The 144,179-nt window shown below is 37.9% G+C and overlaps 1 protein-coding gene and 1 pseudogene across 2 annotated transcripts; both read right to left on the minus strand.

The window, feature by feature from the left end:
- Positions 1 to 1,789: 1,789 nt before the first annotated feature.
- On the minus strand, positions 1,790 to 3,557 carry LOC113982281 (annotated as a pseudogene).
- A 40,089-nt stretch (positions 3,558 to 43,646) lies between these two features.
- On the minus strand, positions 43,647 to 118,014 carry KCNN2 (potassium calcium-activated channel subfamily N member 2). 2 transcript variants are annotated; one of them, XM_027710274.2, is made up of 9 exons: positions 116,949 to 118,014; positions 116,696 to 116,791; positions 95,929 to 96,347; positions 70,248 to 70,389; positions 56,805 to 56,915; positions 54,206 to 54,333; positions 51,702 to 51,710; positions 49,596 to 49,665; positions 43,647 to 47,858 (listed from the first exon to the last, which is right to left on the minus strand). In XM_027710274.2, the coding sequence occupies exons 1-9, from the start codon at positions 117,927 to 117,929 to the stop codon at positions 47,571 to 47,573; spliced, it is 2,244 nt and encodes a 747-aa protein (XP_027566075.2). In that variant the 5' UTR covers positions 117,930 to 118,014; the 3' UTR covers positions 43,647 to 47,570. The 2 variants fall into 2 exon arrangements, with proteins under 2 accessions (XP_027566075.2, XP_027566076.2); XM_027710275.2 differs by lacking the exon at positions 51,702 to 51,710 and having other exon boundaries at positions 116,949 to 118,010.
- Between the last annotated feature and the right edge of the window lie 26,165 nt (positions 118,015 to 144,179).

The raw sequence follows: 144,179 nt of genomic DNA on the forward strand, positions 1-144,179 counted from the left end.
TTGTTTGGTTTCAGACCATTGCTTATTACAGCAACTCTTTCAATTTGCATGCAGTGATCATAGAGTAACCTCACAGAATCTAGGTCCAGTTACAAAAACGTGCTACCCTTCTCACCTACCCACATAATTAATTTACTGCCACTTGTTTCCTCTAGAGTGTGTTGGGGATGGCTGGAAACTGCAGAGATGAGCTCCAGAAACATCTGTCTATTTTTACTGTCTCCATTTACTTCAAACGGGTGGGTGTCTAGTCTTCTCTCACAAAACCCTGCTCACTGGAGGCCTCTGCAAAATTAGGCGGGTGTGAAATGTGTGCAAGTGGAGAGGCAGGCTGAGATTCCCAACCCATGGGAGGCACCATAACAACTGGTTCCCATTTGGGGTGTCCCCAGCCCAACTCCAAAGCTAAGATCTTCTCCTGAGTGCTGTCCTCTGCTTGGAAAGCTGCAAATGTTACAAGCCTGATAGATGATGAAATTTGATGACTACATCACAGTAAATGAGATCAGGTGTCAGCCTTGATCATAGAATGTGATTGTTGGTGTCAGTTTGTATATTTTTTAAGTACCTTCACCGTATAAACTCGAAATTTTGCTTTTTCTGAAGTCTTCCTCACTGAAAAGAAAATCAGATGCTAAATCATCTGGAGAGGGAAAGAAGGGATTTTTTTTTTTACTACTGTAAATAAAACCAAAAAGGTTATAATTATGTGCAATTATGAAAATTAAGCTGTACATAATATGTGTAAAAGTAATTAATTAAAGGACTGTATGTTACTGTACCAAGAAAAGCCCACAAGAATCAATCAGATGACAAGCTGCCTTTCCGTGAAGTGTCTGATACACAATCTCCTATTCTTCTCTTTTCTCATACATCATCTTGGCTCAGGGTGTATTTTCTGAGGGAAGTACACATTGAGTGGGCAATTTTCTCTTGCACTGAATGATGATTTTAAGGGTAATTTGCACACTGTAGAGTTGATTAACATATTTAAAAGAAACAACAAACAGCAACCAACGGAAGTTAATCATGAAATAACAATACAAACCAAGCTTTGGAAATTAAGAAAACAACTCCATCAGGAAATTAGTCATAGCCATAATCTGAAATGGAAGGAAAAAATTAAACATTGAAAGGGTTCTAAAATGCAGGTGCTTTTTGGTATAACTTGAAACGCCTCCTACAAACTCACAGAAAGCTAAGTATCATAATGCAAATAATAATTTTGGTTTAAAAAAACCCTCTTACTGAATTATTTTAAATCACCTGAAGGGAACCAGTCTTGAAATAACCTGATACTAACTGGAAAACTCTTCTGGCCTCTCCAAACTCGCCTGCGTCTGATGAGTAGAAGCCACAAGTATTAGAGACAGAAGTCTCTAGGTTTAAAAGTTTCTTTACAGAGTGTACTTAGCTAACAATAATTTATTCAGTTTGACCCAAATTACAGTAATTTGCACAGTTTGGTAGTTCAGTATGTTGGAGCATGGTGTTAATAATGCCAAGGTGGTGGGCTCGATCCCGGCATGGGCCATTCACTTAAGAGTTGGACTTGATGATTCTTCTGAGTCCCTTCCAGCTCAGAATATTCATTGACTCTGTGATTTAATGCATAGCCAAGATCAAAATGGAGTTTCTGTCCTGTGTTCACTTGGCGAAGGCTTAACTTGCTGCTCATTGTTTGCTTTGGCTGCTCTTTGCTTTTATCTCCAGGACACTGTCTCTCTACTTCTGAGAAACATCCCCACATTTTTCTGGCTTCTTCCTGCGCCTCCTGCTTTGATTTAGCTCACTGAAGTAATTGAAGCTGTACCTGCAATTCTATGACAGACTCTTGCTCCTCGTGAATTGCTTGGTTCGGGTGATTGTTCTTTAACTCTAGTTCCTCATTCTGACTCTGAAAATCTTCCATGATGACCTGCAGTTCATTCTCATCTTCATTCCACTTTCACTCTCAGAAGAACATTCCTCAGTTTCACTTCAGCCATGCAGCTGGTTACTTTCTATTTCGCTATTTCTTCTCAAAGATGATCAATTTCTTCCTTCTCTGAGGTAACCCATCTCTGCAGAAACTGCTCCATTGCCAGCAGTTCTTCTTGTTCTATTAAAATCTTATCTTCCTGTGCAAGCAGAATACTTATAACTTCCTCATTCTCACTGATCTCTTCTTTGGAGACATCTTCCTTTGAAAGACTAGCAATTTATTGTGAAATCTTTGTTTAACACTCCTGTCTCTTAGCTTCTCTTAGTTTCCTCTTAAGAGGAAAACTGTTAAGATTCTTTGCACCTTCCAGAGTCTCTCTTCTTTGGACAAGTCTTTCATCCCTGCCTGCAAATCTCTGTGTAAACAGTTCAGTAGGAACTCCTGTCACCTCATTTCTTCTTTGATGCTTTCTTATGTTTCTGGAAGTGCTGGCATTGTTGCCATATTTGACCAGTGAAGAGGTTTGGTCACATACTTTAGAGTCACATTCCCAAAGAATTCTTGAACATGTATAAAAAATACGTACGGGACATGGTTACTTTTCTGAAGAGTAAGGCTGAGCACTATAGAAATATTCTGGATGTTAATTTCTGTTTCCAGTTCCTTTGCAACATCATATGTATGCATAATCATCCAAGACATTAGGAGATAGCTAGATGCTGGCAACTCTTTCAGCTGCCTCTGGCACTCCTAAACTTTCTCAGCTTTTGTGCTCTATCCACAGGCATCTTCAAAGTGGGGCATAAGCTCTTTGGTAAGCAAATTTTCATGCAGTTGTCATAGGTACTGTTTTAGCAAGCTGGCTACTGTAGTGGACTTGCATTCTTCCAGTTTAGGAGATTCTTCTGTCTTAAGCTGCTTTTAGCTGAACAACTTTTGATTTTTTTCATGAAACTGTAGATGCCTTCACATTTCATGCCATACTTATATGAAAACCTATACATATGAAACCTATACATTATGGAAAACTGCTGGCAGGAGGGTGCCATTATACACCATGGTCCTGTTTACAGCATCAGATGAATGCCAAACACATATCTATGACTTGGAACATCCACTTGAGATATTTCTGTCTTTTGAATTAACTTTTTCTTCTTCTCTGTCCGCTGTTTTACGATATCTGTTGCAGTTAAGTCTTTTGACTTCTTTTCTCTATCTTCCTTATGCTTGTCTTCCTTGTGGTTTTCATCTTTGGGTTTCTCTTTTGTTTCAAAATTATTTTCTTTTTTTTTTTTCAACAGCTGGGTTTCTGAAAGACATTTATTATCTCGCACTGCTTCAACTTTGAAGGACTTTCAGCATCATCACTGGAACTGTCCAGTGAAATCCTTCTATTTTTTTCTTTCTTAAATTTTCCTTTCTTCTTCCCATGCTCCTTTTCATCATTAGATACTATATCTGGAGGGTCATGCAAGGTATCATGAGGTGGTAAAGGCTCACTGGTGCAGTACCATCCAGGGAATTTTGAAGGAATGATTTCTTCAGAACTGGGAGCATAAGCAAGACACCCACTGTGTTCTACTTGACAGTGTTCACTGGGGCTGCCAGTGGGAAGCAGGAAGCACTGGGTCATTCTGGTTCCCTGATATCAAAGTGAAATCTTCTACTACCTGTCAATGACACTGTCAGGGACCTTCTCTCTGGGACAGCAGCTCCGCTTCAGCTTCACATGCAGGGCCTCGCCTCGCTCCCCCTTCTAGCTCCCTGTTCTGCCTCCGTTGTCAGGCTACAAAGATGGTGAAGGGCCCTGAGGGGAAGCTGTACAACGAGTGGCTAAGATCACCTGGTCTATTCAGCCTGGAGAGGAGGAGGCTGAGGAGAGATTTCATTGCAGTCTTCAACATTCTTAGGAAGGGATGTGAAGGGGCAGGCACTGATCTCTTCCCTCTATTGACCCGTGACAGGACCCAAAGGAATGAATGGCATGAAGCTGTGCCAGGGGAGGTTTAGACATTAGGAAAAAGTTTTTCACCCAGAGGGTGGTTGGGCACTGGAACAGGCTCCTCAGGGAAGTGGTCACAGCACCAAGCCTGACAGAGTTCAAGAGGCATTTGGATGATACTCTCAAACACATGGTGTGACTCTTGGGGTTGGTCCTATGCAGGGCCAGGAGCTGGACTTTGATGATCCTTATGGGCCCTTCCAACTCTGTTTCTGTGATTCTGTGATAATTTCTGCCAATCTTACCTCCTTGTTTTCTCTTTGTTTACAAGGCACCTATCCATACTGAGTGTAATAATCCCACTGAAAGCGTGGATCATACTTTCTAAATGTTGTGTAACAGCTTGAAGCCACCATCAGCTGAAAAGAGCTGAAAGGCAATTTACAATAATTTGGTGTAGCATTACGGAGCAAACCTTCTGTGTGTGCAGCCAGTAGAGACAGGTTCTGGACAGGTCTGACTTCATTCATTTAAAGCATCATATATCCTGCAAAGAAATTTGTGAACACATTAATCATTGTTTCTGGCAAAATTTTTTTCAGATGCATTAAATGTTAAAAATTAACATTTTCCCATCAGCTCTCTAAATTCCCTGCTTCTTCACAAAATACAGATTATGGTTTTACAAAACTATCTATAAAATCAAATTTTTGTTTACACAAATAGTTTGGTTGAATTGGACACTCAGTACTCTGCGTTGCCAAAAAGATGCAGGTTCACTTCTTATACCCAGCCCTCCAAATGAAATATGGGCCTATGCACAAAACAATCATTTAATTTTTACATTCTGAACACCATAGCATTCTTTCCCCCCTCCCTTTTTTTCCCTGCACTATCATTATTTTGCATGGTTAGATAATAATTCAATCTCAAATTTTGAATCTTAAAGTTAACCATCATCTTTTGGTGGAATATTATCATGAATGATAAATACGAAAAACCTATTTTACTTTGAAAATCGCTATAAATGTTCATTTATATTTTATATTTGAAATTAAGAGTAAGTAAAGATTGATTTTGAGGGAAAAGAATAGAAAAAGGAACTGCAGAAAGTGGTAAAAACGTTCAAAGCACCTATAATTTAAAACATAAAGTAGACCAAGACAAGCAATTTTTGTCTAAATCAGAAAGAAAATAGTATTCTGAGATATTTTATATGCCTGTCAGAGAACAGAAGATATGTATTGTGGAATCCTTTTCTCTCGTAAACTTCCTTGAAAAATTATGTGTTTCCCATATTTCATCACTGATGTTATATTGACCATAAACACTCCTGCATACCTGGAAAACAAGATGCATATTTTTCATTTTAGTCTACCAATGGGTTCTATTTCCATCTGAGGAAAGCCATCAAAGAACAAATATCTGCTTTCCATCACAATTCTTCAGCAATTCTTTATTCTTCAGCAATCTGACTGCACCTAAATCCTCTCGATATAAAGGAGCTGTTTTGGAGAAATAGGTGGACATTTGCTTTTGGTTATACAACTACTTCAATAGCAGTAAAAATGCCTGCAATTTACAGAGCCAAAGTGAAGATAAAATTTCTGAGATAAGCTTTAAAAAAAACAGGAGTTATACCATAGTCACAGATGTTAGTAGTAAATATTTAATTAGGGAAAAATATTTTCTGTTCTCTGCCTTTTATTAAATGACCTTAGTCTAATAACAATACCAAGCCAACTCTGAATAAACACCAGAAGAGAGAATTTTTAAAGAATTAAGGAAGATATTAGCAGATTGATACAATTGTTTTCCTGTTATATAGTGCTGCCATTACTTTGCAAAAGCAGCAGCCTAGATGAACAAGCTGTGCAATATGACTGTGCCCAGAGGCTGAAATTGGTCCCCAGTAAAGTTCAAAATTATATGTAGGCCTGCGGCATCTCCAGACAGCACCCTCATTACTGAGCAACTAAGCTTAGCCAGCTGTAAGATAAATATAATATTATCTAGTATATCAGACTACCTTTGATATTTTCTTGAGAACTCTATAAAACGTAATTTAAACCTAAGGTTGTGTCACAGTGCTTCACAAATGTGAGATCTGAAACAAAATTATCTCTGGGAGCTATAGGCATAATGTTGGCTGCTACCAAGTTACTTCACCATTTTGAAGCCTTAAGTGAACTATTGCAAATTTTGTGGAGGCTGGAAGGCAAGCATCTCACAACACAGAACATCCTTTCTAGTAGGAGACATGACCTCAATAACATTCATAAGAATAGATTTAGAATGGACTAAAGTGTAGATGTTATGACATAAACATTGCTGTCCTTATTTCTATCTCTTTTTCAGGTAATCTCCAAGGTGTAAAATACGGTAAGAACAACTTTCAAAGTGAATAGGTGTGTTACATAAGGTAGAAATTTTCCACCAAAATGTTTTTTTCATTGCTCTGAGGAAGTTTGATCAGAGAATCACAGAATATGTTGAGATGGAAGGGAACCACCAAGGATCATCAAAGCCCAGCTCCTAGCCCTGCACAAGGCCATCCCCAAGAGTCACACCATGTGCCTGAGAGTATTGTCCAAAGGTTTCTTGAGCTCTGGGAGGCTTGGGGCCATGATCATTTCCCTAGGGAGTCTGTTCCAGCACCCAACTACCCTCTGGGTGAAGAACCTGTTTATAATATCTGACCTAAAACTATCTTGACACAACTTCAGGCCATTCCCTTGGGTCCTGTCACTGGTCACCACAGAGAAGAGATCAGTGCCTGCCCATCCTCTTCCCCTCATGAGGAAATTGTAGACTGCAATGAGATTTTCCCTCAGTCTCCTCTTCTCCAGGCTGAACACTCCAAGTGACCTCACCTGCTCCTCATGCAGCTTCCTCTCGAGGCCATTCACCTCCTTCATTGCCCTTTGGATGCTCTCTAATAATTGTGGTGCTCTAATAATTGTGTGCTCTCTCTAATTGTGGTGCCCAAAACTGCACACAATATCCAAGGTGAGGCCACCCCAGTGCAGAGCAGAGCAGGACAATCCCCTCCCTTGACTGGCTGGTGATGCTTTGCCTGATGCCCCCCCAGGACAGGGTTGGCCCTCCTGGCTGCCAGGGCACTGCTGACTCATGTTCAACTTGCCATCAGCCAGGACTCCCCAGGTCCCTTTCCATGGCACTGCTTTCCAGCCTCTCATTCCCCAGTCTGTACATCCAGGATTGCTCCATCCTACATGCAGAGTCCAGCACTTTCCCCTCTTTTACTTTATATGGTTGGTTATTGCCCAGTCCTCTTAATCTGTTGAGGTCTCTCTGCAGGGCTTCCCTACCTTCAAGGGAGTCAACAGCTCCTCCCAGTTTTGTATCATCTTCAGACTTGCTTATTATCCCTTCCAATTCTGCATCCAAGCCATTTATGAAGGTGTTGAAGAGCACAGGGCCCAAAATAGAGCCCTGTGGAACCCCACTAGTGGCAGGTCTCCAGTCTGATGTCACCCCACTCACTATCACCCTCTGTGCTCGACCCGTGAGCCAATTTCTCACCCAGCCCATGTTGTGTTTATCCAGCTGTGTGCTGGACAGTTTGTACAGAAGGATCCTCTGAGAGACAGTATTGAAAGCTTTACTGAAATATAAAAAGATTACATCAGATGTAATGATCCCTTGATCATTTAGGTGGGTGACTTTATCATAAAAGGAAATCAGTGAGTGGTACTCAACCTACAGTATGCACAGCAGGATTATAGCAGAGGCTTTGCATGTGTTGGTGTTATTATCCTGAGTGTTCAGCTGCAGTGCACAGAAGCCTACTCAGTGATGTTTGATTGGTGAAGCACAAAAATAGGCATGGAGAATTACCAAAGCTCTAAATTCTTACTTACAAAACCTGTAACTCAAAGTTAACAGATATACTTTGACTCAGCAGTGACTCAACTGAATGATTCCTTTGAAGCAATAATGAACACATATATTTAGCATTTATGTTACACTTATATTTAAAAAAATGAAAACACAACCATGTCTTGTGGGTAAATGTTTTGCATTCTATCATTTGTGGATAAGATGAAATATTATTACTATTTGATCTCTCAGAAAAGTTATAGACCATAATTCTTTTGTAATTGTTCTCGCTATTCACACCCAGAAAAGCATGTAGTTATGCAATAGCAACTAACTATTCATATTGCAAAGTAGATTTACTGCAACATTTCTACAGTAGTTGCAGTGTAACTGTGGTTGGATAGAATCAAATGCTAAATTATAAGATAAAACATATGAATAATCCGTCTGTCTATGTATCTTCTTAGGAGCTTATACCATGCGAATTCAAATGATACCTGAGCACTTACAAAAGGTAAAATATCACAAAGGCAAAAAGGTAAAATATCACAAAACACCAGTGGAAATGCGCCAGAGGCATCCATAACCAGGAGGACTCAGACTAATTTCAGGCATGATTTCTTAATCATATAAAGAGGATCTTTTACCTGTCAATTCTGTCCTTTCCAATCATAATGTGCTTGAGACCAAAATGAGTCAGGCACGAGAAACCTCTTCCACAATACTGGCCTAAGAAAAGGTTATCTGGTGCAAGAAAGAGAATCCTCTGACAGTGCTGACCAGCATTGTTCGAGAGGTGACCAGTCTAATGTTCACTCAAGTCATCTGATGACCTAGAGTATTAGATATGTGTATAATATGATTTGCTACAATTGTAGCAGCTACAGGCAAAGGGAATTCCTTTCTTTTAAGAGAAGTAAAGTGGTATGTATCTTTGTCAAGTTTTTGCCTTTTGTTTAATGGGATTGCAGGTCTGGTTTAGGTACCCTGCACAATGCAAAGGAGATGTTATATCTCCCTTTCAGCTCAGGTCTGGCTTGCTGCAGATACTGCTGCTCTGCCCCTTCTTGGCAGCACAGTCTCCATCAGCAGGCTGGGAATGCAACTGATGCCAACAGTGGGTTTCGGTGTCCCCTAGAAAGGAAGGCTTAACTTCTGGGATTATACCGGAAGGGCCTGAGGAGAGGAACATCGACCTGTTTCGTGACAGAAAGAAGTTATTAGGGTCTCTAGGATGAGAAAGAGAGATAGAGAAATAAATGGAAAAAGATGTAAGTCAGATGTCTTGCAGTCACTACATGTAGAATAATTCACTTCCTTCAGGTGAAAAATAGTGATGTGAGACTTAGGGCATCCAAAATCCAATGAACAAGTGAATCAATGAACAAGTGAAACATTGCAAACCTTATCTCCCTCAAAGAAACTGTCTACATCTGAAAGCTCTGTCCTTTTAACTCCCCTCAACTGAGTTTTTTAAAGCAAATGACCAGTGGTTCTATGAAGAACAGTAGGATATGTCCCCATGACAGAATTATAACCTTTTAAATAAGATTCATTCATGAATACCTTGAAGCCTTTCTCCTTTGGGAACAAATAGAGCAAAATCAGAGTATGATGTCCTGCAGATATTGGCTGTCTAATGGGAACCATTCAGTAACATCATCAAGGACGGTATTGCACAGACTGCAGGCTCTTTCTCACTTCTCATTCAGACAAGGAGAATGCTACACGCTCACACTGCAGCGTATCTCTGGTGCGGCAGAGAGGAGCACCGTACCTCCCTGCTGCCAGCTATGACTTGGCAGGATACAGGCATACATTAAAGTGCTTCCTCTCATCAAGTGCATACCTCAGGTGAAATTACATTTTTTAATAATATAAAAAGAAAGTCTTTGAAAAGGAAGACTTTGAGAATATCTGGCTCATTCATTATTTCTTCTCCCCCCTCAATGATAAATGAAGGATGTCAGGGCATTTTCTGCACTAAGTAGTTTTTAATGTTCAGGTGATGTTTAAAGAAAGCTTTTATTTTTAAGATAGCACTTTTGGACAATCACGTATTTTCTTTAAAACTGAATCTGACTATCATCCACAATATTGTTTTTTAAATTTGCTGAGCATACAGTAATAGGAATAATATAAAGATTTTTTTAATTACAATGAATTAGTGGTTAGAGTGTTCTAAAAGTTATTTTAGAAATTAATTCTGAATACAAAATGTGCATTTGCATTTCAGTTTCTGCATGTAGAATACAATCTTTGAATTTATTTACAGTGTCAGATCAGTGTTTGTTTTTCAGGAAATTTAGAATATACGTTCTTATCAGCTTCTACATGGATGCTTGTACATTTTGAATACCTATAATATTACCAGAACTACATCACCTGATGTACTCTGCTCTGATAAATAGGGTGCCAAGAAATTCTTCCAATTTATCTTACTTCATCTTATCCTATCTTATCTATGTATTTATCTATCATAACCTATATATGGACTCTCTCACTGCTATCTTAATGGCAAGAATATTCTTTGGTAAGAGGGATGATGGTCAAGCACCTATGGATTCTAGTAATTGCTTGCAATCAGAAGAGGCTGAAATGGCCATTTGAGCTGCATTTGAGTGAAAACAATGCTGAATATGCTCTAACTAATCACAGAGACTAGACTTTGCTTTGTTCCTTATCCCATACCTGTGAGGCAAAATTGGGGTAAATGCAAGGATTAGTCTGCGACATCAATTTTCAGCAATGCATGAATATCTAGAATCCTATCAAAGTACAAACACATTTCTGTTCAAGTGAATGGCTAGAAATTATAATTAATGATATTTATTTTACCACTATAAATGAAAAGCACATTTTTACAGTTAGAGATATAGAATTGTTCAGTATAGCTGTATCACACTGAAGTCTTCTGTATGAGGAGCTGATCTCATACCCTTCTGTTATTTTACTTCTAGGTCTCTACTATGATGTTGGGGGAGGGGGAAAGAAAGATTTTTCCTTCCTTATGGAAATGATGTAAATCTGAGCTTCAGAAGCTTACCTGGGTTATGTCTATTTAAAATAATTCTGAACTGCAGGCAGTTGTGGTTAATGGATCTACTCAATACTACAAGCAACTCATTAAATATGATTAACTTCCCCAGCTCTCAGGTTGTCAGTGTCTAAATTGAATACTTCTGAAACATTCAGGAAATTTTTGGGTTTTTTTTCTCAGGTGCAAAAAAGAAATATATTCTCAGTCTAAAATAGCTTTATAATGTTGTTCTCTTGATGTATTGAATTATTGTTTGCATCCTAAGAAGCAAAATTCTGACAGATGAGAACTTGATTTACAGTCATACCTTTTGAAAATAAAGTACTAGAGAAAAAGATTCCTTTAATCCTCCCTTTATTTCAGGTTTAGAAGATTTTAAATACCTAATTTATCAATTTTAATTGTCTGAGTTTGAGGTTATGGTTTACTCCAGGAATAAAAGCATAAATGAAGATATTTTAAAAAATATATTTTTCTGACATGGTAGAGAATAGAATAAAGACTTTTTGCTTTTCCTAGCTACTAACCTAATAGGGCAGATAGGATAATATGTGTTGTAAGGACAGGAGAGGCTTAATGTCTGTCTGCAGAAAAAATTCTTTTAAGAGGATGTTTGACAATTGAGGCTTCTTGAGTTCCCATATCTGTCCTTCAATCTGCTATAAGAAGACTGTGTGACTTAAGTTTAGAAAATTTGGCTTTAAGATGACTTGATTTCTTTTCACTAAGAACTCTTAAAGAAATTCTCCTTTTTCTTTCATTTATTTCAGCCTAGACATTTCTGAAATTTATGTTTAAATTGCCTACTAACTTGTTTTACTCCCTTCTGATTTGTAATAAGAAAACTTAGTATAACTAAACACAGGATGTTAGAAAATGAAACTATTCCTTCACTGTTCTTCAACAGTCATGAAACAGAAATGACCATTCTGAAGAGAAAATTAGATGAATATGTACTTGATTTGGTTCTTCAACTGTTTAGTTTATTTAATATTTTTCCAGTTTATTATAGCTATTTGAGCATTAGGATCTTCAAGTATTTTTAAAGAGTATCTAGAATTCTTGTAATAATCTTGGGATAAAACCCCCAAACCAATGAATTTGCATTTTAATTCTGTGCAGAGGCTTGCAATGCAAGTTGTTTAGGAGTCAGAAAATGGCTGAGGTTGTCAGGAACCTGGTCCTGACTTCTGCTTAAGCAGGACCACCGAGACCCAGTTGCCCAGGACCAAGTCCTGATTTTTGAGCATCTGCAAAGATAGAGACTTCTCAATCTCCCTGAGCAACCTGTGCCAGTGCTCAGCCACTGCCATAGTAAAACATTTTTCCTGATATTCAAAGGGAACCTCATGGTTTCTTATTTGTACTTATTGCCTCTGGTCCTGTTACTAGACAACATTGGAAAGAGCCTGTCTCTGTCCTTTTGCACCATTCTTTCAGATATGTATATACATTGATGAGATCCCCCAAACCTTCTTTTCTCCAGGCTGAACATTCACAGCACTTTCAGCCTTTCTTCCTAGGAGATATGCTCTTGTCCCTTCATCATCTTAGTGACCCTTCACTGGAGTGTCTCCAGTATCTCCATGGTTGTCTAATGTTGATGATCCCAGCGCATACCAGAGTGCTCCAGATGTGTCCTCACCAGGGCTGATCAGAGGGGCAAGATCACCTCGCTGGACCCACTGGCAATGCTCCCCCTAGTGCTGCCAGGATACCATTTGCCTTCTTTGCAGCAAGGCCACTTTGCTCACTCCTGTTCAACTTCATGTCCACCAGGATGCCCAAGTCTTTTTCTGGGATTAGTTCTCCTCATGTGCAGGACTTCACACTTCTCCTGTCAGCTAATTTGTCCAGCTTGTTGAGATCTCTCTTAAATCTTACTTGCTCTGCTAACGGTTCAGGTCTTGCTTGTTAAGGTCTGTTTGAATTCCTGTTTAGAGTAACTATATCCTGGTAGTTGACTTACTTTTAAAGTCATTTATGTATGCTACTACATTTTAATGGATCTTCAAAGGAGAATTAAAACCACAAAAGGACTAAGAGATCACTTTAAGTACAGTGAGTTGATATCAAGAGTGTTGAACTTGCTCCAAAAGGAGGAATACAAGCAGTCAGTGAAGTGCATGACTGACCAGTGTCTTAAAAAATTTAAAAGCCTGCTCTTCCTTCTCTATTCCTTCCCCTGTTTAGCACATATTTAAACTTTTTTTTCTTATGTGGGTGTCCATTTGACATCCTGCTAAATTATATCAAACTGGTATCTTTTAACTACAGAAAGCTTGTGATGTTATTTCTAGTATTTAGAAGTCATACCACTCAATCTTTACAACAATTATCTCGTGTAATCTATATACAGGTTGGAAGTCTGTGGGCTTCTTATCTGAATGCAGAGAATTCCGGATCAGGAACAAACATTGTCCATAGACAATCATCTGAACAACTTGAGGGACTGTGGTTGCAGGCATGACCCTGCAGTCCAAGTGTCCTGTACTGCTGTGCAGTGCCAGCCTGTGCCCCACAGTCTGCTGAGATAAGCTCACCACAAGACACAGAGCACAGCTGGCAGGCTTTCCTTTAAATAATAAATAACTATGGCTATGTACTAGAAACTGCTCTTAAATGCTGTAAACACAAGATTTTTCGGTTTTCTTTCCAAAAATAGCCATAGATGTGATATAGTCTTGCAGGAAGAGAAAATGAGGAACCTATACTGTGAACGTCTATTAAGTACGAAGACAAGCATTCAGGGCAGACTGCTAAAATGCTCCTGACACAAAGGTTTTCAGCATGGAAGTAGTGTAGTTATTTTCTCAGTAGAAAATACCTCAGAAACATAACGCTGAAAGATTACTAATGGCAGCTAGTCTGCTGTGGAAAATGTATGTGAAATATATGTTTTACTACCATGCTTGCAAGACAAGTCCTATTGGCTACCCAGGAGGGTGTCACACACACATTGACTCCTAGGATAACCATCTACCCCTCAGTCTTTTCTTTAAAAATGTTCAGGGCATTGTTCCCGGCTTTAACTGGAGTTTAATTGACAATACACTATTATATATTTTCTTTCTATAATACAAAGCTAAAGCTTCAAATTCACTTATTTACTTCAGGATGTTACATTTTTTAAAAAATTGTTGGCTTCTGGCTGTTTTGTCATGTAACTTAGAATAAAAAATATAATGATGGTTGAATTTTCCTCTAATGACTTCCTCCTGTGATAAGGATTTCCTTGAATTCCCTAGTGACATGAAGCACAACAAACCAGCAACAGGACACTGGTTATGTAGCAACAGGTTTGCTAAACCTATTCAATTTTTCCAGCTTGTTGAATAGCCTGTGGAGCATACCAAGGACTAGGTCCTTGAGAAAAGACCAAAAGATCCCAGCAACTTCAGGAAAAAACTGTAGAAGTAGGTTATTTTATTACACTGGCAGTACAAAGGTTTTTTTACAAAGTGTATAGTAGTGCTCCATGCAACCTAAATGCCCAAGCACAGGATCCCACATTCCTGTTTTAGTGCCGTGTGACTCGTGACATGCACACCACTGCTTTTCACTCTTGTGGTCCAATGCTTCACTGTACAAATAAAAATAACAAACAAGGGAAACTTCCCCCATTCAATCATATGTAGGAGCATGCTAATTTTTACATAGATCACTTTGTTCTAGAAGTCAGCTACAGTTTTACCAGTTTCTCAAAATTAGTAATAGTAACAAGGTGTATCCTGAGGAAGAGGCAGGGTAGTGAATGATGCAGGCTGTGGTTTGGGCCATCCTTTCAGAGATACTGGAGCCTTGGAGCAGCACAGGACTCTGCTCCATCCTGGATCTTGGATTCTGTGCAGTTTCCAGACCTCTTCTGAGGTTTCTATACGTGCCTTTCCACAGGTTCTCTACTCCAAGGAGCTGGATGCTAATCTTGGCCCTCAGCTCCAGCCCAGTTCGTCCCAGACTTGAGCTCTGCCTTGCTGCTGCCACTGGAGAGGCCCAGTCATTTTGCTGTTCTTGCATTGCAGACAACTGGCATGAAGGTACAGGAAGAAGCAGGTTATTTTGTGGACAACTTCACCATTTCTAGTCAAAAAGGGAAGCAAGAGAAGGAGATGAAAGATGTTAGCCATATATGGATGTTTGACACACAGGACTATCTGAATGTGAGAAGTAGGATGAAAACTCAAATGCTGAGGAAGATGCTGACAGTAGCTAGATTTATGAGAAGGAGGAGTCTGCATGAATAAGAAAGGATACGGAGGAGGAGAGAGCAGAAGAATAGATGACTCAGGCCTAAACATGTGACTGAATCTGTGGAACAAGAGGGACAAGGCTTGTGTGTTTCCTCCTTTTTGCCTCTCTCTCTGAGCACCCACTCCTAAAGTCCCCACTGCAGCAGCTGCTACAGAAATGACAGTGTAGACCTGAAACCTGGATGCTTCTTAGTATTCCTAACAAAGGAATTGAAGGAAGGGGGTAGAGAAATGTGCTTTTTTAGCAGTGTGGCTCCTGCACCCTGCCTCAATATCTATATTATCAGACATACATATTTCTGGGTCAGCAGTTCTTATTTTCTGTTAGGTCAACTTCCCCCAAAGTTCTTTTAAACCTGTGATTTTAGTTTTCTTTCTTAATTACTCAACTTTGCCTCTATTTCCCTACAAGGGAATATCCTAGAAATAAATGTTTCATTTTGCATATGACCATAGTAAAGCTGCTTAGAAACTGAAACCATACTACTCATTAGTCTTGCATATGCATGCATTGGCAATTTACCTTTGCTGCCATAATAAATCTTTTAGCTGCTTTAGTACCCAGGTTCTCTGACTTTTCAACTTCTTCTTCCTGAATCTTAACAACAAAAGTGTTCTTGTTGTGAATAGCAAGCAAAATAATTTCATGCCTGTACTCCTTTTAAATTTTAACATTTCTTCTTCTTCCCTTCTTTCTTTGGTGTAAGCTTGTTAAGTCTTTCAGAAATAGCTAGAAATAGCATTACTATTTTGAAATTCAGCTTTTCCAGATTTGTGATTCAGCTAAATACATTAAAAAAATTATACAAACATATGAACATTTACTTCATTGAGCACGTCTCTAGAACTTCCAGTAGTCTTTGTATGGGAATGACTGCCCTACTGATTTTTAAAAGTAAATAAAATGCCTTTACGTCTCATTCTCCTTTGTATTTCTTGTTTCTATGTGGTAAAGACCTCTTAACCCAGTAATTTTTGTGCATTCCTCTTTTCTTAGATGTTCGTATGCTCTCAGAGTTTAATATTCTTTTGATGTAGCAAAAGGTAAGTATCCTGAAGATCTTCAAGGGTATTCATGAGCATTTTCTATTGCTTATGGATTTAAGCAAACCCTTAAAAAAATCTCCTCCTACAGGAATATCAACAATTTGATTTTTTTTTTTTTGTTGCATCAGGGATCTGTTTTACTACAATGTCATGAGGAAAAGGGCTGTAATTGCTGGGAAAGAATCATGCTATGTTCTATGCGAGCACTTTGAAGTGCAAGACAACTTTTTCCTGAGATTTGTGAAATCCATGACACAAAGTGGTGGCATGAATAGGGTGGAAAGAATCATATATGAATAAAAGTATGGCCTTAAAGTAATCAGTTCAACCAGGTAACATACCAGGGCAGAGAAAACCATTTTACACCACATATCAAATATCACACTTCTGAAACAGCATATTTAAAATTAAGTAAAATTTATGTTAGCCTGTTATTCAACTAGATAATGTCAGGGATATGAGTTTGTTGGTGTATGGGACAGAAGAGAAGCCAGGAAAAGAAGAAAGTGACTGGGCATCAGCAGCAGTTTGAGGAACTCTCATTTCCAGCTGGCTGCAGCTTATGGCCAATACGAGTCCTCTCAGGCAAGTGTTCAATGCGAAGGGAAGGACAAGGCCCTGCAAGAACACATAGGAGCAGTTTGCACAAGTGAAGACCTGAATGAGAGTTGAAGACCCTAAGGGCTACAAGAGTAGGTGCCAGTATACCTATAAAACAAGCAGTATGGTCTGTGGGAACATCTGGCTCCTTCTGTATGTCCCTTGCACCTTTGAAGATGTGAATGGAAAAAGGAATATATTTTCATTTGGGGTTGGCATGTTTCTGATATGTTCATTTTATTTTTATGGCAAACGTCAAGATGGCATTTCTCAAATCTTCCTACAATCCCTGTATGACTGTCGTGCTATGAGGATGAACTGTGCACTTTCAGCACTTAAGTGCTGGGTCCTAAATTTCAGTGTTGTTTCTTACTCTGGGAATTTATGGTGAGCTTAAAAGAACTTCAACTCTCATGTGGACAAAACCACTATTTTGGTACAAGACCAAAATAATGAAAAAGGAAGAATGTCTTTTGCTCTACAGAGTTCTGCATCGTGCATCTAGCTCCTGCCTTCCCGAAGGGAGAGGTTAGAAAGGTAATTTGCTTTACTTCATGTTCATTGCAGTATCAAATGCTATTGTATCATAGCCATTTCTCCCAAAATAATGCCCAATAATTTTAATAAATTACTGAATAAACAAAAATAAAATCTGGCTCATAGAACTGTTCAAGAGAAGAATTTACCTAATAGAGTTATTATTGTGATAAAAAGCTGAATAGAAGTCATAGAGCTGTAATCAATTCTGTACTGAATTCTTTTTAAAAAGCTGCTTAGTACCCCTTTCTGCAGCCTTTTGCTCTTTCTTCAAACACTGACTAGTCTTGAGGCTACTGGGTACTCTAGAAGATAAGATCAATGGTAGTGGAGACTTGCTTACCATGGAATGAAGAATATCCCTGTAAAGGATGCTAATAAAACATTAGAGAACAGCAAAAAAAAATGTTTAAGCATTGTGAGTAAATTGCTAGAATAACTAAATGAACACTTACAACTGAAGAGACCTACTTAATGCTGAATTATGCTGTGGTATTGTATGGTGCTCATTGTGAGGCTATAGCATTGTAAAAACAAAAGACACTTCAGATACGTGAGACTAATATTTGCTTTCATGGTATCAAGAGTTACAATATGCTAAGGCAAAGGTAAATTCTCATCAGAGAACTGTCACAAATCACTCTGTGTGATGCAGGAGAAATCCAGAAGTCTAGTGTCCACTATGAACAAAATTAACTGGGGAGCATGTGTTTTTCTTGTCTCTAGATGACTGTCAGTGTTCAACTAGAGGGTAAAAAGTTTTAATGCAAAAATATTTGGTTACCTCACCTCCCTAAATAGGAAGAATTAACTTCACAAACTCTACTACTACTGTTGTAAGTAGTGTAAGATCCTAATTTAGTGAGAACTTGTAATAAAAAGAAACAACCTCCCCTAAGACTCCTGAAACATAGATTAAAAAGGGCAACAGAAGAACACAGTCTAAAAGCTGAAAATAGCTAAAATAAAACCAGAAACACTGGCTAACTCTGGGGTAGATGATGAGATTGACAAGGCTAGGATATTGTCAAAGCTGAGGATGGTAAGGAAGTTGGCAGGATTATGCCCACATCAGCCCATATACACACCCACCACATCCCAACAAACAGAGCAGCGTAGGGCTGGAACAGTAATCAGGGTGGCCAAGAGGTATGTGGCCACTACAGCAGCTTCACTGACGAGAAAAGTCCAGGGGCAGCCAGGAAGTCAAGACAACATGTCAGGGATGACAAAGGGTTGCTTGAGCTGACATGCAGCTCCCAAGCCAGGGAGGGAGAGGTGATCAGCAAGTCATCACACAGCTCACTCTTCTTTCTTTCTGGGAAAACACAACTGTGTTCCCAGCAGTTCCACTCAAGGTTGTACCTTTGCAGAGCTGGCCTTCAATACAGGCAGCTAAACACTTGTGGCAGAAGGGGACAGCATGTGAGACGCTGACTTTTAAAACGCCAGGACATGGAGCTGTTGTCAGTTTTCCTTAAGTACAAATAACACAGTCTCATGTTAACTAATGTTAATGCAGAAGACCCGAGAGAAAAGAACTGCTATAGTTACAAAACCAAAAGTTGTGGAAAGATATTTAATGAAGATGATGGAATTGTTTATGTCCCAATAGCTTAACATGTGCTATACATGGAACAGAATTTACTCAGGAATGTAAGGCTGGCTGTCTTATAAACATTTTTTCTGTTTTCAGCTCCGGCTTCCACAATCATAAAACAGGATCAGCACAGTACCAAGTCACTCTTTGATGAAAATCTGACCTGAAACACACATGGCATGTGATCAGACTTCTGTAGAACTTGCCAAATGATGTGGCAAAGAAAACAGAAAAGTCAAAATCTTGTCTTTCTTTTATTAGCCAGCACAAAACTAGGCTGAAGCTTGCTTAAGCAAAACTGATCTTTTTGTGAAAATGTGTTCTCCCCAGAATGGTTTATACCACGACAGGACTACACTACATGTCTGCAATGTCTTTGGACCCAACACTGTGAGTTCAAGAGCTAAAGGCACTGTGTTTCTTGCACTGCTATCCATGCATTCAATGCCACCAGAATCACATCTAGGTCTTCTCACTCAAACCTCATGTTTACACATTAACTTTACCCTGCCTTGAAAGAGGTAGTTATTCTTGTGCAAATGCCAAATGTATTTGAAAAGAGGTAGAATTTTTTTCTTTCATGGGATTAGATAGTGGTCTGCCTCTAGTTCACTAGTGTGAATTTGTTGTTAAAGACTGCATTGCTCTCATTCTTCATTTTTATTTTAAAATATTATCTGAATTGTGTAAGATTTCAACACTCTTTGAAACCCTTAATCCAAAAGGATGATGCAGGATGACTTCCTGCTCTAATCCATTAACCTAACACAACCTGTGGTCTCTGCAATGATGACTGCATCTCAGTGTAAAAAATACCTTGTATTTGAGCTATTCTTACATTTTATGTAGGCTGAAAGCAGTGTAGCATGCAATACTAAAGATATCTTTCAGAGGAAAGCTGTGCTCATAAGCTAAGTAGCCTTCAAGAACAGCAGAAGCCCAGGTCCAGAGAAAACTTGGTGATGTTCATACCTCAGAAGGTATGGAACAGGAAATATCCTGAAATGCTGAGTTCTTCTATGTAGGCATTTATATTTCAAAGCCTAATTCTGGATATATGCAGTCTAGTATGAGAAAAGATAAAGGTTTCGATATCAAGTCACCTCAGTTTTAACACCTGGGAGGGCTATGAGCAATTCTAAACAATTTTTCTGCACAGACTAGAAACTGAACTGGGAAAAGATCAGTGCTAATCTCTGCAAAGGGTGAATCTGTACCAGACAGCGTATACCAAGAAGCTGTGTATGTAGAGGTGTATGATAAGGACCCAAGACTTGAGGTTGTTTCCTGCTAAGTTCATGAAAATCAGAATGGGGTTCGCTTTTACCAAGTGTTAAGGACAAATGGCCTTTTTGAGGCATAAGCCTGTGCATTTCTGCAAAGAAACCCAAAAAACTGAAATTAATTCTATGAGCATACACAGACTCAGGTCTTTGTGCTCCTACAGTGGCTTGCTACTACTGATTTGCTGTTGTATTGAATTCAGTGCCCATATGCTATTTCTTCTACTGGTGTCAGGTGTTGAAGTACAGAGGTAGATTTATTCTTGCAGAGCCAGGTAATTGGAGGTAAACACAAGTAGAAATAAAGCCACCCTTATGTGCTGGTGAGTAGGAAGAAAGTAAGAAGGTCCTTACTGTCAAAGTTATGACGAAAATTGCCTTGGTTGAAATATAGGTAAAGTTCCTCAAACAGTATCAGAATTTTGAATGCTTCCTTGTATAATGTGATAATAGGTGTTAACTGTACCTTCCCATTCAGCTGTATGCCTTGCTTGTAACTGCGTGGAGGACTGGAGACAGACAGATCACAAAATATTAAGTGAAAATCATCAGCTAACCATTATTTTGCCTCCTTTATTGACTGAATCTCTTCAAGCCTTCCTTCTTCTGAGTCTTTCTTATCTTTTTGGTAATGTCAAGAAGAGATGAAACACTCTAGTAGCACAAACAGAAAAGAAAATTAAAGTGAAATCATACTGATGCACCTCAGACTTCTGGCACTTTCAGAACTGCATTATCTTTATTCATTCTATCCCATGGCTTTAATAATCAAATGTTCAGTTCTCAAAAAATATATGTTAAGGGCATGAAAAATGTATTTGGTAACTTTTTGAATTAAATAGTGGAGACAAATGGTGCCTGAGTAATTTCCTGTTGCAGGTTTTTTCATGTCCTGGAAAATAAAAAGTCCTCTGTTCTTAGTAGTAAAGTTTGCCACTGTATCAGACAATTGCTCTTCTTCCCTTTTTCCCATTCCCTGTCTCCTCAGGAATTTTGTTCCCAAAAGGCAATAGTAGCTTCTGATAGAAATTACTAGTAGTATATTATAATTATAAAGGAAAAGAATAGTGAGTATCTCAAACAACAAGCAGAAACTATATATATAGCTGTGGAGAAAGGTGCTTCTATGTTGTTTTTTTTGGTTTTCTTTTTTGTTGATTATTTTTTTTGTAGCTTGTATCATTTGCTCTGGTTTGATTTTTCTTTCTGCTGGGGAAGAAGTTTGATCCTGGCAGATTTCAAAGTTAAAGGATATATCTTCAAGGAACAAGACATACCTTATTTGCAGGTAGGAATCCATTCCTGACAAACTTACAGCTGCCTGGCTTCTTTCGGCATGTATGCCACAGAGAGTCTGACCAGAGACATAGACTCTCAGTGGTTCTGAGGTTCTGCATAATCAGGGGAAAATGTAGAAATTTCTGAAAAAAATGCCCCACTGTTTGGGGGGGCAGTAGTTTGTGCTCTGCATTTTAAAGCACAGGTTGAGGAAAGGAAGAGAAGAGCCTTCCTTAAATGCTTGTTCCCTTTACATCTTTTGTGCTATATTCAACTCTATTTGCGTGTTGAATAAACTTGGTCAGTATTTTTAATTCTATATGCTATTTATCCTGCCTTACTCTGCAAGTTCTGTGGCTAATTAAAATGAGAAAAGGCAATGCTTTAATGTAATAGAGGGGTAACATTTGGTTTAGTTCTGTAGCCACTCAATTAACTTTAGATGGCAACAGAGATTTTCAGAATGGGTTTGGGAAGACTATGTAATAACTGTGCTCAGCAATATTAACAAACATGAAAATTTTCTGGCTTTGCTGTCTTGGACATTTGGGGTTTTTTTTTTGGTGGATCTGATCTTGTGTTTCTTAATTTTCATGAGGCTGAAATGTGCAGTCTTGAAATATCCTCATGAGGACTTGGAGACTTTGTCAAGAAGCTAATTTTTCAGCTGCCAGGTTTTGGGACAGGAGCAATGCCGAAGTCACTTGCTCTGTAATGACAACTTAAAAACACCTGGAGAGTAACCCTTGCTTGTCCTGCTAGGTAATCCAATGAAGAAAAATTAATCACTAGTAGGCAGTCTGTAGTCAATGCAGCACGTGTAAGACTTGGTGGCAGTGGTGAGGAAAGGCACTTTTTGTTAATTTTTGCAGTAGTGTGGTGGGTGCTTTCCAGAGTAATTTACTGAGAATGCACATAAGCTGGGACAGAGTAGGGTATGAGAGCAGACAAGATGATTTTGTTAAATGAAAATCAATATGATGGGGTGGAAAAGAATAGAGAGATTATCAAACTAAGAACTGCTTTCAATACCACTGAGTGACTTCTGGATAAGGAGCAGTAGTGGCAGGCCTTACAGTCCAATGCTGCTGCCAGATGGACTACTGTCTGCATACATCAGTTTTTGAAAATGGAATCTTGCCCAAAACACTGATAAATACTGAAAAAGCTGATATATGTGACAGAAGAGCATTGTAATCTGTGTACTATTAAACTAGTGTAATTTTACCAATTACATTGCTAAACATCTCAAACAGTTTTCTTTTGGAATGCTAGTATGAGTGGTATGTGGACAAATCAATGCTTAAATATAATACAATACATAATACAATAATACAATACATAAAGAACTGCACTGTCTGAAAATTTAGTATTGTATGATAAAAATTTCTATTCCTGAAGGAAATTAGAGTAAAAAAGAAGGTTTCATTTGAAAAATGAAATAGCTCAAAGTAGCTGTATATATATGCGAGCAGCTTGCAGAAATTTGTGTGGTTATGGAATAAGATGTTACATTTTTAAAAAGCAAAAAACTACATGCTTGCTATAAAAACCTTTTTGCTGCATAGTTTTCATGCTAAAAAGATACGTAGCTCAAGAAAATCATATGCAATTGGCAATGTGATATTATGTATTTGCAAAGATTATGTGGGGATTGTTTAAAGAAACAATTCCCCATATCTAAATACAGCTGTTGGGTGAGAGAAGAGGATTGAGAGTGTTTTCTACTCCTCCTGTTCAGTGAGAAATTATTTCTTAGTAACACAAAAACAAGCAAAGATTCTGTGACCCAGACAACATTTGATTTTTTTCTTGTGCTGTATGAAAGTGAACAGCAAAGTAACAAGTGCCTGATAAAAATCAACAGCACTTTGAAAGTGCTCTGTGTTAGCCTGACTCTCCTGCATAGACAATCCTCACAAGCTGAAGAAATGAAAGTCCCTGAATGGGCACTTAATTCACTAGAATGATTTCTCAGTGAGCATTTTCAGAGATTTCTGACATGTTCTGGAAACAGAACTGAAATGACAATAGTTTGATGCCTAGGGGTTGCAGTGCAGCAGAGCAGAACAAATATGTGAGGAAGGAATATCCCTCCCCAGAAGCAGATATAATTTGAGAATTATACATCCTCCAATACATCCTGATTTCTGCTTTTGAGTACCCTGGGATCCCATGCATACTGCACAGGCTGATTGGCATGCAATTTTACAGGATGGGTGAGAAGAAAGACCTGCTTTCATGGATTTCCCCACCTTTACCCCCACTTAAACATGAACAAATCCTGGAGGAACCCACCAGGCTGCCCTGATTTCTGACCCTGGCACGCTGCCTTCTTGTTAGCGTTGCGAAAGAAAGTAGGCAAGGGAGGACACAAGAGCAGCTGTTCAGAACATTTCAGGGAGGCCATCCCTGAAAGAAAGTGCAAAATCAACTGCAGAAGGGGTAGCCTAGTGCATCCTCCAGATAAGCTTGTGTTGCTGATACTTGATATGTCTCTGGTTGAAAAGTTGGTGGTTTTTTTTAAGACAATCTTTGTCAGGGACCAGCTGCTCCACAAGCCCTGAGGGCCAAGGGTGACAGAGAGGCGGGCAGAGAGAAGCACGTGTCTGCAAGAGGTTCAAGCAATGACCAAGGAGTGAGAGCCTAAGCTTTAATGTATCTCCTGAGCCAAGGGGGGAGAGGTGCTACATGAGTCATCACACAGCTCTTTCTCACAGCATAGCTGTTTACAGGGAAGTTTCATCCAAGGCTGTGTGGCTGCACTATGGCAGACCCAACCTTGAACACAGGCAGCTAAACCCTGAGAAGCAGGGTGGAAGATTGCATTCACACAGGGCCCTGACATCCTAAAGCATTTTGAAAAAACTTCCTCTCACTTAATTTTTAAATTTAAATAGCTTCAGGCTCACGGTAATATGATAATTTATGGGTTCTCTTTCAGACTCATCTTTCAACAAATTGTGCTATATATAGGTTATGGACCTGGAAAACATACTGCAAATAGCAACTTATCAAGCAGGCTATTAAAGTTGATTTCTTTCAAATGCTCAGTTAGAAGTAAGCAGAATAAGAATGTGTTATGAAATTATATTCTCAAAGGAGGATTGTAATGCAGAAAGTATTAGAAATGGAAAACCCTTAACCTTGTCTTGGCTGACTGCCTTGATTCCAGTACAACATGCCACCAAATGGAGATCTGTGATTCCCTGTTCCCACTCCTACTGAGTCTGCTCTCCAGTTCCAAAAATGAAAGTGGCAGTCACATAGTCTTCCTCTGAACCCTTCCCTTTCATTCCTCCTTCTGGCACTGCTTCTTCTAGCAAAACAAATATCAGAAAGGAATGGAACAGAGCAGCTGCAGCAATGGGGGTGGAGGTTTTATGTGGGTATTTGAAAAGAGGCAATGCTTTGCCTTGATCATTATGCTGTGCTATCATGTTAACTCTGTTTGGTATCATGTGAGTTTGAGACATCCACATTGGCAGATATGTGCAATGTTGTGAGAACGGAGTGCGAAAGGCTGTGAATTGTTCAGATGGGACATCTTATACATGGGGAAAACACCTCCTATATTATACTCAAATAATCTTGACAGTTCCCAAGAGTGAATTCCCATCTTTCAGTTTCCTCTCTCCTTTTTGACCTGATATAGTACCAAAATGACCAAGAAAGTAGAAAGGTTTAGAAGCATATTACATTGACAGCTCTCTGTGTGTAAGGGTGAGATCAGATTTGGTTTAAATTGGTTAAGAAAAAATATCTATCTTCTTTTCCTTTGTCAGTGTGCTACCTCTTATTATTCAATAGTGAATTTTTTAGCTTTGAGTACTGTGATGACCCAAGGCTGGGTACTGACAGACCTGTCTAAATGACATCTTCCTATAAATCCAACCTGGAGCAGATGCAGCCCTCATGTTAGTGAGCCAACTCTTGTCCTGTTATATGGCAAATGACAGGTGTGAGACTGGCAACAGGGCTGCAGACAGCATGCCAGCCTCTTCTCTGAGGAGTGCTGAGGAACTTAGGTTCAACTGAGTGCCCTCTTTCTGGCTGGTGGGATGAGAGGGTTGGGGAGCTTACCACAGATATAGGGAGAGAGCTAAGCACCCTCACTCTGTTTCTTTGCTGCCTCTATCCAAACAAGAGCTGCTGTTTGAGTTGAGAGCTGGAAAAGGGCAGAGGGAGGACTAATACTAGAGTCTGGAGGCTGTGCAGACCTGCAAGGTTTGTTCATATCCCTTTTAAGTGCCATGCTTCTTGAACACACTGAATCAAGGTTGGGCCCAAAAGTGTCGGTTTATAGTTAACCCCACTTGTTCAAATATGGCAAAATTTGTGCAACCCTTGTATACACACGTGGTATTATTTGGCTGCACAAAAATTTGTTGTTTGGGCACTAAATGGTTTTATATTCTCTGTGGGCTTTTTTAAAATTGGTTATGCATCTCCACTTGCTCTATATGTGCCAGCAGTTACAGAAGAGAGAAGCTATGTCAGATGAGCTAGTTACTGTTCAGAGTGCAACAGCTGCTCTTGGGTGGCTCTTCCTTGGATCTGGGTGCATTTTGTCCCTGCAGATGTACCATTAAGAAGTTCTGAGGGCCTTTCCCCAGTTGCCCACTTTAGATATTGCACATTTTTTTACAGAAGTTAATTTCTTGCCAGTACTTAAAAGCTAATATTATGGTCTATGAGTCAAAAAGCTTCCTATTTGTATTAGTTGCATATCTGGAAACTTCTGTAAAGTAATGTGTGCTGTAATTCTGTGTGAATATGTAGTGGCAGCACACATAAAAAAATGGCTCAGAATTTGGCAATCCTTTGCAATATAGTCGTCTATTTTTCACCTCATTAGGGAAAAGCAACATTTAGACGACTTCTTGGTTCTGTTCTCTGTAGCAGAGGGAAGGGAACATAAGGTGCTTTAACTTGCGTTGTAAGCAATCCTAGACTTTTAAAAATAGATTAAGTGTTGTCTCCCTGATAGTGAGTTGGCTGCTTCAATCACTTACCAGTGAGAGGGTGGCTATCAGTGCTTGAAAGTCTGGTGCCTTAGCAAGAAATCAAAACAGATAAATAAGCTCTCTGGCCCAGGGAATCTTTAAAAATTCCTCTGACCCTGGTATTGAAAGAATTCTTTCCTGAGGCCGGAAAAAGCTCTCTGTGAGGAGCTTGCAGTTTAAAAGCACTGAAGCTGAACTCCTCAGACACAGCTGCTCATTACAGGCTATTTTGTTTCACAGTCTTCCCTCCAATACAGTTCAAATTTCATGGTAATTTCAATAAGCCCTTACAAACAGCTGCTGCATTTTACCAGAAAAGACTCCTGTATTCTGACACTGCTGAGCTTCCCCTCAGAGTTACTGACAGGATGGCAAATTTAGAAAAAAAAATAATGTGTTTCATCATTATCTCATTTTCAAATTATGATTTTGTGACCAGTCTGAGCTAATGGAGCTTCCTATTATGACACTGGTATTGACAGTATTTATAGCAATCTAATTTAAGTTTTCCCTTCCCCAAATGGATATGCTGTTAATACTTAGTTTAAAGAAGTAGTTGCATCTCCAACCAGGCTATTTTCTGATCTAGAAGGCTGTTGTAAGCGGTAGTCATGCAGCTGCTGGAAGACAGCCTTGTGCTTTCAACAGTAAGTTTGCCCATGATAAACTGCTCTGGAATTTCAGTCTATTGGCAGAAATGAATGTGTGCTACAGGGATATGGATTTGTAAATTTAAAAAGATTTTTAGGTACTATAATATTTAAATTGCAGTATTCTTTTCATGGGTGTGGTCACTCAGGGAAAGTTTTTACACCTCATGATTATGAACATCCTCCTCACTGCCCATATCCACACATCTCCTCCCCAGTCTTTTTAAAAATGAGTTAAGTTTCCTTGGGATAGGTGCTGATTTCAGATACCATGTTTGTGTTCTCATATCTTTCATTGTATCCAACACAACTACTTGCCTGTAGGTAAAGGAAAAGATAAAGCAATACTTGGTCAAAAGGATACCCTGTCATAGACTGAAGACAGTTTAGAAACTGGTCACAGTATTAACATCTGCATATTGTTAATGAGCTTTTAAACTTCTTTATGTGACAGCTTGTCTTTTCAAAAACCCTTTACCTTCTAGTTGTGACCTTAGTTTCAGAAAAGTAAGTCCTGTTGACATTTGATGACCTCAATCATAAACCAGATTCTTCACAAACCTGTAAAAGATCTTTCAGGTGGTAAAACAAAATAATTCAGATTGTTCAGTATTTTGGTGCAGAAAGACAGACTTTTATTTAAAAAACTCCAACTTTTCAACTCTTCAGTGTTATCTATCCTAAAGCAGCAGTCATGCTATTTCATTCAATCTTCTTGAGTGCTTCCCCATTCTTAAAGGAGAGTGAAATGGCCATTATCAACGGTTTAATGGTTGCCACAAAAATCACAACACTCTTTAGAAATTTTCCACTAACGTTCAGCCTTAGTCCTTAGTTCTAGATCTGCGGCTTTTGAGAGAAATGATGCTGAGGGCTGTAGCCAAAACAAAACTTATGGGTTTTGCCTAAGATTCATAGCATGGCCAGAGGTAAAGGATCAAGACATATTACTCACTCAAGAGGTCTGTTATTTAGCTGACTTCCTCGTTGTTGATGTGCAGTCTACAGTTTACATAAGTACAAGGCAGTTAACCCATGTGGAAGCCATGTTGATTAGGTAACCCCAGCACCAGAAGCTGTATTGCTCAGCAGGGGTATCCACTGAAGTCACACATCTGTGGAGAACTGCTGTGTCTTCCTGTGAGGATGCAGACCATGACAGAAACACTGCTATTGTCCAAGACAACCAAACCCAGTTATATATTTTGTTCATCCCTACCACTCATCCAGTTATTGTTGGGCACATGACTGTGGAAGGCTTAACTCTTCACAGGGATCCTCTACTGTTTAGTGGTACTGGCAAAAAAAAAAAGTCTAGTTTCTGCTAGAAGGCAGTCTCCAAAGGAATTCACTGCCAATGTAGCCAGAATTGAATTATTATTCCAGTGTAATCATGGCCAGAAATATCATTACATAAACAAGTTTAGACTAAGGTAGTTATGCATTTAGGAAGGCAGAACTGTGTTCAGTAATAAGTATATCTTTTAAAATTGTGATTTCTGCACCTTTGTAAGAAGTACATATTTCTGACCTACACTTCTTGACATGCAATTTTGGAAGTGCAGTGTTTTGGTTTTCCCCTCTTTATTTTTTGTCCCTCCCCATTCACAAAGGTCTCATGCCTGAAAGCACTCTGTTACATTTTTCTTCATTATCTCCTATAGGGAGCATAAAGGAAAAGGAAGACCTGGATAAAGATTTTGGTTCATATTTATTTCTTCTGAAGCAGACTGTTTAGAAACTAAAAATAAGCTGCTTTTCATCATAAATGGGATTTCCCTAAATTTAAAGGAAATTATTGCTTGAATTCGTAACATTTTGAAAGAAACCTGTCTGGGATACCATATTCTGTACTGGTGTCAGACACTAAAGAGCACAAGTGTCTTTGGATATATGTGATACTGAGTGAGGTTGTCTTTGGATATATGTGATACTGAGTGAGGTTGTCTTTGACAGTAATGTATTAGGGGGACGAGAGGCCACATGAGAAACAAGCACAGTTGTTCCCTATTTTGTTTGCCATCACGAGACCTTCACATTAATTCCTGGTTGTAGCCAGCCTTGTATCCTGCTCTCCATCTGCCAAGGTAATGCTTCACTTGAGAAGAAGAAGTGCTCCCTTGCTCTTTAAAAGGGAGACTGTAGTTAAGATTTATTTTGCAGTATATTACTTAAATTTGCTTTACAATAGTATACTCAACATTCTTACTTAATATATTCCTAATATGAACTACATATTTTCCTTTTAGCATTAGCTTACTCAAGAAAACTAGTTCTGCATCAATTCAAGAAGATCTGATTATTTTTTCTTTTTGTTTTCTCTTACTGTCCACTCAGCCATTTACCTCCAGGATTCATTGAAGTGTCTGGAGGGACAGTTGGTCTTTCCTCTTTCTGCAACTAATTTTGTTAGCAGACAACAGAAACCTCCCATTTCAAGAGATCATGCAGAAGATGTCTGTCTTCTTTATGTGCTGTAGTGCTAAACAACCCTGCCTCTTGCCTTCTGGTTGTCCTGGATTTGCTTTGGAGAAAAAAATAACAAACTACCATTTCCCCTAGCCCTTCCTATTTTCTTTTGTAAATCTCTACAGAATGAGATGGATACAGGGTCTCAAATAACATACAACCAATTTAAGAGAATGGGCACTCAGTATCTGCAACAACAGCAGCAGATGATTCAAACACAGTTCAACTTTAGTTTTTTGGAGAATGCAGTCAAATATGTTGAAGTTGGCTGATCAAACTAGACAATAGTGTTTTCATTTACAGCACAGGCAGCAGTTTCACTTGTTCACAGAACACATAAAATATCTAGTTTAAACAGATAGAATGCTCAAAATTCAGGAGGGTAACTGTTGTTTAAGGATGCAAAGTACTATCCAAATATTACAATATGTGAAGTATCAGGAAATTTCATAGAAGCCAATGCATTCTCCAAGCTCTAAAAGTAAGCTGCCTATTTATGTACTGGCATATGAATTTATGTAGAGTCTTTTAAGGCCAACATGAAGAAGTCAATATTTCTCCACAAACGTACATGTAGAAATGTATGACTACTTCACTGTGTACAAAGTCCTGCTAACAGCATGAAAACTTTGAATTTTATTTATTGTGTTTAGGAAAAGCAGGGTGTACCTTATATTCACCAAGAACTTGGTTTCTTTATTGGCATCTCTTTTCTCTACAATTATTTTTCACATAGCATCATCCCGTCAATTTCTTTTTCTTTCAATCCATGGCACATAAAAGGTAGACAGGTGTTCAGATTTAATGAACTGGGCTCTTTAGTAAAAGCTTTTAAGCAAAAATAGTCCTAAAAAGGAAACTTGATAACTGATATGCCAAAGTAATATTTGCAAGATTTTTATTTCCAGTGAAGAGCTAATGCTAACTGATTTTGGGGAGAAGAATTTCGGTCTGTTTTAGATCTTGCATGTACAAATGCAATGTACAACCTCTGCATTGGAGTAACACCTGATTAGTCTCTTCAGAGCTGTAGACTTACTCTGCAAAGTAGTCACGGACAGGGCTGCCCAGATGTGCACAAAAGGTTGAGAATTAGCAGTAACACCTGTAAATTTTTTCCAGTTATGTGTGTGGAGTGACTCACATCACAAAGATGAAGACAAAGTTATTGAAGACTTTTATTGAATACAATTGTCTAGGAGAGCACTACGTGGTGGGCTTTCTTCTCCTATGAAAGCACATGTTTGGGGTATCTGGTAGAGTGTAGATGAGGGAGAAAGGAATGAAAATGTTTGATTTTGTTGTCAGGCTAAAGACAACTGCATAACTACCTCTCCTTCATGTTTTCTGTGATTCTGCGATCTTTAGCAGGCATGGGGTGAGGTGTCCTACCATAACAGTGAACATACCAACCTTATAAAACAGAATTTATAGCTAATCTTACATTATACTGAGATGAAATCAAAACATCAGTGGTAAACGTGGGTTGACAGTAGAAAGTAGACTTCTTTATCTGTACATGAGAAAATACTGGTGTGCTTCAGCATTTATTTGGCTTAGAAAACTCTGGCCTGAAAAGCTGTATTATAAGCTACTGAGGGTCTGATGTATTCCAGATCCCATGGACTCCAGCTCCCAAGGAACTGACAGTACTAAGTAGTCCTGTAGTTTATGCATGAAGCATATGTTAGAAGTCAATAGGCAAAAATTCCTTTTTTTTAATTTCTATACAGGCACCCCCTAGCTGTGTCTGAAAGGTGAAAAGTGCATCGTTGCCACAGGTCAGCCATCAGATTTAAGTAACAAATGTCTGCATAAGAAAGGAACTTTGCAGAGACATCCATTTTAGAATTCTTTGCTGTTGTAAGGAAATCAGATTCTGTTACTCAGGCAGTGATTCACAGTCCTGTCCTACCAACTGTGCAGTAGCTAACTGGTTAGCTAGTTTTAGTAAAGATTAGTATCTTTGTGGATAGTATATAAAGTGCTTTGACCTGGCTTCCTAAAGCAGTGAGGCATGCAGGATTATACAATTAATCAGTCCCTCCTTTCCTCTTAAAAATGTTGGCTAATTTCAGAGAAAAATTAATCTTATAGTACAAAAGTAAAACTAAACATTTTAACAAAACTTCTAGGACCTTAGCAGCAGGACAAAGAGACAATCTATTAGTATACCTCTTATGGGAACGCTGTGGCATGGAGAAACCCTTGCAAGAGCTGGATCTTCAGATTTCTTTGGGTAACCAATTTTTGTGGTCCCTCCACTCATGGAGATGCTTATTGGTCAGCCCTCGTGAATTGTGTTGAGGGTTTTCCAACATTACTCTTGTCTAACTGGCAACATTCTTTTAATTAATGTGGACTCCCCTCTTTCCTTTTCCAGCTTCATCTGTTGCTACAAGCACTTTTGTTTTAGACTCTGCTAAATTCTCCAGAAAAGTCTGAAGCTTGTTTGGTCTCTGGTTGCCTTCCCTCAGAGGGAAGTAACTGTACAAGACTGTAAGGACTGAAGTTCTTGGGTAAGAGTTCCAAAGCAAAGAGAGAAATTCCAGAAAGGGACAGAAATTAAAGAACAGAAGAAAAACAGTAAAGATGAAATATTCAGGTAAATTAGTTTTAGAAATACATTTTCTTTCAGCTTAAGTCTTGCAAACAAGTTGTCTACATTCTTAGCTTTTTATTTACCTTTCTTAATTTTAGAAAGACAGCAGGCTTCAAATTCTTACGTATTTGGTATCCTTCCAGTTCAGTTGCCATGGCCAAGGATATTACAGTGGCTTTGTAGAGAGACCTCAAACTGTGAAACCAACATAATATGAAAAGTAAAAGGAGAATTCCATAAGCAGGGGTATAAAAATCCAAAGCCTTAGTAGAAGTGTTTAGATTTTTTGCACAATAACTTACTAGGGTCAAAGAGGTTACTTTGGACAAAAAAATATCTTGGGCTGAAGATGCTATCTCAATATAGTGCAAAAATGGTACTAATAAAATTGATGCACTGACATATCGGCTCTTTAAAAAAAAAATAAAGAAAAAGGCAGAATCTCTCATGGCAAAAGCTTTGGTTATGTGAGAGTTCTGCATTTCCTTGTTTATCCTGTGTGAACCGGACTGCCAAAGCTAGGTGTCAAGGATTTGCAGGCAATCTGTTTGAAAGGTTATGTCTCTGAAATATGATATGCAGATTCCATGTGCTTAGCAAAGAACTGCCAAGAGATTGCTGGCAGAAATACTGGTAACGCAGCAGGTGGCCTACGAGCTTAAGGGTCCAGTCTTGGCTGAGACCTCGAAATTCTGTCATAGGTTCATGTGGCAAATTTGATGGATGAGTTTCTCCCATGCTTTTAAACTTGTATAGACTGAAACGCATTTGTGAGAGAGTAGGGATTGTGTTGCTGCGTTCAGTTACACCACAAACACAAGACAACCCCGATCCTTATTTTATCCTATTGCAAATAAATATCATCCACAGTACTAGTAATAAGGAAAACAGACAAAAGTGAAGATGAATTGCATCTGATGGTCACACCTATTAATTTCAGGAGCATGTTGCTTTATTATGCTGCTTTCTGTGTAGTGCTCTGGTAGATGCCAAGTAGTTTGAAGCAGAGCGAATAAGTTAACTGCAAAGATGAACAGATTTGTGCAAACAAATGCGTATTTGTACACCTCAAACAACAGCAACAGAAGTACTCTGCTGTTACTGAAGTGAAGGAAAAAACCTGAACAATGTATAAATACCTCCATTAGGTGAAAAAAAGTACCTTAAGGGAAAAAAGTACTATAAGCTGTACCAAACCATAAATTAAAAAGCTCTGGGCTTTTGAACAATGACATAACTGACAGAGTAAGGTGGTAACTGTTCTAGGGGGTGAGGAAAATAATGCTAAGCATAGTTGCATCCTGTGAGCTGTGGTTTCATTTCCTCACAAACAAAATTTGCTGATTTGAGTAGTACCGCCACTTTCTTCACTTCTCAAAAAAATGTAGTATGTGTCACAACTTATCTATAGCTAAGAGCAAATGAATTATAATTGTAAGTTTGTATTATGGGTCTGACTATGTCTACAGATGCTAGGAGTCTATAGTGCCCTGCCTTTCTAACTCAGTCTATCTATAAATAAATACTGCTCCACAATGGTTTGATTAAATTTGGTGCAGGAAGGGATACATGCTCTCTGGGGGGAAGTTGGCCAAATATGTTTTCAGGGAAATTATTTTTTTCATTGAGGACAAAGTATTTAATTAAAAACTCTTGTTCTCCTTCATGACTTATAAAAAGTGAGATAGACTTCTGCTGAATTGTGAGTATGTGGCTGAAATATGTCCAATACAAGTATAAACTACCATTGTTTGATTTGTAGGAGAATGCTAGTCTTCTTTGCATTGCAAAGCAGGGACTGAGCCACATGGTAAATTGTCAGACTTGAAATGGAGTTGCTTTAAGTTGGTGAAGAGCTGATGAGTCTGGTTGAGAAAAAGATGAGCTGGCTTCTCACTTGTCCTGCATTGGGCTTTGGGAAGACTGAACAACTGAATGATGTTTGGGTGGAATGGAGGCTCACAGCCCGATGTTGTTTCAGTGAGACACAGAAGAGCACCACGCCTCTGTAGCAGCCAATAGCCACACTCTTCCTTAATCACGCAAAAGAAATCTTGTTGTAAATCTCGTCCCCTGACGCTGATAAGATCAGGATAAGCACAAAAACCCTCTGATGAAGGTCGGAGAGCCGCCACTGCTGCCTCAGTGGGTGGAGGAGTGCCAGAGTGTTTATTTTACCTTTTGCCACTCTGTGATTGTGCAGATTCTTATTGAACTCAACCAGGCTGATAATGCTGAGTTGGGTATAATCAGAAATGAAGCCCAGCAGCACCCCTCTGATCTCTGAGGACCAGCTAAAACCCGAGGGATTTTGTTTTCTGCCAAATTTCTATGCCCTTAATGCAACAAGCCAGCATCTCCAGCAACAATCCAATCCTGTGCCCTTACCAGCATACTCTTGAACCACTGTATTTTCCATGAATACATTGGAAAGGCTCCACTTATTTTTGTTTTGTCTTTCTGCCCATACAGAATGAAATCTAGTGTTAGAAGCTGATGTGACGTTGAACTATTTCTCCCATCCTCCAGACCTCTGCAGTTAGATGACTGCGCAGCTTCTGGGAACTCTGTGCCACAAAACAGACAAAGATTTGATTTGCTTTTCTTTAATGGCTGTTATTCACCAGAAGCTGCAATAGCAGGGTACTTCCATTTGGTCCTCCTGGGGAACAAACATGGAGCAAAACAGCTTCATTCCTTTTGAAGACATAAAGTGTCATGAACATCTAGTGTGAAAATATGCAAAATTTTTATGGGACTTAAGAAGCTGTTAATGCAAACCAAGAAGATGAATTTATATAGTAACAGTGGTGTGTTATCTGTCAACAATGACAGGTGTTTTAGAAAGATCAATATTCAATTTAAATTATTTATTCCTTTAAGTAATAATTCTTTACCGATTTAGATTGAAAGTGTGCATATATGTATATGTATGTGTGTATATATATATATAAAATATAAATAGAAGACTGGGTGCACTGTTTTCTTTTAATTTTTACTCATTTTCTCTCCATTACTGTCAGGGAATGGCTGCATGGTCTTTGTTTATAATACAGTAAGGCCCACAGTTGAACCTACTTACATAGGGTGTTATTTGAGGTTCTAGTATTCTCCTCCGGGCATTACCTGACTTTCTCAGAGGTCAATAACAACCAGTTGAAAATCCACTGGGAGTATTTCTAGTTAGCAAGTGGGTAGCTGCTACTAAATTTAACCCTTTCCAACATGTGGAAACAAGAGAGACCCTCGAGAGAAGAGTAAAGGAGGAGTTCAGTTGCAGAGTGCTGACAGTACTTGTGTTAACTAGGCTCTCAGCAGAGCTGAGAGTGGATGCTGTTGTTCAATAAAAACTGGAAGGATTATTTCACAGAAACCAATAAATATACTCAGAGTTGGAAAGCTGTAGCTGCTACAGGTAAAAAGCACTGGGTCTCGCAGCTGACCAAGAGGTGAGATGCAGTATTTTCTCTTTCTGATCCTGTTAAATCATTAAGAGTTTTGCCTATAGATTGTTGAAATCTGTTTAAAAGACTATAATTAACCTAGACTGATTTTGATTCCAAAATATTTCTGTTGGATTTTTTGTGGTTTTGCTTTTAATGAATAACTTGTAAAATCTTTCCGTAATTCTACCCCTACCACTCTGTGTTACAGGAATACTAGACTTTTTTTTTTTGGTTATCTTTGTTATAGAACTGATAAGGAACATCTAAATTTACATGAATGTAAATTTTCTGTAGTCCAATGAATTTTTAGTTTTCTTGTCTGGGAGGAAAAGTGAGGTGGTGAGTAACAAAATCATGACTCCAGATCAGCTGATGTGCCACTGGTACTGGTGCTAGATTTCTATGTGTTTGTCACTGCTTAAAGAAAATACAACTGACAAGTGTGTGGAAGTCCAAAAGAAAGCAGGTCATCAACAGTGCAGAAGGATGTTTAAAAGGACAATCCATATTTTAAGCATGGACTATTTTTTTCTTCAAACCACCATACTCATTTCTCACCAGTAATTAAAGGAATATTGAAATAATGCAAATCCGAAAAAAGGGAGAAGCATAACATATCAACTTCTCCCAGGTATTTTTTTTAGAGTTTAGTACAGTTGAAAACAATAATGTTGCATAAATATTTCACCAGCAAATCCCCATGTGATACTTTTTAAGTGACTGGGTAATGCCCCAAAAGATCTTACAGATTACCTCTAAAATTGTTGAACCTCTTGTAAAAGAAATCACTCGCAGCATTTTACATATCATTAAATTCTTGCAATGTTTTAAGAGAGATGTAAACAGCAATAACAGTGTTGGTTTATTGTTTCCCCCTTGTTTTAGTGTATAATCAAGTATTCTTCTAGCATTTTTGTTTGTGTGTCTACTGCAAAAATTCCTATATTATACCCCTATGTTATGCCTTGGAAGTTGAGAGAGACCCCATTTAACTGAGGAAAAATGAGGTTTAAAAAATAATTTTAAAAATATTTTGGAACCAGGTCTCTCAAAGACATTTGGGTGCCACTCAACTTGTAGTTTTTATACCTTCTCCCAAGTTAGTCAAGACATCTAGTGGAACACTCAGACCTTGATTTGGCATTCAAAGCATCTTGGAAAATAACAACAAGAACTAAACCATTGTACAAAGATGGTGCTTTGGGGGACCCAGCTGGAAAGATGGTTGGAAGAAACTGTCCAGATACACAAAGATGAGGAGGTAAACTGGGGAGGTGGGAAAGGATTTAGGCATTTAGCAAGCAGAACTACTCTGGGTGCACTGGGTACATCACTCCACTCCTCACAGCTGAATAGGAGGCTCTTTATATGCCAGTTCATCACTCGTAGGAATACAGGCACTCAAATCCTTCTGTGAGAAACCAGAACTAAAATGGGAGTTAATGTCTTTAGTGTCTTGAGTTTAGCGACTCAGTTGTTCTAACTGTTCTGTCTAAGCAATTTTAATCTTAATCAGACTAACCTTTCCTATAACCATTACCTAAATAGCATATGATCTAACTTTAACCAGCTTGCTGGGTTTTGCCCATGTGGCATCAAGAGTGTAGTAAAAAACAACTTTGACATTTCCATATGTGGAACATTACATTAAAAAAAAACAACAACCAAAACCACATCCTTTATTGTTAAAGTCAGTGCTCCATAGTGGAATTTTTAGCAGCCATCTCTGTGACCTTTTAAGCCAATCTGCTTTCCTAGAGCAACAAAAATGTAGAGTATGGCACATTCTCTTTGTTGATTCATGTAAATGCCTCTATTTCTTTACTGCAGGAAGGTTTCACAAAATTTCTAATTACCGTATTGATATCTGGAATTTAGGCACTGGTTTATGTTAATAACATCTTAACTCAGTATCTAATACTGTAGTGGAAAAGGGGCTAAAAACCCTGATGGGCCTGATTCTAAGATGAACCATCTTAGTGTCTCCAAGGGCTGCAGCGCTGTTATGAGAAGCATGAGTGGGCAGGCCAGCAGGATGGCCAGGTTCTGCCAGCTATAGTCAAGAAGCAGCATCATGTGTCCAGGCACCATACAAACACTAGGCAGAAGTTTCTGCTCCGATGATCTGCATGCTGATGGGATACATTTTGGTAGTGTTGATTTGTGGGATATTACTGTGCTCAGGTATAGTGCTTGGACAGGTAAACAGCAATTTAACTGTATGTTGGCCCAGGTCAGTGTTTATTTTCCTCATAAAGACACAAGTATTGGCAACCTCTTGTGTTGGAAACATTGTGTTTCTGAATGCCAACAGGGCACTGCAGATATCATAAGTAAAAGCACCAAAGTTCATAGGGTAACTGGTGAAACTGCCCATCTTCAGTGGTGGATCCCAATTGGATTAGTCCCTAAAGTACAGAATCATTGCACTGTTTGTGGGGGGAAAAAGAAATATTCATTCTTTCTGTTATGGAAGAACTCTTAAAGCAATTATCTTTCTGCTTCCTCTTTTAAAAATGCTATAGGTTCTTTTCTTTTTTTCAACCCCCCTTTCTCTCCCACAAAACTAAGTTAGGGATAGAAAAAGCCTAGGACTACCTTCTTGTGAAGAATTTAACAATGGCATTAGTACTCAAACTGTATCTGGCACTTGCATCCTTGAGCTGTTCTCTATCTTTTTTGCTTTCAAATCCCACCAGAGACAGCTTTGTTTTTTAATAAGGTTACACTTGCATGGCATTGCCTGATGCAAATTTCAGACTACCTCTAACTCATAGAGGAAGGAGCAAAGCATCAAGTTGCCAGGGCTTCTTCCCAGCCAGTATGACAAAAAAAGGCTGTAGGGAAATATGTACTTACTACTTTCTACAGGGATATAAACCCAGCTTTCCTGCTCTCTAGGGGAGAAAGAATGGAAGAATGAAGCTGATGAATGGGTGGCCATTACAGCACGGTCCAGAAAGGAGCAGGAGAAGAAATCTGCTTGTCAGTGTTTGCTCTAAGTACCTTTATATTTGAATCATTTGAGCATATAGCAAAAATTAGGCAGCTAAACCTTGCAGAAATGAAAAATCTTTTTTTCCCATGATTGTCATTGCTACCCTGCTTTGGGGTTAATTTAAATGTTCGCCTCCCCCCCGCCCCAGAAAAAAAAGGAAACGTCTATTTACAGATGCAGGTGATGTACATCCATCCCTGAGGGTTTAGAAAGAAAATCTCAGTGAAGAGTGGTATTTCCAATAGATTACTTCAGATAAATAACTTCATTGTTACCAGAGACTTCTCTTCTGTGGGAGTTACGTTGCAGAAATGACAGGGCTTGAAACATAAATGAATTTATTGCCATCAAGATGTTCTGACAGTCACCTTGCAAAATACTTGGAGGAATAATACATATGCAGCTTCAGGAAAGCTTCTGGCTCTGTTTAAGTGAATTAAACAGAGTAGTGTGAAAATGCTTCTTCATTCATAAGATCAAATCACCACATTCTTTGCTCCTTTGTGCAGCTGCCTTGTACCTAGCCTTACTGCTCAGCCTATTTATCTTGCACTCAGCCTATTTATCATGCACTCAGCTGAACTCAGCCAGAACTGTTCAAACGACTGTGAAACAACTTGTGAAGTGTGAGGTGTGCTATTCTGTAGCTCCTTGGAGGGCAAATAGAATGAGTCATGGCAGGGAGAACTTCATATCCTGAATCATGCATTCAAATGTCACCAGCTAGTATCTTGCTCTTTCATTCACACAAGAGGTGTTTTCTGCACCAACTTAGAAGGTCACAAGAGGCCTCTGCATCTGACAAGGTCTTCTTTACATCCACTAAACAAAGATCAAAGGCGGGGGGAGGGTGTAAACAGCTTGAAAAAGAAAGACTTTGCCAATCTGCTTGTCAGTTAGAAAAAGCTTAATATATAAATGTCATGGAAATAAGCTCTTTCTACTGAAAAAAACCAATACTGTTCTTCATATTTCTTCTTTCTCAATCTTTTTAATGCAGAGGAAAAAGAAGGTAAATGTTAAACAGCTAAAACAAATATTTTCTATGGTAACAGTCTAGCTACCCATTTTTTTTGTCTAGTCCTCTTTGAATATTGTATGTTACAGCTGCAGGTCTGCAGGAGAAAGATGACAGGGGAAGTAGATGTTCACAAGGGTGAAGTGTGACAACAAACAGATGCCCTTGTGCTGCTACCAGACACCAGACACTGTTGCATCATCTGCAGGTATGGCCCACTTCTTCTCCATGGCAGATGTGAACATGGCCTCCAAAGGAAAACTCAGTTGTACCCATAGACCACTAATAATAGAGTGTTTGTAGGCTCTGCCTGCTGAGTATCAAACCCTCTCAGTCCTATTTTTATGTCTCTGAAATTCATTGCAAAAATTATTTGGAAAGCCTACCTGCTTCTTGCCCATCTCTCTTCTGATTCCCTTCAACTGTAGAGAGTATCTGAAATTCTGAAAATCCACATATTTCATGCTGCTGTATTACAGCAATTGCTTCAAATTGAAAATAACTGAATTACTAAATACATTTTATGTGCTGGAGAAAACAGGGCAGGAAATACAACCCCGAATATAGAAGTTCTGTAAAAGCAGTCTATTTCTTATGTACCTAAATGCTTACCACTGTGCTTTCATTAACTGAACAGCTTCCTCTGTGTGTAGATGTAACTCAAAATCTGAAAGAGCAGAAACTCTTCCAGCTGTTCTTCCATCATCTTCCAAAGCAGCTTGGGAAATCATGGGAAAGCTTCTTCTCTCCAGACCTGACTGGGGTTGATGTACTGAGCTGCCAGCAAAAGGTGTTACAGCACCTGCTGACCAGGTGAAATCAATGGACATAGATGTTTTCTGGCATGACTGTTGGTGCCAGCTGAGCAGCCTAAAGTCAATGCATTCCTCCAAGGCTACTGAGCCCTGCAGCAGGAAGTGCTTTCAAACAAGTTGAAACCACTGAACTTGTAATGTGTTTGATCCACCATTACTAGACACACTGACTGAAAGCTCTGTTGCAAAGGAAGCCAGTGGTTTCCATAGGTGGTTTGCTAGCACATTTTAGCCTCAGGACTGTCTTCTGATCTCGTGCGGTAAGAAGAGAATCTGCATATTTTGACCCACCATCATGCAACACAAGTGAGACTCTGAACTCCAACCAACACAAATTGACCCAATTGACATCCCTCCTTGCACCATTTCCTGCCCCTCCTGCCCCCTTCCCCTCACTTTTGATTTTTTGGAAGTACATTTAATGTTTAGCCACTTAGAAGACAAGTTCCTAAATCTCATTGCCAAGCCAGAACACCCTTTTTAGTTTATTCTCCTTGAATCCTGATAGCTGCTGCTAGTGGAGTGCTGTTGGTTTTGATCTTGAAAGCACATCATTGTCTGAGAGAGGCCTGCTAAGTGGCACAGCATTGTTCTGTGCTCACAATGGAGCAGGAGATCTCATGCTTTCTTCACAGTGGTAGCACAGCCTGTCACAAGTGAGGTCTTACCATGCTCAAGATGTGATAGGAAAAGCTTTTTTCAGTCTGTAATACCATTTAAGACATAGAAGAATGTCGTGATACAGTGATGTGGGAGGAAGAACAGGGGTTACAAGTTGATGTCCTGCTGAGGGGCCACGACCACCTTCAGGTTGGGTCTTGCTACTTGCTCTCTCCAGCTCAGGGCCACCACTCCTTTCAGATCAGCACTGGCAGCTGTGTACCAGGGGTGCAGAGGCAGTAATGGGCAGCAGCCTTCAGCAGCTGCTGGAGGAAAATACATAAAGTGAAGGGTTGAAGGTGGGCTGGAGCAATGGAGGGAGTAGCATGAACAATCGAAAGGCCTCTTAATCAAAGCACGTGCATGTGTGCTAAGTCATGTTTGCAACAATAAAATCTTGGAGCTCTGATTGCTACTACAATGTTATCTAGCATGCCACGCTATTTAAAACTGCAGGATAAGTTTAGGAGTGATTATAAGATAGACTTCTTGTTCTCCTACACATGTCAGGTTCAAGTGCGTATCACTGGACAGTTCTGACTTCTCCATCAGGAGTATGGACTCAGTAACAGAGCACTGCCACACTTCGTTTTGTGCAGATTTGTGCTTCCCAGCACATTGTATATTGAAGTTCTGTAAGTTCCAAACTGCTCCCGAGGTACACTTTTTGTTTGATCGTTGCTTGAGACCACTTGAAACCTCATCTCTTGCAACTTATCTGGAGGGTACGTGCCTGTCTTTTGAGACAATAATCCAGCACAGTCTCTTTCAGGTTTTCTTCCTATTTCTGTAAGAGTTTGGAGTTCTTTGTTAAAAAAAAGACTTGCTTTATACCTGTGTGATGAGCAGCCCTCATATTTCTCTAATAGTTTGACAGCTTCTCCATATAAGGTGATAGATAGTATTAAACACATACAGTGTGTCCCTATTATTCATTGTCAGGAAATATAATTGCACAGTCTCTTCGTTGATTCGCATGAATTTCAGACCTAGAGTGAGGCTTCACTTAAACCTCTTCTAAGTGCTGACACCTCTAGCTGGACAATTCACCTACTCAAACTTTTTACCTTCATTATTGTTGCCGGTGCTACATGGTGTTTAGTCATTTATCTGGACTGGAGATGCTCTTTTGTTCACAGACTTGCTTTGTTGTAATCCACGTAAGAGAACATACATCTCCTCTTTAGATTCAAGCTACTTGGAAATTCAGGTTAGAAAGGCAACAATAGGTCAGAATAGGCACAGTTTTAGAGTAGAACCTTTTAATCTAACTAAATGCTTGTAGCTTGTTTCATGTATAATTGAAAACAGTATAGATTCTCCACAATATTGAAGATACTAATGGGTTTAAGTGAATTTAAAAGAAAGGGAAGTCAGCCTAAAGCTTTTTATGCTTCACTTCTCCATCTGATTTGGTTACTTGCCATGTTAGATTGCAACAGGTTTGAGACTGTGATTTATATTGTTTCTTTCACTGGAGCTGTGTTGCATATCCTCCAGTAAGCAGAAAGGATTTGCAGTCCTCTGTAGGAGAATCTTCTTCATGTAAAGGGCTGAATATTATTGATCCAATAGAGCCTCAACTATATCACTGTAATAAAGGGATATAGTACCCAGAAGTATGATGATGCTAATTCTGGGAACTGCCTCCATTTTAGCATGTCTACATACCCTAGTCCAGACTATGCTGCACCTAATCCATCCATGTGCTGTACTGTCCAGCTGCAAGCAATTCTTGGCAGGGAGTCAAGTGTCTGCATTGGGCTTGGTGCTATGCTTAAGCCATGGGTCTTGAGCAGAGTGACATAAATTAACACAACTCTCCTATTTATTGTGATCATCTTGCACACCAGGCTGCTCTTGAGAGATGGGACTTATTTACTCAGTGCTGTGCTTACTCACACTATAGTGAGAGAAAACTGTTCTTTCTGGAATGAGTAAAACCCTGTGGTTTTACTCAGCTCTAGAAACCCAGCTCTAGACCAGAGCTGATGTGCAGTGAGGCATTCAGGCAGGTCAGAACCACACCTATGTACACCTGACTACAAAGCATCTCCTAAGCGTCTCTTTTTCTTTATTCTCTCAGTCATGGAGAGAGAAAAGATCCTTACAGATACTCCTTAAAAGGTTTAGGGTAAAAAGGCTAATACACATTACAGCTCAGTCTTCTCTGCATTTATGCTAGTAGATATAAGACCAGATTCATGAGCCCTAATTGATAGATGCAGGTTAATTTTATCATGCATATATAAAGTTCTTTATACATAAATTTCCACATTAAAAAATGGTTGGCTCTGAATGTGTGTAAGCCTCATCTCAGAACTGTACTGATATGGCACTGCTCTTCCCAGGCTACAGCTGGCTCATATTTAGGTAGCCAGGAGTGGCTAAAATTTGTGTATGTTTCTATCGAAGCCATTAGATATGCTGATGCAGAGGTGGGTTTCTAAAAATGAGGAACAGCAGTGTTAGCTCTTTCCTACCTTCCCCATTTTAGTTTGTTGCTTCTCACCTCTTAATAAGTACTTTCAATGTGGATTAAATAGGCAGAAAAACTTCAAGGACTTTAATAATTAACGAAGGGGTATGAACAACAAAAAGTTTGGCAGACGGAGAGAACACACTAATCAGAAAAATCTTCCTTACGTTCATAAAATTTATTAAAATTTTTCATAACTTTTAGTTAGGGGAAAAGAGCTTTCAGACAATTTTCATTTTTAGTATTGATATGGTTAATAAGTTTTATTCTGAATTTTAGACACATTTAAACCGTTTATTCTTTTATGCTTCGATATGCTTTTAGTGTGTGGCATATCAGTTCGAATGTTCACATATGATCTGACATGGAAAGAGTTTTACAATCTGTAAAACAGTATGCCCGTCACTTATTTTTGACCTCTAATGATGACAGTGATTCAGACTCAGTCTGGGGAGCCCTGGCTTTTAAATAGCTCACAAGGAAAGGTACGGACTTCCAGAAGGCATTTAGAGCCCCTAACCTGGATGCTTAACTTTTAGATAGTGAACCTCTCTCCATATCAGATCCTTCCTTACCGAGCAGCAGGAAGAAAAGAAAGGCTGAGTTGCACAAGTCTATCTGGAAAGGTCTGCAGGCTTACAATAGCTAATGATTCGCATTATTAAGAACTGCAGAGCATTTGCAAGCATAATACATATGAATGTGTTATTCTGATCCTGCAAAAAACCTAAATGTAACTAAAAAGCACTGTTTAAATCAATGCACTGAGTTTTAAGCATAGTGAATAGGCCTATTTGTGATCTTGCATTTCAGTCCTTACAAGCAAGGTATCTTTGCTCAGTCTCTGTCAGACTCCAAACAAACTGATAAATGGAATCAGTGTCTGGAATGCAGTGAAAAGGAGGAGTATAATAGCAACTGAAAGCTGAATTTTCCTATTGGTGAAACTAAGGCAAGAGGTGCATGAAGTTTTACAACTGTAACATGGTAAATATGCCATATGCTTTGAAAAAGAGTCCTTGTCATTTATAAACAATCTTTCAGAGAAAAATCAACATTTAACTATACAGCAGTTTCCAAGATCTGTCATAATGCTATGCTTTCCTTTTAGTGAGCTCATACTCTAACAACAGTAAAGGAGTAGGTTTTGGAAATAAAAAATCAGCAATGGAATTTGTGGTACTACAAAAGTCAAACAAGGAAAGATGAAAAGGAATTTTGTGACAGGAGTAAGAAAATCAAACCAAATTGCTTTGTGCTTTTCATAATAGAAGTTTATATCTGTCTTTTCAGGTACTGGATTCACATGTACCACTTAAGCATTTTCTAAAACCAGGTAGTACAAGAAAAGAATCACCTGTACTGCAAACACAGATAAAATACTTGTAGTGAGTTTTAAGGTAAATTAAGACGTGGAACTGGAGTATTCCATGGTGTCATCACTTCTTGTTTGCTTTAAAAACAAAGACAGAAATCCAAAATAATCTGGTAGGTTGTTACAGAACACCACTGATGCGGATAGTCCTGATGCATCTCACGGGTGCATAAAGCTGTTGCAAGAATTTAGTAAGTTCAGGCTCCTGAGTCCTAGTGTGTAAAAGAAATTGAGAGGTCAAAGATGACAATTGGTCTTTCACAACAGAAATAGCCAGCTCAATACTTATAGCTGGAACTTAATTCAAATTGAAAGACTGACATGAATTTTCAAAGTGGACCTTTGAAAATTCTTAAAAAAGTTCTTAAAAAATCCTGTTGCGCAATTCAGAGGAGAAAAAAAATGGGTCCTACAAAAGATGTTGTAAACAATGATAGAGCTAATTCAAGCTGACAGGACAAATGGGAATGTATTCAAGCTACAGCAAGTGTATTTCACATTCAATGCCAGGAAAAGTATTCTAAATTAAACACACACAAAAAAAGAGAGAAAAAAGAAGACTAAAACTTTAGTATTAAAATTTCAATATTATTAATCACTACTTCTAAACCTGCCAGCAGTGTAAAGCAAGTGGCCACATGACCATTCACAATCTCATCTAGTTAAGGACTGGACGAGAAAAGTATTAGCACTATATAATATCCAACTTTTCTTCTGGAAATGAACTTCGTAAAAACAAAAGCAGAACAGCAAATACTATGCATACTGCATGTTATTTCCAGTCACAAAATACCACAGTCTGTAAATAAGGCACACCAAAGACATGCAACTGTCCTGCTCTAGGTGGGAAAATACTGCAAAGTCATAATCTTTCTGAAGGACATAACAAGTGCTGGAGAAATTCTTGTCCTTTTCATAAACATGCAATGCCTCTGGATGTCACTTACATTCATCAGTTATACATTTATAGCACCAGAAAAAGGAGATCCTTTAATTTAAATGGACATAAAGTGTTTGCTGTTTTTCAGATTATGTATTTGGTTTGGGAAATTACAGTTGCTGGAGAGAACAGCTCTTCTGTCTTGTCCGGCAAGGCTCTGGCATGACTTCCTGCATTACTCTCTCCTGCCTGTTCTTACTGACCAGAACTCACAGTGTCTCATAGAGCAATCTGCAATTCCTTCAACGTGCAAGTTAGTTACTTCTAGGTAGACATAGTATTCCTTGGAAACAGTCAGACAAGTCTACTTGTTTAGGTACAGTGTCACCCTTGTCTGTAAATTGGGGGAGGGGCAGACTGGACTAGCATATTTCATAAATAGCAAGTACTAAAAAATATTTCATAAAGTCAAATAATTTCCTAACTAGGAATTGTGAATGCAAGTTGCATACGCTGGGCATTTAAGCTTACCTAGTTTTGCTACTCTGGATATAAACCAGAAGATAAGTCAGTCAGAGCCTTTTCACAAGTGCCTACACTATGCTTTGTGGTTAGTTTGTGTTTTGATTTGTTTGTGGTTTTTTTCCTAATAAAAGTAGGAGACCTTATTTTTTGTTCATGAAAGTAAAGTACTACAGATACCAGAGTGCCATAACTCCCGTCTACTGCTGGCTTTTTACAAGAATTTTTGGAAATATTGCTAAAAGTGTTTTGCTAAGCTTGACTGCATAGCAAGAACCATGGGGATTACCCAAATATAATGTATACAGAACACTGTGCTGCTATCACACAATTGTGTATACTGCAAGTCTGTGTGTCAATCATTCACTCCAGAAACATTAAACACAAAGAAGGGAGTGAAGAAAGTAGCAACCTAACACTTTCAAAACCCAAAGAGCATTATTAGGAGACTTCAGGCTTGAAAGTGATGCTTTTGATCTGGACATACTTACCTGGCATAATTGTGAGACTCTGAACAGATAAGCAGGAATTTTGCCTGTGCTTCTTGCATGCCAGTAGCTTTACAAATAGTCAGTTTAAAAGATCATTGCCACAGGCATTGCTTAAATAATTTTATATACATAAGTATATATGTATAATCTATGTCTGTGTGTGCGTAACAATGCATGGTAAACAAAAGCCCTAAGATTAAAAATCCCCATAGATCACTTCATGATTTAGTTTCTAGGATAAATTATATTTTTAATTAATCACTTCAGAAATCGAAGCTGTCAGTGACCTTTTAAAATTACTATACAGATACAGCACACTTTTAGATTAATATTGATTTTTTTCCCCCTCCACTGCAAGCAAAGTTTAGACAAATAGCTTTCATACTAAGAAATAATTATTAAGCTTCACTTTTTTTTTTCCTTAAAAGTTCATAATTAAGCCTTTTGATTGTGAGCTTTTTTTTTGGTTGTTAAGTCCAAGTAACCAAGCAACTATGTGCAGAAATTAACCTTTTTATTATATTATGTACTTTAGTAGTAAAGCTTGTTTGAAGTGCATAAATAAAAAGTTAGTGAAATTACAGGAAGAACAATCTAATATAGCGATAATAGGTGCATTCACTGTGCATCTGAGAGGAGGAGGGGGAAAAAAGAAGAGTTTTCACTCATTTTGGCCTAAAATGTATTCAGGTTTCCAGGATTCTGACATCAGAACCCAGATAACACTGGCTAGAACCATAGGGCTTTACAATAAAAGCTAAAATATTGACCATATGATGGCAAAAAGTCTTTATTTGCAGTTAACTTATTCTCTTCTAGCTACTCTCTGATGAAGTTGGTGGTGCTGTGGAGGATGATCTCCTTCTTCTTGACAAAGATCGTGATCGTTCAGCACTGTAGGCAACATGCTTATCATAATTTTGTATTTGAGCCTCGAGGAATTCCCTCTGTTGCTGGCTGATTGTCTGGCTAATCAGTCCAGGGAGAGCTTGAATGCTACCAATTAAAGTTTCCAGTTTAGTTTCCAGAGTAACAATTCTCTTCTCAAAATCTTCGCTTCTTTCATTTAAGTCAGAAATCATGTCATACATGATGTTTTGAGTCTGAAAGTAGAAGGATGTAAATAAAAGTAGATTAAACTACAGTAGAATAAACTTTCCACTAAATCTGTTGAGCATAAATGCAATAAATTTTGAGTAGCATTCTAGATGTCAAAGTCTAAATGCAATAAAGGAAAGACCAAACACTTTTTTGAAAGTCAGGTGCTTGGCAGTGTACCAGGCTAAGCTTTCTGAGCAGTCAGTTATGTAAGCCACCAGCAGACTGATAGCTCCAAAGCTGTGCTTCATCTTTGACTGTTCTTGACTCGGGTTTTAAACACATGCTTCTAAGTAGAACACAAATGTTATTTATTTACTCTCTCCTCAAACTGTGCAGGTTTTCTTGAATTGGCAGCAGGAGTAGCTGAGTGGATTGTTTTTGAAAGGTAGCACAAGGAGTAAAAACTCAATTATATGCTTCTTTTTTCTGCATTCCTCAATCTATCTTCCCTCCAAAAAACACTGTTTGGTTACAGCAAGTATATAGAGTGCATTTTAAAAAGCCATAGTGGTCAGTAAAAACATAATCTGAAATGTATTATTTCACAGAGAGTTGTAGTTGCTTAAAAATAATGACTGAATTTCTGCCTCATAGACTGAGACTTCAGCTTAATTAAACTAGAATTAAAACTGGTTCAGTAGTCAAACTGGTTGAAGTTTATAAACCATCCAAAGGGAAGGAAAATTAATTGAATGACTGACTGCCTGAAGTGTAAAGCACTTCAGTATCACAGGAGTGTTGATAACCCATTTCTCTGCCTTCTGTTTCAGGATGCTAGCATAATCCTTGAAAGAGAAACAGTCTACAATAAATAGTATCTTAAAAGTCCTTATTAGTTGCCAGAAGCATTAGACTGAATTATATTTTCACAAACTGAATTGTCAGGTGGTTCTGCATAGCAAGAGAGTAATGAAAACTGAGAGTTTAATCTCTGCCTTGATGCACTTTGAGTCAAGGAGGATTTTGATGTAAATGAAAAGGTGTACGAGAAACCCTTAGGAAGAGCTTGTTAATGACTCATATTAAGATCACAGTAACCATTAAATATTGAGCTCTAATGAGAAATCTGAAAAGCTATCAGCTCAGACCTCTAGCTGTCTAGTTATTATTTTATATTAATGACAAATCCCGGCAAGAATAAACAAGCAGCCTGCAACTGAATAGCCTCTTTTACCTCAGATCAAATGGTTTAAAAAAAATTAATAAAGTCTTATGATGGATTGGCAAAGTAGGCCAATTATAAAAAACTCATTATAAAAACTTAAATAAATGCAGGCTTAAACTTATCGAAAGTCACTGCTACCTAAGACAACAGGAATAGAAAAGCTCTAATTCCAGGCTAGGTGGGGGCTATATACCACAGTCGCTCACAGCACAGTCACTATCACCAGATGGCAAATCTCTTTACTACACAGCACTACACCACTACAGCCCACTCACAGTTCAGCATTTACCATGACCACTGCAGTCACTTCAGGAGCTCTTACGATCAGCCTCTCAATTGTGAAGTCTTTTTCAAATGTACAAAAAAATAAATAAATACAGTGTATTCACCATAAATTAACCACAAATAAGATATTTCATTCAGTAGGTGCTACCACAAAACACACACATATTTTCATTTGCTACAAATAACAACCTTGTTAACAATATTTGTATGTATAATGCATAACATTTTCACTTACAAACTCTTAATTTTGAAAGGATGAGTGTTAAAACAACAGTAACTGCCTACTAACCTTTGCCAGGTCCACCAAAGTGTTGGCTTGATCGTTCAGTTTCCTTTGTTCCATTTTTACACTTCTTAATCTAAAAAGTAGAATTTTAAGTCAGATATTTTTTGTATGTTGCCATACTAGGATTTCTAAAGAGCATGCACAAACTTACGGGAGCAAATAACTGCACGGACAATGCCTTGACTACTTTGTGTAGAGTCAGAATTGGTCATGTGCCTGCTACAATGAGAAGCATGCTTCTTCAACACCGCAAAAAAGGAAAGAGCAAGGAAATGTGATGTCCTTGAGAATACCACTTGCCATGGTCAAAGTTGAATTCAAAAAAGGAGATAACAGTTTATCCAGACTACATGAAAGAAAGCCAAAACATTCCCCAAAGCCTCAGTATCGTGACAAGTAGATATAGGAAGAAACATAGAACAACTGTTTTTTTGTCATTATTGTTGTAGCAATCAAGAATCTTCCCATGCCTACATGACTAGATACAGGTATTAGCCCTGTTCTGTCGGAAATGGATTGGGTTAGCAGGTGTTTGAACCTGATGGAAATACAGTGATAAGTGAGTTTCTCCTTACTTTAAATAGAACTTCCATCTTACCAGCAGCTAAATAACCAACATACTTGCCAGTACATTTGATTTTCTTAGATAATTTGTGAATCTAAACATGATTACATTTTCAATTTACATCAGACATTCCTTTGCAATGCACAATTTAAACTACAACACTGAAAACTATGAAAGAAGCAGCAAGGGTATTTTTTTTTTTTTTTTGATGAGTACCCATCTGCATTATTATTAGTTATGCACATTCTTTGAAAGACATCAACACATGACCTTTCTCATGTGTTCCCTGATACAAAGCCCATATTCTCCAAATTAACTACCACAGGAGTGGTTTGTAGATGTGATTTCCACAAATAAGCAATTTCTGCCTTAAGTACGAGTCATTTGTTCAGCATTTCAGAACAGACAAATACTTGGACTTTCAATGACTTTTCTGGTGGCTGTTCTAAGCAGAAAATACCATCTTTCAAAAACAACATATAATTTTATAAACAATGTGTGATAAGATACCATTTCAGTCAACTAGGATGTCAAAGGCCAACCAAGATAACAATTTGGTTAGCTGTCAAATGGAAGTAAGTTTGGCAGCAGGTGGGTTGCCAATTCATTCTCTGCCCATTTCTCAGTGATAGTATTACTTTGAAAGCTAGTTTAAAGAAAGCTTTATTGAAGATATTCCAAAATTAGAAAGTTTCTGTTCATATCCTTAGTTTACGAGCATTTCCTTTCATATATAGACTAACCGCCATGAGAAAATAAGTTGTGGAGAGAGAAATATAATCTAAAAATATATTTTTAAAATAAATGGAAATAACTCTGTTAAGGTAGAAATGAACTGTTCATATAAAACTGGCATTTCAATGGCTTGTTACTTGAATGTCATATGCTCTTCCTCCCCTGGAAGCTTCTTTCAGAGCACAACATAAATGCAAACTGTAGGAATGGTGCTTTCAGAGGCTATAAGATGGAGTTTTTCTAAAGCAAAATTATGGAGGAGTCTCCAAGGCATGGAATTATATCATTACAGTCTCAGAACAGAATAATTACTCAAAGGTGAGCACAAAAGGATTTGACTGGAGAATGACAACCCCAGTGTTTTGGTGAGCATCTCTCAAATAATTTGCAGAACGTGTTTTCCGCTTTTCTTAAGATTCATTGACTCATTTGTTTGACATTTTAATTTTCAAATTCCAGGAAATTCACTGTTATTGTGGTAATACACGTACCAGTTGACAACAACATGATAATTCTCCATGGTAACAAACCCAACACCTACCACAGGCTGTAAGAACTTATAGGTAATGGCAAGTCTTTAGCTGCAGCAGCCGGATTTAAAGAAAACCATCAGACTTTCACTCTTAAATTCATTAAGAGAAAATTTAGATTCGATGAACATCACTTATCACAGAAAAAGATCATGATTCTGGATCGCATTTCCATGGTAGCAATCAGACCACTGAAGTTCACAAATAAAAACTCTATTTTTTGCATGCAGACAGTGGTAAATTCTGCAAATTTAGAAAGGAACAGCTTATACAACTTACTTCCGAGCTCTATTTTCATTTTGTTGAAAAAAAAAAGACAAAACAAAAGAAAACAAAGTGTAAAATATACTAAAGCAACCAGATGAGCACAGTGGGCTCGATTCAGCAGGAGGAAAGTCCTAGAGGGTCCTACTTCTTTCAGTCAGCTGTCTGAAGAGTCTAACTCACTTGCATTCATGATGAAGGAACTTGCAATATTTTCAAACCTTCCCATTAATTATCATCTGCAGATTTTCTTATTCATACATTACATAACATGCCTTTTAATGTTACCATTTAGATGATTACACCTTCATGTTATCTAGTGTGCATGAGAAGCAAAAAAGACTCAGACCAGCTGAAGGCATTTTAGAGCTGTGACCATGACTTTGAGACTGTTACCATGATCTGTTCTGGTTTCTTTTACAAAACTGGCCCTGCAGTGTCACTCTTTTTATTTCTGTCTCCAGTGAAATGGTTGGAAAGATGATGGGGAGGGACCAAACAAAACTTAAGAATCCAGATAGAAAACCAGAAAATCATAAGTCAAAATGTTCAGAGATGCAAAGGGATAAAATATTAATTTGCATCCATCTACTCAGCTACATCAGGAAGAAAACAAACTGCTAGAGCAATGTTTTCATCCATGGTGCATCCTTCAGCATATTGAGAAAATTCTCTTTTGTTAATTTGTCCTCTTAAATACAAAAGTTTTGGGGCTAGCATCCAAAGTGCTAAAGGAAAGAGGGAAGTGATTAACATAGCCATTCAAAGTCTAGCTGTCACAGACAGGAAAAATTACTGCTGCCACCTTCTTCACCCCACCTAATCCATTAATTTTTAAGGGAGGTGCAGAACAACACTTTACATCCTGCAGAGCTCTTGAATGATATATAAAGCTGGAGATCAAGCCTGCTGTGCTTTTTAGATTCTTCTCTGAACATACGTATGCATACACACACAGATACACAGGCAGACACACGTACAGACAAAATAAATAGCCAAGTTAGAATGTTAAGAAATAACCTTTGCAATCAAGGATTCAAGTCCAGCAAAGGATGCACAGGACATGCCATCCTCTCTCCCAGAACCCCTGCCACTCCACTCCGCTTCCCAGTCCTTATAAGCTAAGCAGGATGACCAAACTGGGAAAATATACCTTTTACATCCACATAAAAATGCCTCAACTTTTGTTGCATTTTTATTTCTTGAAGTATCTCCACTATAGCACAGTGGCATCTAATCCTGCAAGTTTGCTAAATATAACAGTAATCAAGGTTTATAGAATACTTCACACTTTAAGCTGAGCTACCCTTTGCTTTAAAAGATTGCTATGAAACAGAGAAAGAAAGAGTTACCCTAAATATACTAATATGAAATGTGTTAACGTGGCCTTTCCTTCCTGTTTTCCCTGCAAGATGACACATAGATGTTCATTTCATGATGGATGCTTGCTTCCACCTCTTCACTAGTTGGCTTAGACACAGACTGATACTTAAAAGTTATCAAACCATGAGTTTGAAATTAAATTTACTTAATTTATCTACATCTCCCTGTATTTCATGGGAACTAATTTCATAGGCTGGACAAATGGCTGTAACAGATGGGGACAACAGAACAGACAAATAGGTCCTGACCATTCCTCAAGAATCCTGGTTCCTGGAGATGGAAGTCTCTTTTTTTTGTTTGTCTTTTCTTCCTACGTAGTTCAAGGAAGAGTAATTGAACCATTGTGCAATTCTGATGATTTTGATGTGCTTTATGACAAATATGTACAACAAATGTTAGATAAATACTTATAGTCTGGCAATACCATGGTACAGCTTAATCCTACTGGTTTTAGGTCTCAGGCTCGTTTTCACTCCCACAAGTAGAGGGAAGAACTCATTTCAATAATGCCAAAGGTGCTGAAAGGTCACATGACTGTTGGCATATACTCCCATTTTCTAGAACAGATGACAGGAGTCATAGCTGACATACCAACATCTGATCTTATGCATTGAGAATACATAGTGGAGAGATAGAGAGACAGAACTAAATTCTATTAGGTTGTGCAATGATGCTGGGCTCATGGACTCTCCTCTATCACATAATTCTGGTTTTAAAATACGAAAACACCTACTACAAAGAAAATGGTTTTTATTTTCTTCTATCTATTGTAGCTTTCATCTTACTACCTGTAACCAAATGAATAACAAAAAAGGATAGTTTTAGTGGCAAAGAATAAAAAAAGTCTTAGATAATTCAAGAAGCATGGGAAACTTCTTAAAAAACACTAAAAAGTTTATATGGAGATAAACAGCCAGCATACCTTTTATTCACTGTAGGCAGGTAATATAGTAAAACCTTATCTTTGCCTTATTCTTAACAGAAAAATCAACAATCTTCTACAAAGGGAAGGGAATGGCGGGGGGGAGAGAAAAGAGGGGCAGGATGGGACATGGGGACTAAGAGTGACTATGAGGGAAAAGGAAACTAACAGAGAAAACACCTTGACAGGAAAATGAAAGCAAAATAGTACTTACTGATGAATAGCTTGCAAGAATTTGCGCTGATGTTTCCTTACTTTTGCATGGTCTATCTTTTTAACCAGCTTTGTGTTTTTATAAATTAACCATGTTTCCCTGAGTACATTGGCCGCTGCATTTTTCACCTGTTTAATAAAAGAAAAACACCAAGCTGACAAAAGTAGTATTGTGTTATGTTTCCACTCTTCTGGTATAACCTCTTTCTAAAGCTGTTAACATGCTGCCTTAACTGTGGGAAGTAGGTACATCAAGAAGCTGCAGCAATGAGGGGAGCAAGCAATAACTGGATTAAGGGGACTGCTGAGTGATTGCCTTATTACTTATAGATGTGATATTGGGATCAAATTTTTTTGCATCCCAGAATAATTTTTCCCTCTTCAGAGACTTAGCATTGTTTGGTGTTTATGGCAATATAATTCACAGTGAAGAAATACTAATGCATTATCTGTATGGTAAATAACTGTATTTAATAGGACCATAACATTTCTCTCTTTCTTATTCTGTGGTTAGTACCTCTTATTCTTTTAGGAATACAATAGTCTTTTAAGCTTCCAGAGTTGTTTAAACAGGTTAGGGGGTTTTTTTGTTTGTTTGTTTGGTTGGTTGGTTTTTTATGTTTATCTCATTTCTTTTTTATTATTCTCTGAGAAGATGAAAAAATATCTTGTCAATTAATGTGGACAGAGTTATATTTCATAAGTGATTTCATTTTTTTTTTAAATGTGGCTTTCCATAAAATGTTAAAGGTAGGAGTACCTACATTTCCTTTTTAGGCCCTCCAAAAATTTCAGTAATGCTTGAAAACAACAGACAAATAATTTCAATGAAATGTTGATTAATGGCAGAATGACTAGGTAACTTGCAAAGCAAAAATGTTTTTATTATTCATCTTTATTTTCTCTGTCTCTAGCTTTACATCATTCCAGTCACTGCAGTGTCAGAGCTAAGTCAGCATCTAAGTAAAGGCACTGCAGGAATGTCATGTAATAGCTCTTCCCAGCAAGAGGTCCCCACCTGTAAGTGGGTTCCTGTAAGTGTTGGAGAACCTTGGTCCTCTCTTTAGTGGGAGCACACCCATGTTTTAGAGAGCTCCTCACAATCTCTAACAAGCCCTTGCACTTCCATAAGGTATGGCTGTCTCCAGGCCGTGAAGAAAGCTCTCCAGCACCTGCACAACTACTCGTGACCCAATGCGCCTCTCAGATTTGTTTACTTGGTTTGTTTTCTATGTGCTTCAAGTTTCATGAGTTTGAAGCTACCAAAGCACCACTTGGATAACACATTAGACTGATATTTAGATTTTTATGAAGAACAGTCGAATAAAATAAACTTCAAAAGTCACAAATGAACACCAGACTCAAGATATGGCCAATCTCTACAAAACCTTCTTTTCTTCTGAAAGACATTTTGAGCTCAGCTGCCAGATTACACTAGAAAAATGACTGTTATGAAGGGAAAATTGTGTTCTGCAGTCTAATATCTGCAGTCTTAACAAACAGTAGTAGGAGTGTAACTCAACAAGATCAGAAAAACACCTCATGTCAGACACCCTTTGTACCTATACAACTGCCTTCCCACTCATCCTTAGTCTTTCCCCACTGTCACTGCTAAGAGATCCAGGCTGCTAGCGGTAACCAGCACAGAAATGAGAGAGCCAGCACAACCAGAGCAGTGTGCTGAGAAACAGAGCATGTTAGAGACATGACACAGCTCTCCACAGCACTGAGGGAGCAGTGCCGAGGAGGCAGCCACCCTCCTCACCTGGAGCAGAACTGTCGTCTCCATCTCAGGCACTGACATCCCTCTGCACCCATCAGTAAGAAGAAACTCTGCTGAGTTACCGTTGTGGGTATACTGACCTTTGCCTCCACATTGGCTCTTCTCAATAATGAAGATCAAACACGTTGAGTGGACTGTGCAGTCACTACTCATTTTCTTGTTCTCTCAACACTGACCTGTCTTATTTAAGTAAATAAGGATTCCTACTACCTTGTTTGCTGCATTTTTCTTAATTTAAAATATTTTTATAAATACTAATGATTTCTATTTTTTTAAAAATAATCTCTTCTAAAAATATTATATACAAACATCTTTCAGGGCCCTCTAGTACTATATGCTGCTAAATAAACCTGTGTTGAATGCAAAAAAACAATAGGAAAGATTATCTTCCTCACAGACCCTGAATATATTGTTTCCTTAGAACATCTCTCATAGCTTGAAATTCTTGGATGTATTGGACATTTCATCTATTTTAGCTAAAAAAAAAAAGTTATATTCTTCTCATATGCCACACAAAAGGTTTTAGTTTAATATAATAGCCTAGTTTCACTGCACTTTACTGATGGTTACACCAATTATCTTCTAGCTACAAGGAACCTCTAAAGAATATTCAAATCCTCTAAAGTTTCTGAGAACTCAGTTTTCTCTGAGTTGTCCTCAATTCAGAGAAAAACTCAAGGCATTCAATTTCTACTCTTTCAAAATCCCACTCATGAAAAGTTCATCAGGAGAATTGAGCAGGAGACTACTTAAAACAAATGCAGAAATAAAGTAATACACATTTCCTTTTCAGTTGTGAATATAAAGTGCGACTTACTCTTTTAGTTAGCTGGGTGTCCATCATGAAATTATGCACATGTTTTTCAGCTTTGGTAAGTTCTAACTTCCTTGCCACCACAGCTACCACCAGTGCAGTGCACCCAGCACCCTGGAAACAATAAAACAAACCCCCAAGGTGTTACTACTGTATTTTGCAGAGTTTTGAGAGCAAGTTTCTCCTTTGCTGTAGAAGTATGGCAGGCATCAGGTGATTCATCTCTGGTAAATACAGTGAACATGCTACAGCAGTAATATGAAAAGTCAGTAATTACAGGCTGGTAAACTGTCAGAGCACCAAAATAATTAGTGAGCAACACCACTTGAAAGTTCTACTTTTTTTCTTTTTCTGCAGGGGTTGAAAATTTGAACACGTCCCATTTCTAATGCATAAACAAAAGGGGTGATCAAAACAACTTTTAAACCCCAGAATATTAGTAAATAAATGCTGTTCTTAAAAATTTCCTCAAGGTTACAGCAAATGCTAATGAAGAAATAAGATTAGATTAGTATTTAGCACACATACACAAAAAGAAAAGTTTTCATAGGATTTTAGGTCCTAAAAATAATAATAAAATTAGTATTTAATCACCTTAGTGTGTTTTCCTGCTGTTCTATGAGTCCTTCAGCAATCTTTTCCTATACTATTTCTGCTTATCTTATTACCATTTAAAATAGCACACATACATGAGACCATTTCTTCAAAACTTGGATGGAGAAAATACCAGTTTTTTAATTTATGCTGTCTATATGTATGCACATTCATGTATATACATGGACATGCATGTTCCCAACAGGACAATGCCAGTAGGTTCCTGTCCCTTTGAAATGACAGTTGTCTTTATCAGCATCAAAAATTTACATTTTTTTTTTTTGGAGTGGTGAAAAGGAAAGGAGGCTGAAATGAGCTAGGTGGTAAAAGAAGTGTATATTATACACATCTAGAGGCATAATTTTCTTTCAATTATTTATAAATTCTGCTCCCTGAGTATTTATTTTTTTATAAACAAATTTTTACAAGTTGATTTTTAAAAAGGCATAAAAATCTCATTGAATATATAAGGTTGTGTTTAACCTGCAGATTCAGTCCAATCTAGTTGTCATTGCACTTGTGTTAGCTACACTTCAATATAAAGCAATCTCTCACTGCACATTGAGGTCTACCACATTTTCATTCACAGAGCTTTCTTCTACTCATTCTGTATTTCTCCCAAAAATCTATTTTCTCTCTGTCTCCCATCTCTATAACTGCCTTACTATCTCCAGAAAATACAGAAGAAATCTCTTAATCTAGCTTCCAAAATACAAAATCCATTAACAAACACATAACGACTGCAAAATAATTAACTCATTGGAAACCCTTATTCACATAGTGTCCTCAAAAAAATGAATCTTGTCTCTCTGTGCACTTACTGAGGCACACAATGAATTTTGTGAAAGCCTCCAATTAATTATTTCTCCATTCCCCTGGTAGATTGTTCCAAGAAATCCATCTGCTCCCTCACAAGCACCTAATCCTCTGCAATTAGTTGTCACCTACCAAGGCTTCTTGCTGCAACAGCTCTCAGCATTCCCTCAAATGAGTCCCTTGTAATTTTGCTGCATTTCCTGCTTCTCTCCTGTCCTCAATACTAAGCCTTCTAGCTTAGCAGTTCTCTCTCCCTCTCTTCTCCAATCCTGTGTAAATAGAATTTCATGGCAAGTTACTTGAAGTCTTGCTCGCTCCATGAGACAAGTCATAATGGGGCTAAAAGTTCCTTTGCTTCTCCAGTTCCCATTAACGGTTAAAAAGGAAGAAGACAGCCCAAGTGGTTCAAGGCTAAGCACTGCAGGAATCCACTGAGCCTTCTGGGAACAGGACTGGGCAGGGCATGCTCTAACATATGCGCTACCTCCCCAGGAAACAGACAGCACTCTTCAGGTCTTCTTCCTGTCACGGGAAATGCTAATGTGCAGAAGACTTCTTTGTGTGCAAATAAATGAATAAATTATCCCATAAAACACCAAGAAAATGAAGATAAAAGCAGATACCTTTTGGTCCAGTATGCCAGGAGAATCAGGGCCAGATGCTGATTTAATGACATAACTGGAGTTCTGCATGCTTACAGCAAGAGCACTAAAATGGCACGGCTTATTAATACAGACCCCACTGGCACAAAACAGCTGTTTATGCAAATTAACTGGGGGAGAGAAATACTAGAGCATCCTTTCCTAGTCCCCCTCAAAAAGGCTAGAGGAATGGTGACCGGCAAAAGGAGTTTGGTTTGAGGTGAAAGTGTTCCAGATTTTGTGATCAACCCTCCTCCTTTTTCAGAGTGACACAGTTGTAAGGGCCCAACGCTGTTAAAAAGAGTAGCTTTATGTCTCATGAAATATACTGCCTGCAGCAGCACAATACTGTCATGGATAAGCTATGACAACCACCTTTATGGTGTACATGCACTCCTATCTTCCTCATCTCCAGAACAGCTTATTGCGATGGCAAGGTATTCTAGATTCAGGTTAAACCTCTTGGTTTTGTGGTACATGACGGGATCTCAGGATATGCAAATGAGCTCTCTTTGTATTTCTGTAAAATTAGGAAGTATTATACTATCTGCATGTTTACATTTTGCAGTACCTTGAAGGAAAAAAAATTAATCTCATAACAGGATACAAAATTATGGAAATTCCACTTGAACTACATAATGGTAGTTAATACTTTATGTTACAGTGCTCTTTCATATTATATGCCTCTTCCTCAGGAGCTCAGCATTGTTAAAAATACTAAGACAGTAAGAATTACTCAAAATTGCAGAAACTAAATAAAAGTGATACAGTTACTTTAAAATGGTAGCACTGTAAGAAAAATACTTTCCAAGTTTTTTGAATATCCTGATTCACGTGAAAATCAGTAGCTCAGGTTTTTTCTTGTATCCATACTATGTAGTGCACCAGCTAATTATTTATAAAAATTATTTAGTGTAAGTAAAAGCACCATAATAATTATTTCAACTACAAGAAGGATTTTTTAGAGAATAAAATTCCACAAAGTCTTATATCTGATTACTGCATTTTATAATTTCCAGCATCATTTCTTTTATCCTGTTTTGAAGTAAATAATACAGTAAATTACTGCATTAAGATCTTGCTTAACTTTCAGGGGAATTAGATATAATATGAAGAAAATAAAAAAGGCAGGAATGCGTATATTTTTGAACATCAAAGCAGCAACTAAGTCTATTTGAAATTTGCGGTCCTTAGTCAGTCCCCTGTCCACCTCTTGCATGACAGAGTTATTGTAGTGCATTTTGACTTGGTAAGCTGCCTGATTTTAAGGGCACTTAGGACAGAAATTATTCCAATACATGCAATGTAAGCAAATTGGTCAAACCAAAGTTAAGGTTTGACTATATTGCTCATTTGCTCCATTTAATGGAAACAGGCAATAACAGAATTGACCGTCCATTAATCTGACGACCATCAAGTACTCTATGGTCAAGTGTTTGCCAGCAATCATCAGTTTTAAAAGTTGATGTACCTGAATTTTTCTATTTTTCAGAAATCATGCACAAGCTGAACCAACTTATCTACTAATGCAAGAGAAGCCCTTAAAGATTATTAAAAATAGGCTTCCTAAAAACAACAAGATCAGGACTCCACTGATGAGTTGAGCAATGCTTATTTCCTATTTGCAAGGATTGGAACATGAAGTACATGAATCTCACCCTGAATGCATAGTATTTCTTGCTTGATGGGAAATGTTGCGTATTAGTATACAGGAAAAGCAAGAAGTCTGAAAATAAACATATTATACATCCTCAGTCTTCCAGCTGAGCAAAGCAACAAACTCTGGACTGCACAGTGGCACCACATCTCTGATGGTGACATAAAACTTGCATCTGTGAGCAGTACAATCTTGTAGCATAAAGTTTACAATCATTTAAACAGGACAAAACTCCCCTCGACTGTCAGTCTGTTCAGCTGTTTTCCTTTATAAAAACACTTTGAGGTGTCTGCAAACAATCTGAGGACATTATTTGCATCTTTAAGTCTAAATATGTTGTTCCTGTTCAGGACAAACGATGCCTAAAGTTCAAATGCTCATGCAGGTAAGCAATATTCTGTGAAAGCCATCCTTCAGTACCCTCTTTAATGCCTATAATCCAAAGCAAGTTTACCTGATAGAAGTGTAAGTAGAAGTGTATGTGGACATCTGACTCACATACATACTGAGGTACTTGTTAAACAGTAGTAGGCTAATCATTTTCCTTAAAAAAAATGAATGGAAGGATGGACTAAATTGAGGGGAAAGAAAATGACATCATCAGACATCAGCTTCTTGGTATCAAGTCCATGCTATTTGTAAAGGGAAAGAGAAGAAAGGTGAAATTAATTGTATTTAAGTTATACTTTAAATTTAGCAAAATTTGAACAAAATGCTTAAACATGCTCCTATTAAAAAAAAGCACAACTATTACTTGGTGTTATCTTTCACTTTACTCTCCAGCATCATGAACTACAACTTTCCCTATCTATCCGCACAGTGTCTCCTCTTGGCACTTAGTTCTGAATTATGCAACTCTCGGTTGTTTTAAAAAAGCAAATTATCTCCTAGATACATCAGAAATTGCTACAATGGTTATTTCCTTTGCCATTTTTATTATGTTACTCTGCACTGTGTTCATCTATTCCCTTCTCTATGGCATCACATACAGAACATTTGCCCTCAGTTGCAATATCTTATGGTTCCTCACGGATTTGAGCTTTAATAAGCTCTTTCAAACAAAGTCCTATTTACTCAGGAAAAGCTGCCTAGAAACATAAACAAATATAATATATGGTTTTCTTTCAAATTCCTGCCCTTCTTTTCTAGGATATTACTTACTACAAGGTCTTGCACAGCCACTGAAGGTACATCAGATTCTGTTATGCCAAGATCACTTATTCTGATTCTACACGAACCCTCCTTGTTCCCCACTCTACTCGCTCTATGGGGATAGTAAACTGTTCAGGAATTTGGACTATGTATTTCTGCTGTCTTTATACAGTACTGGTGAAAAGACAATGTAGAAAGAATCGTGCCTTGCAGAATACACCATCTAAGGAGTCTTTCTGCTGTGCCTTTTGCAATCGGACATGCCTGTCTCGTATTGGCCTCATAAGCCACCAGCGTGCCTGTAACAAACGTGGATAGAGCCTTCCTAAATCTTTGTTCACGAAGCCTAGCCATGATGATACAGTACTGGTATCAGTTGGATCAAGTCTTAAGAGTCTTGAAGTGCTACAAGAACATAAATAACAATAAATAAAGATGGTAGATCTATATTATCAAATTGCAGTGTATACATCATACTAGACCTGACATTGTGTTTTTTTCTCCTTCAAATCTTCCTGTTGATCGCCAAAATTATGTATCAGTATCAGCTGAGATGCCTTTTGCAGTCCAATTACAGTCCTCTATTCTCTTCACTCATGCAGCCCACCCTGAGGTTTCTGCTGCTATCAGCAGAATCATCACACCAAAGCTTACTAATGTAGAGCTGCTAAAGAGAATTTTACACTATGGTAAACCACAGTAGACACAGCCACGGCAGACAGAAGGAAAAAGCTGGTATTTCCCAAAGTACAGGATGAGAGTGAGGCTACAAAATCTGGATCAAGATCACGCCTTTACTACCACTCACAACTGCCAAGACTGAGGGTACACACTGGTGCAATACAGTGATTGTAAAACTGCAGGGTTCAGACTTAAGCGAAGTCTAGTGTTTACATCTAGCATTTTGGTAAAAGCCCAGTTTTAGTGATAACCAGAGAGGTGCTTCCAACTGTCCAAAGGTTTATGTAAGACAAATAAAGCTTAGCACTGGCTGCATTTTTCACTTAGTACCGAAAGCAGCACGTGGTCAGTAGAGAAACCCTGTACTCCTCTAAGTAAATGCCTCTGGCATTTTCACTTGGTTCTTTCTTTGATAAGGTTCCAAAATACCTTTACAAGACAACACTGAATTGAGCCATTTGTGCAAACACCTGAAGGTTATATACATGCCTGAAGGGTGCTATTGGTGAGAAGGGAAGCAACACTGTTGTATCAGTGACTCAGTTGAAAGTCTCCTGACAGCTTTGTTTTACTGGACTGGAAGCGAAGTGCAGTCTTTAGTGGTGTAGGTGTCAGAAAAATGTCCTGCTATACTTGCCTGTAGCTGAAAGAAGGCAGTTGCCACATTTCTTGCTCACTTTCCTTGGGATCCACTGAGGGACAGAGAAGGTCCGCTTTGCAGACATATGGTTCTGGTGGGAAATTTATCTCTGCACCAGAAAAGGCACAACATTCCTCCTGCTGCTCTGCATAAAATGAAAATCCTGTAAGAATTTAAACGGGTATTTTGTTCGTTTGGATCTCTAAAAGGTGGACATACAGTACCACCAGGAGAGGGGAAAAATAATAATAAAAAAAAAAATGTTCTTTGAAGTAAAAAAAAGCTCTCCAAAACAAGCAAAGCAAAATTTGAGGGAGGAATCCATCCACAGGACAGAGTCTAGGGAAACGGTGCTGAATAAATGTGGTTTTGCATGTGTCATTGTTTACTGGGAGAGATGTGTAACCTTGCAAGACTGAAACAAAGTAACATGAGTAATAGGACAACAACTATGCCATCTCAGCCCAAAGGGTGACCTAAAATAGTTTTCCATTATTTATACTTTCAATAGTTCAATAGTTGCCTGGCTACTATTGTCTTCAGCGGTGTTTGTCTGCAACACATCTAGAATTTTATTTCAACGTTTAAACTTCTGATCTGTACAACAGCAGATGACCAGATTCCTTTACTTCTAATTATTACGTAAGGTTTTCAGCAATGTTTCAAAAATAAAAATTATGAAGAGCATTAAATGTTATGTATAAATGTGAAATTGATTAAATACTCTCACACACAGTAATGGGTAGTCGCAAGTGGGGGTGAATTACACTTCTGGAGTAATGCACGCTGAGTACTAGGAAAGACATGTGGTTCAGCACAGGACATGATGATTTATAAGATGATGACAATATCTATTCTACAGGGGAACCTATAAATGATAGTAGTGTTAACTCAGAGCAGCCTGACAATTGAATGTTCCCTGGTGTCTGGGCTTCTGGAAACCCTTCAGTGGTCATAACAGCTAAAAAATTCCTGGAGATCAAAACAGTTTATGCCAGTGTGCAAAAAACCTTTTTGCTGAGCAAGGAGGTGAAGTTCGACTTCCCTAAATGAGCAGGCTCGAGAGCCTACAAGGGATGATGGCTACCAGCAATGTTCTTGTCCAACACCTATGTTGCACACACAAAAGTTTCATAAGACTACGTGTAAAAATATATGAAAATTAGTGTATTAAATCTGAAGCTACTGTAGATGAAATTATATTTTTCCAAAACAAAGCAGAAGTCTTGCTGTAAGAGTAATCAGTTCCAGTCACATCAACATAAACAACATGGGACAACTGCTGCTCATTCCAGCCAGGAACTAGCTGCCTTTGAATTTGCTGAAATGCATCCATAGCTAGATCTAAGTGAAACAGTTCCCTTGTCCTCTGACAGCTCAAAAACTTCCCTGCTCTACTGGTATAAATTAAAGACCTTCCGAGGAAGTTTTTTTCCTTTAATTTTTCTAATTCTAAATGAGGGTTAAAACTTTCAGGAGATTTTGTTTACTCAAATGGAGGTAGAGTCTCTGCCATTCTCTCACATTTCAGAATACCGCCCTAATGACCACTACTTTAGGGATCACTTTTTGGAGCTTCTCAACTCAATTTTAATACTTTATTTTTCTTTACTTCAGTTAAAAATTTCATTCCAACAAGCCATGGACATAAAATAATCCCAAACAACACTTTTCGTCACAAAAGTTTCTATTTTTACAATTTGTTGTGCTGGAACAACAATAGTAGAGGAGCTGAAGAATGTCTGAGCAGCCCAACTTTTAAGAGCTTCATCCCTAAGAATTAAAGCATCATTAATTTTCTTTTCCATAATAAATTTCTGCTCAACACACTGTCTATGTAGGTTGTAATATGTTAGAAGGAATAAACACAATCTGTTCTAAAGCCTGATGTCACTTATATTTATTACTGAATTATCAAAACTAACTGAAATTAATTCTAACATATATCTGAGACGTGGAACTGAGATGCTATCAATTTGTAGGAAAAGCTTTTCATATTTTCTGTATTTTCAGGGAAGTAAAAATTGAGCAGTGTTCTAGATTTTTGAAATTCCCCTCATCCACAAAACTATTCACCACATTGCTCTGACTGGAATTGATCATACCTTTTCAGCTTTTAGAGTATAATTCAAAATACATTTCTGTGTTTCACAAACAACTGTGTTTTGCCAATTAAACAATGTAAATAACAGTTTTCATAAAACTGCACACTGTTTTAGGCATTATTATGCAAAATAATTTATGAACTTTTTGTACATTGTCCATAGAAAGTTCTACAAAATAATTAAAGATATTTGATTGCTAAAATCTGATGTTTACCTTCTTTTTCTCTTTTTCAGGACTTATCCCAGAAGACATGCAGACCATGTTAACTATTCAGTTAGAATCTCCTTTTTTCTTTCCCTCTTTTTCTTACAATCTAGTAACTAGTAAATTTCAAAGATGATACAGTTCAGATTTTGCTACTTACAAAAGTCATACAGTTAAAAACTATGCCACTCTAGGTGCCATGTTCCTCTTCTGGATAGTTCTTTGTATTTGTTGGTAAGATCAGGCTGACTGCAATAAAACTGTATACACAAACACCATCATTTAACCTTAAATGAAGAGCACCCTATTCTCACAGAAGAAACACCTCATCCTCACCACTTTTTCATGATTCATAGGAAAGAAACTGTTATTGTTTAGAACTAAATAAATACTTCGAATGGACATTAAAACTCACAGCATGAGAACATTTGAAATGAGATCTGATTAATTTTTGATTCAAAATTTAGAACTAATAAAAAGTAGTATCCCTAAATCCAGACTGTGCATATTGACTGCATTACAGCTACTCTAATAAGAATTCTTCATCTACATTAGTGGTATTCAAATCCTGTAGTTAAAAGATGAGAGTTAAAATATTTGCAAGAAAAAAACTCTAATCTTGTCCACCTTTACTGCATAAATTTAAGGACCTTTCCTTATTTATTTGCTTCTTTCATAGGCCTAACAATCTCTTTGAAGTTCATTTCAATAACAGAAGCAATTAAACTGTAATTTCAGCATTAGCAAGGCAGATACTTTGAAATAACAGCTATTTTATTTAAAGCAATCTTCATCAAAACAACTTGTGCACCCTGTGACAGGACAATTGCAGCTCATTCATTTTATTTGTAGCAACACAGGCTTGACCTACAGGTCTGCTTCTAACTGTTTACAGGTGGCTCTGCAGGAAGATTGTGCATCCTAAGCTTTGCATCATAAATTAAGTGCACCATCTCACCACATAATGCTGTATGTATAAAAGGAGAATTGTCCTCTCAAACCTTGCAACAGATCCTCTTATCTGGAATTGGAAGAATGGATTGCCATTATTTTATCTTGCATAACTATAAAAGCTTACAAAGGTCTATAAAAATTGTCCATCTCACAGGCCATAATTATGTATTGTCCCATATCCTCTCACACTTGCCCCTCCTCCCCAATTTCTACTGACCATCTTTAAATTTTTGCTGATTTCATTATACTTCTCTTAAAGCAAGGAAAATTTTGCAAAGCACTCCACAGTCCTAACTCCAAAAAGCCATTAAGAAGGTGGAAGTGCTGCCTATACAAGCAGTTGTGCTTAGCAACTGGACAAGCAAAGTGCTCCACCTGTAGCTGAGATCCCCCTGCTGATGAGGATCTGAGAGATCTACCCGGGTGTGCACTGACCACCAGGCACAGTGTCCTCAGTGGGCAGACATAACCCCAGTGAGTGGCACAACGTGCAGCCATGGGTCTCACCACTTCCTCTCTATCCTGTTCTAACAACAGTGAGAGCAATTGTATTTCTATCCATCCATCACAGCCTTGCAGACCTACCTAATGTATACAGAGGGCAGAGGACACATGTGCTATTTGATTTATAGTCCAACTGGGCCACTGTCTACTACTGCTGCCTAGTGAAGTCTCATTGGAAAAATACTTATTGGTAATCGAGGTGAGGTATCCAGTTCACTCTCACTTGCTTGTCTGTAAAGCATCTCTGCATTAACCCATCTTTGTATTGTGCTGTGCCAGTATTTTCATGAAAATTTCACATATTTAACCGCTTTGCAAGATCAGAAAGTAAACTGTTCAATATGACAATATTTTCTCGCTATTTGCCTTCTTTGTTCACAGGACTTTTTTCCCCCCGTTTTTCTAGTACATTAATCAGACTTCTTCGCTCTCTTACTCTCAACAGTTCTCAAAGCATTTTTCCTTTTGGTATAATCTGAGTATGTGTAAAGATTTTTTACCAGCAGTGCACATTTGTAGAATTCCAAAGATGCCACTTGAACCAGTGCCTCAAGAGAGCAGCAGTTACAGTTCCAAAAGCCAGCTCAACTTGGTGCCACCAGCAAACTGCACAAAGTCCACTTCCCAGGCTGGAGTACAAGGCAGAGTTCAGCCTGAGTCCTCCATTTACATTGCACAGAAAGCAACTCCTGAGGCCAAAGTGGGAGGACAGCCAAGGCACCTGGGCTCTTCTTTTCCCAAACAAGGCCTCCATGGGTCATCAGTTCTGAGAAACCAGTATTAACTCTTCAGTGGTCTGTGTAACTACTCCTGTATTCACAAGTATTTCTATTTATTCTGCCTTCTATCCTTTTTAACAGGGACCTTACCCAAAAGAAAACACTCAATGGTATTTTTTATTGGTTACACTAATCCAACAATGTATTTGCTACTTCAGATCCTAGGGAACTACACTTTTCTTCTTAAAATCACATATACAGTTGCATTTTGCTACATACATCCAACAGTTACCCTCATGTATCTTTTCATTAGACCATCAATAACTCCTATTGAAATAAAAATCACTAGGTTTGTTCTTTTAGGATCTTATAGTTTTCCACAACAAACATTAATTAGTTACTGTACAAGTTTCAGAAGAGTAGCTGGTTTTAAAGAATGATATTGAAGACCTATAAGTTTTTTGGTATTGCAGGTTAGGCTGGAAGAGAGTTCATTATTATGTTCACTGTTTCATACTTTGTATCTCTCAGATCCTTTATAAAAACAAAACAAAACAAACACCCCCCCCGAGTAATTTTATCATCTGACTTTTTCCTATTGCTCCATAATTTTTTTGTCAAAGATGACATTAATGCAATTAGAGGTGAGGCTTTCAGAATTGTTTTACCTATCATCACATACTAGCTACTTGGCTCATTTTTTTGTTAAGAATGCTATCTGTCTCTGGAGGTATTTATCCCAAACTCATTACCATGAGAGACTGGAGACTTTGTGCATCCAAAGCAGCTGCAGAATTTACGACCACTAAGAAAAAACAATCACAGACACAAAGGTGAGTATCATCCATACATTTTACAGGTCTATCAGTTGTGAAAAAGCAATGCCATGTGTGAAAATAGTATAAAAAGTAGTATATATAAATTTGTACTTTAGTTGTTCACGGAAGCAACTGCCAGAAATAATCTGAATCCAAGTAGTGCTATCATAACTGAAATGACAAATCCATTTTATTATTTCAACTTCTGTGCCCTTCATTCACATGTGTATAGAATAAAATTTGCAAAAATATGTACTATGTTTTTCTAATTTTATTTTTACTTTGTTTTCATCATAATAAAATCATAAGCTGATCCACAGATATTTAAAATAACAGTCCAGCTGCTACTATCCATTTGCACTAGCAGAAATGCATTTGTGTAAAACCCATAGATGATTATTACCAATACTACTATTCTCATTGCACTTCTGCAGGGCTTTGAAAGATCCTAGATTTCTGTGTAATACTTGTTCATAATGAAATTCTGCAAAGTCTTGAATAATTTGAGTGGAAAAAAAATGATCTTATACCTGCACTTTCAAGTATTTGCTTCTTAATTAACAGTGCCTGGGAAGAAGGAAAGCTTTATAACAGGGTTCTGTCCCCATTCTGCATGTCCCTGTGGCAATATACACTGCTTCTCCATATTTTTCCTAATGAATTTATGAGCACATTTTATTCTCTCTGGCATCAAAATCTAAGAAAGACAAGCAAAGCCAAATACCCCAGAAGGTGGCAGATTTGAGCTCAGCCAACGGCCTTTACAAAAGCCTTCTGAGTCATTCTGCTTTCAGCCTGTACTTTCCAACTGCAGTGCAAACTGTGTTTAAGGAGATACGCATCTGCCGCCATTGGCAAAATTTACTGCAAGTCTTTCTCAATAAAGTCAAAGACCTGAAACCAATCAGTTTGTTTTTTTTTTTTTAAAAAGCATTTAAATAAAAATCTTTACAAACATTAAAAAAATGCATTTGTCTATTTTAGTCTCTGGACGTAAAATACACACTTACAGAAAAAATTTTACCAAAACGTCTGTTCAAAAGGGGCAATGATTTGATACCATCTGTGGTCAGCCATAATCCCAATACAAGTGTTTTAACAGAGGTAGATATTGGAACTGCATTAATTACAACAGACAAAATTCAGATGTAAGTATGTATCTTATTGTTATATGCAGTGTTACATGACAATCATTCTGCCTCTCTCATTGACAGGGACATTTACACAGAAGTTGATATAAATAAAGGTGGCAGAGTCCTGAACTTGTTTACTTCTAATTTACTGCAGATATGTGTAAATTTCCCAGACATTGTAATACCTTGGCTTACTCCCTGCCTAACTTTGACCAAATGGTGCAATACCGAAAAATTAAACCTTGACAAGAAATATTGAGTCTGCATGGCCTAACAACTGCTGAATGATATCAATGGTAGCAAAAACTCTTACAGTGCAAACTGCACAACTTAAATCCACTTAAAGCAATGGAATGCTATGGATAGTATAAGACTTGTAAGAAATAGATTAGAAAACTATGCTCAAGCAAAAGGCTTTAGGAGTCTCACCACCATCATGTTTCTTTGTTTACAAATAACTTAATTTTAAGAAAGGAAAGTCAGAACTGAAGATTCATTATTAGTATTTGTTCAATTACACATGTCCAAAGATGATCAAGATGATATGATACCTTAACATTTAATGAAAGAATCTACTGCGATTTCTGAAGCTATGAATTATGTCAGGGTGGAATTTGTTTCTCTGTATTTCATTATGCAGCTGCTAAATTTTACCTAAAGAAGAAGAAAACTCCATTCCATGACCAGGAATGAAAGACTATGGGAATGGTTTGAGTAAGTATATATACTCTGCAAGACAGTAAATAAATGTTTCTTTTTGACTACAAAAAGTTTTGGGATTAATTGCAGCAAATGTAATCTCATATGCAATGAATAAATCCACTCACCATGATTCCAGTAAGTAAACAGACTCCTTTCCCACAGTATGTATTAGGTACCATATCCCCATATCCAATGGATAGAAAAGTTATTGAAATCAACCACATTGCCCCAAGGAAGTTGCTAGTAACATCCTGTTGATCGTGGTATCTGAAAAGAAGAAGAAAACAATTTCTTCATCATGAAAACAATTATTAAACTTTCATGCTGCCAGAAAGAAATTGCATTAACTTGTCATATGATCATTCTTGTATTCTATCTCCTTCTTAAAAGCAGCTCTAAGGAATTAAATAAAACTCAAATGCAATTACATCAGCAGTAAAGAATCAGAAGGTATAAAAATAGAACCAGCAGTAGAGATACTTGTGATGGTTTATAATTCAGGATTTGGTTACTATCATTAAAAAAGCTGAAATCTTCTTTTTTAATAGAATGCCTTCATTGGGAGTACAGGTCCTGCTACTACTCTTCAGTAGCATAAGACACCAGTCTACTACAGTAGCGGTCTGAGGCAAATATAAAAGTGAGAGAAGGCTATGAGCATAAGCAGACAGCAGTGCACATCTTCATCTCCTTGGCCTAAATGCAAGTCTATGATCAAAAATCTAATCATGAGGTATTACATAAATGCTGTCTTAGACAACCTATGGCCTACCCTGGCCATCTACATCTTCAAGATAAATAGAAAAATATGCTATCATATTTCTCATCATCAAAAGATCTTTACCTTAAATATAGCAAAGCCACCCTTTTGTGTTAGGTCAGCTATTAAGTGAAATTTCATTATGTGCCATTTGTTGTCTTGTTTTCTTTGAAGCGACAAATGAACATATTCCACTACAATATTGAAACTAAGTTCAGATTAAAAACCTTGTCTTCACATAACATACATACCTAATAGATTGTGAAGACATAAGGACACATTTTACGTCTAAAAACCTGTTGTCACCACTAACTCTATGGAGGAAAAATGCCTAACGGCCTAAGATAGGTGGAATTTTGCTCCCTGGACAGAGCAGCTTTCCCACAGAGAACCTCTGTGGCAGCCACTGCAGACTCAAGGTTGCAATCACCCCTGCAGCTGCTGAGAAGCCTCAGGTTAATTACATGCTGTTAGATTCCCCAAGGGTATTACTTTACCCAGTTCCTAAATCCATGTCTTACAGTGGGTCACAGAGGGTCATTAACAAATTAGTTCACAAATCCGTAAACAACCCGCTTTCCCCAACTTAAATAATTGCTTGTTTTCCTCCTTTCTGGACCGCAGTCTCTGTGACGGAGCAAGAATGCAGAACGAGCACACAGGGTCTCTCAAGAAATTCCTTATTCTATCACTTGTAAGATATTCACTATAAACGTCTGCAAAACTCTGCCTTCAAAGTCCCACCTATACCCTGATAATTACAAATCGTAAGAACTCTTCGACTACCACAGACCACAGCAATCACTCCAAACAAGTCTGTTCCGTATTTCACATGTACTTTTATCTCTCCTGGTATCAGTGTTGTCTCTCACATACTTTATACAAGCTTTTGAAGATTTTTTGTTCTGCTTCAAACAAAACCTAGAACAATGTTGAAGAAGCCCACATTTGGAGTCCTAAAGATGACAGTGACACAAATAATGACAACCACAACAGCAACAAGACTAGTAAAAAAATTGTAAACTTGATATAGCTTATGATCACAGTACTCTGCACAACAAAAAACAATCGGACATTGTTTTTTTTTCCAGTGTGCATTCAATGTTATGGATTTTAGTCTCCACTTAACAAACTTAGCGAATAATGGCTGTGAAATATATGGATACCGGGAGAAAAACACAGCCATCTCATCCAGGAGGCAAGAAGAAAGCATATGTATCTAATCATGCTACTCCCTACAGAGCATTATGCAAGTGACATGACCCGTAGGGTCTGGATGAGCTTCACAGAAGGGCACTAAAGCCACAAAACATTCTTCTAAGGCTAGCAACTCAGTTAAATAGTAGTAAATGCTCACATAAATATTTATAATACATTTATTTAATGCCTCTCTTTGGATTTTGAGCCCAGTCATTTTCATACTTCTGATAAAAAACAGGTTTTTCTGTGATGATGAAAATGCAATGCAATGCTTTTGACTTTTTCTACATTTTGTCCAAATAGTTAACATCCTTACAAAATTTCAGCACTACACAGTGATAATTATAGACATCTTAATAAGACTGAAAACATTCAAAGACAGCTCACTGAGTTCCAGAAAAAAATACCAGTTTCACACAAAGAATGCCAAAACACCTCTCTTAAGCCTTGAACAATAAAGGGAAAAGATAACGGAGTCTTTATTCACTTATGATCCTTTACTCATTTCAGAAAACATACAAGCCAACATACACAAAGATTCTTTTTAAAAAGGTGACACAGGGTTAAATTTTAAAAGGTACATGAGAAGTTTTTCAAGTTTCATTGGAGACACAGAGACAATTAAGGTTTCCTAGATAAACTGCTTGTTAAAGCCATCTGCATCCATATTAGGTACCACACTTCAAAGACCTGTTCAAATGTTTTCATCTTGTTAGCTCAGGACTGCTGTATTTCCTACTCTGAATATTTCACTTGGTTGTGACTTTAAGGGTCTAGTTCAGCAATTAAATGTTGCATGCTTACAGCAATACTTATGGATGACTTTGACTAAGAAAGGAAGGATACTTTGTGCCCTCCCTATTGTCTCAACTGCTCAAGCATGACAAAGCATGTAAATTACCTAATTTGCCTAATTTAATCTTTCAACAAAATCTAAAAACTTTCTCTTGCACTGTACAGGGAAAGTTGGAGGGGTGTCTTCTCAAGTTAAAAATCCATAAGCAAAATAGAGACAATCTAAAAGGGTGTCACTCTCCTGAGAATCCCATAATTTCTTTGCCAGATTTACAGGAAGGTAGTTTACTTTTGTCTTGTATATTTTTCCAACTTCAGTCATGATTTTTGCATCTCTGTGATTAGAAATTCTGGTGCATGTTTACACCGTTCTGATTTTCATAAGATTACAACTGTGCCAGCATACATTTCCAAGTGCTCTTCTATGTCACTAGGCACTACTACCACTTGGGATTTAAGCCTGAATAAGTAAAGACAAGGGAGTCTTCTGCTGCCCTGTGTCCACAGTGAGGTAGAAAATGATTACATCTATATCAAAGCAGGAAAAGCAATTTCTTCAAAAAGTATTAATTACAGCATCTTATTTGTACAGTCATGGAAATGGCTAAAAATTAAAACTGGAGGCATGTAAGTTTGTTTTGAGGAGGGGGAAAGAAATCAATCCACTGCCTTTTATTACTTGCTTTCAAAGTTATCCCATCACTAAAGACTGAACTTCTCAATTTATACAGGGAATAGTAAAATGGAGAGAGTAGAAGTTAAACTTTCCCATGTGTTTCTATAATTGCAGCTCTAATGTGTGGCACTGAAGTCACCAGAAGACCCGAGAAAAGTAATTCCTACCACTGTATCTTTCACTTCACTATTGAGACTATCCCCAGTAGAGTCAATTGCAGTGGATGCTATCGTGAGGAGAAAAGGCATCCACACAAACAGCTGGAGCAGAGCTGTCTCACTCACTGCCAGTCATCACATGCCACTACATCTCCAAATCCCATCTGGACTGTGGAAGGCAGCTTGGATGTAATACATTTCAGAATTCACCTGTAGTTTTCCTAAACTATCCATTCACTCTGTATCTGAGAGTTCTGAGATCTGACAGGAAAGCACTGTACTATGAACAGATTGGAAACCCAAAAGCTCAGGAAGCAAGGAAAAAGAAACAAAGATTTTCTTTCAGTGACAGAAAGCAAATCTGTCACTGCAATGGAAACAAATTCCAAAACAGAAGATTTGATAAAGATTTTTATTTTTACTAAGATTTGGATTTTTAAAACTAGAATCACTACAATTATATTGATTTAAATATTTAAAGTCCACTATTCTTAGTCAATAAAAACTTGCACCAGAAATACAGTGAGTCACTTGAAGATAAGAGCTAGTTAAAACTGCAGCTATAGACACACAGCCTTACATGGCAGCAGAAATAAGGGTCATTTAGAAAACCGATGTATTGCCCCAAAGCAGAAAAACCACTGGCTGAAGTGGTCACACAGGCATAAGAATTATTTATCACACTCCTTTTCTAATAAGAAATATGCTAGCTCAGGTGGTGCTGCAGCTGGACCACACTACTCACCAGGTAATCATCATCCTGTGAAACACCACTATCCAGTTCTCACCAACTAGCATATGTAAGTCCTGACACTACTGTAATTTAAACCAAAAATAGCTGAATGATTATATTTGTGCAAAAATAGCATTGCTTGATTCCTTCTTATGCCAAACTGAGTGGGAGTTTTACAACTCATCTCAGAGAAACATAAATATATTCCTCATCTGACAATACTGCAGTGGCTTTGGTTGTCAAAGAAGTATTTCAGTTTCTGCATCAGACAGTACTCCTTTACTTCTGGTATCACTATTGGTATCATGATTTTCAGTACTGCTTCCCTTCCAGAACCATGTTTGTATGTGATGATGTTTCATTTAATTTGGTAAACATCATCTTTTTAGCTGCACACAATCATCCCACATTCACATCTTGACATCTAAAACACACTCATCTTAAAAAGTGATGAATAAGAATAAATCAAGTACAACATTAAGCTTGACCACTGATGCATCAATTCACACTTAGCAGCTTCATTTCAGTTTGTCTTGCCTCCATGGACAGCCTCTGATTGCTTTCCATCTTTGTTTTTGCTTTCTTGAACAAGTCAAGGAAAGAACTAAAAAATATTTGAAAAGATGACCCTTTTTGTAGGAAAGAAAATGGCCTGCTTTTACCATAATAATTAAGAAATTCCTGGCCTGTACTGGAATGGCAATCCAGGTTGAGTTTTGTTTTGTCAAACCTTAAAAACTTTTAGACTAGTAACAGCTAGAAACAGGTTCAGTCCATTACACCAGAAACTTGTGAAGATGCTGTTGAGACACTGATTGATCTAACCAGCTATTAGAGCTCCCCCACAGTATCAGGCCATTCTGTTACTAAGTGCCTCTTTAGTCTTAGTTATATGGCAGGTACTGGCAGCTTTTTAGCTGTTAATACAGTCATGATAACAGACAGGACTTTTTATTTCGTTTTACTTTCTCTTTACTTTCTCCTGTTTAAAACAAAAAAAAAACCAAACAAAAAAAAAAACACCAACAAAACAAACAAACAAAAAAAAAAAAAAAGAAAAAAAAAAAAACCAAAAAAAAACACCTCAGCAGCACTAGGAAAGAACAGTGGCGCTGACTCCTAGTATGATGGGCGCTGACTCCTAGTATGATCAGAAGGGCACCTTGAAGAAATGCACGCTTGTCCCAGTCTTTTTATAAAATATCTGTTGACGTCCCCCAAATATTTATGAACATGAGCAAAAATGTTCTTTTCACAAAAACTGCTTCATGAAAGTACAGAACGCCACAAAAAATTACTGGATTTCAAACAGATCAACTCACATCAGTAGCAGTTGTGAACCCAACCAAAAGTAATGGATGAGAGTAAGCTCTCTGGATTGCTTCTACCATGGTTAAAAATCTTCATGATTTTTCTGCTACAAGTATTTGCTCGCTGTTTATAGAAAGCTAAAAAAACCCCAAGGAATATGAAGCATCATTACATTATTAGCATAAGTTACTATGTTAGCTAAGATGGATGAAAAAATAATCTAAAAGAAAAGAGGACAGAGAAGGGAGAAATCACACAAAATCAGAAGGGTGAGATGGCATGTTTTAAGAAATTTTATCATTATTCTTGAATATAAATTGTAATTTAAACATAAGGGGGAAGACAAAATTACTAAAACTCCTAGCTGCTGCCATACCCACCTGTCAGTGCTTTGGGCAATGGGTAACCTACTAGTAGTGAAACAAGGAATTAACTGCCATTTTTTCAAAGGGTGTCAAGCTATTCTTTGTCCTCAACTGGTGGGGGTCTTTGTCTTCCTGGTGTGTAGAGAGATGATGTTCTGCTAAATCCTTATATCTGTCTGCAGCCATAGTAGATGGAAAGATACCCCATCTTCCCAAAAGAAGCCATTCAGCTACAAGCACAAAGTTGCTGAAGCTTCTTAGAAGTACCTTACGTTCTTGGAGTTTTTTTAACTTGCATTCAGCAATAGTTTGAGTGCTAGGGAGAATCTTTGGAATCAATTCTATGAGTATTGGGAAATTTGGAAAGCTTTACATTTGTTACAGACAGTAATCCACTAAAAAGAATAAAGGCAAAGAAAGGAGAATTCAGTATCAATGTACAAAAAAGTAATTCTGTGAATAAAGTGATAACTACTGCTTCAGAAGGTCTTAGACTACATGAAAACATTAATATGTCTTATTGAAATTTTCACACAGTTTGTTTAAGGAGAATTTTTTCTTGCCTCAATTAAGAAATACAACCAGCACCCTCAACCCATCCCACCCTCTTTTGTATATATCCCCCAATACAGGCATATTCTTACTTCCTACTGTGTTCTTTTCATTGGTTTCAAGTTATTTTGTTTCTGCAGTGGCATAACTGAAGTAAAATTGACAACAGTGGGACTAGGAGTTCCAGTGTAGTGTTTTGGGGTTTTTTTGAGTTTGGTTTGGTTTTTTGTTTGTTTGTTGTTTTGTTTTGGGGTTTTTTTGTCTTTTTTTTTTTTTTTCCACAGATCATCTTTCAAAATGTTCCCATTCAGTATTTGCATGATTATCCATTTCAAAATTCTTACTTTGACTTTGTCTTTATCTCACATTTCAGATTTCAATAAAGCTTTTCTGGAATGAATATTGTTAATTATCTCAAGAAGCATCCTAATAAAATTGATAAGCTTATGAAACACAAAAAAACATAAAACGTTATTCTTCTACTCTTCAACATGTAGAAAAATAATGAAATGTTTGTGTGGGAATTTAAACTTAACTATAACATATATTTACTTCCAACGTGCTTGTTGTGACTCAGTAGAATAATGAATAATGCTAAAGATCTCAGAAAGCTGTACAAAAAGTCCTAAACAATCCTTAACTCCTAGAGACCTGAATGAGCTTTGCCTGCAGCAAGTTTTTTTAAACATATAATTTGACTGTTTTGAAAACCAGCCAGGTTCACTGTGCCTAAATGTGGCTTATTTTAATAAAATGTACACAAGAGAAATGGAACAGAAAGTAAGGCCAGTATGAATATCTTTGTGTCTCTCAGAGGTGAAAGCTATGACTAACAGTAGCAGCTGTCATGAAGGTTACATGACTGATTCTTCCCATTTCAAAAATCATATATTAATCACTCTTTGTGCAAAATTTTGCTTAATTTTTAAGTATTTGGACTAAACCATTTTATTATATTCAGACCATCTTTCAGATAGATCTATCTTCTTCAGGCTATACAGAAGGCTCAGGAATTCAGCTTTTCTCAGGTATTTGTTTACATTTGATAACATGCTGTCAACAATAAAAAGAGTTGTCATGTTTCAAGAGGTTGCCTTTGGATTTTAAAAACTCACCTCTCTAGCCTTTTCCAACTCCTATATACATGTCCAGACTCCATGGTCACACAGCTCAATTCTTCATATAGCTCAAATGTTAAGAGGCAAACTCAGGCTCTAGTGGTTGTTGTTAGCTGCTGGATCAGGAGTACCAATCAGCACCAAAACAGTATGGTCTGGAACAACTTTTATTCACAAACTTTGGCACACATATTACAATGTGCTCCACAAATTCCATCATATGTGACTTTCTAGTCTTCACAAAAAAAACACACTAGTACCTTTTTCAATGCGAAGTGGAACTCTGCTCCAGGTTCATAGTGCTCACAGCACAAAATACATTATTGTCATACCATTTGGGGTCTCATTTTTTGGAAATGAAATATCACATTTTAATTTTTTATAGGTCTCTGACAGACTCCCTGCATGAAGTTAAGATCTTTGTTACAGTCTATCATTATTTTGGTGGTCTTCACCTTCCACTCCATACTTCATGGTCTGATTAGCCTGCACGCTCAAAGCTCCAACTAAAAACAAATGAACTCAAAGTCCTCTATAATGACACGCAGGTTTAAAAATAAATCTCTTAAATTAGACATCCAAAATTGCATAACACCAAAATTCTTCATTTTGCCAAATATAGCCGCATGTCCTGAGGCAGCAAAATAGCCTCTTAAATGTCTCAGCAGCCATATGTGAAGCAACAAGGAAAAATTTTTAGTGAACAAGCAATCGATCAGGCTTTCCACACAGCCCAGGATAAAGAGCTGTTGACACCCTTTTGTCTCTTTAGCAGCTTAATGAGAGAGCATTGACCATGGGGAGTAAACTTGCTTTAAGGCTCTTCTCAAGCCAACAACATTTTCATCTCACCGTTCCACCTGTTAGGATACAGGCTGTCAAAGTACCTCAAAATACATTTCTGAAGCTACTTGAACTCTAAATTAAATTCAAAATGGAGAGAGCATGACTAATTCAGTGGAGAGAGATACTGTCTGAAGGGTTTAGGATAGGAGCTGGTAAAGGGAACTTGTCCTTGACAAACACTCTTTTGAGTAAACATTAACTCTGCTTTCAAAGCAAAATTCAACAAGTAATCCAGAAAGGGCAGAGACTGCAAACACATTGACTATTAGAAATAAAATGAAATATCCAAGACCTGCTCTTTCTGTAGTTCTGTATATCATCTTTATCAAAAATGGTTCTGCAAAACAAGTTACTATAAATACACATTTAATATACTATTAAAATAGATGAATATGAAAGAAGGAAACTGAAGTGACATAAGCAAGCTTGAGGGAAAACTATTTTTCAGCACCTTTTAGTCTTATTTAAGATATATAGGTGTGTGTATTTCCTTTCTGCAGCCACTATTTTTTACACAGGCTAATCTTTGAGATTTGTCAATACGATAAGAAGGAATTTTATTTTTAAGGTTTGCTTTAATTTTTCAAAGTATACAACAGCACTGGTTAAAGCTGTGTTATGACAGAAATATGAATTCAAAATCAAAGTGTTTCTTAATGAGCTCTACTGTGAATCATTCATTACATTTGCTAGCAAGTAATTCTATCCCCTCTAAAATTTTCACTTATCTTGCATTTTGCATTTTGCATATCTGGAGATACCCTGTTACTATTTTATACATAAACTTCCTATGGAAGGAGGAAAGATTTAGGGTTTGTTTTGGTTTGGGTTTTTTTTTTTTTTTTAAATTGAAATTATCAGAATCAAATGATATTTAAATAATTTGCGGAAGAAAAACTTCAGAAATAGAAGTTTTAGAAATTAGAAATAGAATTAATCATTACACACTTCAAATGAAGCCCACCTTTTTTTTTTTTTTTCTGGCATAAACCATCAGAATTAGGTAAAAGTTAGCCTTTTAGTGGGTGGACAAAAAAGGAGGAGGGGAAATTATACAGCAATGATTATGCTGAATTCTTCAGGAAGACTTTCTGACAAATTGAGCACTCAAGTTATTTTTCTCTTATAGAACTAATTTCATTTATCATCACGCAAATTACTATTTTTAAATATCTTGGTTTTCTACAGCAGAAGCTGATGTATTGCCTTGTACAAAAAGGAACAAAGTACAAGTTCATGGCCATAAAGCCTCCTCTCTTTTTCTATTGGTCCAATTTTCATGAGGATATCAACAATTTTACCAACATAAGCATGTTCTCTAATGTAATGGACACTAGAAACAGATGACAAAAATAAAATAAAATAAAAAAAAAAATAAAAGCCCACGCCAATTTCCTTTCCCTTGGAAATAAAATAACAAAATACCAGATTAATCAAACCGTAAATCCTGCATAAATTGGGGAATAAAGCTGGTTTATATAGGACAGCAGCTTATAAGTAAAGATTTTTAAAAATCTAGACAGAATTTACTAAGTTTGAATCAGAGCAGAAGCCTGTGGTCAGGTCAATCAAAAGATTTCATGGATTGCCTCAGATTTGGAGTAGCCTCACACCCCGTATCATGAACACTGCTGGAGTCATATGCTTAACTTAAATCAGCTAAAGTGAAGTTGTTCCTTGAATATATTTTAATTTCCTTTATTAAAAGGAAATACTGTTTTTAGAGTTTAACTCCTTTAAATCACACTGCTTGAAACTAGCTAGATTTTACCAAATATTTATAAAGATAATTCCAAACCCAAAGTCTGTGTACTTTTGAGAATCAGTTGCAAGTTGTACCAAATCTCATTAACTGTTCATTTAGACAGGCAAGCACATAATCAAGGGTCATGCTTAACTAGGATGTGTAGAATGGGAACATTTGAATTTGGGCCTGCTGTCTGTAACTTGCTATGAAAACTAGATTTATTTTAACTAATTGCTCTTTTTTCAGACTGTGGAATGGTTCATAAAGGCTGTCAACATAATTAGTACTGAATTGCAACAAGGAGTACAAACAGGAAGAAGAAATGTAAAACAAACTTGAAATCTAATTTACAGTGCTCTCTTGGCCCTAGAACTGAGATGAGTTCACAGATGTGATAAACACAGGGATGTATAATACGCGTGAGCAGATCTAGTTCTAATAAGAAGAATGCTGCCCTTATGGAGTATCAATCCTCCTCCTTTCACTTATTTGGCACAATAGGCTTTCTGCAGGACTTCACATTTACAACAGAAACTCAAACCAATTGAGGCATTTTTAAGAACTCCAAATGTGACTGGAGAGCTAAAACCAGATACTTTTGAACTTTTCTGGTATCTGAACTGTTTCACCTGTTCTGCTTCATAAACAGTATCTGAAATTACAGTTTGAAAGCATCACAAAAGACACCAAAAAGGGTATATTTGTTTTGGGTATTTTCCCCCTCATTTTAAATGAGTAATGGAAACCAGCTTACAGGTCAAAGACATCTTATTCTATTAGCAAAAATCCATGACATTAAAGAATAAACAAGTCGGAGATCTCAGCAGAAAATGCTTGGTTTGGAAAACAAAGAATAAAACGATTCTGAACTGAAGATGTTTGTCTCATTTTAGAGGAGTACAGGCCACTTTATACGTAAATTATATCTTTGCAGCTACAAAAGTTTCATTATAAAAATTTATAAACAAGTATATGATATATATATATGTGTACATATGTATACACTGAAAAGTTTTCCTCTATTTGTTTGACTACATTTGAGTGTTACCTCTTAGAGAACTCAAGAAATTATGTGACTAAAAGTAAAATTATCTTTCATCTTTAAAAGAAAAAAATCCTGGTTTTCTTTAGATTGTACCCTTTGAGTTTCAGAAACTCAGTCAGGAGTCCCCCAAAAGGAAAGAGGAGAAAGAATTCTAAGTATATGGGTTAAAAATCCCTGGATAATGAGACATACAGTCTTGGTTTTCCATGCCATCCAGCTTCAGTCAATTTCTCCTTTAGGTTCTGGAGTTATGACTGAAGAAGTAGGTGTGGAGTTGAGGTACAGCCACACAGACCTCTGCAGGGAATGGCTTATGTTTTTTGAATATCTTTCCCAAAAGCATATGAAAGAAAAATGTAAGCAAGCAGAAATAACAACATTTCCTCTATTTTCACACCTCTCACCTTGTTCCTCAAAGTGAGTGTAGCTAGATTGTATCTCTACCTGTAAAATAATTTGAAACAATATAAAAGCATCAGCACTGTGAACAGAGTTTAATAACACTTTCTGCTCCCTAAGGTCAAGCCATTTTGTTATTCAGAACAGGGACATCACACCAAGAAACAGCAGTAAACATAATTCTCTGCATGAAATAGACATAAAGAACTTAAATGACTTTGGTTAAGGTCACAAGAGATCTGTAGGATGGATTCTCTATTTCATGCTCTCTATTTCCAACAAACAGAACATCTTCTATATCACTAAATAATGCAATTTGCCTCTAAAATTTGCATTGTTTAATGCTTTTATGACTTTATAAATTATTTGCATATATTTAGCATACTTTTGTTGGTACACTAAAACATTTGCTTCAGTGTTCTATACTATCAAGAATGCTACTGCCACTTACCTCAATAACAGCAAAGTGTTAGGGTTGCTCCTACTAAAACTGTGCTAACATTATTCTAGTCTAAATTTTTACTTTCCTTCGAAAAAAATGAAAATGAACTGATAGAAGGTGTAGTAGAGATTACTGTGTCTCCAGCACACACTAGAACACCAGAAAACAGCATCTGCTTCTTGGCCTATTATCTGTGCTAGAACTCATTTTCTAAAAATCAAGTGATATCACACTCCTTGACATCAGAAATACAATCACCAAAGGACAACAGTGTCCTGCTGTGGTACACTGATTGCGTCAGCAGGTCTTCTGCCTCCCAGCACACAAAGAATGAGGAAGGCAACACCGATGTGATCTGCTTGCAAGGAGCAAATACCACTCTTAAAGCAGTATTATCAAGAATTACCATGCATAACCTTTGTTAGATGCTTGTAGGCTTGGGAATTAACTAAATGTAACATATAATTTCCCTTTGAAAACCTTGGAAAAAAAGCAACTGTGAAAGACTGCAATTTAACATCAAAATTTAAACAGTCGGGCTTACATTTTAGAAGCTCATTAGTCTGAAGGTGTATGATGATTTTCTGAAAAGATGAATGACTAAAAACAGAGTTAAAAGGAAAAGATATTTGGGCATGAATACTTGATCTGAAATCTCTGTTCACTTTCAGGCAATGTCGCATCTCTAATTTCAGATTGTGAGAAGCTTTGCCAGTCACATCCATTGCATTCTTTATGAAATAATAAGAGGTCACCTTTAACCTAAGGAATTAGAACATTCACTATCTTCTTTCTGAAATGTAGTGGAAAGATAAACTGTTTTTATCAGAAGGCTATTACTTAATATAAATAATTTGCAAAGTTGTTTCCCACATGTACTATTGCATGCCCAAAAACATGTAGTCCAGCCCCTGGACTGGTACTAAAGTCAGAAAGAAAAATATTCCAGACAATTCTCAGGTCAGGCCAATTAAACTATAGTGTCTACAAACTGGTAAATTTAGGTTATTCAATAACAACAAAGTACATAGTGACTGAAGGACACAGCAAAAAAAATTAATGTCATTCCTCTACCCACCAAAAGTAAGACTTAAGCTTGATGGTGCACTTTCCAAACAGCACCTCCACCAGAGTAAACTCAACAGTCTCCTATCCCACTGCAAGCCCAGCAGTTGGTGTACCAATGTGTTACAAACCCATGTTTAAGTTTCTCCCTCAGATGTACTAGAGCCAACTACTGAATTCAAAACAAAGCTGATGATCCTTCTGACACGACTGATTACTAACCAAAATACCTTCCATGCTCTGCCATACTTTTTGCCAGAGCTAACCAAGGGAGTAGCATCTTCCCTTTAGAATTCATGTCCTTTCATGGCCAGTCTTCGCGAACGAAGATTTGGGAAAGGTCATTACCCTTCGAGCCTGCGCAGTGGATTTTTTAGGTGAGACACAGTGTGCGCTGAACTGAGCCCACCCTTTAATCCTGAGGTTCATCTGCCGGGGCCGAGCGAGCTTGGACAGTGGCAGCGAGGTCCTCAGGACGTAGGTTTGTTTAGGGTGACCTTCTCTTAGATGGATGGCCTTACAGGGCTGACGAGCTCCATCTGCCCGGGGAAGTCCCCTGACTGGGAATCAAACCCAGGCCGCAGCGGTGAGAGCGCCGCATCCTAACCACTAGACCACCAGGGGTCCCTAGAATTCATGTCCTATATCTATCCTATACCTACGAGAGAGGCAACAGCAGTAGAAAACAAGCCAGAAAAGGAAAACATGCTCAGCCAAAATCCTCTTCTCTCCTCAATCAGCATTAAGTTGCAATGAGACTAAGATATTGTTTCTTCCTTCTTCAAAAAAATTCTTCTGTTAAACATTTTTACAGCAGCTAAGGCAACAATGTATTTTGACTATTTGAGGTTTCATTTCATTTAAAAAACATCCAGATCACATGGGACAGCTAAAAGAAAGGAAACTATGGGCAGAAAAGCATTACTGGCTCATAGCTCTTTCTGCAAGCAAAGACAAAGCACTCCTGTTAGGTCTCTCTCCCGTATTTATTAAAAGGATCATAGACTTTAAAGATAATAATTAGGCACTGGTTGAAGTCTTATGAAAAATAATACTTCCATATCACAGAACTGTTAGCTCCTTGACAATTTACCCAGTTATTCAATCAGTACCATTCCAGAACATGGATTTTCATGGCACAAACTAACTAGTTTATAGAGTATGAGATCACCAAGTTACAGTTCAATCATACAGGTTTTGACAGCTGAGTCCCAAACTTTTCAAGATTTTTAGTCACATCTCTGCTTAACTGTTTGCTCTACTGTGCAATGACAGAAGCACATTACTTTGAAACTGTGTCCCTTATGTCTTAGTCTGCCTCTGATCCTATAATGGAACACACAGTCAAAGATACAAGGGTGAAATAAAATCAGAGTTCAGCTACTGTGCTCAAGTAGCAAGATGCAAATGTTTAACCATGTTCCAAAATGGCTATGCATAACCAAGCAGTGCCTTGGGTAATACTCACTAAATTTTGATTAAACTAAAAGGAACTACTACCCCTCTCCTTGAGAGGTATGGTCTGTAGCTCAAGGATTGGAGGTCATTCCCAATGATGTAAGGTATAAAGCCCTAAAAAAACTCCCAAACCAACCAACCAACCAAAACCAAAAAACAAAAAACCAGAACCACAAAACAAACAAACAAACAAAAACAAAACAAACCCCGCCCAACAACAAAAGAGAAGACCAGTCAGGCTGGTTGGTCTGACTGGGGCCGGGGAGGACCTTAGAACCTTCAATACCTCAGCAGCATGGCAAGAGGTGGCAATGCAGCAGTACAAAGGGAGCTGCAGAGGCGAGACCTTCACTGCCAGCTCACTCCTGCATGGTCAGCAAAGTCTCTTTGGTTTCTTAATGGGATGGTGAATGTCCTAATATTTGTTCTAGTAATTCACTAAATTCCAGCTTAGCTTTTGGGTGGTTTACTTACTAGTAAGTAATATCTGTTTTGCACTTTCAAGCTGCACACACCCTGCTTGTAGAGTTCCTTTTGAAGATGCCTGAATTATCTGCCCCAAAAGAGGGATTACAGCATTACAGATAAGGAAATTGAAGCATAAATGTAGGAAGTGAAGAGATGGGTCTGGAAAAGAGAGACTTTAGTATCCCAATCTTATATACAATCTTAATCTTTGAAATATTAAATTCATTTATTCAGTCTTACACACAACTCTCAATTCCTAGGTTTTTAAAACCTTTCTGCTTTGACTCCAAGGTTGCCTAAAACTCAAAATATTTTTAATGCAGCCAGTCTAATGAGACAAAACAAATACTATGGAACTACATTTGTATCTACTCAGGTTTATAATTATTAAGAATATTCTTTAGCATTATTATGGCCTGCTTTATTACACTATTGTAACAAAATAAGCACTGGTGAACAATACATCATTGCATTCCTAAGACAGGGACAGACAGTCTTGCAGTTCTGGCATACACACTATATTAATTCCATTCACTTTATATTAAGTGAATAATTTGTTTACACTTCCAGGTAATCACATTTATCATAGAACACCACATTAACATTAATATTAATAAAAATCTTCTGTTCTACAGCTACAGATTTTATAATTCTGCCATTTCTTGTTTATGTATCACAATATGTTTTATTGCTTCAAAGACAGCATACACTGTTTTTTACTGCTATTTTTCACCTTTTAAGTAGTCTTTTGCAAGTCAAAGTTATCAGTATTTAGTGAATTAATGGATTGAATAAAACTTTTGAAAACAAACAACCCTTCCCCTCAAAAAACCAGCTATGTTATTCACAGTTATTGGCAGATATTCTTCTCTCTCTTCTTCTTTTCTCTTACACAGAAGTGCACTCAGATAGACATTCTGAGGTGATGATAACATTGATTTTCATGCACATTCATGACAGTAAGAGTGCTGCAGATTTTTTTCTATCATGCACTCCTATTTCCCACTATTGCAAAACCTATTTTCAGAGCTGTATACAATTACTGACAATTACTGATACTTAAGTTTGTACCCAAAGCTCATCCCAACAACTTGGCATGATTTGCATGATTACACAGGCAGGAGGAAATCATTTTAGCCCCATCATTGAAGGCCTTTAAGCTAATGCAAGCCCAGGGCTTCCACAGATTCTGCATCAGGTTTCAAACCAGGCTATAGCCCCATGCCACTGCCACCCTCTATTACTGTGTGTGTTCTTATTTAGGTAGCTGCTACTCTGGAACATTTGCAGTACTTTTTACCTTCACTGCACCTTCCCAGTGATTAGGGATTGGTCTCTTTTGCTGTCAAGCCTGGCAATAGAAGATGCACTTAAGCCTCGTGTCACAAACACCCTATAGGAAAGCACAGTACAGAGACCTCTGTTTAGTGCCAGGCCTTTCCAGCTTAGCCTGATGTACGGCTGCAGAGCAGTGCTGTGCACAGTGCCTGCACACACCTCACAGCAGCACAAGGCCACTGATCCTACTAGGTAATGGTCTTTAAGGCCCCACCACCAAAATGACACGAACATATCTTCCTCTCTGCAAGTGAGACCTGACAGGCTCTCACCTCAGGCTGCTCCACACGGGCAGTGAGCAGGCAGGGGAAACAAGCCAGCTAGCAGGGCGTGATTCCTGCCTGGGCAGTGTTCTCAGCACGAGCTGTCAGCACGGTCAGCATTGATCAAAACTGAACAGTTCCTCTTGAACTGCTCTAGGCATTCATCTTCATTTGAATGCCACCAACTTTCAGAAGTGTTTAGCTCCTTTTTTTCCTCAATAGCAAGTATTACATTTATTAGTACTGCAATATCATACATGTAAGTGCTATTCTTTGATACCACTGTGCTAAGCAGTGTGCAAACACAGTTCAAAGACAACCCCCAACACAGAAGCTTGCAACTTAAATAATCCAAGATGCTTGTCCAATTCACGTTGCACTGATAGCTTGAATTTTCCATTAATATACTTCAATTCAGTGAACCACTCTTGCGGAAACCCATAGGAATTCTGCCCATGGATTTCATTTACCACAGAACAAGGCTTAAAAAGAAATATTGGATATCAATCAGTTTTAGAGAAAAACAACTGCAAGTAGATTCACGTTCTATTTTCTAATTGAGGAATGTTCTTGATTGATCAGCCTATAAGTTCTGAACTAGTATAACAATACCATTTTCAGAAACACAAATGTAGGTGATAATACACACCAACACTTGCACAGTTAAAATATGAAGAAAGTGATGTATCATGGCCCTAACTCCAAAATCATTCTTAGTGAGCACTGCACAACTGAGAACAGTGAGATCCCAGGAACACAGACGCACCCCACTGATAGTGAGGAGGAAAAAGGAGAACAAACATCTTTTAAAAACCTAATGCATTTTTTCTGATTCAGCTGCCCAAATACAAAGGTCTAAAACACACGACAAATGTTTGAATGAAGGGTATCCCACTGGGGGAAAATTGAGCAAATGGCTCTGGGAGGCTGAGTTGCCAGCTGGGGTTTAATCAGGACCATCAGTATAAATAAAATGAAAAGGAGTCTGGATTTCAGTCCAGAAATACCATTGAAGTTTTTCCAAAATACTAATATCCGGATATGAGAATTCCTGGGGTTTTGTGCCAAAACAGGGAAGAGCCTTGTCACTTGCAATGAATTTAGAGGGCAAAACGTACTTCCTTCTACCGCTCTGACACTCTTCCTTTGACTAACAATCTTTTTTTAATATATAAAAGCACTTAAAAAAGAAATACAAATACTAAGGGTGAGTTTCTTGGAACAGAAAAAAAAAGTGATAGACACAACCTTTGGCCTGACTCTTCAGAGACAGCTGCATGTGACAAGCATGCCCCTCTCACAGACTGCTGCAGGGGGTATCATGTCAAGGTAAGACTCCCTAATTCTTGCCATACACATCACTCCAGTTTGGTAGTGCCTATTTCCTGCAGCACTAATTTCTTACATTCAGCAAGACAGATCAAGTCATGCAGGCAGAACTGTGCCCTTTTCTACTACCACTAAGAGAAAGAAGATGCCATTTCTCACCTCAAGATATCCTCAATAATGCCAAAGAAGGGATATATCCTCAATAATGCCCTAGTGATGGGACATTCTCCCTCGCTGGTCACTGGTCTGCAGCATGATAAAAAGTTAGGACTCTCTGTAACTGCTGTTAAACTTTGTCACAGATTTAAATATCAAATGGTTTCGTAAGGATTATGGTTTTTTGTAAATAGTTGAATTGTACTGAAGGTGACACTGTTTGGGATTGTATGAATAAGTAGTTCCAATATAAGGCTTTTTCAGCTCTGCATAAAAAACAGTAACAAATTACCAGATAAAAACTAAAATAACCTATAAATATGTAAAGTTCTATAGGTAGTAAAGATCTGCTGTACTTCCCATATACGTGTTAACTATATGCAAAAGTTGTAAGCATGGGTTGGCCACTAGTGTGATGTCTCTGCAATATTTATTACCAATTTGCTGCAAATCACCTACTTTCTCAAGAACAGCTGTAGTAAAAACTAAAGCTGATTTTGAACCCTTCAAGAAAGAGTTTCGAACTCTTCAAGAAAAAAAACTACCCAAACAAAAAAAACCAAACTCTGAATGTTTGAGACAACAAGTTAAGCAGGTAAGGATCACAGAAAAGGAAAATAAAGAACATATAAAATATTGAAAAAAGCACCTATTTATATTTCCCTCCATAAAACCTCTAATTCCCCTAAACTGTGCCATTCCTCAACACTATCTATATACTGTTATTGACCTTATAGATTTGAATTTCTAGCATAGAATTGTAAATTCCCAATAAAAGCAATTCTTCAATAATTAAGGTCAGAGTTCAGTCAGCATATTGGCTGTTTATTAGCACTGAAGTGACAACCATAGACTGAACTTCTCACTGTGCCCTGCTCATCAGATCAAGAAGCAAAAGAAAATCAATAGTAAAGCTTAAATCCACATTTCAGGGTGCATTTTTCAAACACATTAAACTATTGGAGCAACAAATTATATTTTGAGTGACAAGAAATTGTTTTTTGCTTCAATATGACCTTTTTTCTAAGAACTGCTTTTGAAGTATTATGGGAAATAGTTCTGACTCATTTTGAAGTAAAATATTCTGAATAGTTTAAAGCACTGATTAAAATTAGGGAATAAAACTATCTACCACATTTAAAAATACAAGGATCAGAGGACGTAACTTTGGATCCAGAAAAGAAATAATGTTAAAAAAAATTCCATAAATTGTTTTCCTATCTGAAAGAATTTGGAATGTGTACAATCATTCTTACTGACCAGAACAAAGATTCTTCCCTGAATTATGTTTTATAGATTGAAGATTAATGAAAAAAAGAAATAATTTTGTCTTTAATAACAGGTAAGTACTCCTCTGTAACTATTTTCATTCTCTTCTGACTTTTCTATTCACGGAAATAGTTCTTAATTTGTTCACCATTCTTGGAACTGTACATGAGCTTTTCCACTTCATTCTGCTCTACAACCGTTGTACATATAAATCCTTTGTAAAAAAAAGATGAAATTTAACCTAAAAAAGTTTTCCTAGTCTAGTTAGATGACCCTGAAAAACAGATATAAAATCTTTTTTTCAGTAAGCAAGGAGATTTTTTTCACTTGTTTTTTAACTTTTTTTCTTTTGCACTATTTTCCTCAAAGTTAGGTCTGCTATTTTTGGACTAGAGACCCACCAATCTACCTTGGATTGATACATTTTTGTGAAAGAATGACTATATCCACTGACATTGCACAAGCTATTGCTACTTTCCATATCTATAAGGCTAATTTTAATAACCCAAACAAACCTGAAGAGTACATGCTTACTTATACTCCCAAAATTATTTTGCTGAGAATACACAAACAGCATTACTCCAAAGGGAAGTAAAACATGAATTTAAAAGAACAGCAATCAAACTCTACATGCATTAGAATAGGTGCTTGTGCTTCCTCCCTTAAATGTACATAAACTGTTCTGTCTTCAAGCAGCAGTAGAACTTCTGTGACAGACTCCCTTGTTGCCTTCATTGTTGGAAAAAACAATAGATTTGATGTATATTGATAACAATTGCAACAAAAATGCAACCTGTTACATCTGGTTTTAGTTATTAATTGCTTTGAGACTTAAATATAAAACAGTAACCTAACATTTACAGTTAATCTACACTCAGTTTGCAAAACCAGGAATGAAAACTAGTAGGCAGAGAACCATTCATTCATGGCACAGGTGCAAGTCAGGATGATGATGGATCATCATTGCTCACTGTTGTTTTGAATATTTAACAGTTAACTTTTGCCACCACTGGAGAAACCCGACTGCAAGTAGCACATTTAGTTTTAGTGAGCCTAGAGCCAAGTGAAGGTAAAGAACCATGATAAACAGCCAGCACTGTCCACACACAAACACTATTTGATCTGTTGACAGTCATGAGACTGAAAAAAAATAAAAATAATATGTCATTGTTTCTGACCTTCTGAGGCTAAAAATAGGTTTAAAATTAAATATCCAGGCTTGGGTTGTTTTTATTTGGTGGTGGTGGGGTTTTTTGGGGGTTTTTTTTTGTTTGTTTTTTTTTGGTTTGGTTTGGTTTGGTTTTTGTTTTTTTGTTTTTGCTTTGTTTTGTTTTGTTTATTTTGGTTAGGAAAAGAATCTTCACAATAGCACTGCAGAGAATGCTAAAAGCAATTTCCACAGGAGTGTGGCCTTGGGAGTATGTGTGCATTGTACAATGTCAGATAAGGTCCTCAAGACAAGTAAAGAACTAAAATAAATACTGAGAGAAAATTAGATAGCTAAGAAACAATTTTTCCTGAATGAATTACAACTGAAAGTGTCAGTGTATCCACTTGCTTGTATCAAATGAATTCTTACCATTTGCCTCCCAGTTGTCATGTGTGACCTGCTTACTGGAAACTTTGTGATGGCATCATATTTCCAACAAATGAGATAGATATTTATTTGTAGAAAACAAGGATGAGCAAAAAGCAGAAAAGGATTTCACCTTCACACACTGATGGGGTTTTTTTCTGTGTGTTTTTTTTTTGTTTGTTTGAGTTTGTTTTTGTTAAAACCAGGAAAGAATACACAGCATAACCTAACAGAAGAAGGAAATGCTGACTAAACAAACCACTCAATCTGAATCGACTTCACTGCCAGAAGTTAGAGAGGTGCAAACAGAACCAAAGATGGTGCCAAAAACGTGCTCTCTGCAGAAGAAGAAAATCCAGTTCTGTTTTCAGTTCGGCTGCTGCAAATCCACAGTAACTCTGGGCATGTGATATGAGCTGCCTGGATGTACAACAGTGTAACGTGGGCACATGTAGTTCATACTGCCTTGATACATGGGCACATTATTGCCATGTATACAAAAAACAAGGTTCTTTCTTCCTTCACACAGGAAAAATAACAGATCAACATGAGCAACTACCTTCCACCTAGAAAAGCAGTACACTTCTCACAGCAGAGACAATTCTACAGAAGAGTGAAGCAAATTTGTCAGCTTTTTCAATGACATAATGCTATACATATTAACTTTCTTTTTCTTAAGAAATCAAACTTTTCTGTTTTTACTGCTATAAACAACCGATGACCACGCACAGAGCTATTTTCAGCAACAAGATCTGTGTGGGAGACTGCTAAAAGTAAGTTGCTTGCTGGGCTTATAATTCATATATGAAAGTAACATAGTCAAAAATCTATTGAGTTAGATCTAACAAAAAATTTAGATTTTCATTATGAAGCCCATATATGACAGACAACAATATATGGATGCTGGCAATGAGAAGGTAGATATTAAAACTTATGAAATGTAATCTTCCCCTCAAAACAGACATACAAATTTGAGCAATAAACCAGTAAGAGCTTCTGGCACTGTGTATCCAGCACTTCATGCTTTCCCTACCTTTTCTTAAGAGATTTCCTCAGCTAGATCACTCTGCAGCCCTAGCAACCCATTTATACTCAGTTGGCTGTCCACCACCATTATCTGTACCACATTCTGCCCTCATGGATGACCTTATACTGAAGTTCTGGAAAATACCTTGCTCACCAACCCAAACTGTCACTTGCTATAATTAGCATTCTGGGAGCTAACAATACAGACATTAAGGCACTGAGAAAGACACATGCCCTGTCTTAGTTCAGTGTATATCAAGTGATCAGTCAGATGACCATTAAAGCAGTGAAGTCTTTTTTCAGGCAGTCGACTTGCCTGGCTCAACCCATGACCTGTCTCTATAGGGTTATCTTCAGAGAGATGGATAATGATGCTCTTTCATGTTACCTTCCTCACTATGAAAATCAGTGCTTCCAAATTTCCCTTTCTATTCCCAGGACAGCCTGCAATAAGAAAAGCCTGACTTTCAATAGAAGAACAATCTCAAAATCAGGCTGTCATTTAGCAGCAACAGCTTTTGCTGAGCACACACAACTTCACAGTAAAGGGCACTGCCTACTTCAATTTCCTTCCTCACTGAGAACATGGAATAGAATGAGAATCATTCCTATTCAATTGTCACATTTCAATTTTCCATTGAAATTTAAAAATTCCAATATTTTAACCTATTAAATATTATCACCATCATCCTGTTCCAATTTGGATAGTCAGCTAAATGATTTAATACATCAAAGAAATGCTAAAACCACCAGGGTAAACTTTTATGTAAAGCTTCTATACAATAGAAAGTTGCTAAACTTGGTGATAGAGTGATGCAGAGAAACATTTAACACCATCAGATTTCATTAATGTAAATCATTCCTCATCAAACCAAATTCCTAATTTCTGTTAAATGTATCAAAATTCATTATGTTTTCCTATATATTCTCAAGTGGAACAGCAAATACTCCTTCCAATGATAACATTTATTTTCAGGATAATTTTGTGTACATAAAATAGTCTATTGCCAAAAAAACCCAAAAAACCTCTACTTAAAGTTACGAAAAAGATCAACTTAAGAGCAGTTGAAAAAAAATGTACTTTATTTTTGTAAACTAAACTTTTAACTACTGAGCAAATCAAAGCCACTAAGATCTTGGGAGACATCTTCTAAGGACTATGATCTCTACACAGCACAGAAAGGATTGATTGGCCATATTTGTCCTTTCTCATGATAAATGGCTATTGTATCTGTCCCCAGCTATGCAAAAAAGGGATGTTTAGTTTCAATTGGCAGAGTGTTAAGAGCATTCCAATGTGTCAGGGTTTCCAGTTTTCCTCTGAAAGCTTTTTTTTTTAAAAGGTACTTCTCTATGGGCCATGGATTTAGCTGTTTTTGATGGACTAACGATTAACTGGTATCCACAGCCAGTATCATTCATTTGGAAAAACGCAAACATTTTTCCCTCAAAGGAAAAATCTGAGTCAAAACATGCAAAATTGGCTGTGCAGCTAGCATGAATGACATAAGTATCTAATTCCCAAGGTGAAAATACATCGCATTTTGTGTTTTTGAAACATAAAATTAATCATTTTTTTTTAAATGTGAAGGAAAATAACCTTGGACTGGACTCCACTCACAGAAGGTAATTATGCTAGGGACATACTAATCTGATGCTCACATCTATATTTAACTTGCTTTTAGTTCTTTTTTTGTTTCAATTTTAGAGGAGTCTGTAGCTATCCAGTCTACCATCCAAACCATTACAGTCACTCCAAGAACAGCAACTGCAAAGTAAAATGTGGAAAATCCATTACTAGTTTAGCAGAGAGTTGAAGAAAATTCAGCTTTTTGCAACCCTGAGTTCAGTTTATCTGACCAAATAAATAACCTTCTTCCCAGGATCACAGTGATGCAGAATTGTGTCACTTTCCAAATACAAATAAACACAAAAAATCAAAACTTTATGAGAGTGTTGCCTTCACTCTCCCTGACTGGAAAATGGGTGAGGTGGTTTTTGTTTCTTTTATTTTTAGTATTACTTATATACTACACCTTCTTGACCAGCCATCCTTATATAAGAGAAATAAATATGTTTTACAAATGTGTATCAAACAGAAGTTGTTATTTTTCAGTAATTTTCCCTGTGAGAGGCACAAGTTTTATAAGCTTATTTTGAATGCACATGTATTAAAAAGTTAATAACACAATAATTATTTAATGCTGAATAATAAAAACTATCACCACAAGTTACATGTAAAAGTGTGATAGCAATGGATGCTTAAGTTATTCAAAATTACTTAAGAAGTGACAGTCTGGGAAATGCCTGAGTAGACACTCAGGAATTCCTGAGCAGTAATTCTATTGAAAAAACCTGGCAGGAACAGAAGCAAAGAATATGAGACAAAGAGGAGATACTTTGCAGAAGTCAATTACATCTGAAATAAGAACGTGCTTATTAAAACACAGCTACTATAGATTGAGTCAAAATCTAGGGTGCTCCTCTGCTGCACCATGGGGAATGTTTTGAAATTATGTTATTCTTAACATGGGGTTTTCAGAATACTCTTAAATTATTAGACTTGCTGTAATATGATGTAAAGACATTGACATAAAGCATCTACTGTAACAAACTACACTCTACAATTCTGGCAATTTTAACAATAAAACTACAACATGATTTCTACACTCGTTTTATAAGATCAGATATTTTTCTTTTTAACAAGTTGAGAAGTAATGCAAGAAGTAATTTACAAAAGTAACAAAAGCAGAACAGTTGGTGTGCAATTTAACTGCTGATTTAAATCAGCTTGCTGTCACAAGTAACTCGCCTAAACTGCTTCTAAAATGGGCAGACACGGAAAGGAAAAGGAAAAATAAAACGGACAACAACCAGCAGCAGAAATGCTTTAAATATGTTGATGATCTTCCAGCTTCAGTAAGGAAAATCCATTCCAGGATCCAGGACCTGTCCCAGGCATTAAATCTTCCATAGAGAATCATCCTAATTGTTTTAGAGTTAACTGATCTCACATTCCTAAGCAATTCTATACAATCAGAAGCTCATTTCTTTTTTTGTTAAAGCTATGTTTGAGAAATTCAATTTCAAGGTGTCAACACTGATAGCCATTTATTCTGCACCTCCACTGAAGTCTGTGGAAAGCGGAGGTTGGAAAACTAGATGAAATGAACAGAAGTCTGACTCTCAAGTGCACTTTTTCTGATTTTCAGAGGAGGAAAGAAAGAGTTATATTACTGCAAGTGTTCTGCCTGTTCTCCTTTACCGATCTTGCCAACCTCTCAAAAGTATTTTGCAAGTTTTTTTTAACAGCACAATAAAACTCAAATTACACCCCCCGTGTTTTATCCTCACTAGATTTATATTACAAACAAAATAAATGAAAATTGGTATCAATGCAAAATATCAACAACTACTCTTAAATACATTTTATGATAGCTCTCCACTGTTTTAAGTTATATCAAAACACTGAAATCAAATTGTAATTCTACAGTAAACAGTGGGTCACAAACCTCTCTGCAGAAGTCCTTCAGACTAAAAGGCAAACCACTCCTGACAATCTCTGTCACAGAATACAAACCACCCACCACTCAAAATAAGAAGGACTAGAGAGCCCCATTCTAATAAATAGAATTCAAAACTTAAGAGACAAAACAATAGGGAAAAACAGAAATACAGACAGAAAGAACTAAACAAACAAAACAACCTTACCTTTCACAAGCTCGGACAGTCCATGCAGCAATTATCCATAATGAGATACTAAAAACCAACAGTACAGTTCCTGGACATATTGTCATTAGAGTCTTCATAACAAAACGGGTATTGAAGTTTATCTTATTTAATGCTCCAATGCTTCTAGATGAGGCATCAGTGAAAAGTTTGCTATGCAAAAGCATAACTCTGGCAATAAGATATAGTCTTAAGAACATTGGTATAGATAAAATAATATCCACATCAGCTGTTGTTGTGGATGGAGCGTAAGAAAAGGCGAGCCGGGCTGTCCATGTGAACGTATAATTCCCAGGTATGGGATGTATAGCACACACCAGTATTTCCAAGCAGATAAAGAAAATACGCTCATAAGTCATGGCTATTCTCCAGTCATCTGCTCCATTGTCCACCATGAACAACTGAAATAATAAAATATAAGGTTAACTTTAGTACATCATTAACAAAACTTGTTATAATTCCATTTTAAAACACCATAGTTTTCAGAGCTGCCAATGACCACTAAAAAAGAAAAAAGTACGCCATTTCAGAAAATGACATTACTACATCACTATGAAGAGAAAGATAACTCTGGTTAAGACAAAAAGAATTTTTTCAAGACCTATTTTTAAGACTGCATGTGATGCTAAATTTTCATATATTATTTTCTTCATATTTTGTTTAATTGTAATTTTTGATAAAATAAAATTCTGGACTAACTAAGCCTTGTTCATTCAAAATCAATTGTTTACTCTAAGTTCATAAAACTGAGACTTATTTAAGTGTTTTCAGAATGGATATCTAAAATACAAATTAAAAATACTTTCAAAGATGCAATGTTAAGCCTGCACAACAGCATATCCACATTTCAGCCAAGGTGATATTACAGCTTTTATAGAACCATCCAAGCTGTCTTCAAGGCACCAATACTGAATCATGTAAACTGTAAAACTATGTAAGAAAGTGCACAAATACTCAAAATGATATCTCATGGTGAAAATACGAAAATTAATGTCCAGCAAATATCAGAGTAGCCCAGGCAGCTGGGTGATGTCCACTAGTAGCTGAAAATTAAATGCACATGTTGGTTGTTGCACAGTCAAGGCCTTCACCTTGCCATCCACAAATAAAGGTTCTAAAACATTTCACACTGTTTAGTAAATTATGTTCCTGATGATTTACTAAATAAATAGTTAATCAAACAACACCTGTCACTAATAGAGTGTTGAGATATGCAAGAACTTGCAAATAGGCAACTTTTTAGAGAGGAATATAACCCATATGTAAAAAGAAGATACAATCTCAATGACAGAAAAAGACTTTCTCATCAACTACAGTCTGAACATAAACAAGGCTGTTCAGCAAATAGTTAATAGGAAATAAAAATACTTTTGCATGATTTTTAAAATTAGATTATTTAAAAACGATGGGTGAGAAGAACACAGTGTGCTCCCTAATGGAAGAAAAAATGGAAGAAAAGTACTTTCAGGATGCTAAACACAATATACACAGCAGAAAAGACACTCATCTGCACTGCTCTCTGCCCCTTTCCATCTTTCAGCAATTTAAAAATACAAGTCTGATTTCTCTGTATTTGTTTCTTAGCAATCAAAAACACACTCTACATCCTCCTCACTATATGTTTAGTTTGTTTTTCATAAAATTGCTCTACTGAAATTGTTTAGAGTAGTGATAACCTTAATTTAACTTTATCATAGTGGAACTGATACCAAAAGAAATAAAGAAGTTAACCATAGTAAGGAGCACAACAAACCAAAATAAATGTATGTCTTTGTGGACTTGTTTTTTTATGTTCTTTCCCTCCGTCTTACTACAGTCGGTGTCAGTGACAAGATTTTGGCACTGGGGGTGGCTGCAGGTTTGGTGTCAGCAAAAAGAGGTCAGGGGCTGCTCTGCAACATACCCATTGCAGGACACAGCTGAGTTCACCATTGAAGCTTGTGGTGCTTCTGTGAAAGCATATTTAAGAAAGGGTAAAATGCTGCCCAGGCAGTGAGGAGTAAGAGCAAAAAGTGTGAGAAACAATGCTGTAAATGCGAAGGTCAGAGAAGAAAGGGAGGAGGTGCTCCAGGCACTAGAACAGAGACTTCCCTGCAGGATTTGGAGAGGATCACGATGAAGGAGGTATTTCCCTGAAGCCCATGGAGAGGACCACTCCACAGCAAGGGGGATATTTCCCAAAGGAACTGTCACCTCACCTGCAAAGAGCCCACACTGCAGAAGATTCCCCTTACAAGAACTAATGCCCATGGAGGATTCATGCTGGGGCAGATTTACCCTGAAGGGCTGCAGACCATGGAGAGGACCCACACTGGACCACACAAAAAGCATGAGGAGAAAGGAGTGGCAAGGAGAAACAGACTCCCATTCCCCATAACCCCTGTACTCATGTAGGGGAAGACAAAGGAGTTGGGAATGAAGATGTTCATCTTGGAGAGAGTGGGGCAGGGCAGTGTGGTTTAGTTTTTGCCATTATTTCTCACCATCTTACTCTACTTTTAAATGTCAATAAATTAATTTCCCCCAAGTTGCGACTGTTTTTCCAGTGCCAGTAATTGGTAAGGGATTTCCCCATTTTTATTTCAATTCACAAACTCTTTCATCTTATTTTCTCTCCTTGTCCTGTTGAGAATGGAGAGCAAAAGAGTGGCTGGGTGGGGGTTTAGCCAAGGTCAAGCCACCACACTTAAGACACAGTTCCTACCTTCACTGCAATATTATTGAAGACAAAGACACTCAGTGTTGAATTAAGCTAAAGAAACACATTCAATGTATACAACATAAGCACATATACTTTTTCACCTCTGGTCTCTCCGCAAATTTCACATACTAGATACATGAACTGAGACACTGGAAGGCCGATTTATGTATGTATGTTTGTCTGTCTTACCAAAACACTGCTGGTTTACACTTAGCAAATGCACTATTTGGTATTAAGGGCCAAACTTTCAAAGTACTGTAAGGCTCCAGTGCATTTGATTCTTGTAATTAGCCCATAAATTCTGTCAGTCAGATCACAGAAGTGCTACATCAGTTACAAAGAGATCAAAGTATTTAGAACACCCAGAATACAGATTGACTGAAACCAGCTTGACTGAAAAAGAGAGATAATATCAAATGTCTCAAATGCTGGGTGGGTTTCCAGAGAAAAGAATAAATTAACAACAGATTTAAATATTTCAATTCTAAGATACATATCAAATACATGTCAAACTGACAGAGTTAAAAAGTTTTAAAATCTGCTGAAAAAGGCGATGGTCTTTTCTCCTCCCTTTTTACTTATCATCTTCACAGATTTAAAAAAGAATTCTATATGCAGAAAGTCAATTCAAGAAAAATGATACCTTCAGTACTGGTTCAGTTTAAAAGATGAGAATAGAAGAACACTGAGTTAAACACAGGCATTAAAATTTGATCTTACAATTTTCACAGAAGAAAATGTTATTTTATGACTCAGTTTTTTAAAAACTTTGAGATGTCATTATGGAATATATACTTGATAACACATTCACCTGTCAGCAGAAGGAAACCCAACATGCTACACAGAAAGAAGTTTCTCTGTAGTGCTCAGTGGAAGAGGTTATGCTTACAGACACAGAAGATCTTTATCAACCTCCCTTGACCTTAGCTGAGCCAATTTCTTCTAAGGAAAATAGTATTTTAAAGTGATAATATCTTCAGCCGTCATATAATAAGATTTAGGAGGTGAAAACATGAAAGGCAGAAAATACCAGAAATTACAAAGGACCACAGATCCAGTACAAAAATTTCTATTCCATGAAAATATTAATATTTCAAAATCACATTTATGAGGTAGATTTCCTTACAATTCTTTGCACCTAAGTTCAAACTATGATGGATATCAAACATTCTAGAACATGTATGGGCCTCTAACACACACTCTGAATAAAAATTAAGTTCAGACATAATAAAATGACACAGAAATTAGTACAGGATTTCATGTCCATTTTATATACTTTCAATTATGCAATCTTCTAAACGCAAGTTTCCCTTTTAATTTGGAAGATACAGAGGTATTTGTGTGTGCCTGTGTCCTTGGCTAGGTACTTCTAGTTTGGAAAGTGAGGAACATAAATGAATGGAAATGAGAAAGGAGAGCTGAACAGCACAATTTAAAGGTTATTTACACACAGTCTTAGATGCTTTCAGTTAATCCTGTTATAATAACCATGCATTAATTTCAAGATACTACTCCCCATTTGAATTGAGTACGATGCTAGCAATAAAAAGAGAACATAATAAAAGAGTGAGACAACTTCTCCTATACATTTGAGTCCTGCACAGAGAAGGACAAACTCCAGTCAAGGTTAAAGATGTTATGCCAATTCATAGCTTTCAAATTTCGTGTAATTATTCAGTGTTAAAATCTAATTCAAGTACTTCATCAGTGTACTGCAAGGTTCTTCAAATACAGAACTCTCATATCCCTTTACTTAGTCTGCACTCTGTATGAAAAATTCTAAAGTAATTTTCACTTGGAATTATATAATGTATGCATGTAACGTATGCATGTAATCTATGTATGCATATATGCATGTAATGTATGCATATTGTATGTAAATATAAGATATAGAATCAATCTTTAACTTCAAATAAACTTGATATTTGTAATCCCACACATTAAAAGCATAAAATAAATATAATATATAGATATTTATATGATATGTGTACCTTTCATGTAATACCATAGAATAAAAAGAGAAACATATTCAAAGTATACAGATTGAACTCAATGACAAATTAGATCAGACTCCATGAAGGACAGAAACAAAAGGAGAGAAGTTAATTTTCTAAATCATTAGTAAATAAAAACTTTCATAGCATGCTACCACAGGTTGTTAATGAATGCAAAGAACAAGGAAGCTTATCTGTTTTAAAAAAGCCTTTATGGGTAAAACAATAAGTTTGAAAACTGTAGCGCTACCCTGGTCTAATACTGTGGGGATACATTAGTACAGAAGTAAAAAGGAAGCAACGAAGTGATAAAGCAGCATCAGCTGTAGTCCTGGAAGCATTCGTTGGAGAAATGGAACCAACGTTACTTACAAGCAAATTGTTGCAATTGTTTAATTTAAGAATCAAAATTTAAAATTGTCAAATACTGGAGTCACTTAAACCTTATAAAAGAACTGATGGGACTACAATTTAGAGTAGCAAAATATAGCCTCTGGGGCTGCTGACTTACCCAAACTTTTGAGACGTCATTTTTCTATAGTTTGGAGTGCCCAAAATATCATTCACACAACTAAAAGAAAGCCATTATGGTACTCAGGGAGGAAGAAGATACTGCTTTTGTCTCCCTACTCCAAATAGCCAAGTCATTGTCCCAAAATACCCCATTAAGTAAAAATTATTTAAAACCATATGGTGATGGGAGATTGATATCTCAGGCCTTTAGCACAGTTGCCTCTAACTAGAGGATGAAAATTACCTTCTTACATTATCAGAAGGCACATAATCCAATGGTCTGCAAATTACCTAAAGGCCTGTGCTTGACCTTGGAGAGCCTGCAGGAATTCCTGGCAGCTCCTGTACTCCTCATCCTGAATACAATGCCACAGAGCACATACATTAGTGGGTTTAATACATATGTAAAGTCATGAGGCATCAAATGTCCTCTACATACAAAACCCAGAAGGCAAACAATATGTTTTTTCACAAAATTACATGAGGGATTAGCTACCTTGTATTTGCCAGAATGTTTCTCACACCTAGAGTTGAAGTCAAACTTTCTAGTAGGTCACTAGAAATTGATCAACAAGAACTTGTGGATATACCTATCTATTGAATGAAATATGCTTAATTCATTCAAATGAGGAAGCTAGACTGCTCTACTACTTATACAGGTACACTAGCATAAAAACACATATACCCCTTCCGACTATAAACATGCCAATTTAAACAGCAGATTGCAAAAGTCTTGTAGTTTCAATACAAAAATTATTATTTGCCTAGTATATTTATTTAAATTTGCATCTCTTTGTAAAATCAGTTTTTCAGAATTATTAATATTTTGCTATAAACACTGTGTACATCAATGTATGTAAAGCAAACTTCATGTTAATGTGTTATGGTGGCTAAAAAGGCTCAAAATACTTGTCTCAAATACTGCATTTAAACAATGCCATCTCAGGAAGGGATATGTAAAAGAGGCTCAGAGCATTTATAGTCTTTGTGAACTGTATTTTCAGAAGTGCATTACCAAAACCTTCACATTAAAATACATCTGAACTACACATCTTGGTTACTCTGACAAGTCACACATAACCTTAACCATTTCGAAAAACAGATATGTGTTAAACAATGCTCTTAATAGATTTGTCTGTCTCTGTCCCTCAGAAAATTATAAAAAAAATGGAGACCTTTTAGAAAGAAAAGAATTTATGATCAAATAAACTAACACAGGGTTAAAATCTGCATGAGCCCACACAGTTAAATTCTGCCTACCCATATTTCCCTTCTGGTTTAAACCACATACTGACAGTACTTTTTTCTATAGCTTTTCCTCTCTAAAGGCATTCAGAAGCATCCCTCAATATTCTTAAATGGCACTGGTCAGATTTTCAGCTCTACTCTTCATCTCAAACAACTACACACTTTGAGCTTACACCCCTGACAAATGTCAAAAGACCATTATAGCACTCAGCAATTGCTGGGACGTAATTTCATTCCATATAGGTCTGTCCATGTATATATATGTGCTCCAGGGACATAAAGAAGGTGAGATGCTCCTGAAAATGCCATTAACTTTCTATGCCAGTAATAGTACTAAGAACTGAAATCCAAGGACTAGAAAGGGGGAAAAAGAAAAAGAAAAGACATTCCAACATATCAGGATTTGTTTGCAAATGCTATGGAGAAGAAGAACCTCCTGAGATAATCATGGATTGAACTAGGAAATCATCACCAGCTTATAAGTATATTAAAAAAAAATCAAAGTAATTAGATAATGAGCTCACTATTACTAATAGAGTTGATTGTAAACAAAATTAATATAAAACCATTTTTTTCACTTTCATTATTAAAAAAGTATTTCACAAGACGATCTCCTAGTACAATTCAGTTTGGACTCCTGCTTGAATAACCACAGCTGAGCTTCCTCAGATCAGTAATCAACAGAGAGATATTTAGTTACAGGAATTTATATGAACCTTTAAACAAATCAGAGCTCCATAAATAAAAGTCCACCACTCGGGGTTACTATATTCATTTGAGATATTCAGCAGAATAACCAGTAAGCAACTCAGTTAAACTGACTGGATCAGGAGTTTCTACTCAGTCAATTTCTATGAAAGATATTTCTTAATTTTTAAAATACTCTTAATTTAACAGCTATTTCATTATACCAGATCCTACCCACTCCAGTTGCTTAAAATACAATGGGAATAAGCTCCTTAAGTTACCACACGTAGAAGGCTTCCATCCAGCATCAGCAGTTCCCAAACGTTTTGTGCCTGGGGTTGACAGTCAAAAATGTTCTCCAGTCAGATACAGAAGCAACATGACTTAATAAAGCTCTGAATGTAACTTAAGTGCAAGAAGAATAACAGAGAAGGAACAAAAAACTGGTGGGAGTGGCGATACACCTGAAGGCTGTGCTGCCATTCTGCAGGACCTTGATAGGCTGGAGAGCTGGGTGGAGAGAAACCTAATGAAGTTCAATAAAGGAAAGTGTAGGGTCCTGTACCCACGGAGAAATAACCCCAAGTACCAGTACAGGTTTGGGGCTGACCAACTGGAGAGCAGAGGACATGGGAATCTTGGTGGATGACAAGGTGACCAAGAGGCGGCAGTGTGGCCTTGCAGCCAGAAGGGCCAATGGGATCCTGGGGTGCATCGGGAACAGTGTGGCCAGCAGGTTGAGGGAGGTGACCCTCCTTTTCTGCTCAGCCCTAGTGAGGTCACATCTGAATACTGTGTTCCATTCTGGTCTTCACAGTTCAAGAAATACAAGGAGCTATTGAAGAGGGTCCAGCAGAGACCACAGATATGATGAGGGGTCTGGTGCATCTCCCTTATGAGGAGAGACTGTGGGAGCTGGGCCTGTTTAGTCTGGAGAAGAGAGGGGATCTCATCAATACATACCTCAGAGGCGGATGTCGAGAGGATGGTGCCAGAGTCTTTTCAGTGGTGCCTAGTGACGGGATAAGGAGTAATAGCCATAAACTAAAACACAGCAAGCTCCACCTCAACATGAGGAAGAATTACTTTACATTGGGGGCGGCAGAGCACTGGAACAAGCTGCCTAGGAGTCTCCCTCTCTGGAGACATTCAAAACCCACCTGAACATGTTCCTGTGTCACATGCTCTAGGTGACCCTGCCTTGGTAGGGGAATCTCCAGAGGTGTCTTCCAAACCTAACTATTCTGTGATTCTTTGATTCTGTGATTTAAGATAATTCTCCTGCATAAACATACAAACTGGGAAAATGGGACCAGTTCACTAAAATAGCATTCATCTTTTTCATACTATTTATTATTCTGTCATTTAAAAAGCAGAGTAGAAATAACAAAGAAAATAAAAAGAATATATATGTTACTACATAACAGATATAGTTACTAAAGAATACACTGAGTGATCCAGAGCAACTCACAAGACCACTTCTTACAATTGACCATGGGATAGAAAAGATACCTAGTTTTCAATATCAGGTTTCCCTATTTCCCCCTGCCCCCCTTTCTCTCCCCACACACCCCTGCAAGAACCTAAGGACTGAGCAAGGTTATTGGGATGTAGCCAGCCCTCAGGAAACATTTCAGCATGTAACCTAACCATACCACAACTTGTCAGAGAGTTCAGCTTCCACCAGCTGCCAACCCACACTACCCTCTGCTTCTGCTGGCCTGCTCTGGCTCACTTTCCCTGCTAAAAGAGTGCACCAGAACATTAACTATTTATTACACCTAAAAGGGAAGGTTGCAAAGAAACAGTAAATGCATTCCTTAGGTCCACTTTCACAGACACAACTGACCACACTGAAAAAACAACCATGCTAATACAATAATCTCTAACAACAACAGCAAAAAACTCTTCAAAAATTTCTTCTAGTCTTTTAAGTCTGCTTCAACTACTACACTGAACGTGGTAGCATGAGGACGAAAACACTGATTTCAAAATAAGGGATGATTTTAGTTTTGCACTGAAGTAGCAGTTCCAAAACTTCATATATAAAGAATATAGCACATCTGCCTATAAAAAAAAATAACTGCTATTTTGCAGAACTAATGTTTAGAATGTATTTACTAAGAAACATATCGGTCTGTGTTATGTTTATCTCCATTACAAGTACCTCAGAAATAAAGTAATTCTGATACTATATTCTTCTTGCAGAAACAAAATTCGCTGGGGAGAACCAGCTACATTCCAATATATTTATACTATTAATTTTAAATAATTATTTTACAATTTTTCCTTTAGGATTTGTTTTTCTTCATTCAGTACTAAAAATAATTTGTTCTACAGATCACTGCACAAAGAAACACCATCTCCCAAAACAGCTGCCATCTGCCACTGCGAGAAACCTCTCACTCTCTTCAGGGATGCTCAGTTTCATTACTCCTAAGAACACTGGAACCAGTTAAAAAGAAGGATGTATTTTCTGAAGAATTGGCAATATTTTTGCAAGGGAAACAGAAGTTAAAGGAAGAAACATTGAATGTGAGGCTAGACAAGATGAGTTAGCTCATTCATTCTGCCAAAGGAGTACAACAATGACTCTAAACTAAGGAACCTGTTTTTAAGGAATGACTGGTACCAAAACATCACATACACAAGAATCTCAGTTTCTCCTTTAGTGTATACTTGTGACATAAATACTTCAAGTATACTTCAGGAATACTTCAGTAAGTTTGCTTTTTTTTTTTTTAAACCGATTACATTTTTATTTGAATGACAACCGGTGAGTACACACCAGCACCACAGGAATTATAAAATCCTTGTAAAGTGTTCTTACTGTGTCAGAAACAGTTTAACCAGGAACTTCATTTAAGTGTATGTTCATAACAATACATAAATACAAAAAATCTAAGTATTTGTTGTCCTAGAGCATGATCACTTAAATAAGGGAAAGTATATTGTGCAGAAGGAAAAGTGGAATGGAGTTAGAAGTACTTGTGTATTTAAAAATCCTGATAAACATAGTCATGCAGTAATGCCAAGTGTTTTGAGGCATTCAATCTTATTCAACGGAAATGATTCTACGATTCCTGCAAGAAATGCCTCTGTAATTCATCCTCGCAAGTAAAATTGTGAGGGGGCAGCAACAAAGCAACCATGGATGTAATACCTTTTATTAATGAAGGCCTAAAGTGGGTTTCTGGTTAAACCATATAGCAGATAAAAACTGCTTCAAAGATTAAGTTAAAGTATCTTTAAAAAGGGCAGCTTTCAATATCAGGTTAATAAACATAGGCATGAGTATATTTACAGGTGTTTACCTGTATTTCTTTATAGGTTAAATATGGTTTTACTTGATCACTACTAATTATGACTGCAGCTGCTTCCTCAGGAAAATAAAAAATCTTAGCATACGTCTTAGCACACAAAGTTCTTTTTGCTGCCCATTAATTATTTGAATATTACAGCTTCATCAAATCTGTTGAGTTTACAGCAGCTATCAGGTAAAAGATGCTCCATCCTCAAAGCTATTGGGTTTTTTAAGATGTCTGAAAACTAGATACATGAAACAAGTTTGCACTGATTGCTGCCAACCCCCTTATAATCCACAATTTAAACATAAAATTGCTATTCAAAATGTTTTAGAAAGCTTTATTTTTACAACCCTCATGCTTAGTAGGACAGACCACAGCAGCAAAAATTCTGATGTCCAGCAGTTAACACAGGATGCTATCGGCCACAACATACATAGACAAGTCACTGGTGAAACACAAGAATTATTAATTTTGGATGAGATGACATCTCTGATCACAGGCTTGATATAAAACAATCTGTCTTTTTTATTTTCCTTCCAAGTGCCAAATGATAAGGGAAAAGAATGGTCTGCTATCTGACAATTTAGCAACTGCTAAATTGCTCCATTGCATCCCATTCTGTTGTGGGAGGTAAACAAATGTCTACTCATATATGGTTGCACATAAAGATTGAGAACCAAATATTTTCCTATCTGACAACCAAATCTGAAAGTCAGACTAGCCATGGGTAGTCTTCTATCAATATCTTTTTTACATATTTTGCCATTAAACTGTCTTGAAACTATATTGACACTGAACTGGCAATACATCAGATCCAGCACTTGTCCTATCTTACTGCATAAAGATCTAGTTATTCTAAACTATCATAATGTGAAAATCACAACAGAATGCAAATTATTGGCTTTTACCATGAAGTCTAAACCTGAATGAGGACAAAATAAGCAGGTGAGCTTAGTGTGAAGCCACTTACCCTTGATACCATTCAGATAAGGATTATGCTCTGCAGCAGCTGCCACAGGGTACTTTTACAGCTACACTCTAATTTGGACGAGAACTGCTGTTGTATCAGCCCATTCATTATGCAGAACCCAAGCACAGCTCATGGGTAGTATACTACAAAGGAATCTACAATAAAAGGAACTCACTACAATCTGGGTGTAGTAGCTGCATGGCCAAGACTGAATTTTATGGCTACCAGAGAGAGTAGTTCAATGGGCAAAGGGAAAATGGGTTAAGAGCATCCTTAGCTTATTCATAAATAAATGGCTGTTCAAGAGCTTTCAAGTCTTCCTGACAAAATATTTTATTAATAAAGGTGTTGAGGATCAAATTCTTAACATATAATAAGGATGCTCTAAATTGAAATGGTCTAAAAATCCCACTAATTTAGATACTCACAAATACAGATCCTTTTCTGAAGCCAAAATACAGCTCAATTGTGTATGACTGACATAAAAATGGTATTACTATTGTATCAGAAAAGTAAGAACAATTTTGATGAATCCTTTATTAAACTTAGATGTTATCAGTGAATGCTTGGGAATCATTATTTCTAGTAATTTTTATTATTTGTTTAGGTAGGAGATAATTTATTTTATGCTAGCCACATAATTTATGTCTAGCCACACTTGGACATTCAGTATTTCTCCAGGTTCCCAGACTGAAATCAGAGTTCTGTGTATGTGGATTTTCTTGATGCAATGGTGCAGACTGAATCAAAGTTACTATGCTATTTTCATTTTTAAAGACATGCCACATTCTCTGGCTGCAACAGATCATATTCTTAAAAGCATAACAACCTTCACAAAACAAGAAATATTAGTCATTACCTAGAATGAATCCCAGTTTTGTTAAATGACTAAATATGAAAAAGTGCTTCATAACGTATTATTCTAGTGAAAGTCACTACCATGAGAGGTCACGGGTAAGGTAGGTGTGAATGTCTCTATACACTTGCCCCTACAGAAGCTGCAGAGCTATGAAAGCTGGAATAAGCAACTTTAATAGGGATAAAAGGCTTCATAAAGATTTCCAATAGTATCTCATTAGAACACTTTCTGGAGCACTGCATTCATTTTACATTGCAATTTTTGGAACATCCGCTAAAGCAGGCATATAATTCTTGAAAGTTATAGGCATAGCTGGATGGCAATTACAGTGTCTTATTTACATGACAAATGACTGATCTGAACATAAGACTAGAAGATAGGCAAGCCTAAGCTTCAAATCTAGTTACAAAGCCATCCCCAAATTACTTCCACAGCATTTGAACTCTTGGTCTCAGTGTTCCCTTTTGTAAAAATATCATTTAAGTGACAGAAAAAATGTCCAGGTAATTCCCTTTGACAATGAAAACTAGAATATAAATATTTGTTGTAGAATCATTTCCTTTTTTCAGGCTATCTTACATCTACCCATCAAACCACAGAACTGATATATAACTGCTTATGGAAGATACACAGCTACATTCTGAAATACTACCAGGAACAATATTTATTGCAGAATACAGATAAGAAAGCTCAGGAAGCTCTTTATCCACAGCTGGCAATAAAATCTATGGATATGAGTTCATATATATTTACTTTTCAATTATTTTTTATTTCAAATATGCTGTTTTACAAGCAGTGGTTTTGCAAGACAAATTATACTTAAGAGTCACATATGTACAGTCTTTTAACTCTCTACTTCTGACCTTGATGGCTCCTGGAGCCTTCAGTAACTTCGTGACTGTGTTCAATTAGAATTCAATAAACAGTGTATCCAATATATAGCTGTTGGTCAGCTACATAACACAGAACCCAGCTCTACCCTATTCATCTGGAAAGCTGCACAATATTAGCATGCACAGAAGTTTAGAAGCTGCCATTTGGACACAAAATGTTTTTGTTTTAATATGTTTCTTTACAGAAAAACAAAAACAAAAAACCAAATGCCAGAGCACATTACCCTTAAAAAGACTAAGAGCAGTGACTTTAAAATATAAAGTTATTTGAGGCTTACCCTTTGGCTTTACTTTACATAGAATTAACAGAGATGTTTCCATTTGTCATGAAAAGGTTTAGTATTTCTTCTAAAAGAATCTACTTCCAAAAGATCTGTCAGCCTCCACCAAAATTAGAGATAAAGAAACACCTTAGAAGATGCACACATTGCTTTTCTGAACTCACTTCTCTTCACTCCTTCATGAAGTATCTAATATTCACACCCTTTAGCATTTAAAATGCCAACGCAAAACAATGTTTATTAAGGACTGTTTTCACACAGATGGAAAAGCACATTTGCACAAACTGTTCAAGAGGAAAAGGTGAATGAATCAAGTTACAAATATGTGACACCCTGCAACTATGAAAATATGTATGATATTAACTGAACAATTCAGTTTGCAAAAGCCTGGGTTCACATAAATCCTTTTAAAGTATAAAATGTTCCTGTTTCACCACTCCATTTACAAAGGAATTATTTCTAAGCTGTAAAGCATGTTCTCATGACAGTCTCTCCTGACCTTTCAACAGATATGAGAAGAAATTTCTTAATGTGGCTTTCATTAAAATAATGGGACAAAGTAATTTTACACAACCTAATCAAAAATACACTGAGACATAGGTATTTCTCGTATCATATTTTTTGAATGGAACTTTTTCCATTCATGTTTTTCAATGTAACATAGTTTATGTTATTAAACAAACAAACAAAAAACCCCATGCATGAAAAAAGGTATATTAAATTCTATTTGTGTGTGTTCTCATGATGTGTAACTTTTCTCTTTTCCATACAACAGAGCTGTGGAAACTTTTTATAGTGACCAATACATCCAGCTTACCTGAAAGCTAATTACAAGATCAATTACAGACTCTTCTTTTACGGACAATTCATATTTTAAAAGGAGCTTCATAGGCTCAGAGCAGTACTTCATCCTCTAGTAAGGGAGTGTAACAACAACACTTTCATCATCAAGGGGGAAAACGATTGATTGAAGTTGCATAGAAGCTTCCACAGAGCTTTTTAATTCTCCCAAGTCTTAAGCAGCAGCCATTCCTGTTCTGATCTTTGCTCAAAACATATGAGAAGTATGTCTCAAATCAAACTCAAAGTCCAAGATACTTCATTTAGTAGATCATATACAAACCAGAACCAGAATCAAAAAGCATTAATTTACACTTGTCAGTTTTGGCACACTTTCACTTAAAACTCAGGCAAAACAAAACTGCAGTCAAATACCTCATAGAATTTTCTAATCTGAAGGCCTCACAGTTGAAAGATCTGGCATGGACAACACTTTCACAGTAAGATGGGCATGCAGAATGCCTCCAAGATTGTATACAGCAGTATCTTTTGCTTTCACCTAAGCTACACAATTTATACAAACCCAGAATCTTACCTCTGGTTAGAAATGTTCTCTCTCCTCAAATATGGGCAATAACACACCTTCTCACACTTCATAATGCACTACTGTGTCTTGATAGACTCCCAACAGTCTCATTTTAAAATGCTCAGAACCATGCCAGATATGAACAGATAATGCTAGGTACGGCCAGGCCAATCACTTAGTGTAACACCTCCTCCTATGTTCTAATGAAGCCTGTTGGAAATGGAGGCATAATACACATGTAACTTTAATGTCCCTTCTGAGGTTGATCACTATTAAAGGATTTTCCAGCCTGTCTTCCATGCCATGTGCATTAAAGCGCTACATCTCAGAAACACTGGGCAGCTGTAACTTTACCTACATCAACAGGATCCACACATCAAAAATGTACTGGACAGAATTAAAACTAAGCATTTCCACAAAAACACTCTAAAGTGTTAATTTGACAGATATGGTGTTAATTTGAAAAACATGGTGTCCTTGGATTCCTATATGATTTTCTGCTGCTCACGACATATATGAAATGTAAGCCTGATCGGTAGAAGAGAATTGAGTCTGTACATAAAGTTATTGTGTCCTGGATCAACTGCTACGCAATGAGTTTTTCTGTTGCCTGATCCAAGACCAATTAAAATAAATAGAAAAAAAATAATCACTAATTCTCAAAAGACTTCAGATCAGGATAAACACCACTTAAGGTTTATTTCTTGATTTTCACCAGTTTTTCACCAGACTTGCTCTCTGTGCTCTAACTCATTCATTTCTGCAGCAGAAGATTTATAGCCTGTGTGAGCAATCTCTGGTGCTTCACTATACCTAAGCAAATGTAAGTTGGACTTAGCACAAAGTCAACAGATTGCCAGCAAGATAGCTAATAAGATGCAGAATATCCATAACTTCTTATGAAAAGAAACTGTAAGGGAGCTTAACTTTGGTTCATGAGTGCAAAATTTTTACTGCAAAACTTTCCACTGATGCTACTAAGATAATGAAGCTCCTGTAAACAGTGTTTAATACCATCACGCATTATGGGATTATCTGCACAATAAACAGGTCAAGATACGTATTTATTACCATTCTTAGCTGTTACCTGATACTGCCTGTTCCATTTTTCCAAGTTTTCAGGCACAGGGAGAAGAAGACTCTGATTCTTCAGAAAGACATTTGGGCTCTCAGCTGAGATAACTTTTTATAAAGGTAATGAAGACTGGGAGTGTCCAAACCTATCAGTAGCACATTTTCCCACCACTTCAGAATCATCTAGGGATTGAAGGTGCTCTCTCCCTGGAGCCCTGGGAGGTTCTGCTGTGAAAGCAATAGCTTAACCTTAACCTTGGAGTTTGCAAGACTTTCCACAGGAATTCTACCTAAGTATGAACTAGCAACACATTTTAGAAGTGGTTAAAAATTTCAACTGACATTAAAAAAAAAATTCTATTGATTTCTATTCACTTCTAACAAATAGCAACAACTATCATGGTTCTGCATGAGTGACAAAATCTGCATTAGGGAGAAGGAAAAGAGGCTCAGATGCTGTCCAAGAAAGTACAGGTTAGCATTACTCAGGTTACTATTATTCAGGACAGGCGGTATGTTTATTTACATAAGGGATACACTAAGCAATCCAGCATTAAAAGAGAAGTGTTCCAGAGATATTCTTCCACTGACCACCATCTCTCAATAACTATCAGGTGGAATGCTCAGCAAAAGACATTAAAGACCTCCTACTGGCAATCTCGCAGAATTTTGATTTTAATCTTTTGCTCTGAGTAATACAAGAAAGTGCCAGTGGAACTTCAGGGGTGCATAGTTAAAAAGCTTTTCTACCTCCAGCAGTACTAGAGACAGGCAAAGAGGTCCATTTTTTAATAAAAATAGAAAAACTGTAGCTTTACCATGTGAACTGCCACCCAAAACTTTCTTAAATTCAATTTTATTTATGGATCTAACAGCATATTGCACTAGAGAACTGTGGAATGGAACAGTAAGTTCTACAGATTTTACAATTTTAATTATGTTATATTCTGCCTCTGCTTTAATTATGCAAAATACTATTAAGTAACAAACTGTTTATGCATGAATTGGATAATTTATACATCAAAAATTATTATGATAATTGGATCATGTTGTCTTTTTAGCTCTTCTGTCCTTCACCTCTTCAAACTCTCAACTGGAGTAACAGTCAGAGAAATACCTGTTCTAGGCTAGGATAATGATGATTTTTCATTAGGATAATTACATTTTTCCCATTGATCTTTCAAACACAAAGCACTTCCTCTGAAGAACTGAATCAACAACCACACAAGCTTGGAGTGAGAGCAATGCATATTTCATTACCTTTCAGGGGTGATGTTTTTAACAGTATTATAGGCATGACAACAATGTAACAAGAAGAGAACACACATTTTGGGGTTGTCACTATCTTGAATTTCAGCTCTGTTGCTGTTGCTCATTAGGATTTTTTTTCCAGAAGGGGGAAGGATGTGAAGCAAACTTGCTTGTAATTTTTATGCTCTCTTCCGGAAACAGTAAGGTAAGCTATGAATTAGCCCTTGAACCCAACTGGTTTCATCTGACTTCTATTGTATTCTTAACACTAACTTACATTTATTAAATTGTTAGACCTACACAGAATAATTTAGTAGACTGCCATCACTGAAAACCTATTTGATAAAAATATTTTAACATTTATGGTATTTTACAAGACTATGCAACATTCCTACAGTTGTCTAAATACTGCAGCTACCACCCTCCTGGAGACTATGGTCTGCCAGATGCAGAGCCCTGTAAGTTGCAGAGAGCCCACAAACAGAACTGTGTAGCGAACAGGTTTTGAAGGAGAGGCAGGAAGGGACGGATGCGCCGCCCGGGCCGGGCGCTCCGCGCGGAGCTGTCCGCGGTGCTGAACAGGCGGCGCGGAAACCGCCGGGATACTGGGAGGGCTCCAGCTCCTACACCGCACGTCAACCGCGGGAAAAGGTGAAGAAGAAAACTCACTTGTCTCACGTCGCTATATCACTGTCGGCTTGAGAAGAATATTAGCAAGCCTTTATAAACTTCCCTTCCAATGTCTTTAAAAAGCGCAGCAGGTCTGGGACAGGTAAACTCTGGAGTCTGGTTTAACTGACCGGCTCACTGTTTCCAAAGCAAAAAGTACAAGCCATGTTGTATCAATGGGAAGACTAAAGCCACCTGCTATGCCGCTATGGGCACTGGCCCATGGATATCTTTGCAGCATGGTTGTTCGATCTCCCTACCAATAAATCATGGTCACAGACTATTGAAAAGAACAAAAAAGCTGATTTCCACTCACCAGCATTTTAGGTCACCAGAGGTTTCTCTGTATTCATCCAGCAATCAGTAATAATTACTAAAGTGTCAGCTCTTTGTTTCCTAGCATTTTTTTTTTTTTTTTGCCTTATGCTTTGTAGAAAACTTTACTTATGCTTAGGTTGGTTTGCTTCTACCAGAGTATGAAAGTCACCACACCCACAAGCAAAATACAGCAATCTTCTTCTCTTCTATGGAACAAATGCTCCTCTCTCGATGAATTCCTGCCTATTTACGCCACAAAAAATGTTTAAATATGTTTCAGACAATAATCAGAAGACACTAATCAGAAAGGAATATTTGAACTGGAATGGGACTGACAAATAGCTGGTGCAAATAGTCCTCCTGGACACAACCAACCATCTGTGTGTGGGCTCTATTCTACAAACCTCATTCATTCTACTGCACATAGCAAGGTGTTTACTTGAACTAAAGGCATGTCTGCCTTCAGAAAACAGTCAGCTTTAAAGGTTATTTAACAAACATTACATTATCAGATTTACCCAGTATTTTCTTTCGCCTGGTGAAGATTATACAAGTCACTAAGCCAAAGTATTTTTAAGGTACTTCTTTTTTTCCAGGTCTCAAATGTAACATAAATTTTACAACTGTCAGATGGAGGTAGTTTTTGCTCTACATACTCTTCACCTTATTTTTTAAAAGTCAAGTGTATGCAGAAAAACAGAGTATGCGTAAATTCAAAACGGAGCAGACATCTAATAGCTAAGGGAAGTACTATGTGCTTTCCTTCTAACAAGCTCCTCGAAACAGAGAACTTCCTTTCATTTTCAACATGAATGACAGAACCCCTTGAAGCTGCAGCTCACTTCAGGCCCTGTCATGACTACTCATTCTAAAACATGGGGTATTGCTCTTTTACAGGCAAGTATACTTGTGTTCTATACAGTCAGGCAGCACTGAAAACTACATTAATCATGATTAAGTCACATGATTGTGTAGCTCCTTTCATGTAGTTGCATACATGAGGAAGTTCTTTAAAACAGTCAGTTAAAAAAACAAAGTGGAATGACAACTTTAGTTCTTTATTATTATTTCTTTCTGATCCCTAAGAGATCTAATTCATAAGATAATGAAAATGTGTAACTCTCTATCTGAAAAAAAACAGCAATGAATTGAATCTTGAAGTAACTACTTAGTATACGCTGATGCTTAAAGGGACCTACAACTATTTGGTTATCTTCCATAAAATTTTCAATTTAAGGTTTCTGGAAAATGCATAGATTAATTCAAACATTTACGGAGGAATTGTTTTCAGCTTTGCTCTTCATGCCTGAAGCACCACTTGCGGGATGATACACCAGAGAAGGCTCCCACACTTCAGCAGTGCTACTTATTTATTTTTATACAGATGAAGAGACCTCTTCATGAGTACTCCTGTAGTTTATAAATATGCTCTCTCTTCAAAACGCTTACTGAGTACAATATCATTAAACAGCTTTCAATATCTTTGATATTAATGCAGAGAAACTGGGTTCTGAGCCAGTAAAAGAAGTTTTGCATGTGCAAGGTCTGCACAACAGGATCCAATCTGGCAACATAATACTTCTTTAACATTACCCTAAGTAGGGGACTATGGTACCATTTCACATTGAAATTACAGCATTCATTTGCACAGAAGCAGGGTACTATACAATTCTTAATTTATCCTTTTTTTTTTTTTTTTAACTGATTAGTATTAATCAGGGCAAAAGTCTTCTTTGCCCTTGAAATCTGACATTTCAGTTTTCAGCTCAAGGGATCTCTAATCTGAAAAAGCAAAAGCACTGTAAAAAGCACTGTAAAAAGTACTGTAAAAAGCACTGAAAAAGCAAAAGCAAAAGAGAACAAGGTATTTTTCTCTTTAAAACTTTGAAATCTGTCTGTTGCATGTTTCAGTTGAGCTGAAATACCAAATTTTAATGTCTTGGTCAAAAAAAATAAAACTGAAATTAGAATTAAGTCACTTGGACAGAACATGTGACAGTATTTGTAAGATTTATTTTACAGCTTTAATCATTATGTTCCTCTTACCTTTAGCCCTACCCTTCCTGACACTTTTCTTTGGTCACATTCCTAGAGGCTCTGCATCATCAAATAAAACAAGTCAAACATCAGTCTTCCCCCTCCTCTTAAACACTCTCCTAGACCCTCATATCGGCGACAGCGCAGTGAAGATTACATACCTTGCACAGTGAAAACCATTCACCATGCTGTCGAGAGAAAACGCACAGCATGAAATTGAGTCATTGGGAAATAAAAGATTGTTGCTGTACATCTGCTACAGGAGACAGCAGGCATGTCACCTAGAAAGCATGTTATAACCTCAGGGCAAAGTGATCCTATAGTATAACTGCAGGCAACAGTCCCTAGCAGGGAGAACTTCGGAGCAAGCAGAGTTTCCCTGGCTTGTATCCCACTTTATCTTGCCCTGTCTCCAGGGCTGAGGTCCATTCACCAACTTCGGCAGGCATGCAGAGACTACTTATGCTTTCTGAACCAGTGGGACATGCCCAGTACTTACCACTACTGCACTCCTGGACAAACCGTCTCACACCCCCATCTAAACCAGGAACTTTTCCTGATCCACACAGGGAAACCTTACCTGGATTTCCCTTGCATGGTACACGATGATGAGCCCAAGCAGGATAATCGTAGACAGGCTAATAAGGCATTTCAGAGCGAGGGAATACAGCGACTCCTGCAAGAGAAAGACACCGCCGTCCCTCAGAGACCCACGCGCTGGGGCCGGTCCGCCCCACGGTCACCCCGGCCCCGGGGAGGGGACCGGCGGCACCCACCGTCCCACGGTGTCCGCACCGTCGGGCGGTGGGACCCGCTGCCGCCAGGGCTGGTACCTTGGTGTAGGCGCCCCAGGAGAGCTCAGTCTCGATGACCATGACGACGATGCCGAACATGCCGAAGATGAGCGCGTAGTCGCTGAGGCGCTTGCGCTTCTCGAAGAGCGCTCGGCGGTGCCCCAGCTTGTAGCCGATGTTCTGGTTCTTCTTCTTGCTGGACTTGCCTCCGCCGTTGTTGGTGCTGCCCGGGCCGGGGCCGGGGCCGGCGGAGCTGTAGAGCGCCAGGTTGTTGGAGTTGTTGTGCTCGGGCTTGGAGACCACGATCTCCGGGGCGGCGGGGCTGCCGGCGGTGGCGGCGGCAGCGGGGCTGGCGAGCGGCGGCTGCAGCGGCTGCGACTCGGAGTCCAGGTCGTGCAGGTTCCTGCGGGACGAACTGAGGTTGCTGAGGGGCCGCATGACGCCGCCGTTGTACCTGCAGCTGCTCATGGCTATTTCGGTGAAGGGGTTGCTCTCCCGGCGCTGCTGCTGCTGCTGGTGATGGTGGTGGTGGTGATGATGGTGGTGGTGGTGGTGGGTGCTGCCGCTGCTGACACTGCTGCTGGGGCTGACTGCCTGCTGCTGCTGCAGGCTATGGCACTGGTGGTACTGGGAATAGTGGTGAGGCTGCCTGAGAGCGCCGGCATGGCTGGAGGGGGTGAGCTCGTTGACGTTCAGCTGGCTGCCCTGCCGGGAGGACGCGGCGGAGGAGAGCGGCGAGGAGTGCGTCCGGAAGGCGCCGGAGAGGGGCGAGGAGGCGCGGAGCAGCAGGGGCAGGTTATCCCCCGCGGCTGCCGCAGCAGCCCCGTAGTAGGCGCAGTTGTTGCACTGGAGGCATGGGCTCTGCTGCTGCTGTTGCTGCTGCTGCTGCTGCTGCTGGAGGAGGCTCTGCTTGTCTTGGCCGTGCTGCTGGCAGTGCGGCGGCGCCGGCGCCGGCGGGCGCTGCTGCTGCTGCTGCTGGTCGGGGCCGAAGCCCGCCGGGAAGTGGCGCGGCGCGTCCATTCCCGGGCCGTTAAAGCCGCAGGAGGACCGGGCGGTGGTGCACCGTGCGCAATGCGTGATGGTCGGCAGGGGAGCGTCCTGCTGCCGCCACGACGGGCCCATCCCGGCTCCCGTAGAATCCAGCCGGCGTGTCCGATTGGTCGGGCGCACCAAAACAACGGGCATCACGTCACCTGCAGGGGCGGGACCGGCCGCGCGTGAGCGGCGCGGGGACCCCCCGCCCGCGGGGATCCCGCTTCCCGCGGGAAAGGGCTGCCCGCGCCCCCCGCCCGCGGGGATCCCGCTTCCCGCAGGTAGGGGCTGCCCGCGTCCCCTGCCCGCTGGGATCCCGTTTCTCGTGGGTAAGGGCTGCCCGCTCCCCCCTCCTACGGGGATCCCGCTTCCCGCGGGTAAGGGATGCCCGCGCCCCCCTCCTGCGGGGATCCCCCTTCCCGCGGGAAAGGGCTGCCTCAGCCCGCGCCGGGGCAACACTAGGCTTCCCGGGTTGGGGAGCGCGCTCGCTGCTGGGATCGCCCCCGCCCGTCGGGAAAGGGGCTCCGCGGCGGCTCTCCCCGGCTCCCCGCTTACATCTGCGCCGCCTCCGGAACATGGGCGCCGCGTCGCGCTCCGGAGCTGTCCAGCAGCGCCGCCGCCGCCCTGCAAAACACAGCGTCAGGCTCGCTCCGCTCCCGCCGCCCGAGACCCGCCGCCGCCGGAGCTGGAAGGAGCCGTGGCCCCGGCGGGGAGCGGGAAACCCTTCCCGGCACATCTTGAGCCTGTCCCAAAGGACACATGGTTTCGGCCGGCTGCTTCTTCTCCCCTCCGCGGGAGAAGGGAAAGCCGCCGCCGGAGTGTCAGCGCCCGGGAGAGGCCGGGAGTGGTTTGGGGCTGTAGAGCCGCTCCGGCGGCTCGGTAGGAGCTCTCCCGTGAAACGGGACCGGGGTCACGGATTGTCTGCGTTGCCCTCCGGCTCCGGTTCCCGGGCATGCAGTGTCGGTGCAGTCCATTTTGCCTCTTCCCCTTCCTTTTCCTCCTAGACTCTCACTGAATAATCCGTTTTTGCAACTCCCTTTGGCAGAGCAATGTCTGCACCAGGTAAAGTCTCTTTCCTGCGTTTATTTAAGGGAAGATTTTTTTTAAGGGAAGAATGAGTAGAACGGTAAGCGTGTTACAGCTGTGCCTGTCACCTATGCGAGATGATAACAGCGTGGTGTTTGGGGGGGGGGGGGGGAGAGAGTTGTGTGGGTTTTTTTGATTCGGTTTGGTTTTTTGTTTGTTTTGGTTTTGTTGTTGTTGGTTTTGTTTGTTTCCCCCCACGCACAGTTGGGCAGCACTATCTTTACAGCTTGAAAATTAGCTGCAAAATTTGATAGCATGGAAGGTTTTTCTTACATCTTTAACTTCTCAGTAATGTTCAAGATTAAATCCACTAAGCTTTTCTAAGATCCTTCTAATTTCTGTATCTCCCATGATATTCAATTTCTTTTGAAACCCTTGAGTGACTTGTAGTTTAGAAGTATGAGTGAGGCACTGCCATTAACAAAGTTTTTAACTATGCTGTATTATGAAACTTAAATGACTTAATTCCTAATCAAAGTGTACCTTTCAAAGCAAGCGCACATAGCACGTACACAATCACACCACTCTCACTAATGTAGTAAATATCATGGTTTTACAATATAGATAGATTATTTAGAGACTGACCAAAATTTAAACTTGACTATGTTTACATAGTGTAGGTTATTTTGAAAAAGCACCCATAAAAAGGAGTATTTGTGATACACAACATCATAATGCCTTGTGATAATTCAAAATTTGTCTAATAACAAAGTTTTGAATAAAAATCTACACACACTTTATTGCATGAATGATAAAACACTTTAATTTTGAAATTGCACTAAAGTGTATTTGGGTGCTCTGATTGCACTCAGTTCCCCACAGCACCGATGACCAAGCAAAAAGGTGCTTTTATTTTTAAGAATGACCATGCTGTTTAATACAGCTTCAGATACTGCACTGTTTGTTTGAAAAAACTCACTATTGTTATTCCATCTCATTGGTTATATTTTGCCTGTGTTTTCAAACACACATGAAGTGCATGGATCTTAGAAAATTAAAATCTCAGGGAACTTGGGCTTTTATCACTCGGTACATAAAAACGATGCTGAAGCATGCTTTCAAAATATCAGTTCTGTGAATTAGTTAAAGATTAGGTAGGCCTAAGTTTCATTTTTCCTTTTCTGTTCATACTGTGTCCTTAATGTTTGCTTAATGATACTTTCCTTTAAGCTTTCTCTTTACCAGAAGGTAAAGTCCTCATGAGCTAGTTTACTGTGGAAAGCTTTTTAAGAAATTTGTAAATCTCCGTGTTTTATTTAGAAGTCACCAAGGCTCTGTCCTGTAACTTCATCTATTCTGATCATGCAATCTTATATTAGAATTGTGAAGAAGGAAAAAAATATCTTTTTAAAGTATTGGAACACTAAAATATAAGATAACTTAGTTCTATATGAGGAAATCATTGCATTTATTTTTCTCGTTCATATGTAAAAGTCATAAGTGCCAATTTTAATACCTCTACTGCTGCTGTCCTGTTTATTTGTAGAAATGCAAGGGCAGTGCCGTTACTAGCTTTTAGATATTCGATCTACTTACTTGTTTGTTTCATTCTGTGAATAAACAAATGAATATTCCCATGTTTAACACAAGAGGTCATACTCATCACACAGCTTGTTATAAAACTTGGATTTTACTTGAGTTCCATTGTGCAACCTGGGATATCTCATCACAATTTCAAGGTGTAAATTAAGAATTGTTGAGAATTTGCATTTTCAGAGCTAAAGAGGTAAACCTTCCTCTCTGTGATGCTGATTAATGGGACAGAATAGAAAAGTGCTATTTATTCTGACATCTTCCCTTGTAACATAATTTTGAAGTTTCCTTTAAAAAATGAGTGTATTTGTTTTCAGAAATAAAATCTATTTTTCATGTGAGCTGAATTGTTACATTCTTTTGCACCACAAATTAATTAGTGTGGCAGCTCAGAACTGCTAAATCATGCTAAACTGGTAACAGTGAACCCCCGTGGAAGAAACATTATCTGGTTGGGGTTGGGAGCTTTGCTTTTATTTCCTATCTTTTCATTGTATGCTGGATGGAACTGCTCTTACTGATTATTATAGGTCCTGCTTCTGCTTTTCCAGAAAGGTTGGTTTTACACATAAAGCGTTTGTGTGTCTACACGCATGTGCACGCACACCTTAATAGAAAGTAAGAGAGAGATAGTTACTGCAGATCTCACTTGATTCTTTATGCTCATTGGAGATATTTGAAAAACAGATTTTTTTTTTTTTTATCTAAACTCTAATTGCAAGAACAAGATAAATACTGTTGAGCAGTATTGAGCAAAACTACCAATAACAGGACAGGAAACACAACAGGCACAAGAAAAATTGTATTTTTGAGAGTAAAAAAAACACTATAAAATATTTAAACTGACAGCTATTGGTTAGTCCTTTGAAAAGCTCACATAGCAACACATAATGGAGATACAACACCTATGGGCTACAATAAAAGATATTAGAAAGCTACTTTTGCTGTTACCCTATTGTCCTTACTAATGCCAGACTCCTGTTAAGGTAACTGAGAATTCTGCACTCATAAAAAGGTAAAAAAATGTAGAAAGATAGTAACAAAAAGGAAAAAAAGGAATAGGGAAAAAATGTCAAGGAAATTCCATTCTCAAAGCATATTCTGCACTAGACCTAGGAGTTTTTAGATAACATTAAAGGAAAAAGCCTTGACCGGTTCAAAAAAAAGCTATTAGGTATACAGCTCAATATATACACAGAAAGATACCATTCAGTTAAAGCAGAGTCAAATTAATAAAAGCAGAGGTAACACCAGCAGCAATAGGGTAACATAAGATCATTCAAGGGTATCCATGCAGCAATAAAAATGCATAGTGAGACTACACCAAATGACTGCCGTACAGCTGCCAAGATGCTGGGCATGGAAACTAACCATATGAGCCTCATGTGTAAACTACCTTCTCCATGCCATCTGACAAGGCTTTTACACACCAGATGCCTCTAACATTCAGCCCAGCAACTTCTGGTGTCGTGTAATTATATACCCTAACTGGAATCCCGCCCCTGCTGGACCTGTGCTCATTTCAAAGATCTTTTGATAATGTTCCACAGTAGTGGGGAAAGGAGAATAAATACCATGACTCCATGCAGATGGTACAGGTACGTGTCAGGAGGATGCATGCCTTACTGTTTCTACTTTTGATTTTATACAGTTTGACTAATCTGCACTTTCTTCTCCTTCCCCAGAAATATCACCTATGAAAACGCAGGTTCACTCCAATTCAAAACCTTCATCTATTATCTGGGATGTATAGGATACAAAACCTAAGGACACTGGTTTGATGACAGCTGTAAAACAGTAACCAAAGTTTTCAAAAGTGAGGCTGTCTTCATTCATAGGGGTGCAGCTTCAGAAATATCAAGAATTGCCTCGTGCCTTTCCTCCAGTCAAGGGGCATTAAGAAATGAAAGGTTTTTTTTTTTTTTTTTTTTTTGCTAAAAGGGTTTTTATTGTTATTATACATGTTGAAAATACTGAATGCAGTCCACAAAATACCTGGTAAAACTATTTCTTCACTTAATTCACTTTCCCATCTTTTCTGGATATTTTTATAGTACTTGAAGGTCACAGACCTAACGACTTCCTTTCTTGCCTTTGCTTTTTTGTCGTATCAAGGGATACTGCCACCTACAAAGAATTTCTTACTAACTAATTGCATCAATATTAATACTACTCTGACCAGGTGATACAGGTGCTCCACAGGTGACTCTTACATTATGTTTAATCAGACTGCTTTTTATTATTCTCACAAATTGGTGCAGTTTTGTAACAGAACTTTAACTCAGTACAGTTACTGAAATGCTAACATCATGCAGCTTTTTCTGTTTCAGCCTATGCAAAAGCACAGAGTGACTTTGAGTGTGTGGGGGATTATCAAGAGTGAGAATTTACTTTTAACTTTGCAGAATGCAGTATTTGAAGAACTTTGACTTATTGCATCCAGTGAGACAGTGCTTACATTGAAAAAAGAGATTACTTTGCACACCTTGCAAAGTTGGTAGTGCACAGATTGAAGATATTAGCAGTGCTTTTTCTCTCAGTAAAATATGTCATTTGTGATTTATGTAGCAATCGATTCTAAATAATTAAATTTCATTTACCCATGCTTTAAAAAATAAGGGATTTTTTTATTGGTACTTTATCATCAGTGCTTCCATTTTATCATGAGAACAGAATTACTATAGATTTGCACTAGTATTGTTGTATTTGGAAAATTCATTCGTGATTACTTAATAACAAGGTCCCTTACTAGGCAAAATGTGAAAGATAGACTTTGCTTTTATGAGTTGCTTTTATTTGGTGCGTATCATGCTTTCAAATCTTAAATGCTTTGCAGATTTTTCCAGTCAGCAGCCCTCCCAATTGGAAACGTATAAAATGTAAGGTTGGTTGTTTGGTTTGTTTACTGGGAGCTTTTTTATTTGTTTCTGCAGTCCTGAAAGACTCTACAATTTCCACAGCACATTCAAATCTCTTGTCACAGAAGTCTGTTCATTTATTGCTGTCATCATCACACCTAAGGCTTTTTGAATGCATTCATAATGCACACAAATGTCAATGTATGTTGTGGTCCTGCTTGCAGAAATCACCTCTCTAATAAGTCTGGAAAGTTTATGCACTTCTAGAACAAATGGAAGCAGGGAAAATATAAAAACCAATATTCAGTTTTATGTTACCTGCTGTCCCACTTCCTACTCAGTATACACTGAATTGTATTTGTGTGGTTATTTTTCTAGTTTATGAGATGGCTGATTGAAGAAACAAGTTTGGGAAGAGGAATGGGGAAGGCACTGAGACTATCTCACTCCTTCCTCTCTAGGTAGGCCTGTCTGCAGTACCTTCTTTTCTCCTCTTCCCTTCACATTACCCCTCCTTCTCACTCTTCCCTGCTGCAGAGGAAACAGTATGCTTTTGTTATATGACACCACCTCTGGGTCAGTTGGTAGAAGACAGGGAAGAATTTGTCAAAGTAGGGAGTTACTCAAGCAACCTGTGCTCCAGGTTGCAACTCAGAAACCAAACAACTATTTTAAGTGATTTTCCAGGAAGTGCTGGGAAGTTTTATAAAATTTTCATTCTCTGAAGTATAATTCTTCTCTACTTCATCCTTTATATTTCCATACTACTTGACCAAAAGTTAACTGTGTGTTTGAGGAAAAGACTAGGCAGTTTTAATTATCAAAACTCTTTAAGGAGAAACGGCTTAAGACTTTCCACATAGCCCATAAAGTCTTACCCTATTCAGAAACTTTTCTATATAATTGAAATTCATTCCTTCTGGATGGGTAAAAGACATCTGTACAACCCACTATATGAGATTAGTAGCTCTTGCTTTAGCAAAGTGACATCTAAAATATGTATAACACTGTAGACTGCTTTAAACAGTTAGGATAACCAGACTGTTTCTCAACAGAAAAACTACTATAAAAAAAATTATTATTCTCCACGTCTTCACACATTCAGAATATATTCTACATTAGAGTAGTCTGATGCAAAAATGGGAAATATATGGACTTTATTTTTTTTACCCTGACCAGCATTTTAGATTCTTCATATTTTCAGAAGATCAAAACTAAGTTTGAAATTGAAAAGGTCTTCTCACTTTAAATATGAAACCTCTGCTGTAACTGTTATAAAATATGTCCTGAAAGTTCTTTCTCAGATTTAATTCAATAATATTGAAAATTTATGAGTGTTCAAGCTGGTCTGCATAAAACTAGTTTTTCTGTCCCACAAAAGCCTATCCCCTGGAGAAGAGAACCTCCCACAGGGCATAGTAGGAATATATTTTCCCATTTGTGATCATTACTGCAGAATGATCAAGGCACATAGGTAAGAGATCTTTCTCAGGAAACAGCAATACGGGTGACAGTGTTGAGAGCAACAAGTCATCAAATTGTCATATACTACTTGGCAATGAAAGTTCTTTTCAAGGACAGAATTCCAGTATTCAGCAAGCCATGTTTTCTGAAGGCTGGAGGAGCAACACCTACCTGCACCTCCACCTGCCTGGTTTCTAGGCACTTGATCCCCACTGCAGAGTTCAAGCATGCGGATTACAGGGGTTAGCAACCCAGTTTGCAGAGCATGAGCTAGTCAGGAGTATGAACCGAGGAAGCCCAACACTTAACCAATGACTCTAGTATTTAGAGTGCTCTCCTGATGGGGTAGGAGCATAATCATTTTCTTTTGAATACCATCAGTCCTTGTGTTCTCCTCTTAAATGTAAGCTAAATGTGTCTGGGTGGGTGTTTATTCTTCATATAAACATAGGAAGGAAGAAAAAGTGATTTTCTTTTCTACCATCCTGGATGAACTCACACACGTATTCCATCTCAGAGAGCAGGTCCTAAAAATAAAGTTGTAATGTAGCTGAGGGAAGGAACAACCAATCCCTCCCCCTGCAACTGCCTACCCGTGAAATTTGAGATGATTCATTGGGTCATTCAGAATGAGTACACAAGATACATGAATCTAGCCAAAAATCAGTCATTGTCATCAGAGTAGAAACAGAATACCCTCCTAGGAGGTGCAGTGAGGCCCTTTAAGAGACACCTCTCCAAGAGCAGTGTGCAAATATTCACTAAACCCCTGCAAAATCTAGTGCTGTCCCCTTTGGAGGAGACACAGGAGCCAGTTAGCCATCTACAGACTCTCATGATCAGACTTTACATCTGCTTCGGTGCAGTAACAACATTTGAATGCTCAGGGGAGCACACACTTTGAACCACAGATCCTAAAGCTACTTTCAGAAATGCCCTGAAGTCTTGAGGCTCATATAGTATTTGCTAGAAATATCTGACAATCTCTAAGTTTATTCTGACACTCAAGAATTGCTTATACTTTACAATACCCTAACCTAGTCATGCAGATTAGTCTTGCATATTAAATTCAGCATTTCATCTCTCTTGTTATATGTGTAAGAAAAGGAAGTGTCACTACAAGCCAATGTCATCATACTCACCTGTCATTCAACTTACATACATCTGTCAGTTTGTATAAGTTTTTGTCCTGCTGCCCTTCACATGCACATGCTACATAACTGATAGGACTGTCATTCCAGGACGTGAAGCTGCTACATGGCTTCTAGTTTAAAATGATCTGAAGTATCTGTGTGTGATCTTTACTAACTCTGGAAAGCAACTTCAGCTTTGGCAATTTCTTTTTCAACTTCACAAATATTTTTATTATTTATGCTTTATGAGCATGTTTTGCATAACAGAAAAAGGGAAAAGACTTTATTTTTGATGCAAATATGCACAGCTTTATTTATAATGAAAAAAATTAATGAAATGGCATTAATGAAAAAAAAAAGCCACATTATAAAAGGTTTGGCTTTGTTTATTCACGAAAATAAATCAACAAAGCCCATTTCTGCTTTCTCAAACAATCAACTATTAATCAGTGCTCCCATTTCACACCCTTTTCATGTTCCCTTCTGTGCATGATGGGATTAGAACAGAAGGTTTTGCTTATCTCCTTCTGAGATTATTAAATTTAATGTTAAACAAAAAAAAAATCACAAAATGCATTCATGCCCTTGAAGTCTGGCAGTCAAGCCTTGAAGGTGAACACTATCCTTTCTGCTCCTGCACTGATGAATAGCTATCTATCCAATGCAGAAAAATACCAAAAGGGTGGCAAAAGAATGTCTGTTCAAAACACTTTGTTCTGTCCTGTGGGACTGGATCTCCCAGACAGATCCAGGAGATTAGAAGTTTTCAATGTGCTCGGTGACTTAGTCTAGCAATAGCATTACTGAATAAGGGAGACAATAATGGCACCTACTATGAAATTTTGTATTATGTATTTTCCCTTTATTGCAAAAACTAAACCACTTTTTTTGTTTGTTTGTTTAATGTAATGACATGATATTGACAGTTTCTGGTTTCATCAGACATAAAAAAGAATTTCTAAATCTGTTTTGATATGAACCTAAATTACCTAATCACTCTGTTGAAAAATAAATTATTCACAGTTTTACCCCTGGTAACCTTATTCAACTGTTTCGAGTGTAACACTGTCATTTCTACAGGCAAGTATTTGCACAGACCAAATGTGTATGCCAGTGAATGTTTGCTCATGTCTTTCTACAAAAGTATCTCTTTGCAGGCGTAAACATATATTTTGTAGACATAGTTCAAATGTTTACTCTTAGAAACTGTCCTAGTGGACAGTGAAAGGTGTAATTGCAGATTCTAGGTCAGGATGATAAATCTACATCATGTACTGGAAGCATTAATAAAAAGATGTATAATTATAGGTGTCATTTTCTAGTGAAATGTGGTGATATACATTTGCAAAACAGTGGCTGCTGGATGGTAGGTACAAACTCGACCGGTGTGTTTGCACCTACATGTGTACTTAGGTGATGTCAGGGCTGCAAGCAGATGGGGAAGTTAGGTGCTAAAACAACAGAAGTGGTTGCACACTGGAGGGAAGAGTGTCACTTCTGTTTATTAAGAGGCGAAGTGTGACCTTGCATGAAAATGCCCACTAGTATGCTCATAAACGATTTGTTTGTAAGCAGCTAAAAGCCACTCAAGTGGATCAGTATTGCTTATTGGTCTCTGATCTGTAATATAAAAGTAACTCATAGCAGCAGAGCTAGAAATGGAAACAAGACAGCAGTCACTGTGAAGGAGTACTGGAACTATGGCAGAAAGGTGGAAAGAATAGTAATGAGGGACAAAAAAAAGCTGCGATTCCAAAATAGATGTGACAGCAGATGTTTAAAAAAAATATCTGAGACACAGGAATTGAAAAGTGTAATTACAAGAAGAAGACGAGATGTTTTGGCCAGAAATACAATACACATACAAAAGAAATTGTCTATATTTCATGTGTTACCATCACTGAATTTCTTAAAATGCAAGAATACCAGTAATTAAATGCCAGTGATAAATTCTGGGAACAGATTTCCTCCATGTAGAATACAAATACCATTTTGGCCTAAGTCCCGAACAACAAAAAATGTCTTGCTGATGTAAGGTACTTGCTCTTTAGAGAACAGCCCTGCTAGTGAGAAGATCTTGTAATTTTTACAGAGTTGGTCTAGGTCCTCAGCACATGGAGGAGATGGCTGACGTGTCATTCCTCTCATGCTCAGATACAGAAGGCAAATAAGGCCTGTAAGCACCAGGACTTCCCCTCCTTGTAATCTGTGGGGAGAAGACAGTGCCCTGGCTCCAGTTTTAGGCAACTATCCTATCCCTGATGGGAGCTAATAAAAGATTTGGTATATGGAGAGTGCTCAGGACTTGGCAATAGATACAGAGATAATCCCTCCCCCTTGCGAGTGTTTACAAGGGTAGGAAACTAGAGAATGCGTCCACTCTGACTTTAAATGATGTGGGTAACAGAAGGCTGATAATTGTGGCTGTATCAGTCCAGCCAGGGACCAACATAGCTCTGCTGCTGGTAGGAGCCCCTTTTCAGTGCATTTCCACTATGCAGCAGGCTGACAGGGTAGGCAGAGCTTTGGTCGTCTCAGCTGTGCCCTGTAGTAGTTTTGACAGTGATGGCTATGATATGATTGGTTGGATCTCTCTTCCAAGGTTTGTTATATGAAACACTAGTTATAAATCTAAATTGATACACCATCTGCCTTCTAATCTCTCTTATTTAAAACTCAGACTTACTAAGACATTAATTTGCAAAGGTTCACATTTTAGGAAAAAAGAATCCCATTATAAATTTTGAATAATCCCATTTATAGTGTTTCATTTACTTGCTGCTAACTTTTCTGGTAAAAGAAAGAAGTCACAGGTCCTGTTTCTTTTGTTCCTGTTGTATTTTATTTTTAAGCTCTTTTATTTAAAAAGGACTATTCTTACAACAGTGTGTTTTACAAGAGAAGACCATTCAAAAAAGCTAAGAAATAAGAAGTGCATGTAGTTTTTTCTTTCACAAGTGTTTTCTATGCTTGGCCAATGGAAATTATCCCTTTCTCGGCTACCTTTAGAACTTCCCTTCTTGAAAGGGAATGTCCAGCACAGCATTTGAGAAAAGGCTACTGCAGTGTCTTCAGAGTTACTAAATTATTCTTGTTATTCTTCATCCTATTACTTTTGTATGCATTTTATTTGTGACAGCATTCTAAAGCTTTTCACTGAGCTACCTGCAGTGATGTGTAATATTCCTACCTCAGGTGACTTTGTAAAAGAAGATTAAAAATTGTTCATTTATTGCTAAATTAAAGCAGTAGTTTCCTAAGGTTCCTAGCTTTTATGTCATTTACTGTCAGGTTTATCTATAAAGTCCAAGCAAAGAACTCTAATTATTAGTAATGATGAGCTCACTCTAACATCCTTTATCCTGTTAAGGCATGTGCAAATACTATGAGCAAGATTAACCCACTTTACTCTTCAGGAGGCTTATGAACGTTCAAGTTTTTCTAAATGTACTTATCACAGAGCAGTGCAGTCAAGAAGACAGATTTGTTTCTTCTATACCTGTGCAGAATATGACTCAGGCACCCAGCAAGTTATGTCAAACACTTGGAGGCAGTGTGACAGATCTTTTGGAACTTTTTGGCTGATACACTTTGCCAAACTGACAATTGGAACTTTTGTGCTAGCATATTTTGTACTCCTTCTTAATTCTTGTATAAGCTAGGCAGAAGAAAGGTGCAAGTAATCCAGGTTAAGGAAAATAGTGTCACAGTGCTAGTGCAAGCAAACTCAGGTGATTCCTCTGTCTGTAAAGAGCACTTCTTTTTCTAAAATAATACAAACAAGATACATTTAATGGAATTATGCTAATTCAGAAAGAGGGAAAATATATGAAAACAGGCATTTAATGATAAAATCAGATGCACTGGAAAAATGGAGAACTTTCTCAGTAACAATATTATAGGGGACACAAGTAAGACATGTTAGAAGAGAAGAACTTTCAAGGACAGATTTAAAGAACTGCTTAACAATACTGAGTTTTTCCAGCTGCTGTAGTACTCTCGTATTTCGGTGTAAAGAGATTGCATGAATACATTTATTGCATGAACATGCTCACGAATGAAACAAGCAAGGAGATTCAAAGCATAAGACTATGTCTACTTCTTACAGAAAGCAAATCCTTAATTTAGCTTTGTATAGTTGCCTGGCAATATAGCTTTCTAGGAATCTCCAAGAATAGAGCTACTTAATAACAATTTTTTGTATAATTCTAGAAATTTCCATTACTAAAGTTATCCCTTTATGTCTATTTCACTGAAGAGAATCCTGTTCATTTTGACTAACTGAAAGAACATGAAAGAAAGAGATCACTGATGAATTCTAAGAGGTATAACAACAATAGGCCTTTATCTCTAAATAAGCAGTTAATAATAATGCAGAAACATTAATTGGCTGCTTGCATTTTTTCTCTACAGCTCCTGCATGTAGGAATAACATTTATTGCAATACTATTTCCAGTCCATCATGGATGTAAATATCCCCTTTTTACAATAATCTAAGTAAAATTATTTTCTTAGTCAAGGGGACTATCAGCATTTTTATACCTTCTGTTAAAACATCCTTTTACGTTTTCTTATTTTTCTCTGAATCCCTCCATTCTCTGAATATCTCAAGAGTGAAGTTTTTAAGGGGTGATTTTTGGCCACTTAATTGCATGTCTCCAGTCAGTTTTTTCCAGTGATCCAATTGAGCACTAACTGCATGACCAAACTGGGATGAAGATGTAATAATAATCCTGATACCTGAGAAATTTTAAAGGGTCAGTGAACCACACAGTACCATCGGCAAAAGAAGAAACTATTCGAAGAGAATTCAGATTAGGATTAGTTTACCATCTTATCTTTGTAACAGTATTTTCTTAATTTTACAAATTAATTTGAAAAGGTGCTCACTTATACTAAGCAAGTATTATGTATGCTACATCACCCTTCTCCCTCCAAGATTTGCCTGTTTTGAGTAGCTTGCATATTGTAAGTTCCTGCTTTCAGAAAATTTTCTAGTAGATGAATTTCTTGATTGGGGTTTACATTGTCTTTCCCCTGAGGATATCTTTATAATAATTTCATAAAAATTATGAACTCTATTACACTAGAACAAAAATGATATATACTTGGAATTGTTAACCAGTGAAACTGCTCACAACTGAATACCCACCACTCTGATACCGCAGAGCATATCAACCTCTGTAACGTGAACTATAGGCTCAAAAGCTGTGCCCCACATCAGCAGTAGTTGTAAATGCTGTATTTCTCAGCATTATAACAGTTCTTGGGTATCTAGCCACCAATATAATCCAGAACCTTTACCTGCCAATTACAACTTGAAACTTTACCTAATGCATTGGAAGAGTTAGTCATCTTAGCTGTGAAACTGAGAAGCAATGTGAACCTGATATAACCAGCAGGAAACTGCCATCTGAGGGGCAATGGCAGTTCATGAAAGTAAAATGCTACCATACAGTACCCAGGATAGAGCCTAGATCCAAATTGTTTCTTGAGGCACAGTATTCATCACCACTCCCTGCAAAAATGGAGAGGAGGAAGAAGAAGGACAAAGAGGATGCAGTGGTGCCTGTGCCATGTTTTATCTGCTCAGCCCATGCCAAGTCGCAGAACAAATAGGGTCATCTTCCTCTGAGTGATAAGCTTTAATGTGCATCTCTTAGCTCAATGCTTTAGCTACTAACCTAGAGGGTTTTCTGAAATAAAAGTCTTAATAGAACGAACTTTAAACACTCATTAGTACAGGGTCTGGAATTCAGATTTCCAAGTCCCAGATGACTTCCTCAGCCATTAGTCTGCAGAGCTTTGCAATGGCTATTTAATTATTCTCTTCAACAGTAAGAATAATTGAAAAAACCTTTCCCTATATTCTAGCAATTAGAGTCCTGCTCTGTGGGATTTAAAATTTTATCATGCAGATCTGTAGCACAGTCTCTCACAGGCTAGGAGACCCTTCTAGGTCTTAAGATTATTTAATAAGTGAATTTGTGGGAACAGGTAGCAACACTTCTGTTTTGAAAAGAGCAGTGAGGGAAGGAGAGAAAATACATAATGTGTTGCAAAAATGTCCAATGAAGGTGTCCATGATGGTGAGAGAGGGGTAGAAAAAATATTTAAGATCACTTCTGGGCAGACATAGATATCAGCTGGGTGCTTAGCTGATCATTACATGTAAGATTTTAGTACTGGGTATCCCCAAAACCAAGTGACTTGAGAATATGGCTAATGAAAGTGAAAGCATCTTTATAATCAAGTAGCAGATGTGATGGAGGGTCTCAAAGCCTTGAGTCCCGATCTTACATCTTTCACCAAGTCCCCCGTAAAGAAGAGATCCAGATGGACAATTTGAATACATATTCTATATTGATTTTGCAGTAAAAGAGGATATGGGGAAAAGAAATAAAGGAGAGAACATCTGCCAATATTTATATATGCATTTCAAGATGAAATAGTTCAATTGCTAACTGAGGAATACATAGCCTATTGCTTAAGACTACATCAATATCAGACAGCTGGCAAATGGCCTATATGGTACAAAGGTTCCTGGGAAGATAAGTGACACTACAGACTAGTAAAAGCTGACATTAGGACTGCAAAACTGAGTTAGAACTATAATAAAAGATAGAATTAATGCACACTTGGATTTATTTGATTTTGGGAAAGAACCAGGTTTTTTTCTTCCCCTTTAGGAGGGGCCCTATCTAAAAATAAAATGGATTTCTTTGAAGAAGTCAATACAATGGTGTTAGCAATGGTCATTTAATACACTTGGAGCTTCAGAATGTAGAAATGTACAAGACCCTGAAATAAAGTTGGTTTTGCAGTAAATAATCAATACTGGGTTTTAGCCAACCATGTAATTTTTTTTAAGCATTAAAATAGACATTTTTGTGGTAAAAGCATAGAAGTAAAATTTACTAAATCATTTACTGAGGTAAAATAGCAAGTAATTTCATCAAGGCATTTCAAACCCATTAATTCTAACAGTGAGTTGTTTTTTTTCCTGTACCTATACACTTCCAGGTTATTTTTGTAAGTACTAAGAGGATACATAGCACCCTTAACAATCTTACTGCTGTTCAGTCAAGGCCGTACTGTAAATAAATAAAACAAGGGAAAATGGTAGCTAAATATAAACAAACTTGGCAAGAAAATACAGCATATTTTTATTTTGCCTGTTGTGAGGGTGTGAGGCATGTGGCAGGAATACCCCTGCTAGATGGCTAGTTGACCTTTCGGTGGGCAAAGAAGAGGCTCCCCCAGCAAACAATCTGGAGAACTAAATACTTAAAAAGCTTTTTTTTTCTGACTTTGGAGGCCAAATATTCACATGACTGAGTGAGCTGGATAATCAGAGCAATTAGATTTCAAACATAAATAGGTTTTTATCAAAAGTGATAGTTTCATCAAGCATCATATCAACAGAAAAGTTTCTCCTTGTCTTTAGTAGAGTGTAATTTTAATTCCTTTTCCTGTCACTCTGTGTGTCTATAGTAGCTTGAGTTTTATACATAAGCATATGTAATTGCAGAGTGCCTTAATTAAAAAACAATGCAGTGGAGGTGGAGGGAGTAGGGTCCTTGAGTCACTTTTTAACTGACAGCTGGTCAATTATTTTCATGCAACATTTTTCTTCAATTTACAAAAAGTGCGTAACATTCTTTCATCATGAATAGAAAAAAAAGTTTCAGATTTTAGGATTTAATTACTATTCTATTGCACTCTATCTCTGTTCTTCATTTAACTGAATTTAGGAAGGAGTTTTAGCTGACAATATAGATTTCAGTTATATGAAAGGAGAAGATATAGAAGGATTATTGAAAAAGAGGAAAAAAGGAACAGTGTTGAGAAATGCTGATCTTATAAAAAGTGAAATACCTCTGTAGTGGAAATACTCAGTTAATGAAAGACAAGTCAAATCCTCTTTGTATATTAGTTTCTCCTTTGAATTCTTTTTCATCTAACAGGAGCAGCATTAGAAATCTACATAAAAATAGTTGTGCTTACCTTGTAGCTGTGGAAATGTAAGAATAATAAAGGGGAACTCAAGAAACTGAACTTCAGTACTTGCAGCTGGACTATTTATATCAATCTGTAAATATATAGGACATTGTTTTGTACTCCCTTTGTTTTATTGTACTCCCTCACGTGGCTAAGCCAAAGAGAAAAAAAAAATCTATTTTAGATTTATTACAGCTTTTGCAGCATGCAGTATTGTGAAAAAAGACATCTTTCTACTTCGAAACTGCTTCCCACAATATTTGTACTTTGCAGATGAGTTACAAAATCTTTGATTTTAAGTTGGGGGAGAGAACCTGAAAACTACTGAGGCATCAGAGAACTGAATAATTCTTCTAGATCTCTTCTTCATAAATTGAATTGAAATCTGGATAACAGAGTATGGTAGGGGTTTTTATCCCATCATATGTATATGAATACTTTTTGTTCATTTGCTTAGTTCATCAGTATGCTTCCTCAGAAGTGCCTTGCTGAAGAACCTAATTTTTCTGTATCTTTTAAAGCAGTTACTAATTTTTTTTAGAAATGTCTTTAAAATTTGGCTGTCTTAATTCCTGACACATATACTTGCTACTTTAAAAAGACTCTTGAGCTTCAGAAGGCACTGAGAATCCAGTCTCAAGAATCATGCCTTGAAAATGTATGAAAAGCAGTGGTTCCAAAGTCATTGCAGGCTTGCAAAAGTCTTGGGCTTATTAACTGCCCTATGCAACTGCAGCAAATGCAAGGAGAAATATCAGTCCCTCTATGACATCCCTATCAGAATTGTCTTTAGCCTCTCTGTTACATTTAGCATGCTACACCATGATGCCACACTGGTGTCACAGTTCTAAGCATTGCAAAAACATAACTTTCAGGTAAGTGAACCAGCCTTAACCATTTAGGGTCCCTGTGCAGATCCTGTTTTCCAAACAGGATACAGAAGAACTAGCTAACAACTAAACAGAAGTGTAAAAAATATACATTATGTGTCCTGCTCCCCAGGTTAGTAAGCAAAGGTGAGCATCTGTCTCCAGTTCAGAGCCTGAAACCTCTCCTGAACACACACCAGTATAGAAGCCAGCCAGAAACAGGAACAGCATCTACATCTGCATCTACATCATAATCTTGGGATTAGAAATTCATCTCCTACCTTTTGGAAACCTTCCCAAACTAATATTTTACTGTCTGTATCTCTCTCCTGCCAAAGCACTGAATAGAGTCTTTGAGAAAGAAAAAGATAAAGAACATGACTATACAGCTATGCAGGATTCAGTGAGACGGGGATTCTTGCTGTCCAAGACTCTGATACTTGTCCTATATCATCCAGAGCATCACCTCCATCTTCTCTTCCAGCTGTGCATTGAAGAAAGCATTGTCTGTGGTTATATTTCATGAAAACTCCAGATCTGTAGAATTTGCACAATGTGTGTTGTGTAAAAGCCTTCCAGACCTCTACCTCAAAGAGGCTGATGTAGTAACATCTAATTTCTGTGTCTAAGTGACCCTGAGATTAGTTCAGTTGGTTAAAGCATAGTGCTAATAATGCAAGGTTGTGTGTTTGATCTCTTATGGGCCATTTACTTAAGAGTTGGACTTGTTGATCTCTGTGGGTCCCTTCCAGCTCAGAATATTCTGTGATTATGTATTGGCTGCTCAGCAAAGACAAGACCAATATTTTCTAGTGTAGGAAACCTGTAGAGGCAAAAGCTAAAGTGATTGTGGGTTAGGGCCTGTAGATTAGCACTGAACAGGTCCCTGGAGGTCTCCCAGATGAAAGTCAGTGTTTGGGAATACTTATGTTTTCTTGATGACAAAATATCATGGACAAGGAGAAGAGGGGGCATAAAAAATCCCTCTCAGCTTGTGTGTCTATATATCCTATATATCAACACTGCAGGGGGTCCCCTGGTGGTCTAGTGGTTAGGATGCAGCACTCTCACCGCCACAGCCTGGGTTGGATTCCTGGTCAGGGAACTCCTCCGGGCAGATGGAGCTCGTCAGCCCTGTAAGGCCATCCATCTAAGAGAAGGTCACTCTAAACAAACCTACGTCCTGAGGACCTCGCTGCCACTGTCCGAGCTCGCTCGGCCCCGGCAGATGAACCTCAGGATTAAAGGGTGGGCTCAGTTCAGCGCACACTGTGTCTCACCTAAAAAATCCACTGCGCAGGCTCGAAGGGTAAAGACCTTTCCCAAATCTTCGTTTGCGAAGACTGGCCATGATGATGATCAACACTGCAACAAAGTACAGCTGCAATCTTGTGCTTCCCTTTGTTACCATTTTGCTCTAGTGATTTAGTCTGCCTACATTTCCCCTGTGACTGGTCCCTAATAAAAAAGAAAATACAAAATATCCATGGTTCATTTGAGGTCTCTTATTTGTGATTCATTAACAAAAGCTTTAGGGTTTTGTAAAAATGTGTTTATTGGACTCAGATGAGATGGCTAACAGCAGCAGTGATCTGTCGTTGTTCATGTAATATCCCCAGGGCTGAATTTTAAATATTTATGTGTATTTGGCTATATTCATCCTTCTAACTGCCTTTATTTTTTCCTTCTGAGAGTTGTGAGAGTTGTAGATCTGTTAATGTGATAGATACAAATTGGATAAGCTAAATTGTTGAGAGCACATTACTTTGACCTAGGAAGTACAAATTGCTTGTCCAGTAAGTTCAGACATGTCCCACAGCACTGTTTCTTGTACTTAGGGTCTCAAGGTGAGCAGCAGAAAGAAGCAAGCTCAAGACTATCTGGCTTTGTTAGTGCTAAAATGTCCTGGGTCTCACTGCTCTCCAAGCCTTCTGTTTCAGTCCAGCATTGTCTTCCAATCACAATAGCTAGGCCACAATTTCTAGAGAGAACAAAATTCACTGGACCAGAACAAGCTGAGAATTTTGTGAGGTTGTTTGTTAGTTAGTTTGTTTGTTTTCTTTAATAGAACAATTACAGCAAATGAATTTAAAATTTTCAGTAAATAATAATACCAGCTTGAATATGTATATTAACAATTACTGAAATTTACATGTACACTATATTATCAGCTGTAGAAATCACTTTTTTTCCTGTTGGTAATAGTTGAACTTTATTATCACTACCAATTTGATAAAGTCTGTTTCCTGTTTTCTTTTCTGTATAGTTTGGTGTCTTCTGCTGTTTAGTCACAGGTGTGCCACTACTACAGCCACATATGTATAAGTATGTGAAAGCCAAAGAAAATGTTTACTTAGTGAAGCTTGATGAACAGAGAGAAGTATTTAAAAAGTTGGAGCATCAACTGAATATTTTATTTATGTGGTGATTTGGAAAAAACAAATTGCAGTACTGGTTAATAAAACTGCATAACAAAGGCTAGAAATGCAGAGATTTACAATGCATGGAAATGGTTGTTGCATTGAAGTGATTTAGCTAGAGAAATTTTGCTAAGACAGACACCAGTGAGGTGAAATTTCTCTTCTTCTCTATATGCCTTTGACTGAGTAAGGATAACTTTGTTATCTTTCTGATATCTTTTATATCTTCTGCATTTTCTGGCATACCCTAGTCAAGCTCAAGGTAAAGAATTGCATTTATTCAGAAATAAGTTTTCCTGCGCTTCTTTAACCAGTGGTATCTCAACTCTCCCGTCTGTGACAAGTCTCCCAGAGAAACTCCAGCCCCAGCACACAGACAGAACACAAGTTATCGTATGCAGTTAAAATGGGGAAAAAAACTGTTTATACCTTCTATACTCCTTTCCTAGTATTTCTTTACCCTGACAGGCACAAATAAAAGCAGTTATTACATCTCTTTTCAATGCATCTTGAAGCACTTGTCTTTAAATGCTGGTTCACAATTCTTCCCTTCTACCCATTGTTCCTTCTGGTGCCGTTATGTCACAACAGTGCTCTGCAAAGGGACGGGTGCACGCATGCCTGGGCCTGAAGCAAGGACATGCAAGTGGCTCCTGCAACTCCATGGAGTTTGCTTTAAGCAGTATTGGTTTCAAAACTTCAGCCCTTGAAACTTGTTGGTGGCTTTCAACTAGGAAAATGATAGCAGAGCAGATAGACACTAAAGGAGTCCAGCGCAAACTGACAAGTTATTTGTATTGGTAAAGCATAAAATATACAACTACCAGGAAAGTATGAAAGCAGACACTCTACTGAGATTTTATTGTGGGATCAATCCTTACTTAGGGATCAGATGTATACCTGAATAGCCTCTTCCCATGTCCCAAAATATATTTTTCACCAACAACCCAGTGTATCTCTTTCTTCCAACTCTTTCTTGGAGCATATCTAATTGAGTTTTACGTGATAAGTGTCTGGAGGCTGCATTCATCAGGCTTATATAAAGCCAGCAGAGTGCCAAAGAACATTCTTCAACACTGTCTTTCTATCACAGAAAATTGGGAAGAAATAGTCTTCAAGATGTCATATAGTAAATTGTCTTAGCCTTCTGGCTCCCTTCTGGCATTCCTGACACCAGTTTCTCTCACCTAAAAGCTACAAGTAAGGGAAAATACATTGCCCTCTAAAGGCAATCTCCTCAAGGGCTAAAAAAGTCTTAGAATGCTTTGTAGATAGACAAAATACAGTACATGCAATATCTCTTACTTTAGGGCGGGTGTTGACTATCTCTCCTGACCTTTCCATAAATGTACTGCAGAAATGCAGTTCAGGTGGGAGCTGCCATGAACCAAATATAGAACTGATTAGAAAAGTCATAGTCAGTTCTTAGTTTCACCATTAGACTGTAAAAATATATAAAACGGGTTTTCACATGAATGATTTCGAACTCTTGAGTAGACCGTGCACTTAATATGTTTGTGTGTGTTGGAAGTGGAAAAGATTGCACCCACTTTGACAGAAAGAGAGCATGCAAAATTATCTTGACAAGCCAAGGAAATAATCTGTGCACAATATTATTTTTCTCTGGGAATAATCAACTGCAGAAGTTCAGCTTGAAGAATATCTATGCAGCAGCTTTGCAGGAAAGGAGCTGGGAAAAAAAAATGACTCATAGATTAAAGAGGCTCTAACAACTCATACTTTTTTAATATGGCATCATCTGAGGTATTAATAGGACTATCAGTAGTCAAACTGAATAAGGAACCCATACGAATAAAAGCCTAACTAATGGGACTACTCTGCTTTAAGCTCCACACTTTAGAAACTCTATTATATTAGTGGAAAGCTTTCAGTGGAGACTAACAACAAATGGAAACAATAACTGCAGGGTGGTTGGGGGAGTCAGAGATTACAGGGGTATTTATTTAGTTTCGGGACTACACTTCAATGAGAAAATTAGTAGATATTTCCTTGTGTCCCCTGGATGTAGGAGAAAAGCAATAATCCTGAATTACAGATAGATTAGATGTCTTTGCTGGTGTGGATGGTTAATGTCAAGAATGTATTATGCAAGAAAGAATGTAGCATCTTCTAGAGTAAAAGACTTTCACTAGGAAACTTTCAAGAAGAGTTCCTGAGGTTGAGGATGGACTAGATAATCTCAAAAGGTCTCTCCTAGCTATATTATTTGTTCTGCCTATGAGAGCTGAGCGTTCATCTCCTGCACTTAACTATTTTTAGAAAAGCTCATGACATATTCTTGGTCCAATGTATATAATGACTCACCAGCTTAGATCATTTCCTGCTGTGGACCTCATCTACATGTCATTCCTACCACAGTCAATACTGCTGTCTCTCACTGACCTCTTCAGTTTCACTACAAAAAACCCTGTGTTTTCTGACCTACCTTGTGGTTTTTTCCCTGACACATTACTGGAGGGAAGATTCCTTCTCCAAACCCATAATTGTTTGTCTTTTAATTAAGATTTATTAAAAAAATATTAAAATCCAGTACTGTTCCAGCCATGGTTCTTTTCATCAGCTGCTCTGTGGGAGAAACATAATTGAAAGTTCCATTTAATGGCACACGTGACACAATTTTAAGTTCCATTTACAGGCACACAAAGACAGATCGTTCTCTGTACTCGGTGTTTTGGGACTGGTGTTTTGCCAATGCCATGTTATGCAGATGTGAGCAGCATTGTGTTCACATGCCTGTTGGAGCACAACGTGCAGTGCAGCACAATGCCATGTTTCAGCTTTTGTCTGCTGATGGCAATAACCCCTTGAGCCAAATGCATCAATGTCTCGGAACAATAGATTTCTTTCTTTTTGATGTTTCTAATTTAAAGTAACAAGTGGTTTTTGTTTATTTCAACTATAATTAGTTCTAGTAATAGAGTTGGACTGCTACCCACAGAAAACAAAGCTGTGTATGCATCTTTTCTTCTCTCCTAGTCCTGCAGAAAAGTTTTAAGTTGCAAATACTTCAAATATGGTGTAGGTAATCTATATGGTTAAAAAAACACTTAAATTCTCCTCCCTTCTATCATCACAAAATTATCTTCATGACATTTTTTTCTTTGTCCTCCTCCGTAGGGAATCATGTAACATTGCTGAGAACAAGTTCTGGTCCCAATTTACAAGAATGATCCATACTTTGGCTGAGGGAATGATACTGCTTACTACTGGCAAACTTCTCTCAAATCTCAGGCTTGTCATCCTCCCTGACTTTCGTAGCAATACTAGATACAGAAATTTCTCCAGTTACTGCTGAATATAAAATCTTACTTCTTTAGAAAAGCATTTAAAAATAAAGAAAACTAAATTCACACATCTGAAATCAGCCTTTAACATGGAGATACCAGACAATTCTGAAGGAATAGATACCAGAGGACAAATTACCTCAAAAAACCTGAGTGGACCATGATCTTACATGCACATCCCAAATTGTCCTAATTTACCAAATGAAAGAAACTTAACAGATCCCTAAATCAAGATGATAGGGTGATACTAATGGCACAACTGTCCTTTTATACCTACAGCTCACTGGAAACTGCAACTGCCCAAAGAGGAGAACTTGGTTGCAGCAACCTTGCTATATATCTTCTCAATCCAGGACTGTGGTGTAACTCTTATATATGAAAAGCATATACATCTATGAATTAATAAAAATGTGGAAATAGTTTGGTTATCATGTGACATGTCAAAACCTGTTTCAAGTTGTTCATGTGAGGTTCTAGTTTGTTTTCACTGCAGATTTTCAAAGATGTAGCTGCTCCAGAGGCACATCCCTCTCCAGGAATCCTCTAAGACCACTGCATATTTCTAAAGTGAGGCAAAGCCCACAGGTGAAGCAAGTGAGAAGCAGAGAGAAAAATATTTCTCTTTGAGGTCCTCATGGGTTGCACGTCTAGAAGAGACCAGTTCACTCTTCCCACATTGCAGAATTTTCCCCGTAGAAGGTCTCCTTATCATAACCACAGAAGGAGAAAAGAAACAGACATGTGCTAGGCACTCTTTCTCTCAGGTAGGTTGTTCTGTACAAGCATGGAAAAAAAGATTAAAACTCCTTGCACCAGACATTCTTGACCTCTAAATCAGTTTGCTAGGGTATTGCCTAGGTGACAATTGCTTTAAAAAGTTCCTAATATAGATTAACCCTCTGGGCAACAACTTATTCAGTAATTTGAAATCAAATCCTGAACATACACCACTGTTCCAGACCTTTTGTAACTCCTGCAAGCTGCATAATCTATGAACATGTTGGCACACAAAAGTGTATGATAATTAATAGATTCTTATCACAACGTGATACACATCATCAGATTTTTTCATTGTCTTTGATCCAACAGTCACTGGCAGTATTACAATGCAGAGTAATTACTTTATCATATTATTATCCTCCTATGCATGGTAAAAATTTGCATAGCTGCAAAGCATTAATTTTGTTCACAGTTGGGGTTTTTGTAACTGATGTCTCACTTGAGCAGTTTAAAGTAAGAATTGAAATCTCTCTGCCGAAAATTTTCTTCATTAATTTTCTACACCCTTGAGTCCTTGAGTGACATTTTTGCTGCCTTGGAAATACTCCCTCTTTGTAATGAGCAGGAGGCACAGTTGCTTTTGGATCATAATTCCTCTCTCCCTTTTTTCTTTTTTATTTTTTACCAAAGCAGCCTTCCAGTACCTGAAGAGAGCCCACAAGAAAGATGGAGAGGGACCTTATACAAGAGCATATTGTGACAGGAAAAGAGGGAATGGTTTCAAACTGAGGGTAGGTTTAGATAAGACTTTAGGGAGAAATTCTTTACTGTGAGGGTGGTGAGGCGCTGGATCAAGTTACCCACAGAAGCTGCAGATGACCCATCCCTGGAAGTGTTTAAGGCCAGGTTAGATGGAGCTTTGAGCAACTCAGTCTAGTGAAAGGTGTCCCTGTTCATGGCTGGAGGGTTGAAACTAGATGATCTTTAAGATCCCTTCCAACCCAAACTGTTCTGTGATTCTATGATTCTATCTTTTCAGTAAGTAGAATATTTTAATTAATTATTGCCTACATCAGTCTGCAACCACAGTAGAAATTAAAATGCCAATATATTCTTCATATTTTATGAAAGGAATTCCATGTAAAAACAATCAGCTGTTGCAGTTTTTCTGCATAAGAGTTAAGAGCTTGATCTGTTACTACTATTGTGGAAAAAACACCTCCAGCCACAGGCCCTCTTCATACCCAAAATTAAAAGGAAAGCCCAAGAAAACTGTGTGATCATTTTGCACATCACAGACAGTATTGGTTGTACTCTTGCCTTATGTTCCTTTAAGAAGATTGAGGCAGGCAGAACTCCCTAGAGCAGGGGGCAAAAGAGAGGGCTTTGTCTTCTACCAGGCCCTTCTCAAACACATGTGCCATCTCAGGGGGAAGATGTTCCAGCAACAACAGCATTTGGCTGGCAAGACAGCAGTAGACTGTAAGTCTTATACAGACCCTTTTTATTTCTGTTGTGCCCTAATTTGATGGTTTGTGGTTTCTTTATTTCAAAAGAACAACATTTCTAGTGTTTTCAGTGAAAAACATGTTTTTCGAATTATAAAAATCTTTCGGTCTTCCATTGGGATTTCACTGTAAGGAGAATGTCTGAGCAGATCCATGTCAGAGCACCAGATTAACCTTCCATCATCCAGTTGCCTATAAAGCAATACCTTTTCATTGTTGGCAACAGTCATAAGATACTACTCCATCACTTTGCAATTTAATATAAACCGCGAAACTCATACAGTGTCATGGTCGCAAAACCATCTGAGCGTGGTGCACTGCAGATATTGCTCTCAAAACAGAGAGCAAAACATTTTGCATGTTGCAAAATGAAGAGAGTAACAGCAATGAATAACTGATGCATGTGATGTCTTTAAACAGAATTCTCTGCATTTTAAGTAGAATTCTCTGTATCCTTAAGTTCTGAGTCTTTTAGCAGAATTCGATGTCCCTGGCCCTTCCTTTGATCTCTGTTGCAGATGAACCCGATAGTATCATTCTCACCTTTAACCCCTCTTTTAAATGTAAAAAGGTGTAATCAGGTGTGTTAGGGCAGGTGTTGCTCAATGCTTATGGAAAGCTTTTGTATTTTATGTCCTTCTTGGCAATTGTTTCAGCCAGAGCTGCAGATCACATCCTATTTGCCGCTTAGCCTTGGGTTCTGTGTGTCCTGAACTTAACTTTACTCAAAGCTGAGTAGGAGGCACCTCCCCAAATGACCACCAGAGACCCTCAAAGAGTACCCCACAGGTGCAGTGACATGTATTACATCAGACTGTTCAAGCTAAACAATTATGCAATAGGTAAGTTGTAACCGTGTATTAGATTGGGGTGGTTATGTAGAATTCAATGTGTAAATTCTCTTGCTTTTTGCTCCTTGGTGTGCTTGATTCGTGGAAAACTTCCACCTTGCACCCTGTGCAGAATAAACAATGTCTCCTTTCTAAACCTAACTCTTTGTCCGTGTTTAGAGAATTCCCAAAATTCGCAACACATGTAGCAAAATAAATTGGAGGAGGAATAAAGTCAAGGGACAGGTATTTATTTCTAGGAGCTATAGAAAAACGATTTAATTAGGGACTTTGTATTTGGAGGTTTCCCTTGGATGGTTTTTAAAACCATCTCATTGCATAGAGTACAAGGAGCACTATCTGAATCTTACAAGTAAGAATCTACTTACATATCACACATGTTTTTGTTCCAAATCTGGCCTGACAAACAACTGCATCTAATTCAAACAAACTTAAAGAATGGAGAAAGAAGCATCAGGGTAAAGATTTTGTATTAGGAAGAATTTCTTTA

This window comes from Pipra filicauda, unplaced genomic scaffold (assembly GCF_003945595.2).
Source record: "Pipra filicauda isolate LSUMZ 115617 unplaced genomic scaffold, ASM394559v2 scaffold29_size4552773_pilon, whole genome shotgun sequence".
NCBI lineage: Eukaryota > Metazoa > Chordata > Aves > Passeriformes > Pipridae > Pipra > Pipra filicauda.

Excerpts from the sequence above, each read along its gene's own strand:
- KCNN2 (XM_027710274.2), bottom strand. The coding sequence starts at position 117,929 with ATGGACGCGCCGCGCCACTTCCCGGCGGGCTTCGGCCCCGACCAGCAG. Across the intron at positions 56,916-70,247 it reads GTTTACTTACTGGAATCATG|GGTGCTGGGTGCACTGCACT; the intron begins GTGAGTGGATTT and ends TATTGTTTCCAG. Across the intron at positions 47,859-49,595 it reads CTTTGGTGGACCTGGCAAAG|ACTCAAAACATCATGTATGA; the intron begins GTTAGTAGGCAG and ends TTCTACTTTCAG.